Source organism: Cydia strobilella, chromosome Z (assembly GCF_947568885.1).
Source record: "Cydia strobilella chromosome Z, ilCydStro3.1, whole genome shotgun sequence".
NCBI classification, from domain to species: Eukaryota; Metazoa; Arthropoda; class Insecta; order Lepidoptera; family Tortricidae; genus Cydia; species Cydia strobilella.
This window is the reverse complement of record NC_086068.1, coordinates 27,254,775-27,364,209: the sequence shown is the minus strand read 5'-3', so window position 1 is coordinate 27,364,209 and position 109,435 is coordinate 27,254,775. Positions and strand designations below refer to the sequence as shown.

The 109,435-nt window shown below is 38.8% G+C and overlaps 4 protein-coding genes across 4 annotated transcripts in view; all 4 read left to right on the top strand.

Annotated features, from left to right (window-relative positions):
* Nucleotides 1–2,809: 2,809 nt before the first annotated feature.
* Nucleotides 2,810–7,447, top strand: LOC134754749 (uncharacterized). Its single transcript, XM_063691091.1, has one exon. The coding sequence runs from the start codon at nt 2,897–2,899 to the stop codon at nt 7,445–7,447; it is 4,551 nt and encodes a 1,516-aa protein (XP_063547161.1). The 5' UTR covers nt 2,810–2,896.
* A 23,121-nt stretch (nt 7,448–30,568) lies between these two features.
* Nucleotides 30,569–74,505, top strand: LOC134754348 (uncharacterized). The gene is made up of 10 exons (XM_063690630.1): nt 30,569–30,648; nt 31,608–31,791; nt 35,781–36,013; nt 36,749–36,875; nt 45,144–45,333; nt 48,902–49,031; nt 49,795–49,876; nt 60,382–60,512; nt 72,147–72,228; nt 74,369–74,505. Exons 1-10 carry the CDS (start codon nt 30,604–30,606, stop codon nt 74,443–74,445), a joined length of 1,281 nt encoding a protein of 426 aa, XP_063546700.1. The 5' UTR covers nt 30,569–30,603; the 3' UTR covers nt 74,446–74,505.
* A 13,765-nt stretch (nt 74,506–88,270) lies between these two features.
* Nucleotides 88,271–93,830, top strand: LOC134753838 (transcription termination factor 2-like). Its single transcript, XM_063689779.1, has 2 exons — nt 88,271–88,427; nt 93,649–93,830. Exons 1-2 carry the CDS (start codon nt 88,273–88,275, stop codon nt 93,803–93,805), a joined length of 312 nt encoding a protein of 103 aa, XP_063545849.1. The 5' UTR covers nt 88,271–88,272; the 3' UTR covers nt 93,806–93,830.
* Nucleotides 93,831–107,010: 13,180 nt separating this feature from the next.
* LOC134754294 (uncharacterized) overlaps nt 107,011–109,435 on the top strand; it is a 2,499-nt gene continuing 74 nt past the window's right edge. Inside the window, exons 1-2 of the mRNA XM_063690525.1 lie at nt 107,011–108,724; nt 109,387–109,435. The exon at nt 109,387–109,435 is cut by the window's right edge and continues 74 nt beyond it. Of these exons, the coding sequence (XP_063546595.1) occupies nt 107,077–108,666 (1,590 nt within the window). The 5' untranslated portion in view covers nt 107,011–107,076 and the 3' untranslated portion in view covers nt 108,667–108,724; nt 109,387–109,435. The remainder of the gene's footprint in view (nt 108,725–109,386) is intronic.

Sequence of the window (109,435 nt, the reverse complement as noted above, 5' to 3'; positions counted from 1 at the left end):
ACTTAGAATCGATAACAGAACACGTTCCAACAGTTTTTAGAATTTTTGTCTGTTTGTCTGTTTATTTGACCGCGCATCAAATGAAAACGGCTGAACGAATTTTGATGCAAACTTTACTAATCTGTCAAAAAAATCCACGGCCAGGCTACAAAAATTTGGTAAATTTCACCCCTAAGGGGGTTAAAAAGGGGATGAAAGTTTGTATGGGGTTCAAGACTTATTTTAAGGTAGCAATTTGAAACTTTGAAAAAATATCAAAATTACGATTTTTAAAAACACGATGGAATAAAATCACGAATGTGCTATTTCCGAAAACTCAAAATCCGATTGTCACTTGACCGAAAGCTTAAAGTTCCGATTTTACACTTTTCCGAAAATATTTTTTCCGAATTCCTAAATTCCGAAAAGTCATTGTCTGATCGGAAATTTAATAATTCGGTATTCAGAAATTGAGAAAATTCGGTCAAAAATTCAGAAAATTCGGTATTCATAGGCCGACCCAGCCTCGCACCCGATCCGCCGCAAGCGCGCAGGGGCTCGGAGGAGGGCGTATGCCCATCTCCTCCCCCCACCTAGCGAGGTCTGGGAGCGACGCCCTCGCGCCGCTGCCCATTACAAAGGCCTCACAGAGAAGGCGCGCGTGGTGTGCCCACGCGCCTTCTGTGGAGACAGGGGTAGAAGTTCCTCTCTAGCCCCCCCCCCCCCCCCCCTAGAGAAGGGCCCGCTGCATGTGGTAGTGGCGGGCGGCGCCGGCGTGGTCACGGTTGCGTACTTAAGAGAACCCGTGGCTACGCCCCATTGGCGGCGCGCAGGCATACCGTTGGTTTTTTAGTGGGTAGTGGCGCCTTTTGCCGAGTCCCACATAATCCGCACTTTCTCCCCCGAGGGTTAAAGCATTTTTCCAACGAAAAAAAAAAAGAAAGAAAAGGTTACAACTGCGACCCCCAAGAAAACGAACTGTTGCCAGAAGTGGGTTAGGTTAGGTTAGAACTGCGGCCCCCAAGAAAACGAACTGTTGCCAGAAGTGGGTTAGGTTAGGTTAGAACTGCGGCCCCCAAGAAAACGAACTGTTGCCAGAAAAGTAGGTTAGGTTAGGTTAGAACTGCGACCCCCAAGAAAACGAACTGTTGCCAGAAAAGTGGATTAGGTTAGGTTAGAACTGCGACCCTCAAGAAAACGGACTAACAATATATTCGGAATATCGTTATTCGGAAATTGAAAACTTGGGATATTTAAAATAGGAATCACGTCAATTCGGAATAAGGGCAATTCAGAATTCGTGATTTTGAAAATCGTAAATGTTAAATACGGCGTTTGTCACTGTCGGAATTGGTATAATCGGAATTATGTGGTTCAGAATTTAAAATTTCGGAATAATGGCAATTCGGAATTCGTGATTTCAAAAATCGTAATTGTTAAATTCGGTGTTTGCCACCATCGGAATTGTTATTGTTAGCGACGTGCTCATATTTTATTATTTTGTATTGTTAAGGGTAGTTTTAACGGTGGCCGCGAGCCGCCATTCTGGTTTTGTATGTCTATGTGCGCTGTATGACCAGTCGGTCCATGCTATCCGCGCGAGCGCACGTACACACAGTTGTATTTTTTCGGGTCTCTATTTTGTGTACGTATTGTGTGTGTTTTTCGAAATATAACCAGTTAAACGTTCTAACGTGTTCACCATTTCGCCGCGGCGAGACCCTATCCCCAACAAGTGGTCTTCGAGCCGAATCTACGCATGTTCCACACGCCGCCGCGTACCGTTATGGTGAAAACTCGTCGTACCGTACGAAAAGAACGCGAGCAGCTACAGATGGAGGATAGCGCATCTAAGACAGAAGAACAGCCTGAACAACAGCCAGAACCTAGCCAGTTTCAAACGCCTAAAATGAGTGGTGTGAAATCGGAACCTAAGTTATTTGCCGCGCCGGTCAAAGTGCAACCGCCATTGTGCAGCGCGTCGAAACCGTTATCCGCGCCGCCGCCATTACCCGTTTCATGCAAATCTGCATCAAAACGGTCAGTGTCGTCGTCTGTGCTGGCACAAAGGAAGAGGTTACAATTGGAGGCTGAAAGAAAAAAGGCTGAAATTAGGATGCAACTTATAGATAAAGAGCTAGAGGCCGACCTAGCCGATTTAGAAGATGGTAATACATACAGTTCACAAGCTAGCGAGGATGGTACATGTCCTAATGTGGAAAAGTGGATGGAACACAGCGAAAAAGAGCTGGAGAAGTCGCAGCCCGCCCCCCTCGATGGTCTAGATACGGGCGACCTGCACCAGTCGGCGGCACCCGTCGCCGGCTCCTCTGATGGGACAATCCAGCTACTGGCCGCTGCCGTGAAGAACCTGACTGTTGCCTCCGTCCACAATAAACCAAACGCCAACTTACTGAGTCGTATTTGTACGCCGCGGGATTTACCTGAGTATTCTGGAGATCCACTTGAGTGGCTGCATTTTAAGAAGGCGTACGAAGAGTCAACAGACGTGTGCAACTTTAGTCCAAAAGAAAACCTCTGGAGGCTGCGAAAGTGTCTGCGCGGAGCTGCCAAGGAAACCGCATCAGCTCTGCTCATGAGTGCTGCTTCCCCTGAACGCATAATGGCTACATTGGAGCTACGTCACGGTGACCCGGAATGCATAATTAGCAAACTCGTGCAGGATATTAGAAAGCTGCCGCCTATGTCTTCAGAGTACCAAAAAGATATTATAAACTTTTCCGTAAAGATACAAAACTTCGTCGAAGCCGTGAAAGTGGTGGGACGCGAAGAGTACGTCCAGGGATTAAGTATTGTCCCACTACTCATATCTAAACTTCCCACAGTGCTCGTGTCTAAGTGGTCAGATTTTAGTTACCCGTTAATCAAAGCCGGAACTAAATCACGCTTAAGCATTATGTCCGATTTTCTAAATACGGAAGCGGTGAAGATAGCTACTACTGCTAATATACACCTACAAGGTCATCGATTCGAGCAACAAAAGTCAAAACAACACGATAACGTTCGACCGCAAGCTATTTTATTACAAACCGAACGACAAAGTGGCAAGAAAATCGATCAGACTGATAAGTGTCATTTTTGCCGCGCTCAGCCAAATCATAATCTGTCCGAATGTAAACCATTCAAGCGGGCATTACGTAAAGTGCGGTGGCAGTATGTTAAACGCAATGGAATATGCTTTAAATGCCTAGATTCACGCCATGAGAGAGAAACATGCCCGGCACCGGTGTGCGATAAGGACAACTGCGGCGGGACGCATCACAGACTTCTACACTTCGATAACAAAAACCGTCAGGAGGTGAGCGCCGGCGAGGTCCCTGAACCCACGCCGCGATCAGCTGATGTACCTACACCGGAAGTAGTGAACTGTGTCACCGCAAGTAGCAACAGAGTGCTACTTAAAACTGTTCCCGTACGTATTCGCGCAAAAAACGGCAATGTTATCGAAAGTAGTGCTATGCTCGACGATTGTTCTTCAGTGACGGTAATAAGTGCTAAATTAGCACAGCGCGCAGGACTAACCGGGCGGCGCGAATCTATGCAGGTGTGCGGTCCGTGGGAACAAAGTGACGTAACATGTGATAGCACGGTGGTGAAGTTGGAACTTTATGATAAAGACAATAAGGTTCATTCTATTAGGGCGCGGAGTGTTAATGAGTTATGTTTACCTGAGCAAGACTTATCTCTTGTTGATTGTAGTAAATATCAATATTTAAATGCAATGCAGAGCGAATTTAAAAAAGTTTTTACTAAGCCAGAAATTTTAATTGGCCAGGATTATTACCATTTAATTGTGCCATTGAAAATATTGTCAGGTAAATTATATGAGCCGTACGCAACACTTTCTCCTTTAGGGTGGTGTATTCATGGTAAAATACGTGTGTCGGAAGCGACGCGCGGCGCGGGCGTTAGGCCGGTTCACTCCACGCTGCTGGTGGGCACGCTGACGGCGGGCAACCTGGGCGAACAGCGCGCGCTGCAGGACTTGCACGAAGAGGTACGACGCGCGTTCGAGCTGGACTCCGCAGGAGTGGCAGGTAAGCCTCGCCAGAATAAGGACGACGTTAGGGCCGTCAAACACCTTGAGCGCACCGCTCAACTCATTAATGGCAGGTGGCGCGTGGGCTTACCATGGAAGGATCCAGACTGCTTGATGCCTGACACTCTGCCGCATGCTCTTAAAAGGCTAAAAGGAGTCGAGCGCAAGATGGCCAGGGACTCTGAATATGCTAACAGGTATGCCGAGCGAGTACAACATTTATTTGCTAATAATTTTGCTAGGGAACTACTGGACACTCAGCGCACGCCAAAGACATTTCATTTGGCTCACTTTGGCGTTGACAACCCTAATAAAAAAAAGTTAAGGCTGGTCTTTGATGCAGCAGATAGTTCGGCGGGTTCGTGTTTAAACGACTATCTGCTCAAGGGTCCGGATCTACTGACGTCACTATGGGGAATCATGCTGCGCTTTAGGGAAAATCGTATCGCAGTATCCGGAGACATAAAAGATATGTTTTTACGCATCCAGATCCACCCACAAGATCAAGACGCCCTGAGATTTCTTTGGCGGGACAACCCTACGGAACCCGTCAAAACGTACGTAATGACATCCCTAATATTCGGTGCAAAATGCTCGCCGTTTGTCGCGCAGTTTATTAAAAATAAAAATGCTCTGCGCCACGAGCACACCGAGCCGGCCGCTGTCGACGCGATCTGCAACTCTCACTATGCAGACGATTACATTCAGAGTTTGCCAGACGAGGAGACAGCAATAAAAATGGTACGTACAGTATCAAAGATACACGCGGAAGGCGGGTTCGAGATTCGCAATTGGACGAGCAACAGTACATCTGTACTCGACAGCGTGCCAAATGAAACTCTCGGTACTGCTGCTGTAAAGTTTAAAATGGATCAGCAGTTCGAGGGCGAGCGGACGCTCGGTCTCATCTGGTTCCCGGCCACGGACGAGTTGGGGTTCGACGTATCTCTAAAACGTATTCCTGAGCAGATTGTTTTAGGCCACCAAAGGCCTACTAAAAGGATTATGTTAAAAGTAGTCATGTCTATTTTTGATGTATTTGGATTTTTGGCGCCTTTTACCATACAGGGTAAAATCATGCTCCAGGATACGTGGCGATCGGCCACCGGCTGGGATGAAGAAATTCCCGACGATATTTACACTAGGTGGGTAAAGTGGCTCGATTTATTACAATTAATAGGTCGCATTCGCATACCTAGATGGTATCAGAAAGCATCCATAGGTGCGAGCGAGACGGAGCGAGGCTCACTCGCTGCGAACAATACCAGTGCTACGACGAGCGCTACGGCTGCTACGCCTCCCGCTACGCCGCACTCGAGCGGCCGGCGGGAATCGACTACGAGCGCGATCGCTGCAAGCGTAGGTATTATAAATAATTATAATAACTTACAACTGCATTTGTTTTCGGATTCGTCTTCAAAGGCTATGTGTGCTGTAGCATATTGGAGATGGGAAACAAATGGGCAGATATACGTAGCTTTTGTTGCCAGTAAATGCAAGGTCACACCTGTTAAACCGTTGACTATAAACAGATGTGAACTTCAAGGCGCTTTACTGGCTGCGAGATTGGCCGACAGCGTGCTGCGCGAACATAAGGTAACTACAGCGCAACGGTACTTCTGGTGCGACTCGGCGTGTGTTTTGCATTGGCTCCGGAATGATACTCGCAGCTACAATATATTCATCGCAAACCGGCTGGGCGAAATAGACGAGTTGTCGCGCGTTAATGAATGGCGTTACATACCTACGAAGTTAAACATCGCTGATGTAGCTACAAGAGAGGTTTACGATGACTCCATATTTAAGAACGAGTGGCTTTATGGTCCGGAGTTTCTTCACGCCGACGAATCGCACTGGCCGAGTGATACAGGGAGCCCTGAAATAAATGAACTTACTTTAGAGTATATTAATATAGTTCATAGAGAAAGTGATTACTTACCTGTGCCGGACGCTACGCGATTCTCTTCATGGCTGCGCTTGCAGAGGGCGACGGCAGCTGTTTTAAAATTTATTGAGAGATGCAAACATCGTTCTGCGGACATAGACTGCGCGCTGATGGTGCGAGCTGAGCAACTGCTGATAAAACAAGCGCAGCACGAGTCATTCGGTGACGACGTAGCCGCCATAAAGAATGACAACGTTTTGGGCCGCAGCAGTAAACTCCGTCATTTATCGCCGTTTTTAGATGAAAATGGACTTCTCCGATGCAGTGGCCGTATAGATGCCGCAACAGATGTTGCGCTGGAAACAAAGAGGCCTATTATATTGGACGGCAAGCATGCGGTGTCTAGACTGCTGGTCAGAAGTTATCACGAGAAGTACGCGCATGGCAACCACGAGGGAGTCGTGAATGATCTGAAACAAAAGTACTGGCTATTTAAATTACGCCCGACAGTGAAATCTGTAGTAGCCGGTTGTATGTTTTGTCGCATTAAGAAGGCAAAACCTGAGGTACCTAGAATGGGTAACTTACCGGAGGCACGCCTTGCGCATCACCAGCGTCCCTTCACGTACTGTGGCCTTGACCTGTTCGGGCCGATGGAGGTGACAGTCGGGAGACGCCACGAACTGAGATATGGCGTACTGTTCACTTGTCTCACGCTGCGGGCGATACACCTGGAACTGGTTCATTCACTTACCTCGGACTCGCTGATCATGGCTCTTCGGCGTATGGCGGCGAGACGTGGCTGGCCTAAGTACCTATTCTCTGACAATGGGACAAACTTACGCGGCGCTGACACGGAGTTAAAAAGATCACTGCAGGAACTGGATGTAGAGGACCTGAAAAACAAAGGTGTTAATTGCGGAGTACAATGGACTTTTATTCCCCCCGCCAGCCCCCATTGGGGTGGGGCGTGGGAACGTCTGATTAGGAGTGTGAAGACGTCGTTGAAGGTAATCCTGAAGGAGCGCGCCCCTAGAGACGAGGTACTTTCTACCTTGATGACGGAGGTGGAGAACATGGTGAACGGGCGTCCGCTAACCCATGTGTCCGTTGAGCCTGGCAGCGAGGAGACGCTTACACCTAATCATTTTCTGATTATGGGGCAAGCGCCAAACTTACCTGTCGTGGGGAACTTCGATGACTCCGATCTCTTCTCTCGAAAGCAGTGGCGTAAATCTCAGAGACTTGCCGACATGTACTGGACACGGTGGGTCAAGGAGATTTTGCCAGACCTCATACCGAGAACCAAATGGACCCAAGAGCAAAAGCCACTACAGGTAGGTGATTTTGTTCTCATTGTAGATCCCGCTGCGCAGAGGAACGTGTGGATGAAAGGCGTTATCCAGCAAGCCTACCCTGGCAGAGACGGTCGCATAAGGGTGGTCGAGGTAAAAACTAAGTCTGGAACCCTGAAACGTTCTGCTTCGCGCGTCGCTCGTATTCCAGTAGGTATCGAGTGCTGAGTCAGCACTCAGGGTGGGGAAATGTTAGCGACGTGCTCATATTTTATTATTTTGTATTGTTAAGGGTAGTTTTAACGGTGGCCGCGAGCCGCCATTCTGGTTTTGTATGTCTATGTGCGCTGTATGACCAGTCGGTCCATGCTATCCGCGCGAGCGCACGTACACACAGTTGTATTTTTTCGGGTCTCTATTTTGTGTACGTATTGTGTGTGTTTTTCGAAATATAACCAGTTAAACGTTCTAACGTGTTTACCATTTCGCCGCGGCGCGAGACCCTATCCCCAACAGTTATAATCGGAATTATGTAGTTCGGAATTTTCAATATTTTTTTGGAAATATAAATCTTCGTGATTTTCATCATTCGTAATTACAACAGTCGGAATTTTGATGGATCGAGCATTTAAAATCGGAATTATAAAATTCGACATTCTAAAATTCGAAATAAAAATTATCGGAATTATGTAGTGTACCCGTTACCATGCCTTCCCGGATAAAAATATAATCTTTCGCGAAAGTCTCGCAACGCATTGAGGCTACAAGGGGCACGGTCTTAGGAGTCTGAGAAAGACCACGGTGAGACTCAGTGGCGCTCTAGCCAGGCAGGTCGCTTCGCTTTGGATGATATTTGCCATGGACATATTATGATTTGGATAGGTACAGTCAAGGACGTAAAAATACAAAAATGATACTGTAGCGTTCGATATACACCTACTACTCTGTCGTTTAAATCACGTCAAAAATTTGAATAAGGGCAAAAAAATTGATTTTGGAGTGTAGTTTTATTTAGTGGTACCTAATTGTAAAATATTTTATCTGGACTACAGTCCTCTAGCGTATACATCTCTCAACTTTACTTAAAGTTCCGCCTCCAGGGGAGAGGGAGATAAATTAGGGGTGAATTAGCCGCTTACTGACACAGACCGAATTCCACGCAGGCGAAGCCGCGGGCACAGCTAGTCCTTAATAAAGGCTTTGGCCTCGGCACACCAAGGCCCAGCCGTCTCGACGGTAACCGGGACAAAATCGTACACCTGTTCAAGGTGTACGATTTTGTAATTTAATTTGCAATTTAAGCCCCTTTGCCACCTTCCCACCTTCCAGCCTTCAGCCACCTTCTTTCAAATATTTTTTTTTTGAAATCGGTTCACATGATAAAGAATTATCCCAGACAAACCAACATACATACAGGTCGCGCAAATTAGTTAACCAATTTGCCGATAGATGGGGCTATACACAATTACGCTTATTACTTATGATTCTGGTCAAAAGTCTTTCGTGATTATAGTTACATGAGAAAATTTAGTTTCTACGGAACCCTCGGTGCGCGAGTTATTTTTTATCTGGTTTTAACTCTGAAACTAGGCGAAATCCAAAAAAGTATATAAGATATTTTTTAGTTTTTAAATATGATCACGGGCACGTTGTATACACTACCGCTCGTAACTATTTAGGCACTCGTAATTTTTTCCATACAAAATCGACTTTCAGAATTATACCACTAAGTCGCAGTCGGGTAACAGTTTTATGTGCAGTTTACTTTTTTAATTTAACAGACATATCGAGCTTCAAAATGATGTGCAGAATATTCGTATACATTGCCTATTTACCAAATGCCAAGCGTAAAAAAATCCATAAATCGTTTTATTTTGCATGAACTAGTACATAAGGGTTTTTTTTAGGGTGGGTCACCGGGAATGTCTGCGATTGTACATGCTCAAGAAGCATTGTTTTTTTAATTCTGCAGAAGTACATTTTTCTGTTATATCATCGAATCTAAAGTAGGTATATTTCATTCTACTTTAGCCAGGTACTTCCAGCTTTCACCCTAATCTTAGTTAGGTATTCCAGCCAGCTGCTATTATAGTTCACCTATTTTTAGGTACCTTTATATATAGTTTCATAATTGTGACGTTTTCAACCAAAAGGTAGGAAAGGAAGAATATATAGGATAGAGGGGTACTGTCATAGTAAATGTTGTAGTCACAGTAAATTTACTGCCATTTATCGACACACGATTATGACTAAAAAAATTATCAAAACATATATATATACAGGGTGGAAAAACAAGACGATCCTTCGCGCAAAGGGGGGTTAGTTTAAGTGATGGAGAATCGATTCGTAATGTTTAGATTTTTGTTTCGAGCAATCTTAGTGACAACCCTACTATTACTACGTACTATCTACGTACATGTAAGTGTAATGTGACACTTAAGTTTACAATAGTACATTATGATACAAGTGTGCTAAGTTGGTCATTACACACGAGGCGATATTGTGCGGGCGAGCTGTAAGCGAGCGCGCAATAAGAAAGCCGATGTGTGTAATGACCAATGCACACGCGTTTCATACGACGTTTTTCAACACACGCGAGAAAAAAAAGAAACTTTCATATTAATCAAATTTTAATAGTTAAAACAGTTAGTAGTGCGTTTCATCTGTCATACTCGTACTGCCGGCTTTGCTAATATTCGCTCTCGAACGTTTCTACGGCGCAGGCTGGCGAAAGCAATGGTTAACCTTTGCCACATTTCTTCGGCGTTGTCACACTCCGTTTTGTACACTATATCCTTGATAGTCCCCCAAAGGCGACAGATCCTGAGATCTTGGCGGCCAACGATGCGGTCCAAACCGGCCGATTCATCTATCTCCGAATTCGTCGTTCAGCGCTAGCCGCACTTCGTTAACAGAATATAAACTTCCCGTATAACATAAGCAAATTTAGGTAATCGCGGGCTCCCAAGGGCATTTTGAAAAAAGGTTTCTTCGCGTAATTTGCAATTTATTTGCGTCACGGTTTTATCGCGGGTAAAGGTGACAGTCCATTTCCAACCGCAGCTGCATTACTGCTCCGACACTACTGCAGCGGCCTGAACGCGTCGGTGTTATTGTCAATTTCCATAGTAAAATGAATGACGATATCGACTGCACGTAATATGGAAATCAACGTTTTCCCGACCGCAGCTGCACTACTGCTCCGACACGTCGGTGTTATTGTCAATTTCCATAGTAAAATTAATGACAAGCCCGACTGCACGTAGCATGGCCATTTTTGCGTATTTAGTGTATTATTCTTCTTCTTCTTCTTTTAAAATTATGGCTTCAGCCCAGTGGGACTATTTCGCCAGTATCAAGGTATTGAGAGGTTTACAAACGACAAAAATTGTACGGTTGTACAAGACAGTGTACGGTGATTTGTTAGCTCTTGTAAATCGATAGCTAGTCTTTACAAGAAGCACGTGGACTACCGGCCGTTGACTCCAAGATGGTGGTTAAACGCGCTTCAAAATTAATTCTCCATTCACTGCACACTACCACATTAGTTTACTGTATAATAAGCTATCGATATTACACTTTAAACAATATTAATAAGCAAAAAACAAAGTAATTAATCACGATGCTAACTATCAAGATGGCGCTCGAACCGGAAGACCTTAGTGTATTATTGCAACTGCGGCTGCAGACCGCACGTCAAATCTGTCACCTGCACTGAAATGTCTGGGTCACAGATATTAGTAGTTCTAAGCAAAGAGGATATAACCATATATGTTACTGAACCTAATGAGGGTTGTCACTAGCAGTATTTTGCATTAAAAGTTAACTGTATGGAGACTATATAAAGGAGCCAAATCTCTATGTATGAAAAGTGTCCATCAAAAAACAGTAATTAGGCGGCGCCACCATACACCGAAATACTACCAAAAACAACCTACTTAATTTGGTCGGGTTATTTGTTGCCTTATATGGTTCATTTTATACTCATGTCCCAGAGCAGAGTTAACTGCCTATAACTTCAAAACGGTTACGAATATGAGCCGTTTCTTTAGAAGAAATACAGTACTAAATCCAAACAATCCCCCTTTTGCGGAAAGGGTCGTCGTGCCTTTTCACCCTGTATATATATGTCGTGGACATGGGGGCGTGGTGGTGGCCTATAGCGGTGGCGGTAGTGGGCGCAGTAAGGTGAGTTCGGCTAAGTTTCGGACGATTTTAGGTGGGTTGAGATGATGTTGTTTTTTTTTTTTTTCTCAGCTTTTGGATAGGGTACGGACATGATTTAAGTACAGAATTGATAATAATGAAATGCTCTATATAATTGAATTTTATTATCTTTCTAAACGTCATAGTGAGCGTGTAATGAGTGTTTAAATATAGGAAACAAAATAAATTGACAGCATTCTTTTTTTACCTGGTGGTGTAAGAACGGACGGGCCTATAAGTTCGGCCCTATTGCCGGTACCATAAAGTTTACCATTGCAAAACAACCGGTTTTACTCACCGATTCATATATAGAAGAATTGGCCTAGCAGTAATTCGGGCTATCATATCTGACCCATTTCTTTTTTTTTGCATTTTTTCCGTCCGATCTTACACCATGCGCTCAATTTTCAAGAAGTTGTGGTTGTCAAACTTTTAGGTGTGGGGTCAATGAACCCATGTGGGTCAATGAACCACGTAGGTTCATTGACACCTTAAGCGCGGTAGGTTGAAAGAGGGTGATAAAATAGGACATAAGGGTAAAATAATATGAAAGTGGAGGAATTAATACGACCAAAACTTAATCAATTGCAGTAATATCAGTCTATAGGTACTTAATAAACTTTCCAACGCCATCTCACATAACTACGAGTATGATTTCGTGTGAGAAAACATATCTCGATCTTACAAACAGGCCAATTCGCTTTGATAAGCACACATTTTAAACCAAGTAAGAATTGATTAATCAACACAACAATAATATTTCAAGAAACCATTATATTTCTTTAACATTATTAAAATAATAATAATAATCAACAAAAAAATAAACCTACCTCTTCATAATTACAGCAGATAGGTAAATAAAAATATTTATAATTATTTATTCATAAAGAGATCAGTTACCTTAAGTGTGCAATATTAGACGCTTAGATTGTAATTTGCGGTTATATAAAAAAAAACACCACTATATACGTCTGTTAGAGAAATTTAATCAAGCATCGTGGTGACACGTATAAAGTTTGAGCATTCCTGAGAATTTAAGATCGGATGATTTGCATCCGATCTTTTACCACTTCGGGTAAGACCGGATCTTGGCCTACAGGCATCGTATCAGAATTCCAAATATACAGATTTGTCACAAATTTAATAAAAATAACATGCAATCTGTAAAAGAAACAAATAACGCTTAAACTTACCAGTTATTCCAAAAAAACTGGCGGAGGGTATATCCGGATGGAAAATAAAAACACATTTTTTGAACTTTTCTACTTAACGGCACAAAACACGCGTCTAGTCTGTCAGAGCAACAAGTGCGGACTGAAGAGGGGTGCGGAACAAAATTGCGCATCGCATCACCTTGCCAGCATTAAAAAAATACCCCACAATAGGCGGAAATTTGAATCATACGATCTTACCCGATGTCCGTAACTTTGCCGAACTCACCTTACATCGATGTATGCCTACACAGCTAAATAGTATACTACCACTGCTACCAGTGTATGAAATAATACTACGGACTCATCAACCTAGTGCCTACTATACTTTCGTACTGAATCATAAAAATAACTAGTCACGCTTGCAATGAAAGACAATTTAATTTGAAATAACAAAATCACTTGTAACGTTCAAATCTTTATTCAAGTAGGTAGGCATATTACAATGCGATTATATGAACGTCAAACAAAGCTATTCCGGTTCCAACCGTACACCTCTTGACCCGAGAAGATTTAACCCTATATGGGACCGGCAACAAACTCGGCGGGACATATCTTTTCAAAACAACACTTATTTTCTAATTTTTACAATAGTAAATCTCTAATGACTCATAAGAAATCAAATTAACACTCGGGATAAAACACTTAGCTAAATGATTAAATAATGTTGGAATCTATAAGCTTTCACAATAATCCCTCAGGTATAAGCCTTCAGGAACGCAGTGAGTTTAGGCACGAGGTTGGTTAACGTCCGATATCTAGCACGGTCCGATCGAGAATCCTCGAATAAATGCCGCGGAGCGGCGGAGCCTAATCGCTCCCACCAAAATGAATGTAGGCCAACTTGCTTGACCAGTTACCAACAAAACTGCCAACTCGTACCTAACTTCACGCAAGCTAAACCGCTTGACGTTCCGAAGCCTGTACCTAATCTTATTTCAACAAGAATGCCAATAGATGGCGTTACTCTCTACATAACTCGATAAATTACATTATCAACTAAGTAATACATAGCAAGCAACACTTTGCTAATCGATTGTATACAGGCGTCTAAAACTGAAATGTAACGCTGCAATGTGTCCTTCTGGAGTCTCGCTCCGACATATATATATATATATATATATATGTATGGATAAATGATTTTTTTATTTTTATTTATTATTTTTATATGATTTTGTCCCATGTTCTTTAACTGATATGTGTTAAAATTGTTCAATAAAACACGAAACCGTCAACGCCATTTAAACGATAATAGGCCAAAGGTATTGGTGGTAGCGCCATCTGTGCTAGAATCAAATTTTCTTGATTTCCGAGGCACTTTTTTGCTTACACTTTATTCATCTTATACGGAGTTATATAGTCTTTGGTGCCACATTGTCGATGATCGGTAAAGTTGATTTCAAACTCAAGCTATATGGAAATAGCGCCTTATTGACAACCGACAATAAGTACCCTTTTAGTTGAAAATGGCACATATATTTACTATTATACTAAAAAATGTTCACCTATTTACCCTATCGTTATGACGCCTATGAAGTAAAAGAAAGCGTTGATTTATAAAAGGAAATGAAAAAATACATGTTTTAAGGGATTGTGGGGATAAACAGAGAGATAAAGGATTGTAAGCAAGAGTTTTAAAAACGATCAATAGCTTCTAGACTAGTATCTATAATAGCTAAATAAAATCGCCATAATTATTATGATTATAATGTTACGTTTACGGGACCCCCCTTATTAGTACAATCGGATTAAGTCTCACCTCGAAATCCTTCCAGTTATAAAATTTGGTATGTATGTTAATTAAAGGTCTCTTTTCCATGTCCACACTATTTGACATTTGGGGACCTCGAGGAATCGCAGCCATCTTGGAAAATGTGTACCATCCTGGAGAAATTTGCGTTTTACTCTAAATATACGTTCTCTATGAAAATATGGTGTAAGGCAACATTAAAGCTTATTAAATTCTACACAAATAAGTCCTAGATAACTTTGCGGAAAAAATACATCTTGTTATAGAAAATAATAGCTGAATCCAGATTTAGCGCTTATACCCTTTCAGGGGATATTCTCTTAATATGAAACTTGGAGGAATATGGATTCCACTTTTGTCTATACATTTGTACACGTTCTACTCCAATATCAACATTTTACTCGACTGCGACTTAAACAGAAAGTAGGGTTATGGGTTTAAATACTGAAAATCAGTACATCCTGTAGCTCAGGATACAGGACGGATTTTTTTAAACGACATATTGGTAGATTCCTCTTGCCCTTCACAACCTGTTTACACCATATTTTCATAGAGAACGTATATTTAGAGTAAACCGCAAATTTCTCCAGGATGGTACACATTTTCCAAGATGGCTGCGATTCCTCGAGGTCCCCAAATGTCAAATAGTGTGGACATGAAAAAGAAACCTTTAATTAACATACATACCAAATTTCATATCTTTGGAAGGATTTCGAGGTGAGACTTAATCCGGTTGTAAAAGCCATCACTCTGGATAACGCAAATAGGCGTTATCCAGAGTGATGGCTTTTTTGACATTGTACTTACATATAAAATGATGTAGTCGTAGTCGTAGCTACCTTCTTGTATTCAATTGTATTACTTTAATGATATCTAAGTAGGTACCTATAAACTGTGTGAAATCATAGAATTTTGTGCTTTTTTACCTCATTATTGTTGTGACTGAAAAATAAATCTCTTAATCAAGTATTCTATGAAATCCTGTACCTGTTAGTGTAGACATAAGACGACTTTCTCACTAATCTGGTCATGTATATCACTAGTTTTTTTATTAATTTATAATGAAAATAACTGTATGTTGGTAGCTTTTATACAAATTAATATACATTGGTTTTGCTGAGTTGAAGTTACATTTACTCAAAGTCCTGCATAAATTTAACCCTGAAATCGTCCAAGCATTCCAATCGCGGCGGTCTACCGCCCCGCCGCTAGAGGCGGTTTCATGGCCATGTTGGGCATCGTCATTTCACGGGCCACGAGTCGCGACCAGCCGTTGAGCCGCCGCTGGGATTGAATAGTACATTATTACAGAGGCCGAGAAGGAAGGGGTTGCCGGCCGAATAGAATATACGGCCGAACGTAGTGAGGCCGGATAGTTATGAGGCCGACAACCCGTTTTCACGCCGATGTATGTATAGTGCTTTTCTCAAACGATTAATATAGGGTCCTGGATTTTCCCCAGGCTACCATCCCCCTACACAGTCCTACCGCTCTAATGGCCCTAGTGCCATAGAGCCCAAGTCAGATTAAAAAAAAATGTTTTTTTTTAGTCGTATTGGCAGAATGTCATAAACGTGTTATGTTAAAGTGTTGACATTTGAAAATAGACCGTAGGGTCGGTCAGTTATGACGTATTATAGCTTGCACGGTCGTGTGCCGAAACTGATCGCCTATTTCGGAGATGTGATTAACTGTATCCGTAGCTCAATGGGCGACGCTCTGCCTACAGAGATGAAGGTCTGAGATCGAATCCCAGAGCGGGTTAACTTTTTCCAAGTTGTTTCTATTTTATAATTTAGATTTTAAAATCTGGTTGTAAAATATATTGACACTTGAGCTGGTAACGGCCGACAAAGTGGTCATGTCCGCCACTGTACCTGGTGATTAAGAATTTAAAATGTAACGAATTTCCGAAATCTATAATTGTTATTGAGTAAATTCTGGACATTCCGTCAGTGGCAGTGACGAAGTTTTGTTTTGTTATTTAAAGTGCCGAAATATCTACGAGAGGGGTAAGTGTTATACATAAGGATCTCAATTTAGACAGTTTGTTAATGTCATTAATGGGCAGCCAAGTTTAATGTTATTTCATTTCATTTTAGCCTTCCGAAACGCCCTTGAGATACGGCTACAACAATTTTGTTAACGAACACACTTTAACTGAGCTAGAAAGACTGGCAGGGTTTGGACGAATACCCGTCGAACATCCGACTAAGGGCCTGGCCACATGTACGCGGTGCGACGTCGCCGACGCAACGCGGCGCGTTTTGCGGTGCCGCCGCCGCAACGCAGAAATCTGCGACGCCGCTCGCCGCAACGCAAAATCTGGCGGTGCGTCGTGCGACGCCGCGCGCGGTACCGCAAAACGGTGCGCGGCGCCCCCCGCCGCAACGCAAAATCTTGCGGTGCGTCGTGCGTCGCCGCGCGCGGTGTCGCAAAGCGTTGCGCGTCGCCGCGCGCGGTGCCGCCCGCCGCAACGCAAAAATTTGGCGGTGCGACTTGCGGTGCCGCGTCCGTCGTCGCGGCACCGCATGCGGCGCCGCGCTGCATAAGTAGTAAAGACTTCGACTACCAGTGTTTGGCTGTTATTAAGAAGGCGCAGAAATAAGAAGCAATTGAAAAGAAAATTTTGGGTAAACCCATGTCTTCATGTCATGAATGAAGATGGATATCATTTCAAAAGAAAATACGAGGCATTGAAGAAGACTGAAAATAAATTTTATAACTATTTTCGAATGTCTGTGCCATGTTTTGAAGAACTTTTAAGCAAAATATCGCCTCTAATAAAGAAGAAACACATATTTAGAAGACCCGTTGGGCTTCTGGAGATGTTGGGAATAACAATAAAGTAAGAAATCATAACTATTTTTGTATGTAAATTGTTTTTAATCTTTAGACCATAATTATTCGGTAATTATAAATAGGTAAATATAAAAAAACATGTAGGTCTTTTTGCAAAATCAACATGATATAAGATTGCCTTTGTTAGGTATATAAAATAGGTTTATACTTGTGGCTAATTAAATCGACAACTTTTATTTTTAAATCATCATTTTTTATATACCTGCTAACATGACTATAATTAACTTTTATTTTTTTATTTTTTTTGTATAATTGTTTTACGAAAATCAAAAACTTCCATGAAATTACAGTGGAACCTCGATAAGGCGAATTCCTCGTTAACGCGAAATAAAATGCCAATGCCATTCCCTTTGCTTCATAGTCGAAAACCTCCATAACTCGAAATATTTAACCTCACAAGACGAAGTCACCAACTATTCCCTTCACGACTATAACTCGAAAAAGATATAAAGATTTTACTTTCTCCGTTTCTACAATTACGCCTCTTTAACACTAATAATTTTTCGTGCGTTTTACCTCTGTAACTCGAAACCTCTTTAAAACGAACAAAAACCTACAAGAACCTCTCTAAGTCGGTGTCCTCTACAAGAGAAATCCTCTTCGTTAGCACGTATTTTTTGGCATTTCCCATGAGATTCGTGCTATCGAGGTTCCACTATATATAACTGTAATCGTTAGGTACAGACAATCACAACTATGTAGTTTATAATTCTAAAAATAATACCACCACCATTTTACAAAAGCTTAAGTATAATTAAATAATTATACAAATTTGTAATCACAATTAAGTCAACGTTCCATAAATAATAATATACTATAGATAGGTATATATTTTTTAAATCAACAATATGGTTCTAATGATTACTCACTAATTCACCAACTGTCATACAGGCTTAATATATCTTAGAAAAAATCAACAACAATCACAAACAGCTTTACTTACAAGTCAACATTCCAAAAATAATTTACACGTCTTTAGAGATAATGACAATCAGGTCGTGTTCTAAAATTCTAAAATTAATACCGCCACCATTTTACAAAATAATATTTTTTTCTTTTTTTTAATACTTAATACGAAAGTGGAGGACCCGCGCGAAATCGCCGTTTCATACAAACGTGTAGTCCTGATTTTCCTCTCTGGTTATTAACATTGTTGAAAATATTTTGACACAATTTGTTGTATAGCTAATATATATACATTATAAATATTTTCCATAATGTTAATATCTAGAGAGGAAAATGGGGAGTACGTTTGTATGGATTAGCGGCCGACCCCTTTGCTTTTGAGTATATTTTAATAATTTTGCAAATCTGTAATTACAATTTGAATATATGTATATTATATAAATCAACTATCGCTTATCTTTCATACAGGCTTAATATAGGTATCTTAGAAAAAAATCAACAGTTTTCAATGTTTTCATATAGGTACAGTCGAGTTCACAAACATTTTTACAAGTAAACATTCGAAAATTAATAATATTATATAGGTATATATCTTATAAAAATCAACAATCGTTTATATAAATATGGCTATAATAATTACTTACTAATTCACCAACTTTCATATTAGAAAAAAAATACAGTTTTCATATAGGTACAGTCGAGTCCACAAACATCTTTACAAGTCAACATCCAAAAATAATTTACACGCCTCTAAGACAATGACAATCAGGTTGTGGGGGTGGTAATTTTGTGTAGTATAATACGTAGATTATATTATTTTACTACTACAAAAAAATCACCATTTTTATGTAAACAACTAAGTTTTAATAAAATCAAATTTTAGTCAAAGTACGTACCTACTTTATTAGTTTTATATATGTGCTTCCTTTTTTGTAATATGAAAAGTCAAATTCAGATTCATTTGACTTGTTTGATTGTTTGTCGCTTTCGTTGGTCACTGGTTCGACAGGTGTTTGTAAATAATAAGGACCTGATGATGATGGGACTGTTGGTGGATAATTATTAAATGTTTGTTGGGTTCTTTGGTAACCAGAATCGTATGCTGACGAGTGGGGTCTTGGGTAACCATCTTGGTAAGATGAGTGGACTTGGTAAGATCTTTGGTAACTATTTTGAGTTGAACTATGGTAACTATTTGGTGATGGTTGGTGGAGATCAGTAAGGGCCTGTAGCCTGTAAGACGCGACTTTGATATATTAAAGCTTGATGATCGTCTAATTTGTTTAGCGACGGTAAAATAGATTTGAAAAACGACAGATGCCTATTTTCTGTCTCTTTTAAGGCGGTTCCCTGAGCCAGAAGGCGAAAAATCTCCTTATATGATCCTGTTTTTCTAAGAGGCGTTGATATTCGTAGATGTGGAAAAAATATATGTAGTTCTTGACTATATTATCTTTAATATCATAGCTTCCGATACACGAATTATGACACTTCGCTCGATACAATTAATTCCCAAAGTAACCTCTAACTCGGACTTTTAATCCAACTTTACTCGGTTATTTATTATGTGATACTATAAATAAAAAAAGAAGAAAAAACAATCTTAACTTAAGTAATAATTTCATAGCTTTCGAATTTCGATATTGTAGGGTAACGTTTTTAAAATAAATAAAAATCGACAAAATTCGATCAAAATTGACACTTGGCGCGCATGATCTTTCCCGTTCTTTCTTGCGAAATGTGACAGAGACAGCGGCAAACCGACGGAACGGCCTTAAGGCCTGAAGTATGTCGGACTCAAATTGGTCGGTCGTTTTCCTTTTCCGAGAACAAGGCTGGTACCGAGATCTGCTTGTAGTTTCATTTGTCTGGCCATCTTCGTCACTTTCTTGGTCCTCGACTATGCTCGAGTCAGCATTTGCAGCATTTTTTTTTAAACATTAGTTGCTTGTAGAAATGGTATTCTTTTACTCTCGTCGCACCAGCGCCCGATTTATTTAAGCTTTCAAGCCTTTTTGAGTATCTTGTAAAATTATCTTTGAAAACCTATAACCACACACACACACACATACAACGCACACGCACATATATAATACTAATAAAGTAGGTACGTACTTTGACTAAAATTTTATTTTATTAAAACTTAGTTGTTTATATAAAAATGGTGATTTTTTTGTAGTAGTAAAATAATATAACCTACACAAAATTACCACCCCCACAACCTGATTGTCATTGTCTTAGAGGCGTGTAAATTATTTTTGGATGTTGACTTGTAAAGATGTTTGTGGACTCGACTGTACCTATATGAAAACTGTATTTTTTTTCTAATATGAAAGTTGGTGAATTAGTAAGTAATTATTATAGCCATATTTATATAAACGATTGTTGATTTTTATAAGATATATACTTATATAATATTATTATTTTTCGAATGTTTACTTGTAAAAATGTTTGTGAACTCGACTGTACCTATATGAAAACATTGAAAACTGTTGATTTTTTTCTAAGATACCTATATTAAGCCTGTATGAAAGTTGGTGAATTAGCAAGTATTCATTATAGCCATATTTATATAAGCGATAGTTGATTTATATAATATACATATATTCAAATTGTAATTACAGATTTGCAAAATTATTAAAATATACTCAAGAGCAAAGGGGTCGGCCGCTAATCCATACAAACGTACTCCCCATTTTCCTCTCTAGATATTAACATTATGGAAAATATTTATAATGTATATATATTAGCTATACAACAAATTGTGTCAAAATATTTTCAACAATGTTAATAACCAGAGAGGAAAATCAGGACTACACGTTTGTATGAAACGGCGATTTCGCGCGGGTCCTCCACTTTCGTATTAAGTATTAAAAAAAAGAAAAAAATATTATTTTGTAAAATGGTGGCGGTATTAATTTTAGAATTTTAGAACACGACCTGATTGTCATTATCTCTAAAGGCGTGTAAATTATTTTTGGAATGTTGACTTGTAAGTAAAGCTGTTTGTGATTGTTGTTGATTTTTTCTAAGATATATTAAGCCTGTATGACAGTTGGTGAATTAGTAAGTAATCATTAGAACCATATTGTTGATTTAAAAAATATATACCTATCTATAGTATATTATTATTTATGGAACGTTGACTTAATTGTGATTACAAATTTGTATAATTATTTAATTATACTTAAGCTTTTGTAAAATGGTGGTGGTTTTATTTTTAGAATTATAAACTACATAGTTGTGATTTTCTGTACCTAACGATTACAGTTATAATTATATAGTGGAACCTCGATAGCACGAATCTCATGGGAAATGCCAAAAAATACGTGCTAACGAAGAGGATTCCTCTTGTAGAGGACACCGACTTAGAGAGGTTCTTGTGGGTTTTTGTTCGTTTTAAAGAGGTTTTGAGTTACAGAGGTAAAACGCACGAAAAATTATTAGTGTTAAAGAGGCGTAATTGTAGAAACGGAGAAAGTAAAATCTTTATATCTTTTTCGAGTTATAGTCGTGAAGGGAATAGTTGGTGACTTCGTCTTGTGAGGTTAAATATTTCGAGTTATGGAGGTTTTCGACTATGAAGGAAAGGGAATGGCATTGGCATTTTATTTCGCGTTAACGAGGAATTCGCCTTATCGAGGTTCCACTGTAATTTCATGGAAGTTTTTGATTTTCGTAAAACAATTATACAAAAAAATTAAAAAAAAAAAATAATTATAGTCATGTTAGCAGGTATATAAAAAATGATGATTTAAAAATAAAAGTTGTCGATTTAGTTAGCTACAAGTATAAACATATTTTATATACCTAACAAAGGCAATCTTATATCATGTTGATTTTGCAAAAAGACATATACCTACATGTTTTTTTATATTTACCTATTTATAATTACCTAATAATTATGGTCTAGAGAATAAAAATAATTTACATACAAAAATAGTTATGATTTCTTACCTTATTGTTATTCCCAACATCTCCAGAGGCCCAACGGGTCTTCTAAATATGTGTTTCTTCTTTATTAGAGGCGATATTTTGCTTAAAAGTTCTTCAAAACATGGCACAGACATTCGAAAATAGTTATAAAATTTATTTTCAGTCATCTTCAATGCCTCGTATTTTCTTTTGAAATGATATCCATCTTCATTCATGACATGAAGACATGGGTTTACCCAAAATTTTCTTTTCAATTGCTTCTTATTTCTGCGCCTTCTTAATAACAGCCAAACACTGGTAGTCGAATTCTTTACTACTTATGCAGCGCGGCGCCGCATGCGGTGCCGCGACGACGGACGCGGCACCGCAAGTCGCACCGCCAAATTTTTGCGTTGCGGCGGGCGGCACCGCGCGCGGCGACGCGCAACGCTTTGCGACACCGCGCGCGGCGACGCACGACGCACCGCAAGATTTTGCGTTGCGGCGGGGGGCGCCGCGCACCGTTTTGCGGTACCGCGCGCGGCGTCGCACGACGCACCGCCAGATTTTGCGTTGCGGCGAGCGGCGTCGCAGATTTCTGCGTTGCGGCGGCGGCACCGCAAAACGCGCCGCGTTGCGTCGGCGACGTCGCACCGCGTACATGTGGCCAGGCCCTTAATTTCACCTGGCGCCCACTTATTTATAATTTAAGTTAATTCGTTAGGTTTATTTAGGATAAATAGTGTATTTATAGTGAATAAAATAATCTTTGTGTTAAAACGTTAGTGACCGTTGTTTCAATTACCTTATCGACACGTAACAAACGAACCAAAAAGCAAATATTGCTTATAGTTTTTTTTAATGGCTGAATGCCATGATGCTGTGCCACAATTATATGTGAAGTAGAAATTAAAAAAAAGCCTCTTCCCGGCCTAGGCCTGCAACTTTGTATGAAATTTCATTACAGACCTCTCGTCTAGCCGCGCCTGAAACGTGATACTTCCCAGCCTAATATAAAGAACGTAATATTAATATTACATAGCATGTTTGAGAAATAGTACGTTACTACAGAGGCCGGGAAGGAAGGGGTTGCCGGCCGAATAGAATATACGGCCGAACGTAGTGAGGCCGGATAGTTATGAGGCCGACAACCCGTTTTCACGCCGATGTATGTATAGTGCTTTTCTTAAACGATTAATATAGGGTCCTGGATTTTCCCCAGGCTACCATCTCCCCACACAGTCCTACCGATCTAATGGCCCTAGTGCCATAGAGCCCAAGTCAGGTTTAAAAAAAATGTTTTTTTTTTTTATAGGTGTATTGGCAGAATGTCATAAACGAACCAAAAAGCAAATATTGCTAATAATTTTTTTAATGGCTGAATGCCATGATGCTGTGCCACAATTATATGTGAAATAAAAATTAAAAAAAAGCTACTTCCCGGCCTAGGCCTGCAACTTTGTATGAAATTTTATTACAGACCTCTCGTCTAGCCGCGCCTGAAACGTGATACTTCCCAGCCTAATATAATAATAACGTAATATCAATATTACATAGCATGTTTGAGAAAAGTATTATAACACGTTTATTTTTTAATGTTGAAAAACCGTTCTTAATAAGTTGTCTGAATGGAACGGAACGCCTGTCAAAGAAGAGGCGTATTTTCTTAATGCAAGAATGTTTTAAGTTTCCAAAGGCAACATTCGATATTGTTTTTATAAATATACGATACACAAATAATCGTAAATAACGATATTTAGGTAATAATAGTACAATGTTTTAATATTTACAATTGTTTCTGTCTTATAGAACATGCATTAGAAAAAAAAACTTTCATTGAAGTGGGTTCAATAATAATAACAAAATCTATTCTAGTCGAATAAAAGCTAGAAAAACACCTCTTCATAATGTCCATGTCAATGATGTCATAGAATTAATAATGTAAAAAGTTTCGAATTCCATTCCTTAATACTTGTTGCTTTTCTTATTTTTTCGCAACTGTATTAAAAAACGTCGTTCGATACACGTGCGGATATGTCATTACTTCACGAGTACCGAGATATCTTGCCACGAGCCGTAGGCGGATGGAACGGAACGCCTGTCAAAGAAGAGGCGTTTTTTCTTACTGCAAGAATGTTTTAAGTTTCCAAAGGCAACATTCGATATTGTTTTTATAAATATACGATACACAAATAATCGTAAATAACGATATTTAGATAATAATAGTACAATGTTTTATACTTTCAATTGTTTCTGTCTTATAGAACATGCATTTGAAAAAAAAAAACATTGAAGTGGGTTCAATAATAATAACAAAATCCATTCTAGTCGAATAAAAGCTAAATAAATTTAAAGAAAAAAAACCGACTTCAATGGGGGATGCCGCTGAAAGCATTCTTAGATTCCAGACAATGAAATGAAGCAATTGTTGGCCAACCAATCACAAAGCAGATACGACGCAGCAGCGTGTTTAAGTAGACTAATTTGCATTGAATCGAGTCTCCTTAAACAAGAAATATTTTACTGAAATGTATGGTCTATTTTCAAAATTTTTATAATTGACTAAACCGTATCGATAAAATTCTTATGCTTGAGTTGGAAGTGCCATAGACTATCCAACGTTGAAAAGAGTAAGGTTGTAGTGTTGCATGTGAAGTCGTAATACACAGATTATACTCGAAGAGTAGAAAAATGTTTTAACAAGTTCTACAAATTCAACATAGCTTTTGTTAATCAAAAAATATTTTCTTAAGAAATCGAACGCTTTTCCACATTTCATGAGTATGCAGCCTGAAAATGGCATGGCCGGCAGTCGTGTGCCAGCTTTGAGACGAGGAGGCTGTGTCGCTCGTCGCTCCGTGCCTTCCTTGCACTATGTTCGCTTATGCACAAGCAAAGTGCTATAATATCGGAGTTATTGTGGCCAAAGAATAAATAACTGCAGAGCGCTGATTTGGTTGCGACGCGCCTTAGCCAGCGCAATACGGTATTTTGCGGTCTATTACAATGAATGTAATGATAATATCCATATATAATATACGTATGTTTGAGAAAACTTAATTCGAAATAAATAATTAAAAATTCTAACAAATATTATAATGTCATTCAAGTTTTACGTTTTGAATAATGCTCCATTCCATCTCGAAACAATAATTGATTTAACACACGCTACCTATTACCTATAACGTTGTTTGTATGTACAGTACCTGGTAAAACATTTTGTTTTTGTAGTTTTTTAATTTTAATCGATTAAGAAATAGCAAAACGGCCTATCGTATTTTTATTTACGGGTAAACTTACTATTAAGCCCGTCACAGAGGAGCGATAATCCAAAGAGGCACGGCCGTAGCATACTTTTCTCAAAGCCACTCGGGCCATTTTTAACGTCCTGTAATTTTACTTAAACATAATAAGTGTATCAGACTATTAATTATATGACTATATTTTAGTACTTCAGTGTCTAAGTTCGCTACAAAAAAATCATGAACATAACGTATTGTTTCACGGAAAGTTGAGTAATTCAAAAGTTTCTCATCGGAAATTGAATTACTTATACTCAGCATTTTTATAGGAAAGCTATCAGGTTATTTAGTATCATTTTAAAGCTTATTAAGTCTTCCTAAAATTGAGTACAAAAAAAACATATGTTATCGCTTTAGATTTTTTATAAAAAATAGTTTTTTACTAAAAATCAGTAATTATTTCATTGGGTCAACTTGGTGTATTATGTCTTCTAAATGGGTAAACAAAAAATTATTCAAAAAATATATATGAATCTTCATTTATTGTTCAACAATTATAATATTTAACTTTTTTCCTGATATTTATAGTTTTACCGTAATAAATTAATAAAACGGGCCATTTTGCGGCTAACTTTGGTTATTTTTACTAAACGGCTAAATCAATTAAAATTATTTTTAAACTGACAATAATGTTTTAATAGCTGACGGTCTTTCCACCGCGATACAACCGGCCGACGATTTGTTTTATTAACAAGATCATCTCAACTACCATCTGACAAAGTATGAAATGGGATGCGATGACTGAAATAGTTATTTACGATACAAGTGCGGAAAAGAGGAAATTCGAAACGAGTGGCGATAAATTAAAACACGACCGCAGGGAGTGTTTTAAATCGACACGAGTTGCGAATTACCTATTTGCACGTGTATCGGACATAGTGATGGGTCGTTACCAGTAACTTACTCAAAAGTGGGAATATTCCCGGTAATGCTACCAGTAACATTACCCAGATCGGTAACATTGAGTAACTTTGAAAAAAATATTAGAATTGTATATGCTTTTTTCGTGTTAAATACTTAATAAAATAATAATGCTATTATTTACAGTCATAAAACAGTTAAGGAATCTCTGAGAGAGTAAATTCCCAATGTTACCGGTAACATTCCCAATATTACCAGGTATTTTTCCAAAGTTACTGGGAACATTACTATCTGGAAATAATGATTAAAAGTGAAGACTGGAAATAAAGTAAAAGAAAATATGTGTATAAATCAGTTTAATTATTAGAATAAACCAATCAACATCTAAATATATAAAAGAAGAAACTGACTGACTGACTGACTGCCTGACTGACATATCAACACACAACCCAAACCGCTGGTTCTAGAGATTCCAAATTTGGCACGTAGGTTTCTTATAAGGTCTAGGGGTGCCCTAAGAAATGATTTTTTCAAAATTCACCCCCCAAGGGGGTTAAATGGGGGTTCAAAGATTGTATGGGGAAACAAGATTAGTTAGACTATTATATTCGAAACTTCACAGGAGTATTCCTAACGATAAATGAATAAACACGTGTTACAGGTTTTTTTGCAAATTCCCCCCTATTAGGGGGAAATGTGGTGACAAAGTCTGAAAATCAACATGGGTATTGTTTTTATGGTTTATCGGGTTGCTAATTAGGAAAACAAGAACGATTTTAAAATCCAACGTGACGGACGTGAAAAACCATCTCCCCTGTTGGGGTGCAATGGGGTTGAAATGTCTAAATATCAATATGGGTGTCGTTTTTATGGTTTTTTGGGACGTTAATTACGAAAATGGCATCGATTTTGAAATTGAATAATGTGCTCATGAAAATGCTTGAAAGTACTCGTATTTGTGCCAAATTGCAATTCAAACGGTCCAGTAGTTTCGGAGCAAATCGGTTGTAACAGACGGACCGACAGACAGCCACACGTGATCCTATAAGGGTTCTAATTTTGGTTTTGAGGTATAAAGACCCGCGTTATCCTAATAGATTTTTAAATTTGATTTGGTGCCATCTCGATCATCGTCAATCGGTACCTAGGCGAGTGCGGGCGGCGCGGCGGAACGGACGGGGTGGAAGGAGTACGTCATCGGGAAACTTCCTGCATCCGTAATGAGTACATTCAAGGTGCTACAAGAAGGTGGTTGTCGGTTTGCTTCTTATAAGTTTAGGTTTCCATTCTAAGTAAAATGCAAAACATCGTAAGTACATATATATGTATTCTACTTACGAACCATATTCCATATAAACCATCTTTTGTAAGTAGTTATAAAACCATATTTTCTCCTTCCCCTGCCTCCCCCGCAACCTGTACATTAGACAAAACGACATAGATTCTTAAATCACGCAGGCGAAGCCGCGGGACAAAGCAAGTTTTGTATAACGTTCCAAGTGACAAACGTCATTTTTGAGTTGTTGGAATTTCGATTTTATATTAATTAATCAAATTTGAAATTAGAGTAGTAGTAGTAGTTTATATATAAAATACTAGCTTTTGCCCGCGACTTCGTCTGCGTGGAATTAGTAATTTGGGTAGCTTATTTTTAAACAATCAGCTAGATTTATTGTTTCCCCATACAAACTTCCACCCCTTTTTACTACCTAAATTTTACCCGCTGAACATTCAGCTTGTGGTAGCCCCCTGGTGGGAGATCAGCAGCGTCTCCAGCAGAAACTTGGTCACCAAAGTCTTGCAGGCACCGAGTGACCCATAGGAAGTCACCTCCAGGTGTTCTACGTCTTGGAAAATTCAACCTGATTACAGCAAACAGTATCTACTGCACGTTAAGCGTGTGGTAGCTCTGGTCAGACGCCTGCTTCATCTGGCAGACCTCCAGGTGTTCCAGGTCTTGGAGAACTTAACCTGCCTACAGCATACTCTACCAACATCAGATTAAAGGAGTTTTACCCTCATCAGGTACATCCAGCAGCACTCCAGGTGTTCCAGGTCTTGAGCTATCTCCATCATACACTACCAACGACACGTTGAGCGAGTGTTACCCCTGACCTTTTGTACCCAGCAGCACTCCAGGTGTTCCAGATCTTGAGCTTTTCCCATAATACACTACCAGCGGTACGTTGAGCGAGTGTTACCCCTGATCCGTTGCACCCAGCAGCACTCCAGGTGTTCCAGGTCTTGAGCTTTCCTCATCATATACAACCAGCGTCACGTTGAGCGAGTGTTACCCCTGACCCTTTGCTCCCAGTAGCACTCCACATTGTCTTGAGCTTTATCCATCATATACTACAAGCAGCACGTTGAGCGATTGTTACCCCTGACCCGTTGCACCCAGGAGCACTCCAGGTGTTCCAGGTCTTGAGCTGCCTCCATCATACATTACCAGCGGCACTTTGAGTGAGTGTTAAAAGAGTGGAGAAGAGAACAGGATGACTTCGGGAATAAAAACTACTCTACACCCTCCCAAACAATTAAGACTATCTCCATATCAAATTTCATCTAAATCGGTTTTATTGGGTTCCATACAAATCTCCACTCCCCTTTTCACCCCCTTTAGGGTTGATTTCTAGGGTAAAACCTATCCTATGTCCCTCACGCAAAATAGGCGCAATAGTAAGACGTCGAGTTGCGGAAACCAAGCCCGCGAATATCTATCCTATGTCCTTCCCCAGGACCCAAATTATCTCCATACCAAACTAAATCAACCACAGCTACCAAATCGGTTCAGCGGTTATTGATTCCCCATACAAGTGTCAACTCCCCTTTCCATCCCCTTAAGGGGTGAGTGGGATAAAAAAGTATTCTATGTCCTTCCCCGGTGCTCACTATCTGTATACCAAATTTATAAAATTGATCCCATAGCTCTTATGCCAGCGAATTAAGAACTATGGGACATATTTTTGAGTAAGCAGTACTAAAAAAATAAGTTTTGAACCTTATTTTATCTCATATAAGTCATCACTATCATCAGTTTCGTATGTTACCGGCTTTTGGGAATGTTACTGGTAACATTGGTAACTTACTAGTAACATTCCCAAATGGAAACTTACTGGTAGCGGGAATGTTACCGCTGCCCATCACTTTCGGACAACGTTTTACAGTACATATGGCCCTTTAAACTTTCGACATATGCACGAAAAGTGCTATTTGCCGCACTAGTGCGAGAAAGTAGCACCATATGTACTGTAAAGATTTTTTTGCATGTTCATGTGACCAGCTGACGGTCCACCAGGATACAACCGGCTGATGATTTTTTTTATTCACAATAATATCTAAACTATCATCTGACACAGTATCAAGCGGGAGGCGATGACAATTTTTTTTGCGTGTTTCGGTGGCTGCCATTCCTCAACCCATCAACGGGGCGGCAGCTGACGTCCATAGGGGTTCATCATACATAGCCGTTAACCACTAAAAAAATAAATGAGTGCAAAGCGCTGATTTGGTTGTGGCGCGCTTGTAATATAATGATGATATTCCCACGTAATGTTTGAGAAAACTTTGAAGTTCGAAAAATAACACAAGTGTAGTAGTATATGTAGGTAGTAGGTACTTTAATTTTATAAGTTAACCATTAATGGCATTATTTATATTTATTTATTACGGATAAAAAAAACTGTATAAAATAAACGCACTGTACGCCTCAATTTAGTAAATACCAAGCTTTAGCTATAAATCTTAATCTGTCGATGTGACTTAGATATTTGTTTGTAAGAAACAGATAAAACACAAATTAACTAATTGAGGCTTGTAAAGTATAATGCATAAGGGAATATATTTTTATTATAATTTACGACCTCCACTAAACGCATGATCTACTCATACTCAAACAACAGAATATCTGCAAAAGATACACAAATACGAGGTATAGCGCCAAATGCCGCGCGCCTCTGGGGCCCAGTGGGCTGTAGCTTATTCTTTGAACATCGTTCCGCCGCACCGACATGAAATTCACGTACGATCGCAGTGAGCGGGGTGCGAGTACAGAGACGCTGAGACGCTCAAGCCCAAATCAGCGAGAATCGTCTTAAATAAATGTAAGTTTACTACTTAGTGTATAAAAAGTAATATGAAATGTTTGAATTAGTAACGATCGAACCAATTGTTCCTTTGAATGTATAAGATCCAGCAATAACAACTATGTTTCTATTTAACAATCAACTAATTAATTGCGTTACTTTTAACAAGCTGCTCGTTAACGGCCCCATCGAAGCAATTATTTTTTTATTGGGCTAATCAGCCCTGTAGGGAACTGTAGTTCCATCTGGGCGCCGACAAGCAGTACAGTAAGGTGGCGTTGAAGGAATGTGGCTTATTCTTTATGTAGTGTTTTCCATCGGGATAAATCAGGTAAAACTGTCTATGTACAACACAAACTATTCAGTAGCGATTAGGAGGTACCAGACAGTTGAATTTAATTTAATTACCTATATCTATAAATATTACACTACGAGTCTCCGGCAAGCTCGGCCTAATAGTTTCACCTTCCCATACAAACTGAGTTCCGTTCTCATTTTAAAACTACGTGTTGGATTGTAATAAAACTTTGCACATACAATGATATGAGGTATATCTAGGTCTGAAATTAAGTAAGTAATTTATATAACTCTAGTATATAAAACAATCGTAATAAAGCAAAAACAAGTTTTGTATGAAAAACTTAAATTCGCTGTATTTTTTTGCTATGGTATCTGAAGCTACATAAACTAATTTCAGACCTAGATATACCTTATCCTATTGTAAGTACTAAGTTTCAGAGCAATCTAGCTAGTCGTTTTACAATGAGAGCGTAATAACTTCGTTTGTTTGGAGAAACGAGCTTGCCGGGGAGTATTATTTATTAGAATGAATTCACATTCATAGTGTTCATACCCGGGTATGATATTAATCATATTAAATATGAATATTTTTTTAGGATTGCGTAGGGTAGGTATGAGTAGGTACGTCACAAATAGTTGTGTGTCGTGACGGGATCATTGGGATGTCATACTTATAATAACTAAGCTAAATATTTGAAGGGTTTGTCCCGGCTTCATGACTTTACCTAACAATACCTTACTCAAAATATTTATCAGTACGGTTTTTACTCACTATTATTTTTAGTCGCCGTACCGATAAATATTTTGAAATATGTCTCACGATAGTTTAAGTGCGAATACCTTACTCAATCATTATATATTTGCTACATGTTTTACTAGACCTTCCTTTCCCACATGTGATGAAATTAAACCTTAAGTCAATTTTAGAAAGACTTGACTTTACTTTTAAAGTTTTAGGTACCCTAGCTGTATTATGTTTTGGAATTACAGGGCCATGGACAAAAAGCAAAAAACAGCAGTCGAGTGCAGTCTCACGCGTTCACGGTGTCGCCAGACGAGATCGTACCGATGTTGCCCGACGAGGGCATGCAGATCAGCACCGTCATCGCCGGCCTCATGCCCGACTCCTTCGGGGAAATGTTCAACTTCCTCGACGGAGACAGCTTCGGAATAGGTTGTTCAACTGTCTTTATTGGACACTTGTTACCATGATCCAAGGAACTGCAGGCGTAGCGTAGGGGTATTAAGTACTATTAATATCACACTGCTTTAGCAAATAGCTCTTAACATCCTAAAATGGTATTTAAGAACGGATATATAATTTATTATCAGATAAGCAAATTAATACCGGTAGTGATCCCTAGATCCATGATCGCGATTATGTCCGATATGATAAAAATCGGTACCTACGAATGCTTTTTGTTATGTCGGACATAAATAATTTTTAAGAAAAAAAAACCGACTTCAATGGGGGATGCCGCTGAAAGTTCACTTATTGTTGATGGTGCACTCTTAGATTCCAGACAATGAAATGAAAAAGACAGCATCTTTTGCCTAATTATGTAGAAAAGGAGGTAAAACGACCCACTTTTCTAGTAGCATTTCATTTTTGTAAGGGTCGCAGTTCTAACCTAACCTAACCTAACCTACTTTTCTGATAGCATTTCGTTTCTGTAAGGGTCACAGCTCTAACCTAACCTAACCTACTTTTCTGATAGCAGTTCTGTTCTGTGAGAATCGCTGTTCAAAACCCACCCACCCACCTACCCCACTTTTCTAGTAGCATTTCCGGGTCCCGGTCTGGGTCCGGATCCGAGTCCGGGTCCGTGTCCGGCTGTCCGGGTCCAAGTTTGGGTCAGAGTTCGGTCCGGGTCCGGGTCCGAGTTAAGGTCCATGTTCAGACCCGGGTCCGGGTCCGAGTCCGGGTCCAAGTTTAGTTCTGGGTCCATAAGGAAGAAAACAAATCGCCAAACATGAATTATGTGTCATTGAAGAGTTCCATTCTGATCATCATCAGCAGTTCCACTTCATCAAATGTCACTTTTTTAAATGTAAATGCTGGATTTGTTGATGAAAATACAAAAAATCACTATATGTATGCCTTTTACATTTGAGGAGTTCCCTCGGTTCCTCGTGGGTCTCATCATCAGAACTCCAGCTTGACAAAAATATGTCTTAAAAACTTAAGTTGCTTACCAAACATAAAGAAGAGGACAAATCGCCAAACGAAAACTATGCGTCATTAAAGAGTTCCATTCTGATCATCATCAGCAGTTCCACTTCATCAAATGTCACTTTTTTAAATGGAAATGCTGGATTTGTTGATAAAAATACAAATATCATTATATGTATGCCTTTCACATTTGAGGAGTTCCCTCGATTCCTCATGGATCCCATCATCAGAACTGCTTTTTGACAAAAACGGGACCAATCTGTATGTATATACTTATAATCAAAAAAAGAATTTTTAAAATCGGTCCAGAAATGACGGAGTTATGGAGTAACAAACATTAAAAAAAAAAACCGAATTGAGAACCTCCTCCTTTGAAATCTTGAAGTCGGTTAAAAATGAGATGAATCTAGCTTGTGACAGTGTGTTACCCTACGGCTGAAAACGCCACAGTTGAATTCCCATTTTTAACCGCCTTCAAAAAAAGGTGGTTCTCAGTTTGACCCGTATGTATGTATGTATGTATGTTTGTTCGCGATTATCTCGCGTTAGGCTGAACCGATTTTGATGCGGTTTTCAGAAAAGTGTTTGTTACATTCTGGAGAAGGTTTTAGTATAAATAGAGCTGAGCTGATGCTGAACCCTGGCTGCTCCTAGTGGAACGCAGGTTTGGTGCAACATAGGCACACGCTGTTTTGGTCATCAAACGCGTCCTGATGAGCAATTGGGAGAGCAGTACCCACGATGGAGCTGATGCTGAACCCTGGCTGTACCTAGTGGAACTCAGGTTTGGTGCAACATAGGCACACGCTGTTTTGGTCTTCCGACACGTCTTGATGAGCAATTAGGAGAGCAGTACCCAAGATGTAGCTGATGCTGAACCCTAGCTGTACCTAGTGGAACGCAGGTTTGGTGCAACATAGGCACACGCTGTTTTGGTCTTCCGACATGTACTGATGAGCAATTGGGAGAGCAGTACCCAAGATGGAGCTGATGATGAACCCTGGCTGTACCTAGTGGAACGCAGGTTTGGTGCAACATAGGCACACGCTGTTTTGGTCTTCCGATACGTCTTGATGAGCAATTAGGAGAGCAGCACCCAAGATAGAGCTGATGCTGAACCCTGGCTGTACCTAGTGGAACTCAGGTTTTATTGCAACATAGGACACGTCTTGATGAGCACTTGGGAGAGCTGACCCTGACTGTACCTGTGTGGAACTCAGGTTTGGGGAAACATAGGCATCTACTGTTTTGGTTAACCGACTCGTCGTCGTGTGCCTATGTTGCAGATGGATCGATCAACTTTTTTTAACGGCCTTAAAAAAAGGAGGTTCTCAGTTTGACCCGTATGTTTGTGTATATGTGGGAGTGGGAGTGTCTAGGTAAACGAAATCTTAGTTACAATAGGAAGAAACATTATACCTATACCTAACTACGAGTACATTTCCAAATCGTTTAGCACCGAAACGTGAAATCGCCTACACTAGATCACCTACTAGCCCAAAACTATACGGGGAACCTAACTTTAAACAAACTAATATTTTAGCCCAAAATCTAAAATAAATCGCTAAAAAGTAAAATAAAATGAATAAATAATAAAAGATGATAAAAAATTGAAACAAAAAACTTCTAAGTATCACTAAAAAGTAAAAAATAAAATTTAATAAATAAAAAAATAAAAATAATTTAAAAAAATAAAAAAAAAAAAATATTAAAAGGTCCCTTAGAATCCTGAGTATATTATTTTCCATCTTGTTCGAGCCTTCTACACCAGGATATCTTAAATGTAAATTCACTATTGTCGCCCCCCGTCCAGGCTGTGAACTGCGTTCCTCCCGCTCACTCAAACTCTCCATCCCTTCTCACCGTACTGGTTTTATGTCCAAATCTTTCGCCGTTGAGGCAATCCGTCTCTGGAATTCCCTCCCTCTCTCGATTCGACAAGCCCCAAGCAAGCCTGTTTTTAAACGTCTACTCCGCAAGCATCTTCTGTCAGAAGAATTTAAATAATGTTCTCCATCTTGTATGTACTAATATGTATTAGTTTATCTTTTGTATATCATATAAGTATTAGTATTTAATCATAATTTTGTTAGTTTACGTTATTATGTTTATATATATATACATAATATTTGACTTTTTTTTGGTTCTATTTCTCGTTATAATTTATGAATCTATCCTGCACCAACATTTATGTCTCTGTTTGACCTAATAGTTGACTGGTAGAGAATGCCTTTTGGCATTAAGTCCGCCATTTGTACATTTTTCTTTGCTTGTGCAATAAAGTTTAAATAAATAAATAAAAACAAATAAAAGAAAAAAGAAAATAAAAACCAAACAATAAGTAAAAGCTGTAATAATTTAATTTAAATTCTTTTTTAAAAAAAGGGAACCGCCTTCAAAAATCCAACCCACTGAAAAGCACAAAATAATTTTTATATAACCCTACCCGCTATCCTTGTCCAGTCCCTATCTCGTCGTAAAGAAAATTTCTGCCAAAAAGTAATTAATACCTAATAATAAGCAAATTAATAACCATACGGGTAATGACTTAGTTTTTGAAGGCGGTGCCAAACCAACAAAAACTTTCTTTGCTGCCAAATAGAAAAAGAAATACGAGAAGTAGTTCGTGGTGCAAGAACTAAACATGTCTTTTTTGTTGGTTTGGCACCGCCTTCGAAAACTAAGTCATTACCCGGATGGTTATTAATTTGCTTATTACTAGGTATTAATTACTTTTTGGCAGAAATTTGCTTTACGACGGGATAGGGACTGGACAAGGATAGCGGGTGGGGTTATATAAAAATTATTTTGTGCTTTTCAGTGGGTTGGTTTTTTGAAGGCGGTTCCCTTTTTTAAAAAAAGAATTTAAATTAAATTATTACAGCTTTTACTTATTTTTTGGTTTTTATTTTGTTTTTTCTTTTATTATTTTTTTCTTTTTAATTTTTTTAATTATTTTTTTGTTTTTAATGTCTACATTGTGTGTTTAGGTCCCATGCACGAATTCGTATATGGCTGGCAAGCGATCGTGAATACCATGAGTATGAAGAACAACGTAGAAGTGCGCAAGCGCGCGGGGATGCAACGGTTCGCGCTGGCCGGCATCAACGGCATCACACTGACCTCGCACATTGGGGTGACGGAGATCATGATTAACGGCACCAGGACCTACTGCTTTGGCGGCGTGTCGCGGCCCCCGGGCCGGCGAAGCGTCATATGCAAGGTTACTTCAGTTCTACATCTACCTGTTAAAGTCATGCGTAGGTAGGTAGGTAGCTAAGCATCGGGGCGTCGATAAGTATATATATTTTACTACCGTCAAACCTTTTAACTGCCCCGGACAATGGTTTCTATGGTGAATAACACGTTTATTTTTTAATGTTGAAAAACCGTTCTTAATAAGTTGTCTGAATGGAACGGAACGCCTGTCAAAGAAGAGGTGTATTTTCTTACTGCAAGAATGTTTTAAGTTTTCAAAGGCAACATTCGATATTGTTTTTATAAATATACGATACACAAATAATCGTAAATAACGATATTTAGGTAATAATAGTACAATGTTTTAATATTTACAATTGTTCTGTCTTATAGAACATGCATTTGAAAAAAAAAAATTCATTGAACTGGGTTCAATAATAATAATAACAAAATCTATTCTAGTCGAATAAAAGCTAGAAAAACACCTCTTCATAATGTCAATGTCACTGATGTCAGTGTCACAGAATTAATAATATAAAAGTTTCGAATTCCATTCCTTACCTGTTGCTTTTCTTATTTTTTCGCAACTGTATTAAAAAACGTCATTCGATACACGTGCGGATATGTCATTCTTCACTCGTCCCGAGTCCCGAGTCTTGCCACTCGCCTACGGCTCGTGGCAAGATATCTCGGTATTCGTGAAGTAATGACATACTTTCCGCACTAGCATCGAAATGGACTATTAAAATTGTGTTTCCAGGGTGCGATGTACCAAGAAGGAAGATTTTCGTGTAAAGTTCCGTATCTTCGCTTCCCAACAGTTACGGGCTACAAATACTGTATTGATAAATATGCAGCGGTGAAGTCCATGGACGGCACCTACAAAAGTAAGTTGTCTGCAATGCTTCTGACAATAACACTATAATTATAGTCACTACTACAATAGGGTCAGTAGGCGGATATTGGGATATATACGAATAGATATGTACAAATAACATAAGTAGTCTTATTTTTAGGGTTCCGTACCCAAAGGGTAAAAACGGGACCCTATTACTAAGACTCCGCTGTCCATCTGTCCGTCCGTCTGCCTGTCTGTCACCAGGCTGTCTCTCATGAACCGTGATAGCTAGACGGTTGAAATTTTCACAGATGATGTATTTCTGTTGCCGCTATAACAGCAAATACTAAAAACAGAATAACATAAATATTTAAATGGGGCTCCCATACAACAAACGTGATTTTTTTGCTGTTTTTTTCCGTAATGGTACGGAACCCTTCGTGCGCGAGTCCGACTCGCACTTGGCCGGTTTTTTCGCCCTGTCCGTCTGTCTGTTTGTCCGAGGCTTATTTGCTCCGTGATCGTTAGTGCTAGAAAACTGCAATTTGGCATGGATATATAAACTTATATTGACCGGGATATAGACCGTGATTACCTTTTGTATTATTTGTGAGCTCCCGATATTTCGACGCAGTTTCATGCATCATGTTCACGGGTGACTGAAGATAGCGGGTGGGTGTCAAAGTTGTGTAGACAGCGCTCTGTCTACCCTCATTCTTGCGCGTCGGCTGCGTTCACTTTCAACGTTACCAACGGTCGCATTCACACTTGTTGGTCCGGTCGCGTTCACACTCGTTGGTCTGTCCAAAAGTGAACGCAGCCGACGCGCAAGAATGAGGGTAGACAGAGCGCTGTCTACACAACTTTGACACCCACCCGCTATCTTCAGTCACCCGTGAACATGATGCATGTAACTGCGTCGAAATATCGGGAGCTCACAAATAATACAAAAGGTAATCACGGTCTATATCCCGGTCAATATAAGTCTAGTGAAACTAACCGTGAATCATTCAAAACTCTAATGGATATATAAATCAATAAATCCGACAGTCGTAGAGTAAAACCTAAAAAAATATGTTGTTTGAGGGTACCTTCCCTACATGTTCCAGTGGGGGTGTAATTTTTTTTCGCTTCAACCCTACAGTCATTGGATAGGTCTTTAAAAACGAATAGGGGTCTTCAACAAACACTTTTTGATAAAGTGAATATTTTCGGAAATAATCGCTCCAAAAGAAAAAAAATTGGGTCCCCCTAACTTTTGAAACATGGATCCAAAAATATGAAAAAAATGGTAGAAATAGAGCTTAATAAATACAACAAATGAAAACTATAGCGGACATGATCAGTTTAGCCGTTTTTGAGTTATCGCAAAAAGTCTCTCCTTCGTAGTAAAGAGACGTACAGCCACAGTTAAACGTTATTAAGGCGCTAGTCGCTATTGTTGGTCGTAAACTCTTACTTTCTAGAGTATATATCTGCTTAACGGTTCAACAAAAAATTGTGAAAAAAATATGTATTAATCTACATTTTATGTACAACATTCCTAACTTTTGACTTATTCCCTGTGACTTATAGTTTCTCCATAAAAGGAACATTACGACAGGCCGTTTTGCGACTAACTTTGCTTATATCTCCTAAACGGTTTATTCAATTAAAGTTATTTTTAAACTAAAATAAATGTTTTAACAGGCACTACAAATGCAACGTTTCATAATGTTAAAAAATAATATTTTTTTTAAGAAATCGAATGTTATTCAACACGAAATGTGTATGTGTGCGTATGTAGCTTGAAAAAAGCGTGGCCGGCACGCCGGCAGTCGCTGTGTCGCTCGTCGCTCCGTGCCTTCCTTGCAATATGTTCTTCTACGTTCTATCTGTATGCTTGTGCTGAGCCCAAGTGCAAAAAAATTGGAGTTATTGTGGCCAAAGACTAAATAACTGCAGAAAGTTGATTTGGTTCTGACGCGCTTTAGCGCGCTTAACACCGTGTTTCGCAGCCTATTATTACGAAAATAATGACAATATTTCCACTTATGTTTGAGAAAACTTCATTTGAAATATAAAAATAAAAGTTTTGTAACATGCGCGGACATATTGCCATTTTTACGTTTTTAATAAAGTTCGATTCCTAACAAAACAATAATTAATTGATTAATATAGGCTATCAATTTACGTTGTATATAGTTATTATTTATTTTCAAGTTTATTTATTTTTAATTATGTTGGGAGATTAGGTATATAGGTTATAGGTTTTCGCGGGCTTGGTTTCCGCAACTCGACGTCATATAATGCGCCTATTTTGCGTGATGGGTTGACGGCACTACTCTTGCCAACCCAACTCTTCCAGGAAGCCTAGCAGACCCTTGATGTTGCCGACGACTTCTGGGAGAGACCCCGGCGAGCCGAGGTATTGTGCCCGGTATTCTGCCACCCCTGGACATTCGAGGATGACGTGGGCGGCTGTCTCTTCTGCCTCCATGCATGCCCTGCAAAGGGGGCTATCTGTAACACGCATGGTTAGTAAGTGCTTGTTTAGTGGGGCGTGGCCAGTTATAGCTCCAGTTAATAGCCGGAGCTGTGGCCTCTTCAGCAGTCGCAGCCCCCGTGACAGACCTGGGTTGATCGTCGGGAGGGCTTCTTTCGCCTGTCTGCAAGTACCTAGATTAGCCCAGTAGTGTTGGTGTTTTACCTTGGTGTTGTGTCGCAGCATGTTCCGGAGCCAGGCATATGGCAGAGGTAGGATTGGCTCAGGTCCTGCCACCTTCAGTTCCGAGCTTCCTCTTGCTAATATGTCGGCTGCATCGTTACCTCGCGAGTTGCTGTGTCCTTTAATCCACTGCAGAGTTACGCTATTGGTGGTACATACCTCTGACAGAGCTTTGTGGCATTCGTAGATTAGCCCTAAGGTCAAAGTATAACTTTGCAGGGCTTGTAGTACCGACCGACTATCGAAGAGTATGCGGATGGGGTAGTCCAGTACTTTCCTTGAGACGATTGCGTGTGCTGCCACTATGATGCCCATACATTCTGCCTGGAAGACTGTGTTATGTGTACCAAGTGGTGTCGAGATGTGTATGTTTAGGTCCTCTGAGAATGCCCCAGCGCCAGTGCCTGACCTTGTCTTTGATCCATCCGTGAAGATTCTCAGCTCCCTTGGGTTGAGTCCTTCACGGGGTTCCTCGTATAATTGTATTTTGTACTTTTTGTCGAAGACGAATTGCCTGGGTATCCTGTCAGTCACCGCCTCAATTAGCGGTTCCTTACCTATGGCCTCGTAGAGGATCTCGGTGTGTGCACCCTAGGCGGTCTCCAGAGATTAGATTTTTTGAGACGTACCGCCGCAGCTAACGCTTCCTGTTGTATGAGGAGGTGCAGCGGCGGCAGGCCCAGTAGGGTTTCCAGGGCCGCAGTTGGTGTTGTCCTCATGCAGCCCGTGGCCGCCATACAGGCCAGCCTCTAGAGTCGTTGTAGTCTAGCTTCCACTGTGGATAGTTTGGTGCGTGGCCACCATACTATCGCGCCGTAGCTTATTATTGGTCGTATGATTGCCTGTGTCAGTCCCCAGGTTTTACCCACCATTCTATGACATTGCCAGAATGCGATTGTAGCTTTGTCAATTTTGCCGTTTAAGTGATTACTCCAATTTAATTTGCTGTCGAGTATTACCCCTAAATACTTTACCTCTGCAGATAGTTGGAGTTCTGTATTGAACAGTTTGGCAAGGCGGTAGTTTCCCAAATTGCGTTTGTTGGTGAACATAACCAGCTCCGTCTTGCGTGGATTGACTGTGAGTTCGTTGTTATTGCACCAGCGCTCCACGATGGCTAGTGCAGAGCGGGTAACCTCGCATACCGTACCTGAATGGTTGCCGCTCGTTAGTATCACTATGTCGTCGGCATAGCCGATTGTGTAGTAGTGATTGTTGTTTAGTGTAGTGATCAGGTCGTTCACCACACCACGTAGGTTCCATAGAAGTGGTGATAGGACTCCGCCTTGGAGGCATCCCTTTGCCACTAGTGCCTGTTGTGTCTCACCTGTCCCGAGTTTGATGATTCTCTGGCTCAACATGTTGTTTATCCATTTGGTCATAACTGCATTCGCTCCGTGCCTTACCAGTGCTGCTGTTATGCTGCTGAACCTGGTCCTGTCGAAAGCTCCCTCTATATCAATGAAGGTTCCTAAGCACATGGACCCGCTTTTAATCGCCACCTCGATTTTACTTACCACTGCATGAAGTGCCGACTCTGTCGATTTGCCAGGGCTGTAAGCATGTTGGTTGGGATGTAGGGGCACATTACTCAGCACCCTTTCCCTCAGATACCTGTCGCACAACCTCTCCAAGGTTTTCAGCATGAAGGAGGTCAGGCTGATGGGCCCTTTAGGATTTAGGATCTGAGTAGTCGCTTTTACCTGGCTTTGGTATGAAGATAATTTTGACCTCTCTCCATCGTTTCGGCACGTATCTGTGAGCCAGGCAGGCGCGCAGAACGGTGGTCAGCCTCAGGGTGAGATGTTCCCCGCCCCATTTAAGTAGCGCAGGGAAGATCCCGTCCATTCCTGAAGACTTGAAGGAGTCAAAGCTGTTTATGGCCTACTGCGTGCGCTGCAGGCTGATTACCTCGTGTGTCTGTAGCCACTCGTCCTCTGTCGGAGTAGTCTCCTCTTCCTCCATACTCACTGGGTGCGATATAACGCAGTCCGGGAAGTGTGTTTGCACCAGGACCCGCTCCGCTTCCTCCGGTGAGTTGGTGAGAGAGTTGTCTGGCTTACGCAGGGATCCTAAGGTAATAGTGGTGGTTGATGATGAAAACGAACAGTGACAAGTAAGAGTAAATTGATATTCTTTTATAAGCTAATAATAAATGAAAGTAGGCATAATCCAAATAGAAACTATTTATAAATAATGACTTATTTACAATTGATTAAGCCGTTTAGTAAAAAGACCAAAACGGCCTGTCGTATTTTTTTTGCGAAACTATTAATTAAGGCGAAAGGAAAAATCAAACGTACTACTTACCACCACAACGATAATATGAGTACCTCTGTTATAACGCAATAGTTAGTTCGAATTTTACAAATGTTTTCTTGTTCAGATACGAATAGACCTTGCATTTTGTGGAGGTGGTAAATTATTATAATAGTAAATAATACCTCTTTAATTCAGAAACTATATACTTACTTACTGTTACGGTCTAGAGCGTATTTCTTGTAAATGGGTAAACAAAAAAACCGGCCAAGTGCGAGTCGGACTCGCGTTCCAAGGGTTCCGTACATGACATAATTTAAACAATGTATTTTTTATGTGAAACGTGAGTGAAATGTCTTTAAAAAACCCGTAGGGGCCGGATCACAAACGAAGTAATTAAATCCGACTCACGCTTCACAACACATTTCTAGTAGGTTTTCCTGTAATCTATAGGTAAAGGTCTATCTTGTGTATTTTTTTCAAAATTTTAGACCCAGTAGTTTCGGAGATAAAGGGTAGGGAATGGTCATTTTTTGCCTATTTTTTGAATAACTTCTAAACTGTTTGTCATAAAATTATAAAAAATATATATTTGAGATTCCCATAATGAGCTCTTTCATTTGATATGTAACACGATATAGTTTGAAAAACTTTATTTTTTAATTTTCTCATTTACCCCCTAAAAGTGGCCCCCGTGTTTAAAATTCATTTGTTTACGTAACATGTCCGTCTTTGGGTCACAAACTTACATATGTATACCAAATTTCAACTTAATAGGTCAAGTAGTTTCGGAGAGAATAGGCTGTGACAGACGGACAGACAGACAGACAGACGCACGAGTGATCCTATAAGGGTTCCGTTTTTTCCTTTTGAGGTACGGAACCCTAAAAATTATGAAAAAATATATATATGGATCTTTATATATTGTTCAACAATTATAACATTTAATTTATTTCTTGAAATTTATAGCTTCACCGTAATAAAAAAATTACAACGGGCCATTTTGCGGCTAACTTTGGTTATTTCTACTTAACGGCTAAATCAATTAATATTATTTTTAAAGTAACAATAATATTTTAACAGCTGACGGTCTTTCCACCGCGATACAACCGGGCAACGATTTGTTTTATTAACAATATCATCTAAATTCTAAACTACCATCTGACAAAGTATAATGAAATGGGATGCGATGACTGAAAAGATTTTTTTTACATGTTCATGTGACCAGCTGACGGTCCACAATTTAGTACATACCAAGCTCTAGCTATAAATCTGTCGAATTGACTTAGGTATTTATTTGTAAGAAACAGATAAAACACAAATTAACTAATGGAGGCTTGTAAAGTATAGGTATAATGCATAAGGGAATATATTTTTATTATAATTTACGATCTCCACTAAACGCATGATCTACTCATACTCAAACGACAAAATATCTGCAAAAGATACACAAATACGAGTATAGCGCCAACCGCGCGCCTCTGGGCTGTAGCTTATTCTTTGAACCTCGTTGTGGTAAATTCACGTACGATCGCAGTGAGCGGGGTGCGCGTACAGAGACGCTGAGACGCTCAAGGACACATCAGCGACTATCGTCTTATAAGACGATTAAATTGGTTTTTAAAGTTATTTGGCATTACACATGTAAATAAAGTAAAATATATGATAAAGATCGCTTATTTTACTCATCTCAATTGTTATTACTATTTAATTTATGTAAAACAGTTTCATTGGCTGAATGAGCAATGCTATTGGCTGTTTTAGAACGAAAAAGTAAGAGGCGATCCCGCTGATTTTCATTAACAAATAATTTTAAAATTACTGCAATTTCCTAAAATATGTTTTTTCATAAATATTGCAATTCAATATTTTTCGAAAGTAAGTAAGTTCTAAGGAAAAAATCATGGCCATACGTCTATTACTTTAATTAAGTACTGATTATGCAAATTTGTCTTAATCTTGTTGGTTTCCTCTTATTCGATATGAAAAGTAGATTGTTTAACTCGGGTGAAAGGCACCAAGCATAATTTCATCCCTTTGTTAACAATCTTCTGTTGTTATACTGCTGTTTTTAAATAGTTATTTGTTATACAAGGGTGCAAAGTTGTATTTTACCCGCGAGTGTGGAATTGAAACATGAGCAAGCGAAAGGATTCTATAGTTTAACCACGAGCGAAGCGAGTGGTTCTTAAATAGAATCCTGAGCGTAGCGAGTGTTTCAACACACGAGAAGTAAAATACATTTGCACCCGTGTCTAACACAAAACTATAGCGAGGAAAGTGCAACATCCACAGGCGTTAGATCATCTTCATCACTGGAATCACTAATTTTTTTACGATATTATAACAGAAAACACTAGAAATTCTGATTTTTACGTGAGTCGGTGAGAAGAACAGTAAAAGTTTTGTTGACAATGTTGACATTTCTGTTCTGACGTATGAAATGTCAACGATGCGTTTTGAAATTGCATCGACTCAACTTGTGCGTTCAGGATTATATTTAACATCATTATAAAAAATCTAACGTATCTTATGGAATTTTAAGGTTTATGACTTAAAATTATTAAATAAAGCTAAATTTGGTATTTTTTATTAGATTCTCAAACCATTTATTTCATGATAATTAATATCGAACGAACCATTATTATGAGCGTTTTACGTTTTGTTATCTGTCAAGCTACTTAAACACGCTCCATCCAAGGTCAAATTACTTTCCTCACTAGTGGATAAAATGCGTTTTTCCCTGCTTGTTTTAAAGGATAATAGACGGCTTTCCGAGCTAGTGAGGGGAAAACCATATTTGTATATTTACAGTTTTTACGTACTATTTAAGTGTACTATTTTAGTTATAATTTTGGATATTTTTAAATGAAATAAATATTATCTTATCTTATACTAATGGCTCCAGTTTAGCCTAATTGTGACGGAAGGGTAACTACGGAACCTGAGCATGGCCCGACGTTCTCTTGGCCGGTCTTTATTTGCATAAACAATTAAGCATAAAAACAAACGAACAGGGGGAGAAAGGACGGAAACAAAAGAGAGAAGAATTAAGCATAAATCAAAGAAGACTACGTTCGGCACGATCGCCTTTTAGGTATACATATATAAAATGGATGTAAATTAAGTACAGGTATACATATATAATATGAATGTAGTTTTATGAGTTGTACCTAAGTACCTACGTAAACCCTGCGAATCCAAATTCGCAAACAAAAATATTTATATAATTATCAAACATTCATTGTTAATTTTGCTTAAGCTGAAACGGAGACGCTTCACGGTTGGTCGGTCTATAGGTAAATAATAATGATAATTTAAAATCAATAAGTAATTAAATTTTATTTCCAGAAAGTTACTGTGCTCGAGGTGACGTGGTTCCCAAGTTCCATTACGACTATATTTGTGAGCGCCGGGAGATCAGAATAAAGAAAATGAACATGTCGGATCCTAACGAGCGATTCAATATAAGGAACCCCGTCGTGAGGAGAGCGGAGTATTACAGGGCGCCATACGATATACTTAAGGCTTGCCCCGACTGGTAACATACTTTTTAATACTGTTTCTCAAAAAGTGCTACTTTTCGTGGCTGTTTAGCGTGCGGAAAGTTGGTTTTCGCGAACTAGTGCTTTTTACTTTCCAATTTTTTTAAATTTTTACTTGTTCCAATTCATGACTACTTATTGATGAGTGTTAATATTAGTTTACTTTAAACGTCGTAATCAACATAAAAACCTACTGTTAATGTAAGAATACGAAAAATATGCATTTTTAATATTTTATTACTTACCTTTTCATCATTATAAGTATTATAACACGTTTATTTTTTAATGTTGAAAAACCGTTCTTAATAAGTTGTCTGAATGGAACGGAACGCCTGTCAAAGAAGAGGCGTATTTTCTTACTTCAAGAATGTTTTATAGTTTCCAAAGGCAACATTCGATATTGTTTTTATAAATATACGATACACAAATAATCATAAATAACGATATTTAGGTAATAATAGTACAATGTTTTAATATTTACAATTGTTTCTGTCTTATAGAACATGCATTTGAAAAAAAAAAACTTTCATTGAAGTGGGTTCAATAATAATAACAAAATCTATTCTAGTCGAATAAAAGCTAGAAAAACACCTCTTCATAATGTCAATGTCACTGATGTCAGTGTCACAGAATTAATAATATAAAAGTTTCGAATTCCATTGCTTACTTGTTGCTTTTCTTATTTTTTCGCAACTGTATTAAAAAACGTCATTCGATACACGTGCGGATATGTCATTCTTCACTCGTCCCGAGTCCCGAGTATACTCTTATATCTCGGTACTCGTGAAGTAATGACATACTTTCCGCACTAGCATCGAAATGTACTATTATTTTCTTATTAAGGTTTTGGACACTTAGGTAGGTATCCAAAATTCAGCGAAGTGCGTAGCGTACCACCTATATATTTTCGCGCGCTTTATGTTTCTAATATTATAACTAAAACTTTTATTGTTATTTAGTCTATTCGATGCTGTCAATTGGGTAGTTTCCACAAGTTGAATTTTATAACTAAATCTAGTTAAACAGTTAGAAAATGAACAATTTATCACAATAAAAAAAAAGAATTACTTCCAAATAAGAAAAAAATAATGGTACCATTCGATTCCTTACATTTTATTAAAAAATATATTGTTGAGCAACACACAATATTCATAAACGCAATATTCTAACGACTAAATCGCAATTTCCTTGTTTTCCACGGCTTCTAAGCAATAGCGACGTTACATGGTGACGTCACAATGTAATAAAATAAAATAAATAATTTTTAAGAAAAAAAAACCGACTTCAATGGGGGATGCCGCTGAAAGTTAACTTATTGTGGATGATGCACTCTTAGATGCCAGACAATGAAATAAAAAAGACAGCATCTTTTGCCTAATTATGTAGAAAAGGAGGTAAAACCACTCATTTTGATTCTCAATTCGGTTGTTTTTTTTTTTTTTTAATGTTACTCGATAATTCCGCCATTTCTGGACCGATTTTGAAAATTATTTTTTTGATTGTAAGTATATATATACAGATTGGTATATATATACTTACACAACCGAATTGAGAACCTCCTCCTTTGAAATCTTGAAGTCGGTTAAAAAATAAAAATAAAAATATCGTTTATTTCAGGCTTTTAGCCCATAATACAAATACATGACGACACAAAATAATAATAAAAGCAAAATTAAAAAGAATGTCAACAAAGATTACTTATAAAATATTACTTAACTAAGTATATACCCTACGTCATTTAGCCCAGTTATGGGACACTGGTGCATGCAATGACAACCAGTGTCCCATAAATGGACCGTCAAGACTGTCGGCGACGACTGCCAGCAGGGCGCTGCCGCTGGCGCGCACATGTAGCGCTGCTGAGGTAGGGAGGTGTCACTTCGCAGTTTAGGTACATTTGGCCGGCGCGCCTCCCGGGCAGGAGTATGGCAATGGGCTGCCGCTCGACTCGCGCAAAATTGAAAATGCATAATGCCTTCGAAACCTAAATCTATAGATATTGTTCTGTTTACGGATGTGTGAATAAACGGAAGAACAAGGAAGCAGAAATAACATTTTTTTTTTATTCCGGACTATATTGACCGATATATTTTCAAAGAAATAAGTACTTCTGTGGCATAACTACTTCCGTGAGAATCAGACATACCATCCCCGGATAAAAAAACTGTTTACAGAATCAACGTTTGTAATTCCTACATATTTGTCTTAAAAATAATAAATAAGTAGGTATAGGTACAAAAACGCGAGTATAGGTATAATTTTATACCTAAATCTGACTTTTGTAAAGGAGTGAATTTTCTGTACGGTAGTACTATTAGTTATTCTGTGACCATGCGCAAGAGAGCAACCTCAGCCACAGAATAACTAATAGTACTAGCATGGTGGCGTAAAAACAATCCACACGCGCCTCCGCAAACATTCCTGAGGCGCTGCAAAACCTCGGCAAAATTGTATTGAACACGGAGAGCGTTGTATGCCTTCTGCGTGTATTTAACCCACAGGCTGCTCGTGTAAAAAGTGGTACAATATGCACGGAAAAGTGTAATTTTAACGTTTAAAGAACAACGAGCAAACCTGCGGGCTATCATATTGGCTCGGACTGACAACGCTCTCCGCTCCCGTAACCCGTTCAATATCTTCGTCGTCCCTAAGGTCGTCAGTTAGCACATGGCCCAGGTATTTGAATCGGTGAACACGCTTTAACACGGGGTCCCCCGCTGAGATGTACAGGAGGTATCTCAGATGGACATTTAGTCCCCGCTCTGAAAATCATTAGCTCGCTTTTCTTAGCGTTATATTTAAGGCCGTGACTCCTGGCAAACTGCTCGCAGAGACTAATGAGTTCACGGAGACCTCCAACAGATGCGTAGTCTGCGTAGCTAATATTGTTGAAGCAAACCCCGTCAATGTGACAACCGACATGACGGCTGCTGAGCACCTCAATCAGATCGTTAACGTACAGGTTGAACAGTGTGGGCGAGCTCAGCCCCCCTGTAATGCCAATTTGTATGAAGCGTTTCGTCAGTAAGTGCAGGTGCCAGACTTTGACCATCATTTGTGACTTTTGTATTGCTTTAACACAATGGGTCCCATACAGACATTTGATCCTCGAAACAAACCTGACCGACTGATACCATTAATAATAATTTGTGGAATACCCTATTAATGTCGTAGTTTATTGTCGGGATTTATCCAAAAAGTCGCGTTACTTCTTCTTCCTTTATATATTATGACAAAGGAAAGTGACGCAAACCCACTTCGCAAACCGAAACCGCGAAAGGAATAGCCGCTACCTATAATAGAAATAGAGAACCTTATATTTACCTGCATATTTCCTAGTTGATTGGAAATATTGGGCCGATTCATCCTTCTTCTTACATTCATTGAACTGTTTGCCTTGCTGGTTTTATACCTCTAAATAACATTGGGGCCTTTGGTACTTTATCGTGTTCGTCCACGATAATGACACGATTTTAAAGTCAGGACAAGACCGTGGACCACTACGATAAAATATGACAGCGCCCATTGAAACACTGGCCGATAATTGTAATGCTACACGAACAGGTATGGGTGCAATTTACGCATATCTCCAGAATTGGCCCACGCTGAGCTGCCGCCGGCGCTCCTACGAGCCAACGATACCGAGTTCATCGCCCACGGTGGCAAATACTGGCTGGCCCTCTATTACACACAGGTGACATAATAGGGTAGACTGGGGACAATTGAAACATGTTAGGATTGAAACAAGTCAAATTTCTCGAAAACTACAATAACTACGCATGAGACGCAATACTCAGGCCATGCGGTCAGCCATTTTTGAATCTTGGGCCAATAATGCTCAAGCGCGCAGGCGACGCGGCAGTGTTGAGAAGCCGTTAAATTTTTTTGCAGTATAAAGTGAAGTACCTGTGCTTGCATACTTTTTTGTTTACGTGTGTATTTTGAGTACTTGTTTTTTTTTGGGTTTTAAATGGAAATCATGGAATATGTTATCTGCCATTAAACAGCGATGGAGTGTTGTTTCTAAATAATATTTGACCTTTAAGTTAAACTTGCGATGTGGGGACGGTAGAAATAACCGACTATAAGAATGGTAGTATTTGTATACTATAGTATTTGTAATGTTTATGATTGAAACATTATAACAGCTTAATACTGGACAATACGGCATTATAATTTAATAAACAATATTGTAACATACGCGTCACATGAACGTCATTCAAGTATGTAGTTAGTTAACAAAACTACTGATCATAGTCTGTGCATAAAGTGAGTCGACCACGACTACACGGAAACGCCCACTTGCCATCTCCATCCTAGTCCGTGATTCGTCCCGTATCACGTGCTTAGTATTCCGAATTATAAATATAAGAGTAAAAAGGCAGAGGGGTATAAAGCCTGTTAATAAAAGTTTGTTACTCAATTATGTTGTCTTTAATATTTATTGCAAATTTCAGCTTTCGACGTACGCAATTTACTTCCAAGCGCATGCTGAGTACCCTTGGCAGTCCAATAGAGCAGTAGTGCCGGCCGATAAAGGTAATTATTCTTAAATTCTAGCACACATAACCGCTGCACCAGTAGCCATTCTAAAGTGGGGATTACAACTATTATTATGCGATGGTGGGGCCCTTACGTAAATAGCTGTTTCGGCTGTTTATAGTGTTCATTCGGTAGGTATTTAGTTGGACCAAATTAACAGCACAGACTGTTCATTGACAGTACGCCAGCACAGGCACGACGCACACGCCAGCCTAATCTGCTGGTCGCTTTCACTGCGGCCCCGAAACCAGGCCTCGCTCAAAGGGGCTAACCAGGCTAGGGGTCGTGGGGTCGGATAATGGCCGGTAGCGATAAAGCTGGCCTACGCCAACACCAGACGCACACCCGTCCCCAAAACGACGACGAATGACCGCCCCACAAGGTGGGGCTCGACCCGAAACAGTCTCCACAGCAGGGATGCGGAAGAAACCCCTCACACCCTCCCAAAAAGGTGTCGAATGAAACCCACGACGACGACGTTCACTGACAGTTTGGAAGTGTCACTATGAAAACATGACGTTTATTGCGGTACTTCCATAGTTTGTCAGGACAAAGTCAGTAGGTACAGAGGTAGCTTAGACGGATAATATTTATTTCTTCTTAAATTTAAGAGTTATCCTCTTTCCGGTGGAGTATTTTTCATTTCTTCCTCTCGTATGCCATCTGATACGACACTGACCTCTTGATACGACACGACACCAGCTTTTTCTTTCATTTGGTCTACGTCGCTTAGCGTACGTATGTACGCCTACGTACGTCTTGGTCTGCTCCTGCCGCTCTTTTCAATTTCAATTTTCAATTTATTTATTTCGCTTGAACATACACAGTTGTTATGGTTACATGTCATTGGGATGTTATAGGTACATAGTGTAGCTATTAAGTGTTACATGCATGTATGGTCTACCACAATATGGCATGCAAAATCTTAGACTAACTTAAAATAATAATCTAAATAATCGAATTACAATGTTTTAGGTTAGTTTAATTTTTATACTCTGTTTAGGTAGTTATTTATTTAATTTTAAATTGTATTTCAATAAAAATTCCTTAAATATTACAATTAAAATGTCAGGTTATCAAAATATTCATTCAGATTATAAAATGGTCTTATTAGTAGAAATGATTTTAATTTCTTGGAAAAGTCAATAATGTTATCACATTGCCTAATGTCCTCATTTAAAAAATTAAATTTTAATTCCTATGTATTCCAGACTACTTTTGAAATGTGAATAATTTTTAGATTCTGGTAATTATATGTCAAATTGATGTCTTAATCTAGGGTGTCTATTTTTGTTTTTACATGCAAGTCGGGTCTTATTTTTATAAACAAAAATATAGACTAAGTATATGTAAAGCGATATCACTGTCAATATTTTATGCTTCACAAATAGAGGACGGCAATGTTCAAGTGGCTTCGCCTTATCAACATATCTCACAGCCTTTTTTTGTAAAATCAAAACAGGTCACATGTCACATGGACACTGTTACCCCAGACCTCAAGGCCATATCGCATTAGGCTTTCAAAATATGCAAAATAAACTGTTTTAAGTGCAGATGAGCTAAAAATTTTAGAGAGGCTTTTCAGGGTGTAACAGGCGGAGGCTAATTTTTTTCTTAGAAGTTCTATATGAGTGGACCAGCGCAATTGTGTGTCTAAATGTATACCTAAGAACTTAACATTAGCGGCTTTTGCTACTAGTAGAGGCAGATCATACGGTATGCTATTTGTGTGTCTAAGAAAAGGAAAATATACTGTTTTGTCTAAATTTATTTTAAGACCATTGCAATCAAACCAGTAGGATAATTCCTCCCAAGTTTCGCCTATTTGAGTTTCAAGTAAATTCATATTTTCATTACCTATTATTATACTTGTGTCATCTGCGTAAAGATAAGGTGTACCATGAGTTATATTGTATTGCAAGTCATTGATAAAAATAATAAATAGTAAAGGCCCTAAGACAGATCCTTGGGGGACTCCACAGTCAATTGCTGTCTTAGTAGAATTAACATAATAACTAACACAACCGGAATTATCTACATTAACTATTTGAACAAACTGGGTTCTATCCGTTAAGTAAGATGTCAGTAATTTTAGAGATTTTCTTTTATCTTGCCTTCTAATATGATGGGTTTAACCTTTTGAACGCCAAAAACCCCTAAAGTTGTCGTTACTAGTCGTGCCCACAACGCCAAGGACCACTATAATTGTTATGGTGGACGCTGTCAAAGTAACATTAACACTTTCAAGTAAAGTTTACATTTGCTCGCTTGCGCCTGTTACCCTGGCGTGACAGTGACGTTTTTAAAAAGGTTAAAGAAGTTGTCATGCCGTATGAAATGTCCAATCATTTTCGTTCGGCGATCAGTCGAAACAAATTTGTTAACCCTGGCTGATACCATTTCAGATCATTTAGATAAGGGCATACAATTAGACATGCTGTATTTTGACTTTAAAAAGGCCTTCGACCGAGTAGATAACGACGTGTTACTGAGAAAGCTGTGCAAAATCGTATTCTCCCCCCAGCTGCTTCGTTTCTCTTCTACCTATTTGCGTGACAGGCGTGCAGTACAGTACGTGCAGCACGGATGCTTTGTATCCAGCACGACCTTTCAGACTGTCCGGTGTCAACCAGGGTTCCATTCTGGGGTCATTGCTTTTTGGAATCATGATCGATGACTTACCATTTGTTCTTGGATCTGCCAGATGCTTGCTGTATGCCGATGACCTCAAAATTATTTACGGTGTCCAAGACATATCAGACTGTTTATCTCTCCAGGAAGACTTAGATAGAGTTCACCTGTGAAGTATCAAAAATAAACTGACTTTTAATACCTACAACAAAGTGTGCGGTCATGACGCACACAACTACAACAAGTACTAAAAGCTACTAAAAGTAGAGCTCACAATCCACTTTTCTACGAGTATACTCTGGATTCAGAGACTATATCCCGTGTCAATTCCATTCGGGCTCTAGGCGCACACACACACACACACACATCCCCTCGATTATTAAAACTTTATTAAAATTGTAGTACCATTGTACCTTACATATAAAGAAAAAGGCTTAGATACTCTATTAAGAACAGATTTTTGTTAAAATTAGCTTTATATATGATTTCTTTCTATTTTTAGTTATTTTGAGGAAACATTAGTTTTAAGCCACAGCTATTGCTTTTATATAAATTCTGTTACCACCTACGGGAGAGCGGTGTCACTTGACACAAGTGTCATTGTACGCTTAAAAAGAGGCACCTGCCCAGTTATAATTACGTTTGTTTGTGCGAACTCAATAAACATTTTTATTTTTATTATTTATTATATCAAGACAATTTTTTTTTCCTTTCTGTATCGCCCGGAAGTAATTTTTGAACCAATCGTCCTTCAACATAACTCTTAAAACCGTGTTTTTTTAATACACGGTGTATTTTACTTTTCGAAACTTCAATTTCATGTTCTCCTTTTCTCACCGATGCTTTCGGAAAGCCAAAAAGTAAATTAAAATACCAATCAATTTCGTCGTTGATCGTATGGTTTTCTTGCTGTGGTTCTCTTGGGCGTTTATCGAAACGTCCCAGAGTTTTCAAATTGTTCACAAGCCTTTTTAAAACTTTACGAGACGGTATTTGTCTATCAGGATACTTTACGCTATACCACCACAAACTTCTAGAGATATCTTTATCGTTCAAAAAATATGCTTCCATTAGATCAAAACTTACTTGATATGCCATGTTCGCAATAAATTAACACAATAACACTTGTGTAAGTGAATTAAGACTAAACAGATCAATATCCGAAAAACAAACGCTCGCACAGACTGTTCCGTTTTCAAATTTAAGAACAACATTTAAAACAACATTTAAAAATATTACTTCTTTTTAAAATATCTTAAAAAGTATGCATTCAAACAAACGCTGTCATAAACTTATGGATGGTATAGAAAGGCTACCAAACTCTTATGGCAGAATCGTTGCAAAAGTGACCGCTTTCAGCTTTAAATAATAGTTCCTAATCACTCCGGTGGCGCTAGTTAGACTCTGGGACATGAGTATAACATGAACCAACAAATAACCCGACCAAATTACGTAGGTTGTTTTTGGTAGTATTTCGGTGTATGGTGGCGCCGCCTAATTACTGTTTTTTGATGGACACTTTTCATACATAAGAGATTTGGCTCCTTTATATAGTCTCCATGCATAAACTGTTCCATTTTCAAATTTAACAAAAACATTATTTTTGTTTTAAATTTGCCTTCTGTCTAGATTACAGAGGACGTATTGAAATACTAAGTTTTATCATTTTGTCTACACGTGCACTTATAATAAGGAAAACTATGCTAGTATTTTATGAAGTGGGTACTTATTAAGAATAATCAATACTATCTTTGAAATGATAATATCGCTACTTTTCGAACGTCGCCATCGGCAATAAATAACTTTCTTGAAATTTGACTCAATCATTTTACGTTGTTCCTTTCTTTGAAAATACTATGTTACTTAAGCAGAGTTATTATTTTTTAGCTATTCTTTCGATTGGCATCATAAAAGTAGGGTGTTTTTTTTTGACATTTAAGTCGGTTCGATTCCCAGACGAAGCAAGTAATTTTTAGAAAATCTATGAATGCAAAATTACTAACTTTTAAAAATAACATAAAGTCTTCTTTGAGCAAAATTCACTATCTACGATATTTAAGCTACTTCCCCTTCATGTCCCATAAGTTTGGGACGCCCGTATTGTTTTATTTCTATATTATTTTTTCGGTCTAAGTTAGCAGTGGTTTGGTATTTTCACTGTTATGCTGTTTAAATATGACCCACGTTAGACCGGGCCGTGTCCGGGCCGGAGCTTCCGGCGCTTACTTTTCTATGACATGACAGGTGATCACGTGATGCTTTCCATGCGTCATCCTTAACTTGTTTTATCATGAGCTTGATCATGCGAACGGCTAAGGAGTGGAATTTACTTCATGCAAATCTATTCTCAGTCCATTATAACTTGGATCTTTTTAAATCGAAAGTGAATAGACATCTTTTAGGTAAGCATGATCCATCCTAGACTGCATCAGCACTTACCATCAGGTGAGATTGCGGTAAAATGCTTGCCTTTTTGTAATAAAAAAAATAAATAAAAAACCGACCAAGTCGGACTCGCGCACCGAGGGTTCCGTACTTTTTAGTATTTGTGGTTATAGCGGCCAAAGAAATACATCATCTGTGAAAATTTCAACTGGTTAGCCATCACGGTTCATGAGATACAGCCTGGTGACAGACATACGGACAGCGGAGTCTTAGTAATAGGGTCCCGTTTTTACGCTTTGGGTACGGAACCCTAAAAAGTAAGACTTTAAAAACACGAAATTTAATTTCGGTGCATTGGCAATTAAATGATTCTAAGTAAGGAGGCCACAGTACGCTGGATTGCCTGAGCCCGTGAATCAGTCGTGAACGGACTAATAACGGCAAGTTCACTTACAAGTAATTATAGCGAGCGAAGTTCGAGTTGGCGGGACTTGGCTGGGAGCACTCCGTGCACACTTTTTGGGAAACTAAATAAAAATTTAATTGAACCTTTTAGTCATACTTGTTATGGCCATTTTTTGCCCGGATGCTGCACTTCATGATAAAAGCAAGCCGCTTTGCACAGTGCTAGTAGGGACCAAACTGAGTGATTTGACCCGCAGCAGCGCAAGTTTCACCCCTTAGGAACAGAGATGGCGCCACTTCTTTAAAAAATATTTCAAAAAATGCTACAAGCTAAACCACTGAACCGATTTAAATGTTTAATATCTCAAATGAAAGCTCATTATATAAATTACTTTTAAAAAAATACTCAAAAAATATATACTAATTACTTTCGACAAAAAACGGCATCTTAAGTTTTTTTTTTTTACTCGATTGATAGTTTTTACTTGGTTTCTCAAAAAAAATGTATGGAACATGAATAGCTTAATGCATGTATCTATTACTGAATAAATAACAAGTATTATAAAAAACACCCGACACCGATACCTCTCATACTTCACGAAATATAAAAGTTTGAATGTGAGTGTAAATTTCTTCAAAATATATTTCAAAAAATTCTACAAGCTTAACTATTTGACCGATTTCAATGTTTAATATCTCAAATAAAAGCTCATTACATACATTACTTATAAAAAAATACTCATAAAACATATACTGAACCCTTTTGGCAAAAAACGGCATCTTAAGTTTTTTTTCTTACTCGATTGATAGTTTTTACTTGATTTCTTAAAAAAAACATTATGGAACATGAATAGTTTAATAAACATATATATAGAACTGAGTATATAAAAGTATTACAAAAAAACCCGACACCCATACCTTTCATTCTTCACGAAATATTTAAGTTCAATTATGCACGTTCTTACAAATAAATCCTTTAAAAGAAATCTTCAACCGCAGTAAGTGCACTGATTTTAATATGAAATGTGTCATATGAAAATAAATCACCCAATTTATTTTAATAAATAAAAAAATTATAAATAAAAACTGAATAAAGTTTTTTCCTGGTGGTGAATTACAAAAAAATATAACAAATCTAAAATTAGGAATTATTTTTATTTAAAGTAACTACATTTGTAAACAAAAAACTTAAATGTCCTCTTCGGGTTCATATTTCATATTTATTTATTGCAACCATGGTTTTTTAGGTATTACAAATTCTTGGTAGTTCCACATGGACCCCGTGGGGGCATAGCAATATTACATGCATACTTAGGATCTAATCTTAAATCTATGTGTATAATATGACATGACAGAAGAACTCTTGGACAAGTTAGAGCGCTTACAGAATGTCTGTATAAGATTCATTTTCGGCCTACGGAAGTACGATCATGTATCTTACTACCGTCATAATCTCAATTGGCTTCCAATCCGCCGCCGCAGAGATCTTCACACTCTTTCTCTTCTCTTCAATGTTCTTTTTACACCTTCTTCTCCTGTATACCTCTCTCAAAAATTTCAATTTCTGGCTGAAGGCAGTGGCCACCGTCTCCGTTCTAGCGCGAATTTATCACTTGCCATCCCCTCTCACAAATCTCGTGGATACAACAAGTCCTTCGCAGTGCTTTCAGTGAAGCTGTGGAATGAGCTGCCAGTTTCGCTCAGACAGGCGCAATCGCTTGCGTCGTTCAAGGAGAGGTTAAAGAAGCTGTGGTTATCTGATTGACTTATGTGCCTATATTTGTATTGTATGTTGCTTTATATTTTTCTACTTCTTTCCAATTTTTAGTGTATTTTCCCCATTCCTTTTTGTGTAATATATTATATGTTTATCCTATTAATTTTGTATGTATTTATATCCTTTATCTTTCTGGTACCTTGTTGTACATTTTGCTACATTTGTCACCCTCTTTTCACTTTCTCCTCTCATCTACTCAAAGGTTAACTGGAAGAGATCCCTCAAAGGGATAAGTTCGCCTTTGTACATCTTATTATTTGTACCATGTAATTTTTAATGTGTATATTTGTACAATAAAGAGTTTACTACTTCTACTACTACTAATATAAAAGTAGGTCAATTTAGTAGTTTTTATACATATAAGCCGAATTGAATCAGATAATTGTCAGTGTGTTAAATACAAAAATAAACGGGCAAATAATTATTATTAGGTGATGTTAAATTATATGGTTCACCGGTAGATGTAAAACTGAAAAAGAAAAGTCGTTTTGTTAAGTACTCGTACCATTCCAATACTACAAAATCACTGATCATACATGAACTGGTTGCTGTAAATTACTGTTGAATTATTTTTGTGCCTAGTTGATAACCATTAAACCTATAATTTTGTGCCAGACCTATAATTAGTGGTCAGCATGCAAAATAACCCTGGATTGAAAATTACATTAACTTACTTTTGATTTGTACAGCCACACTTGCATGATTTACACTGGGCTGTGCATGGCCAGCTGACGCGACGACACCCACAATGCATAGTTTCGCAGCCAGATTTGCAGCCACAATGGTCCAAGAGGCTTAATTGAGACCAAATCGCTGTAAATGCCGACCATTCCGGAGTCCAACTCTCTTTTTCCTCAGTCCATCCCCAAAAAGATGTACATGGTATGGAAACTTCTGGATTCAGAGCGTTTCCCCATATATGGCCCTCTTGGTAAGCTGCTCGAAGTGCATGTTTATAGAGAGCAGCTGATGTAGGTGGCAGGGTTGGCAGGTTCTAATTTCTCGGCCAAATCAGATTTGTTCCCTGAACGACGCCCTCCATTGACTGACAACGAAGGTGGACAAATTTGGTTTTCGTACTGAAGGAATTCGTTCAGATCAAGCTGCCTTTCTCTGGCCACTATAAAAAGACGGGAAAATAGGAGTATGTCAACTCAAGTTTTTGATTTTGTCGGTTGTCAGGTGTGTAACTACATATTTTAATTTTAGTATAAAGTAACCCTAGATTTGTGTTATTGTTTGGCCAAATGGAACACATAAACGTAAATGAAGTTCACAAATATTTGTTTGCTTCAAAAAACAAGCTTGTGTCAAGCCTGCCACCTACATCAGCTGCTCTCTATAAACATGAACTTCGAGCCGCTTACCAAGCGGGCCATATATGGGGAAACGCTATGAAACCAGAAGTTTCCATACCATGTCCATCTTCTTGGGGATGGACTGAGGAAAAAGAGAGTTGGACTCCGGAATGGTCGGCAGTTACAGCGATTTGGTCGCAATTAAACCTCTTGGACCATTGTGGCTGCAAATCTGGCTGCGAAACTATGCGTTGTGAGTGTCGTCGCGTCAGCTTACCATGCACAGCCCAGTGTAAATCATGCAAAGGTGGCTGTACAAATCAAAAGTAAGTTAATGTAATTTTCAATCCAGTTATTTTGCATGCTGACCACTGATTATAGGTCTGGCACAAAATTATAGGTTTAATGGTAATCAACTAGGCACAAAAATAATTCAACAGTTAATCTACAGGCACATAAATTTTCCAACAGTAATCTACAGCAACCAGTTCATGTATGATCGGTGATTTTGTAGTATTGAAATGGTACGAGTACTTCTCAAAACGACTTTTTTTCAGTTCTACATCTACCGGTGAACCCGAAGAGGACATTTAAGTTTTTTGTTTACAAATGTAGTCACTTTAAATAAAAATAATTCCTAATTTTAGATTTGTTATATTTTTTTGTAATTCAGCACCAGGAAAAAACTTTATTCAGTTTTTATTTATTTATTTTTTATTTATTAAAATAAATTGGGTGATTTCTTTTCATATGACACATTTCATATTAAAATCAGTGCACTTACTGCAGTTGAAGATTTCTTTTAAAGAATTTATTTGTAAGAACGTGCATAATTGAACTTAAATATTTCGTGAAGAATGAAAGGTATGGGTGTCGGGTTTTTTTGTAATACTTTTATATACTCAGTACTATATATATATTTATTAAACTATTCATATTCCATAATTTTTTTTTATGAAATCAATTAAAAACTATCAATCGAGTAAGAAAAAAAACTTAAGATGCCATTTTTTGCCAAAAGTATTCAGTATATGTTATTTAAATATTTTTTTATAAGTAGTATATATAATGAGCTTTTATTTGAGATATTAAACATTAAAATCGGTCGAATAGTTTAGCTTGTAGAATTATTTGGAATATATCTTGAAGAAATTTACACTCACATTCAAACTTTCATATTTCGAGAAGTATGAGAGATATCGGTGTCGGGTTTTTTTTTAAATACTTGTTATTTATTCAGTAATATATACATGCATTAAACTATTCATATTCCATACAATTTTTTTGAGAAATCAAGTAAAAACTATCAATCGAGTAAAAAAACAAACTTAAAATTCCCGTTTTTATCAAAAGTATTGAGTATATATTTTTTGAGTATTTTTTAAAAAGTAATGTATATAATGCGCTTTCATTTGAGATATTAAACATTTAAATCGGTTCATTGGTTTAGCTTGTAGAATTTTTTGAAATATTTTTTAAAGAAGTGGCGCCATCTCTGTTCCTAAGGGGTGAAACTGCCGCTGCTGCGGGTCAAATCGCTCAGTTTGGTCCCTACTATCACTGTGCAAAGCGGCTTGCTTTTATCATGAAGTGCAGCATTTTGTTCATAACAAGTATGACTATTTGGAAGTTGCACGGTTGCGGTGAATTGTTAAATAACGCAAATACCAATAAAAAAACTCGCCAAGTGCTAGTCGGACTCGCGCACTGAGGTTTCCGTTCTTTTTAGTATTTGTTGTTATAGCGGCAACAGAAATACATCATCTGTGAAAATTTCAACTGTCTAGCTATCACGGTTCATGAGATAAGATGAGAATGGTGACAGACAGACGGACAACGGAGTCTTAGTAATAGGGTCCCGTTTTTACCCTATGGGTACGGAACCCTAAAAACAAAAAAGCCGCCGTCTATTTATTTAAATAACATAATCTTGTGTATATTTGTTTTGGAACTTAGGTTACTTCAAAGCTTTGCAATCTACCATTAAATTTGTTTTTTCTTTACAGGTGGAATTTGGGAGCAACTTCTCAAAGCTAACATTGGCCCGGATATGAATCTTCATTACAACTTGAACGGAATCTTTAACAGATTCCCGAATTACCCAGCAGCGTTGGATTTGTTGAAGAACGATGGACAGGTAACATGTTCGTGTAGGATGACTGAAGTCGGAGAAATCGGAATAAAATCCCCGCGTGTGCACAATCGGATTAAGACTAACCTCGAAATCTCTTCCAAAGTTATGAAATTTGGATTGTATGTTAATTAAAGGTCTCTTTTTCATGTCCACACTATTTGACATTTGGGGACCTCGAGGAATCGCAGCCATCTTGGAAAATGTGTACCATCCTGGAGAAATTTGCGTTTTACTCTAAATCTACGTTCTCTGTGAAAATACGGTGTAAGGCAACATTAAAGCCTATTAAATTCTACACAAAAAAGTCCTAGATATTTTTGCGGAAAAAATACATCTTGTTATCTATCTATCTATATATATATATATTACGCGAGGCCGGTTTTTGTACATCCCATCAGATCTACAGTTATGGTCCGAGTTTAATAAATCCTGGATTTTTATTTTTTTTCTGAAAAAGTACTGAAAAATTAATTTGAAAAAGTTAAGTTAATTTGTGAGTTTGACCACGTGACATGTGATCCCTATTTTGACTCAAGATGACCAAATAATAATAAACATGAATTGCACTCAAACCTGTAGTAGTTGTTCAGCATGATGAAATATTATTTTTGAGGGCAACATAATATCCGCAACACTTAAAACATGTACGAAAATACAAAAATGATTTTACAGTTTGTTGACAATGAATGACATTAAACATATTGTGTCAACTTTTAAGGGGACTATTATGTCAATACCATGGAGACTATATAAAGGAGCCAAATCTCTATGTATGATAAGTGTCCATCAAAAACCAGTAATTAGGCGGCGCCACCATACACCGAAATACTACCAAAAACAACCTACGTAATTTGGTCGGGTTATTTTTTGCCTTATATGGTTCATGTTATACTCATGTCCCAGAGCCTAACTAGCGCCACCGGAGAGATTAGGAACTATTATTTAAAGCTGAAAGCGGTCACTTTTGCAACAATTCTGCCATAAGAGTGGCATCCTTTCTATACCACCAGTGGCACCAGTCAATACTCTAAATTGCCAGGTTGTTTTCATTTTAAAAATGTTGATATATGCAAACTTTTTTCGCATACCTATTACCTATACCTACCTATACCTATTTAAAATGTGGAGATCGGTCAAGTGCGAGTTGGACTCGTGATCGAAAGGTTCCGTGTCACTACATATGCATATTGACTAAATGTAAAAAACCGGCCAAGTGCGAGTCGGACTCGCGCACGTAGGGTGCCGTACCATTATTATCTTTAAAAACGGCAAAAAAATCTAAACGACCGACCATTGACTGCTGTTATAGCTATCATATCTATAGTTACTGTGCGATTTTAATAAATTATATGTCATTGGATTTGTCTCATGCTACAGATTTGCAATAAGCTCTTAGTTTTTTGATTTTTTCCCGATAAAGTACTAAAAAGTTAATTTGAAAAAAATGTACCACGTGACCTTTGTTCTGACTTAAAATTGAATTAACCTCGAACCTGTATCCAATGTATCTAAGGTATCCAGTATCCAATAGAAATAGATAGAAATAGAAATACTTTATTTGGTGTAAAATATAAAACTTAACCTATTACATCTTATTCTAATATATTGCATAACACATAACATTAAAATGGATGCCACTCAGCATATGCCGATGACTAAGATATTTAGCCATGGCGCTGATTTTCACGGCAACCAGGGAAAACACAATTAAATTAAATAAAACAAAACTAAGCTAACATGTGGGAGAAAGCGGGTTTGTGCTTTGAACAATTAGAGAGTAGTGAACTACTGGTACTTGTTTGTAAACTTAAAACTTGAAACAAACTTAATAACAAAAATATATATATATATATATAATAATAACATCTAGCACCGTACGTCAGCTCATGTGTTGGAAGTTTGAAGATCAATTAAATACTTTTTACTCTTATTTTTAAAAGTTGCTCTCGAAGTACAATTTCTTATAGGTGGTGGCAGATTATTCCAACACTTCGTGGCGGCGTATCGAAAGCTGCCACGAAAAGCAGACGTACTGTGCTTCGGGCCAACAAGCCGTTGAGCGCTCCGCACTTCACGCTTAGAGCATTGTATCTTATTAAATAAATATGAAGGTTTTTTTGTATGCATGACTCCAAAAATTAACAAAGAGCGGTGTTCGCCTGGCCGACATATTCAATAATTTATTCTTGTTTAAAAATGGAGTGATGTGGGATCGGCGTGGTACATAAAAATAATATCGAGCGCAAGCATTTTGTATTCGTTATACCAATGTAGAAGTACGCGCCAGCAAGCAGCCACCGTAGACAACATCGGCATAACCCAACTTAGATAGAATAAGTGAACCACAGAGATTTATTCGCAAGTCAACACTAATAAAGTCACGAAATCGATATAGCACTGTGAGCCTGTAAAAACAATTTCGCACTAGTTCTGTGACGTGCTTTTCAAAACGCAACTTATCATCCATAATAACCTTCTATCTCTTAAGATCCATTCCTTAGATCCACGATCTATCTAATGATTTTTTTTTTCTAACTAGATCCATTACTCTGAAGTATGGATCTAATGAGATGTTATTTCTCACCTGATACATCTTTGTACCCAGTTGCAAGAAAAAGATCTACGGAGAATATTTATCTCTGTAGATACATTGCCCACCTCTTGAATAGATCCAGGGAAAGTACTTTCTCAATAGATCCATTTATTCATTTGTCCATGTATCTAATGGGATTACTTTTCTCGCTAGATACATTTTATAAGATCCATTATGGACCTAGTGAGACTTTTTTCTCGTTAGATCTATTGATGCTCTCAACAGTAGATCTACTGAGAACATTATCTCGTTAGATCCATTTGCTCTGATCCATTATGGACCTAGTGAGACTTTTTTCTCGTTAGATGCTATCAACAGTAGATCTACTGAGAACATTATCTCGTTAGATCCATTTGCTCTGATCCATTATGGACCTAGTGAGACTTTTTTCTCGTTAGATCCATTAATGCTCTCAACAGTAGATCTACTGAGAACATTATCTCGTTAGATCCATTAGCTCTGATCCATTATGGATCTGGTGAGACTGTTTCCCCACTAGATCCGTTACTTCGCTAGATAGTGGATCTGTTGAGAATATTTTCCCACAAGATCTACCTATCTCATAGACTACGTAGTCAATCCTCTTTAGGTATAATGTTGAATTGGCCACTTAACTTCTAAAATAATCATGACAATAATAACCGGTACTTGTCACTACTGTTTGTCATATTACGGAATATACTACATATAATCTGACCCATTTATGTAAGACTCGAAACTAAATAATGAGTGAGTTAAAATTTATTAAGAGTGGACGTGCGACAGTTCTTTTGTTTGAGGGGCATAGGTTCCATTCCCATAAAAATATAAGAAGGGGACTAGTCGATGGCGGTGTGAAAATTATAAAAAAACGAAATTAAAGTGCAAAGGATCTGTGACGTTATCTGCGGTAAGGATTATTATTATATATAAAATGTGCATTTCTGACACATCTTACGATTTTCCAAGAACAATTTGTTATTCGATGTTATTTTTAAGTTAACTGTACTTTTGTATGTGTATCATCATCATCATCATGTCAGCCGATAGACGTCCACTGCTGGACATAGGCCTCCCCCAAGGCTCGCCACCTCGACCGATCCTGCGCTGCTCGCATCCACCGAACTCCCGCGACCCTCACCAGGTCGTCGCTCCATCTTGTTGGAGGCCTACCAACAGCTCGTCTTCCGGTACGCGGACGCCACTCTAGAACCTTCCGGCCCCATCAGCCATCAGTTCTCCGAGCAATGTGCCACGCCCACTGCCACTTAAGGTTCGCAATTCTGCGGGCTATGACGGTGACCCTAGTTCTGCAGCGGATAGCTTCATTTCTGATTCTATCACGCAGAGAAACCCTGAGCATAGCTCGCTCCATTGCCCTTTGCGTGACCTTGAGCCTTCTTATGAGGCCCATCGTTAGCGCCCACGTCTCTGATGTGTATATTGCTATTGTTTTAGGACAAATCGGATATATTAATAAGGAAACCCCATTCCGGAGACTGCATTTCAGATGAAACGCAAAATTTGATAAAAGCCACCATTAGCGACCATTGTGCCGAAGCTTCTTCAGGCAGAGAACCGGCTCCTCGTGTTTTTAAAAGAGGTTTGGCTACTATTATGGAAAAAGGCTGGCACCTGGCGACAAATAAACCTATCCCAACGTTCAATGAAAAAAAATCTTCCATTTATCGCCAACGGAATAAAATTGCCGGTGTGGATAAAATTCGCCATACCGATCCCAAAGAAGTAGAGGTACCCATTCAATACGAGAGTTTTCTGTTGGCGGATTACAGTTACAATGGCATGAGAATTATGATATTTTGTTCTAACGACGCTCGAGAGTGTTTAACCCAGTCGCAACACATGTTCATGGACGGAACGTTCAAATCATGCCCTTCACCATTCCGGCAGATTTATACAATCCATACTGATATCGGCAGTGACTCAGGAAACACCAATGTAATACCTTTAGTTTTTGCGTTCATGACGCATCAGACGAAGAAGGCATACACGACATTGTTCAACTTAATTGAGGCACAGGTGCCAGTGCCAGGCAGGCAACCTAAGAAGGTAACTATCGACTTTGAGAGAGCCGCATTAGATGCTTTGTCTGAAAAGAAAGTAAAAATAATGGGTTGTCACTACCACTTCTCAAATGCCTTATTTAGAAAAGCTAAATCAATCGGCTTGAAACGCACAAAACACAATAACAGGGTTATATCATTATGTAGCAAACTCGCATTTCTGCCCCACTATTTGATACCCGACGGCTGGGGCTATATTCGAGATGAAATGGGCTCTGATGAAACAATGACCAAGTTCTGTGACTATTTTGAATCGTACTGGATGAAAAATGATTTTTATAAAACATGGTGTATGTATGGCGAGAGACATTGAACGAATAATAGCAGCGAGGGCTGGCATCATAGCCTTAATGTCAGTATCAACAAAAACGAAGGTCAGCTATTGCAGGTTCTGCATCTGTTATTTCAAGAAGCGAAGATAAGTTCTTTTCGCCATCATCGTTTGCAGAAGTTTATAAAAAGTAAAGGGCCTAAACGTCGCAACAATGTCAGAAACTACGACGACCGCATTTTAACTGCCCAGATGCAGTTAATAAATGGCGGCATAAGTGTTGGACACTTCCTGGAAAAGCTACGATAATTTTTAACGAACTTGTCAGTGCAAAGCCCGAAGCCATTTTATACACGATGAATTGGTAATGATCAGGAACCAATTTTTCCAATACAGTAAATGATGGCGATCACGATGATGACTCAATTACATAGAAGCAAGCATTTTTTTGTTATATTTTTTAATTTGTAAGTAACTTTTGATTAATATTTTTCATCTCCTGATCACGGATTAAAAATCATCGTGTATAGTCGACATGCTGAAATGGCTTTGGAACAGAATATTTTATTAGTTTGCATGTATTTTGTTGTATTGTTTTCATATGTTTTGCAATAAATAAAAGTTTTAAAGGTTTGGTTATTGAATAGGGTTGAAACACGCAGTTTTTTGCTTGAAAATGGTAACAGATATTAACAAAGTTTATTTAGAGAAAATAATGTACTTAAGCTAAACAACGCCACATTCACGGGAAAGTCCCTCGTTACGTTCCACCCGGTATAGTTTAATAATTATTAGCATCTTCTCACTAGATCCATAACAACAAGTTATATCTAATGAGAAAAATATTCTCATCAGATCCGTTTGTAGCGACTAGAAGTAATGGTGTATCAAATGATAAATAACATCTCATTAGATCCATACTTCAGTCAGAGTAATGCATCTAGTTAGAAAAAAAAAATCATTAGATACATCGTGGATCTCAGGAATGGATCTTAAGAGATAGAAGGCATAATAAGGCCTAAGTTACGAGCGACGTAAACACGTTCAAGCATATCACCCATTATAACTACCTGTGGCACGTAAGTCTCAAGGTCACTTAGTCGCTTACTTGAACCAAACATCATCAATTTAGATTTATTTGCGTTTAAATCGAGATTATTTGACTTACACCACTTTGTAATGCGCTCTAAATCTGAATTTAATTTGTCAACTGCAGAGTCCGTTTCATTAGGCATAAATTAAATATACAATTGCATAACGTCGGCGTATAGGCCTTTTTACGAAATTTCTATGTTCAAGATCGTTTGATTTGCTTACTAATTGACCTATAAGAATAATTAAAGTTTTTACTGTTCAAAAATTTCATATAGTTTAAGTTTTGTTAGGAATGAAACATTTTTAAACGTTGCTTTTGGAAATATTTTATTAAATATAATGAAAGTGCGTTTTTGCCAGTAAGCAGCCCCCTGTGTACCAATAGACAGCCTTTAAGTACCCAGTGCCCAGCCATCCCATTTTAACAGCTGATTAGTCGGTTCTGAGCTCCGCGATGTCAATGTCCACTGGTCAGCCACAGGCTGACTACTGGGTAGTTACTTATTTCAATCAAATAAAGTCATAATAATGTAAATATTTAAAGGTGCTTGGCTAAACGACTTAGATTTCATTTGCAAATTTAAAAAAGTTGTGATTCCTATGGTCAGCCTCCCCGGCTGACTTCTGGGTTTACGACCTTTTCAAAATTACTGCCATAAACCCAGTAGGCCAGTAGTCAGCCAAGGGAGACTGACTATTGGATTTCGTACAAAAAAGTAGTTCCCAATAGTCAGCCGCCATAAAAATGTTACTTTTATATGGATTTATATTAATTTTTTACTTTTTTTCAGATAGAATAAGTATTAATCATGTGATACAGTCCACATTCTTTTAACAAAATATCATAATTCGGCTGTTAACGACTTATCAAAATACCATGTGACACTCCAAAAAAAAATGGCGCATATCACATGATCCTTCATGTCAGAAGACAGCACTTCTTTGAAGTAGTGTTGTGGTTCATGCTAGACATTTTTTTTTTAAATTAAACTATTTTTCAATTAATAGTTTATCAATCTATAATATCACCTACTTTTGACATGAAAAGTAGAAAAGGTTTGATAATTACAGCCAAAAATAAGCAAGAAAGGCTGACCACTGGTGCATGGCTGAGCACTGGTGCCTTTACCCTAAGTGATAGTTACAATAATTTACAATATTTATAACATCTGCACTGTATAAAATAAACAAAAGTGGTCCCAAAATAGAGCCTTGCGGAACGCCCCGTGAAACAATTAAAGGATTAGAGACAGATATCACACCATTTACATCACGTACCTTAACACATTGAGTGCGTCCTGTGAGGTCGCTCTCAAACCATCTAATCTATTCAAATATTTGTTTTGAGACTGTAACATGCATACACCACACTAAAAATTATATTAAAACAACATAAAATTTTATTATTGTGTTTGACAAACATATCTGACATGTGTCATCCACATCGTACTCATCAAGATGACACATGTTTATTTTATTGTTGCTTTGGCACATAGAAGGTAGGATCCTATAGAAGTTTAGTGGCCTACCGAGTGCGCCTGTGAGGGACTGAATTTGTAACCTACCAGGCCACCATAAACCATACAAAACGGTGGGGAAAAGCATCTATATTTATTTCAAAAAGCACATACGGTGAGAATTGTTCTTATGCGGATGTTAAATGATGTCGGATCTTTAAGGTAAAAGGTCAGCCAATTTTCCGCATCGGTCCGTGACCTTGGTGCGGTGCGGCATATGTGCGATCGTGTGTAAAAGCCGTAACAGACTACCGCACTGCACCGCGATCTTGGTGCGCCATACCCATAAGTGAGAGCGAGAAAGAGAATATGTCGAAAAGCCGTATTGGTGCGGTCAAAATATCTCTTTCTCGCTCTAACTTGTAGCTGCGTCCTTAACGTACGTACGGTGACCACCTTGCACACTATCGATACGTGCGCCGCACCGCACCAAGGCCGCGGTGAGGTGGTAGTCTCTAACGGCTTTTACGATAGTCTGTTAAATACGGCTATAACATTTCTTTCTCGCTCTAACTTAAAGCTGCTTCCTTAACGTACGTACGGTGACCACCTTGCGCACTATCTCTTTCTCGCTCTTACTTATAGGTGCATCGCACAACGACCTTGGTGCGGTGCGGTAATGTGTTAGGCGCTTAAGGTGGGCCGCCGTATGCTGAGAGCGAGAAAGAAATATTTTGACGGTACCAAGGTCGCGGTCCAGTCGTTGTACAGACTTTCAAAAAAGTAAATTAAAAAAAAAACTAAATTAGGTCCAATGGCCTGACACTCTTTGATAGAGAAAGATAGTCTTATTGCGATTCATATAAGAGGAAAGAGAAAATAGTGCCATGCTTTGTCTTTATCACCGACCGGGCATTTTGTCATGGTCGGGTTATGGCATCATATCAAGGAGGCGATGGCGAAGTACCGAAATTTATAAGAGTGAAAGAGAAAAAGGATTATGCTGCCATACACGAAACTGTCAATACATGAATATGTCTTTCTCTTACCCCTGGTCGCTCGGTTTCATGTCTATAACTACGTGTATGTACTATGTCTATTATTAGGTCAGAGGGTCTACCGCGAAAACCGAAATTCGCAAATTGCGGGGATCTTTCTCTTTTACTCCAATGAAGGCGTAATTAGAGTGAAAGAGAAAGATGCCCGCAATTTGAACTTCGATTTTCGTTGTTATAGCCCAGACACGGAATGTCACGGAATGTTTGTAAAATGTTTGTAAACTTCAGTCTCATGAACTCGCGCACCGAGGGTTCCGTACTTTTTAGTATTTGTTGTTATAGCGGCAACAGAAATACATCATCTGCGAAGATTTCAACTGTCTAGCTACCACGGTTCATGAGATACAGCCCGGTGACAGACAGACGGACAGACGAATAGACGGACAGCGGAGTCTTAGTAATAGGGTCCCGTTTTTACCCTTTGGGTACGGAACCCTAAAAAGCACAAGTGTTATAATATCAAGGATTATGAGTCAAAAATCGGTGGAATATAAACGTCGTTTTGAGCAAGTGTGTTGAAAATATAAAATTATACATTAGCCCTATGAAATTTTAGGCATTAGAGCCAAATGGCAAGACAAGAAAACAACGGGCAGAAACCCAGCGAAGGCCGAAGGCCGAGTTGCGGGAATGAAGTGCTCGCATGCGGATCTTTTCTTTCTACCAAAAGTGCAATTTCATTACTTTTTCCCGGTTTTTGGAAAACAAAACTACTGCACCAACAACTACTACACATCAACAACAGCACATGAATGCCTGAATGAATGACCATTTTATGAATCTTTTTACATGTAATGTTTTGATAGGATACTTTATGTACCCATTTTTATAGCTCTTGAGTTTTATTTTATTTTATTAAGCGTTCAGTCTTAGCCTGCCTGTCCACAGGAGCGGAGCGAGGTGGCGGAGCGATGAGCGAGGAAAAAATCCACCAATTGAATAGCATAAAATCTCCGCTCTGTAATTTTAATGAAATTCTATTGCTGGATTTTTTCCCCGCTTACCGCTCCGCTCCAGTGGACAGGCAACCTAACTTTTAGAACCATACTCTAGAGGCGTTTAGACGCCGCAACGGGTCTCTATTAGAAAAAAATTGCTGAATCCAGATTTAGCGCTTATACCCTTTTAGGGGATATTCTCTTAATAGGAAACTTGTAGGAATATGAATTCCACTTTTGTCTATACATTTGTACACGTTATACCCCAATATCAACATTTTACTCGACTGCGACTTAAACAGAAAGTGCGAGAAAGTAGGGTTATAATACATACCAAATTTCATAACTGGAAGAGATTTCGAGGTTAGTGTTAATCCGATTGTGCTTAAATACCTTTGGCGTGTAGGTTGCTGGATTTGAACGCAGAGTTAAGTAATTAAATATAAACGTCACGAGTCACGATATTGCGATAGTGCGGCGGTTTTTGGTCTAGAAGTCTTCTGGAAATCGATTTTCACTCATGTCGTCGCAGACATGGACATATTTGGTATCAGTGCATTCAGTGTGATGTCCTGAACACAAATATATAAGATGACAAGCGCGAAAGTGGTGGGGGTAGTTGCTGTGACGTCAAAAAGTCGGCAGTACAAAGTTTTTTACTTTTTTTCTTTTATCATACCATGTGGGGTATCAAATGAAAGGGCTTTTTCAGTAGATCACAAATATATAACATACTCGTACTGTAACATTGTTACTACTTCGTCTAACAAATTATTAGAAAACGTTCAAAAATTTCACAATCCACAGTTGACTTTGAACTGCTCTAAATTGAAAATGACTTAATGGATCATTCCAAAATATATACCAAGTGACTGAATATCCTCTATATAACGTTAAAAAATAATTAACCAGATATAACCAAAAATGAGAAAAGTACATCAAGTTGAAAAAGAGTATAATTTTCAGTTACATTAAACTGCAACTATTATTAAAACAACGATTTAGTCCTATTTGCTACCGATTCCAAGTCTTTACAGGACATGCTCATCCAGCTTACCGATGAAAGTGAAAAAGTTGGCTTAGTGATGAACATCTCTAAAATAAAGATCTAATAATAATAATAAAGAAACAATAAAAATAAAAAATCAAGAAATAGAATATGTAAAAGACTATATATACTTAGGCCAACTAATATCTCCACACAAACAACAAACACAAGAAATCCAAAGAAGAATTACAAACAGCTGGGCTAGATACTGGTTTCTTAAAGAAATTATGAAGTCAAATTCAATGCCAATCTCTGGGAAAAGAAAAAATTACAACTCATGTATACTCCCAGTACTTACATATGGTTGTGAAACCTGGGCCTTAACCAAAGAAAATGAGCACAAAGTCAAAGTCACTCAACAAAGTACGGAGAGGAGTATGCTGGGAATAAAACTAAGAGACCGATGCAGACTCACAGATATTAGGAAAACAACCAAAATAGAAGATGTTTCCCAGAGAATCCGAACGCTCAAATGGAAATGGACAGGGCACATGATGCGCTCACAAAAAGACAAATGGACAAAAGATGTCCCGGAATGGTACCCAAGAGGAAAGAAAAGACCCCAATGTAAACCATACAAAAGATGGGAAGACGACTTTCCTGAAGACTGGAGAAGACTCTCAAAAAACCGCGATGAGTGGCGCCGCCTGGAGGAGGCCTATGTCAAAGACAGCCTGACAAAAAACCAGACTGTTTACATATATTTTTGAAATGGTCTTTTCACTAGCTTTCATTTGGTACCTACCCATATTGCTATAGTAAGAAAAAAAACGATCCCCCCTTTTTTCATTAGCGGGCGCCATTTTCAAAATTTGTATAGCCCATATGAGATGTGGTTAAATTCGTCAGAATTGTGTTAGTGACGTAGACGTCACAGCAACTACTCCCACCACTTTTGCGCTTTTCATCTCATATATTTGTGTTCAGGACATCACACTGAATGCACTGATACCAAATATGTCCATGTCTGCGACGACATGAGCCAAAAGTAACCTAAAGCCTGTTCCGCTAAGCCACTATATAGGCTATTAGTTATTAAATATTATGGGAAGAAGGTGCTTCCAATTTGACAACTAATGGCTTAGCCACATAAGTAACTACGTCTTCTCTCCAGGTACAACCTGCATACTTCAGGTCGCCGGTATCCTCAGCCGGCGAAGAAATTATATCCAACCCGCATTTAGCTGAAGGACCAGGTAAAGTTTACTATACCGTGTTGTCTTTCCTCCTGAGCATACTCTTGTTTGCCGATACCACATATTATTTATGTTCGTAGTGTAGCATTAGCAGCACAAGACAAATGTGCACCCAGCGCACCTATGTATGTGTGGCGACCTCACGCTGTTATTGCGGTAAACGCTTCATATTTCGGTGGCTTTAGTTTGTAGTGGCTCCTGACCTGAAGTAGGTATGAAATAAAAACTTTTATAAAAAAAACCGGCCAAATGCGAGTCCGACTCGCGTTCCAAGGGTTCCGTATATTACACAATTTAAACAATGTATTTTTTATGTGAAACGTGAGTGAAATGTCTTTAAAAAACCCGTAGGGGTCGGATCAAAAACTAAGTAATTAAGTCCGACTCACGCTTAACTGCAATTTCTAATAGGTTTTCCTGTAATCTATCGGTAAAGATCTATTTCGTTAATTTTTTCAAAATTTTAGACCCAGTAGTTTTGGAGATAAAGGGGGGGTGTGTTACATGTCCGTCTTTGGACTTTGGGTCACAAACTTACCAAATATCAACTTAATTGGTCCAGTAGTTTCGGAGAAAATAGACTGTGACAGACGGACAGACAGACAGACGCACGTTTATTTGTTGTCGTATTTTTTAAAGAGCATTATTTACTAATTCTTGAAAAGTCCATAGCACGCAAGTGTGGGATTGGGACTGAGTTATTTTCTGTTGCTTATCCAGAGGACTACATTTAAAAATATAAAACAATTCAAGGAACCTTCATGCAAAATTTCAAAGCGGTTCAGTTGTTTAGCCATGAAAAGGTAACAAAGAGGCAGACAGAATTACTTTTACGTTTATAATATTTGTACAGTTGTAATGGGATTTATAGACATAAAGCTGATTATTTTTGACTGGTATTGTTACCACAGAATAACTAATAGTACTACCGTTGTTACTACTTGGTTTGCCCCTGATCACTGAACCCCTCGACCCTAAACCACCAACCCTTCAACCGCCATTCCCCGACCCCTAACCCCAGACCCATCAACTCCTAGCCCTAACCCCCAATCCCTTACCTCCCAACCCCTCAGTCCCCGACTCATCAACTCACCTCCCGTCAACCCCCAACCTCAAACCCCCCAAACACTAATACCCTCTACCTTCACATGTCACACCTACCCCTCACCTCTCAGTCTCTTTGGTTGTTTCCAACACTACCTACATCAAAAATCATAATACACATACGAGGGAAGTTCCACATTTCGTCCGTGGTCTTCATCATCAGTAACCTTACCACGAATTTGACATTGATTTTATTCGCTATCGTGTGCGTAACTTACTGTTTATGCATCTCGCTCGTACTGGCATATTAGTGTACAAAGTAAGTTACGAAGACGCTAGCGAATATTTAGTGTCAAACTCGTGGTTAGGCTACAGCTGCACTACATCAAATTGGTGGTTTTTGGGTGGAAATGTCAAGTTACTTTAGAAAACACTGAAATCACCATACACGTGCCTTTAAAAATTGAGGAGTTCCCTCAATTCCTCACGGATTCCATCATCAGAGCAAAACCAAAAATGTTACGAAAACACCTTGGAGGTAACTTCTTTCAAACAGAAAAAGAATTACTCAAATCGGATCATGGGTGCCGGAGTAATCGCTGAAATCATTATCATCAAAACAATCATCATCATCAGCCCCACTTCATCAAATTGGTCGTTTTCGAGAGAAAATGCTCAAGTTGCTTAAGAAAACACCCAACTCGCCATAAAAATTGAAAATTGAGGAGTTCCCTCAATTCCTCAGGGTTCCCATCATCAGATCAGAACCAGATTAATATGGGACCAACTTGGAAGTAGCTCCTTTCGAACAAAAAAAGAATTACTCAAATCGGACTACGGGTCTCGGAGTAATCGGTGAACATACATTTAAAAAAAATAGCCACAACCGAATACACAACCTCCTCCTTCTATGAAATTGAAGTCGGTTAAAAATAAATATGCCTAATTTCCAAATTGCAATGGGTACACACTATTATTGGCGGCATTCCACAATACTAGTTTATAATATGCTATGTATTCCATATTACCTATACTCTCGTTTTCTCTTACTCTGTGCCTAGTCGCCATTTTATGAAAACAAGATACTTCTTCCTAGGTGGAGATATGAGTGCTACGGGGAACAATTACTTTCGACGTGATTCACAAGGTCAGCCACAGTTCGACCAAGGATAAGAACAATATCGGAGACATTTCCAATGACCGACACTTGATAAAATATACAAATTTGTTGATTCTCATCGTTTTATTTCTTCTCTAATTGTAACACGATTTTTTTTATTTCTCATGCTTTGAAAGTAGCTCATTTTTAGGGTTCCGTGGTCAACTAGGAACCCTTAAGGATGACACGTTAGACCGGGGCGTGACCGGGCCGGAGCTTCCGGCGCGTTGTTTTCTATGGAAAGCATTACGTCATGACCGGGGCTCGGGAGTGCGACGGTGCGGGCACGGTACGGGCCCGGGCCGGTCATGCTATGTGCAAAGGCCTACCATCCCGGGGCCTCCTGACAAGCCATTGCTCTTGGGGTGGTATTACACTTGTTGAAGATCTGTGTCCAATGTGCATTGCGTCTCACTCTCTCATTAAGCAAAATGTGAAACGCAAATACACGTTGGACCAAGATTGGACAGATGGAATACCACCCTTCGCAATATGCATGCCCGGGTGTGTCGGAATATATTTGCCAAAATAAAAAGGTTGCAAAACGTCATAAATTTGTTTCTTAAATATGATGGTTTAGCTAATTCGTTACTTGGTCGGTTTATGTTCATGACATCCCGGGGCCTCCTGACAAGCCAGACTCAATTCTTCTCTTGGGGTGGTATTCCACTGTTCAAGATCAGTGTCCAATGTGCATTGCGTCTCACTCTCTCATTAAGCAAAATCTGAAACGCAAATACACGTTGGACCAAGATTGGACAGATGGAATACCACCCTTCACAATATGGGTGTGTCGGAATATATTTGCCAAAATAAGAAGGTTGCAAAACGTCATAAATTTGTTTCTTAAATATGATGGTTTAGCTAATTCGTTACTTGGTCGGTTTATGTTACTTGGCGCAAAGAGAAGTTAATCAACAATGACTGTCAATCTCTTTAAAAAAGCACATTACCATAAATGAAGCTATTACACAATGCTATATATTGCCGGTTTTATGGAAAGCAATTAAAGATTCAAGGAAGCAAACAAAGACATCTATTTTAGTAACACTGGCTCTACTTTTTACTTCAGATAGTTGATAGCGCCAGACAACCAGTTGCCTAAGAATTTTTTTGCCAATTTTAATAGTTCCGTTCATTTTTTGACTTAATTGCATTGAAATAAAATATGTTCCCAAGAAGCAGTTTTAAGAAGTAGACTGCCGTTTCAAACATATACCTAGTTGGAATATCATATTACAGACAATGAAATAAATTATATAATACTATACATGTCGTTACGTAAGATTTATTACAAGCGATTTAGCTAAGTATTAATTTGACTCTTACGTAATAAATATTTAAAATAAGGGAAAATTCCTATTTAAAATACCTTACATTAACAACGAAAACTAATTCATAAATAATATATTACCTATAAATATTTTCCAAACAACGCTGTCATCCGTTAAGATTCATGCAGTCTTAATTATTTACTTTTCCATGTTAGGTGTTGCTACATGAAAGCTAAGTCGCAACACGGGCGACTCGGATGTATACGTCAAAATTATATAGGTCTGCCTCTCTGTCGATCGAATATGCAAGAATGATACAGGCAGACCGAAATTTCGATTGTCGTGTTACTCCGGTTACGCGGTAGGCCCTGTGATTGTGCTAGTGACGCCCTCTACCTATGCAGAGTTTTGCCTATTTTCTGTCTAAAATTACCCAAAGGCACTAACTACTGAAATAATACAATAGTACTCTTCGTATATTGTATTGTTCTTATTTAATATTAATGACTAAGACGTGGAACGCGTAATTTCCTTAGGGGAGCCGCCAGACATCCAAAATAAAAATTTCATCTATGTGCCTCTCCTCCGCACAAATATATATAAGATCGATAGAGAGGCAAACAGATGAACAAATGAAGTGGTTCGCGGTTATAGCCCTGACTGAACCATATATAATTGTTATTGTTAAAGGTTTTCTTGTTGTTCAAACCGCGAGTTCTCAGTCCGGTCCGGGGCGAACTACTAGTTATATATCAAACAATAAAGAATAAACATTTATTGAATATATCCTGCTTAGACGTGGCTGCTACGGTCTTCAGGATTTGATTTACCATGTGATCATCGCTTTCCGGTTGCAACTTGATGCCATCGAGGAATGTCCATGGTACATATATGAAAAAAAAAATGTTTATTATACCATTCATTGTACCTATCACAATACCTAGTACTACTAGAAGGCACCTGTAACATTATTTTGGCTATCTGGTTGTCTATATCAGCCATTCTCAGTGTGCTCCGCGGACCCCTAGGGCTCCGCAAAGCCTCTGTTGGGGCTCCGTGAGAATACTTGTAATAATAAGAAAAAAAAAACAGTTTTTCTATAGGTATATCTGGTCCATAGTGACGAACGAAAATTTTAATTTGGGGCTCAAATATATCCTGCTTAATCGGTTCAGTAGTTTCGGAGAAAATAGGCTGTGACAGACGGATAGACAGACAGACAGACAGACGCACGAGTGATCTTATAAGGGTTCCGTTTTTTTCCTTTTGAGGGAACGGAACCCTAAAAAATAACTTCTGCTTAACATAGCGCTGTTTCTTTGTACATAATAATATTTAATGTATCTACCAATCCTATGATACGACATAACATATACTAATCTATGGATACGACCTCTGTTCATGCAGAGGCGTATTTAAAAATTTGGCGCCTCGGGCCATTGGGTCCCTGCCGCCCCCCATGACCCATAAAGCACCCATGAAGTAAACCCAAAAGCATATTTTTCTTAGTGCCTTTCTGCAGAGCTTGGAATCGACTTATAGCCAATTGTGAGCGAGGCCGACGGCCGAGCTCTGCATAAGGATGGAGGCCTGGAGCGTCCGATTGCGGTGTGCTGCCCTGTGAGGCTGAAGGCCTAACTGCAGAAAAAAGAGCTTAAAGCACTGGTCATGTCTAAGGGAGGCTGAAGGCTACGAATATGATTAATCTTTTCTGCGTGCCCAAGAGACTTAAAGGGCGAGCTTCAGTGGAACTGAGCTGGGACAAAAACCTGTGTCCAAGTAGACGAGGTCTGCATAGTGGTAAAGTTCCGGATCGTCCAATTGCGGCATTCTTCCGTTCAAAGCCAAAGGTCGATCTGGGAAAAAATCAATGTTGGGATTTTAACAATGACCAAGTTAAAGTGACACGTGACACCAAAGGCCGAGCTATGCAAGGCCGAAGACCGAGCTGGAGGAGGGGAGAGTTTGGAATTAGCTTGGAGCAAAGATAGATGTATACTCCGTAATAGATGGATACAGTCTAAGGAAAAAACGTGCCTCGAAAATCACGAAAATTTAATTCTCGATCAGATGGCGCCACTGGCTTTGGCCTGCTCTCGTATAGAGGGCGTTGATGGTTTCGTATGTTATTTATAATTTTAACGCATATCCGTTAAAGAACATGAGTCAAATCATATAAAAATAATTAATGCAAATAAAAAAAATCATTTATCCCTATTTAAATACATTTTATCGTAATATTGTCTTCGGTTACCGCGATAGTTACTCATGAAATAAAACTATGAAAACGGATTATATCGCGTATATTGAATTTATAATACATCCCGACGTTTCGAACTCTTTACAGCGTTCGTGGTCAACGGGTGACTGAGGAAAAATTACAAAGTGCAAAAATACCCACATACTAAAATAATGAACAATCATAGACTACAAACTTTAAGGCTGGTTGTACATGCAAAATCGGTTCATAAGGCTAGTTATACACTATAATTATTTTTCAAGTAAAGATATATATATATACGCGATAAAAACTATGCCGGCTCCAACCCTACACCACGGACCCGAGAAGATTTAATTCCCTCCTAAATTGTAGGAGGGTATCCCAATATGGGACCGGCAACAAACTCGGCGGGACACATCTTTTCAAAACATCAGAATGTCCAGCATCATCCAACACTAAGGTCTCACAGTCTATGTCTCGCTTGCTCCTTTATCAGATGGACTACAGGATTCCAAGCTGGTGGTAGAGAAAAGCCATCTTCCCTATTAAAGTTTGGATATTTCTTAATCTCAATGGCCTCGCGCAGCATTCTGGGTATGTAACGCTTCTCCTTGGCAAGAACCAGAGGCTTATCAAACTTGATTGAGTGATTGGCTTTATCCATGACATGCTCACAGACAGCAGACCTAGGTCGACGGTGCTTGACATCAGCTATGTGTTCCTTCACCCGAGTGGAAATGCTCCGTTTCGTCTGCCCGACATATGATAGGCCACACTCACAGTCCAGCCTGTACACTCCTGCAGTCTGTAGAGGGGTATTGCATTTTACAGGCCTCAGGAATTGTGACATCTTCTTCATTGGCTTGAAATATGTTTTTATAGAAGCACGCTTCAAGATGTGGCTGATCCTGTCCGTGACCCCCCTGACAAAAGGCAGAATGGCAGGCCTGCGCTCGACTGTGGGGATCTTAATGTGGGACCTCTGGTTGACCCGCGGTATCCTGAGCTCGTTTGCCTGGAGCGCGCGCCTGGCATGCTGGAGCTCCGCGGCCAGATGCTGTCTGTGAGCATGTCATGGATAAAGCCAATCACTCAATCAAGTTTGATAAGCCTCTGGTTCTTGCCAAGGAGAAGCGTTACATACCCAGAATGCTGCGCGAGGCCATTGAGATTAAGAAATATCCAAACTTTAATAGGGAAGATGGCTTTTCTCTACCACCAGCTTGGGATCCTGTAGTCCATCTGATAAAGGAGCAAGCGAGACATAGACTGTGAGACCTTAGTGTTGGATGATGCTGGACATTCTGATGTTTTGAAAAGATGTGTCCCGCCGAGTTTGTTGCCGGTCCCATATTGGGATACCCTCCTACAATTTAGGAGGGAATTAAATCTTCTCGGGTCCGTGGTGTAGGGTTGGAGCCGGCATAGTTTTTATCGCGTATATATATATATCTTTACTTGAAAAATAATTATAGTGTATAACTAGCCTTATGAACCGATTTTGCATGTACAACCAGCCTTAAAGTTTGTAGTCTATGATTGTTCATTATTTTAGTATGTGGGTATTTTTGCACTTTGTAATTTTTCCTCAGTCACCCGTTGACCACGAACGCTGTAAAGAGTTCGAAACGTCGGGATGTATTATAAATTCAATATACGCGATATAATCCGTTTTCATAGTTTTATTACATTTTATCGTATTTTTATAAATCTTCATTTTTAGTTTTAAAGTATGTCGATAGATGGCAGTAAATTTTCAGTGCTTACAAAATTTACTATGACAGTACCGCTCTATTTTATTATATCCTCTTTGGCTTGGAGCTTGGAACTAATATGTGATCTCGGCTCTCCTGCTACTCGACTTTTGGCGTTCGCTCAAATTAAAGCGAAGGCGCAACTTGCTGGAAATGCTGGAATGCTTCGGGTCTTCTGGAAGGCGCGACTTTTAAGCTTTTCAGCTCGCAACTCGCAACCTGACCTTTTAGTCCGCCATTCTTATTATGACCGAAGCGTCAGCAAAGGTTTCCGTTTTAACTCGGGCATTTTGCTCTCGTATGTCCAAGTGTTTTCCTCTATATATATACAGGTCGTAAATCTTAACCGATTCTCGTGAAATATTGTGACCAGATTCTATGATAAAATAGATTTTTTGTCGATCCAGTTTTAGGAAAATTTTCAAAATGCGTGAATAGGCATAAAGGACTTAGGGTCTGCCCAGATATATCGACGCGCATTGAGCAAAAGCCGATAGGAAGAAGCTTTAAGTCCGCGCAATAGGAGCGAAAAAGCAACCGCCGGCCGATGCGGGCCGAGCTGAATGACGACTTTTTCGCTCTTATTGCGCAGGCATAACTATCGGATTTTGCCGATTCCGCATCGACATAAGTGGGGATAACCCTTAAGCGCCAAAAGCTTCTATATGGCGCTTAAGACCATTGTGAGTTTACTGTGATAACGACTCAACGAACTAAGTATTTTTCAATTTTACATTTTCTAAGCTTATTAATATATATAGTGTTCGGCTTCCGGTTGACGTCGGAAACAGCGTCTGGACGCTGTGCGCCACAGAGGTACGGACGTCGTACACGATATAGCGGCTGCTGACGCAATGGCCGGTGCCTATATGTCGCTCACGGCGTTTATGCCGTCAAGCATGCAGCGCTAAAAAGCATTAACTGGAGCCCGCGACCTTAAGGCGATGTGAAGAGCGACGTCATAGGGCGACATCATGAGAACTCGACGACAATCCGACGTGGGTAAAGAAGGTAGAAGGCAAAGGGGCGCAAACGCACTGTAAAAATTGTAATGTCTACTGGAAGTTGACAACGAATATTTATGTCTAGTACCAGTAACACCACAAAAAAAAATTGGGGCGCCACTGAGGCACCCAAAACTGAAAGCAACTGAAAGGCAGCGGCGGCCTGCGCCGCCCCCCGGAGCCTGCCGCCCCGGGCCATGGCCCCCTTGGCCCTAGGGTAAATACGCCCCTGTGTTCATGGGCTCTGCTCGTTTGCCTCCTATATTAAAAAAACCGGCCAGGTGCGAGTCGGACTCGCGCACGAAGGGTTCTGTAACAAAAAACGGCAAAAAAATCAGGTTTGTTGTATGGGAGCCCCACTTAAATATTTATTTTATTCTGTTTTTAGTATATGTTGTTATAGCGGCAACAGAAATACATCATCTGTAAAAATTTCAACTGCCTAGCTATCACGGTTCATGAGATACAGCCTGGTGACAGACAAACGGACAGTGGAGTCTTAGTAATAGGGTCCCGTGTTTACCCCTTGGGTACAGAACCCTAATAACTTTTACTTAACATAGCGCTGTTTCTTTGTACATACTGTATAGTGATATTTAATGTATCTATCAATCCTATGATACGACCTCTGTTCATGGGCTCTGCTCGTTTGCCTCCTATATTTAAAAAAAACCGGCTAAGTGCGAGTCGGACTCGCGCACCGAGGGTTCCGTACTTTTTAGTATTTGTTGTTATAGCGGCAACAGAAATACATCATCTGTGAAAATTTCAACTGTCTAGCTATCACGGTTAATGAGATACAGCCTGGTGACAGACAGACAGACGGACTGACGGACAGCGGAGTCTTAGTAATAGGGTCCCGTTTTTACCCTTTGGGTACGGAACCCTAAAAATAACTTCTACTTAACATAGCGCTGTTTCTTTATATATACTGTATAGTATTAATATTTAATTTATCTACCAATCTTATGTCGATACGATGAATGAATGTTCAGTGTTCTTGCATATTTATTCATACATTTGGTATCTTTCTAAACATAAGATCACTATTTTCTCTCTAGACATGTTTATTTTACTATTCGAAAAACATGACAGCATCAAATATGTAAATGTCGTAAAAAACATATAAGTAAAAAGGCTTAAGAAAAGAGCCCGCAATATATTATTATTATTTTTAGACCCTTTAGTCTTACTTCAGACCAACTACACTAGAGCAATAGAAAGGTACAAAAATGAAAAGTATTTTGTTTTGTTTTTGTATGTGTTTTTGTATTTTACTTTTATATACATATTGGAGTTTTGAATGATTCTAGTTTCACTAGACTACAAATTTACAAAAAAAATAATTGTATTATTACAAAAGGTAATCACGGTCTATATCCCGGTCAATATAAGTTTATATACATATGACGCTTCAGCTGTGGAATGAGCTCCCTGTCGAGGTTTTCCCGAGGGGCTACAGTAAGGGGTTATTCAAAAAAGGAGTCACAAACCTACATATGTGTACTAAATTTCATCTTAATTGGCCCAGTCGTTTCGGAGAAAATAGGCTGTGACAGACAGACAGACAGCTAGACAGTCAGACACACGCACGAGTGATCCTATAAGGGTTCCGTTTTTTCCTTTTGAGGTACGGAACCCTAAAAACGGCAAAAAAATCACGTTTGTTGTATGGGAGCCCCACTTAAATATATATTTATAATATTCTGTTTTTAGTATTAATTTGTTGTTATAGCGACAACAGAAATACATCATCTGTAAAAAATTTCAACTGTCTAGCTATCACGTTTCATTTTATATGTAACACGGTATAGGTAGAAAAACTTTATTTTTTGATTTTCTCATTTTCTCATCGTCGAGCGGCCCCACACTATCGGTTCGTGTTAGTCGTGAGGCCAAAAACTGACAGAGAACTGTTAGTGTGTGGCCTTTTGCGGTTAACTGACAGGCTGATATCGTCCGGCGGCCTGGTAGTCAGTGGGCCCCTTAAGAAGTAAGAAGCTCAATTTACTGAATCTGTCAGACGGTGATGAATTGAATTCAAAGATACTTTAAATATATACATGTCGGAGCGTGACTCCAGAAGGACACATTGCAGCATTACATTTCAGTTTTAGACGCCTGTATACAATCGATTAGCAAAGTGTTGCTATGTATTACTTAGTTGATAATGTAATTTATCGAGTTATGTAGAGAGTAACGCCATCTATTGGCATTCTTGTTGAAATAAGATGGTACAGGCTTCGGAACGTCAAGTGGTTTAGCTTGCGTGAAGTTAGGTACGAGTTGGCAGTTTTGTTGGTAACTGGTCAAGCAAGTTGGCCTACATTCATTTTGGTGGGAGCGATTAGGCTCCGCCGCGCTGCAGCAATCATCCTCCTATTGCATTTTCGAAATCTCTTAAAATGACAACTGACAGATCAAACCACAGATACTCCCACCGCTGCGTTTCGTTGCGCGTACAATGTAGATGCAGCTTTCAAAACTCGGCTCCGTAAAATAAAATATTAATAATAAATTCCAAAAAGGAAGAAGAACAGTAATAAAACGTTTAATTAGGTTTTGATTTTTGTAAATTAATAAAAGAAAACCTTTTGTTTAAGAAAAAGCAGATAGCGAGGTATCTCACGCCCTCTGTCGATCCCTTCAGCAACTAACGAGCCTATGACAACGAATCGATTCAACATCCCTGCCTAAGACTAGATTTCCTGGATATAAAAAAAAGAAATAAGTTACTTACATTCTTATTTAAGCAAAATACCTAGAGGGTTTAAAAAAATATTGTTACAAACTACTTCTCGTATTTCTTTTTCTATTTGGCAGTGCAGCAAAGAAAGTTTTTGTTGGTTTGGCACCGCCTTCAAAAACTAAGTCATTACCCGGATGGTTATTAATTTGCTTATTATTAGGTATTAATTGCTTTTTGACAGAAATTTGCTTTACGACGGGATAGGGACTGGACAAGGATAGGGGGTGGGGTATATAATAGTATTTTATACAATCGTGATATAATAGAGAGCTTTTCAGTCGAGTATCGTGTTTAAGCAACGAAGCTTGCTGAGTTGCTAAAGTTAAGGTACGAGATTGAAAAATCATATACTTAGGTAAATAAACCAAAAGTATACAGCTAATTAAGATACGCGAGCTGCCGCGGCCCGCGATACCTTCATACTAGGGATTGCAGAACCGGTACTATTTCAAAGAACCGGGATTTTCGGTACCAGGCAAGGATGGAACCGGGATTTCCCGGGATTTCCCGATACTTTCGGGAGTGCTTTAAAAAATCAGTTTTTCCCTCAATTTTCAGTATAAAAATCGTAAAACGACCGTAAATCTTTATCTAAATATTGGTACACTATAAAAAATACCATAGTGAAGGTACAGTCAGCTGCAGAGAAAAGGTACCCCCCCTGCATAGAAGTTTGTATGCCAAGGTGCTAAGCGAATAGTATTGCTGACTTTTTTACGAAAATATTATTATGAGTCTTAAAGCCACGCAACCATTGCCTACATTGACGAAGAAGTTTGACACCCGAAAATATGGGAAAGATGTTGGTAGTGTACTTCGAGAATCATGTAAGAAAACCTGTGTGATGGTTATATTGGTGATGGCAATTTGAAAACCAATCTTGGTGTATGTGTCATGGAGTTTTTTTTAAATTATGTAATAATGTAATGTGTGTGAGACCATTTCGTGGCACTTTAATCTTATGTTTTCTTTTATATTATGTAATTGTCTTTTGTTTGTTTGTGCTTACGAATACTATGTAGGTTAAGTATTAATAATATTCTTGTTCATTTATTTCTAAACATGCCACATTTGTTTATATTTATAACATTATTATGGCAGTTATAAGGTATCGATAAAATACGATATCGATGAACTAAATCTCGGAAGGAAGTCACTAGCGTTGCCTCGTTCGTGCTAGTAAGAATCTCTATGTCTACATATGTGTCACTGTAATAAATTACTTAACTCATTTTAAAAAGGAACGATAATCATTTTTAATCGTTTAATTTTCTTTTCTAATCTGTTTATATTTTTATTACACGGGTCAAAAATACAAAAATGCAAAATACAAAATTTTAAAAATGATATTATCATTATGAGCTACTTATACCGTGTTCGAATTAAAGGGAGTATTTTATTAATTCCAAATGTCTTTCTTTTTTTTGCTTCTATTTAGTACTTATACAAATAACTAATTGGTCGTATAAAATCATTTATCGTAGAAAGAAACACAAGGCCGTAGGCCCGACGTGAGCTTGTCAAGACATTTTTACTATTGGGTCGTGTTTAAGCTCCAACTTCCCCCTCTCGGATGACGCTTCGGGCCTTCGGCCCTACGCGGAGCTCGGCCTTCGGCCTTTATGCACATAAAGTTTCAAATTGCGCTATTTTATATTGTCAGCATTTTCAAACCCATAGACTATTTTTGTTTTGATTTTAATATGTGATCAGCCGTAAAAGTGATAAAATATATTTCTTTAAAGAACATGCTATTTCATGCTAAGTAACAGAAAACAGTCAAATATTGTACCGGAAATAATATATATCGTCGTTTGCACTTACTAAAACAGATTTGAGAGTGCGAGATTTTAATCAAACCTTATCATTAGGGTTTGATTCCCGGTACTTTCGGTCCGGTATTACCCGGGATTACAAAATTAAAATCCGGGTTCTTTGCTTGGCTCTAAATCCCGGGAATTCCCGGTACTTTCGGTACCGGTATTTCCCGGGAGCAAACCCTTCTTCATACTCGTAAGCGCCCCGCCCCGGCCGCGGCCGCCGCGGGCCCGGCGCCCCCGGCGGGTTGGTCAACGACACCTCCTCGTAACTCATGAGGCCCTGGTACCTGTTCCGCGCTAACTTCAATTTTAAGACAGTTTTTTTCTCGATTTTGGCCACCGTACCCTATGGAGACTAACAAGCAACGCTAAGCGGTTTTCGTAGGATATGGATGCTATATGAAGGGTGTCACATGCGCGTTTATGAAATATGAAGCAATTGTTGGCCACCCAATCACAAAGCAGATGCGACGCAGTAGCGTGTTTAAGTAGGCTAATTTGCATTGAATAGAGTCTCCTTAAACAAGAAATATTTTACTGAAATGTATGAAGTTCTAATTTCAAAATTTTTATAATTGACTAAACCGTATCGATAAAATTCTTATGCTTGAGTCGGAAGTGCCATAGACTATCCAACGTTGAAAAGAGTAAGGTTGTAGTGTTGCATATGAAGTCGTAATACACAGATTATACTCGACGAGTAGAAAAAAAATATTTTGTACTTTTCAGTGGGTTGGTTTTTTGAAGGCGGTTCCCTTTAATAAAAAGAATTGAAATTAAATTATTACAGTTTTTACCTACTTATTTTTTGGTTTTTATTTTGTTATTTGTTTTATTTATTTATTTTTATTTTTTTGTTTATTAAATTTTATTTTTTACTTTTAGTTGTTTTTTTGTTTAAATTTTTTGTCATCTTTTATTATTTATTTATTTTATTTTATTTTACTTTTTAGCGATTTATTTTAGATTTTGGGTTAAAAAATTAGTTTGTTTACAGTTAGGTTCCCCATTTAGTTTTGGGCTAGTAGGTACTCTAGTGTAGGCGGATGGCCAACCTCGATAATTATTCGCGACGAAACTTTGACGTTTCGGTGCTAAACGATTTGTAAATGTACTTAGGTATAGGTATTATGTTTCGTCCTATTGTAACTAAGATTTAGTTTACCTAGACACCTCCTCTCCCAGTCCCAGTCCCACTCCCATTCCCAGTTCCAGGCTCCAGGACTCTTGACTGACTCCGACTCCCACGTCCACTCGCACTCCCACTCCCACTACCACTATTTCATCTTATCACAAAATTTCATCTAAATCGGTTTCAGCAAATCAATGACGATAGGTATATCGATAGCAGCGCCACCTACCGGGTCCAATTGGTTTTTCGAACCATCCATTTATACTTAAACCTTCTCCAGAATGTAACAAACACTTCTCAAAACCGCATCAAAATCGGTTCAGCCAAACGCGAGATAATCGCGAACAAACATACATACATACACACAAACATACGTGCACAATACAGGCACACGCTGTTTTGATCTTCCGACACGTATTGATGTGCACTTGGGAGAGCAGTACCCAAGATAGAGCTGATGCTGAACCCTGGCTGTACCTAGTGGAACTCAGGTTTGGTGCAACATAGGCACACGCTGTTTTGGTCATCCAACACGTCTTGTTGAGCACTTGGGAGAGCAGTACCCAAGAGAGAACTGATGCTGAACCCTTGCAGTACCTAGTGGAAATCAGGTTTGGGGAAACATATTAGGCATCTACTGTTTTGGTTAACCGACTCGTCGTCGTGTGCCTATGTTGCAGGTGGATCGATCAACTTTTTTTACCCGTTCGCAGTTTGACCCGTATGTTTGTGTGTATGTATGTATGTATGTATGTATGTATGTATGTTTGCTCGCGATTATCTCGCGTTTGGCTGAACCGATTTTGATGCGGTTTTCAGAAAAGTGTTTGTTTCATTCTGGAGAAGGTTTAAGTATACATGGATAGTCGGTAGGTGGCGTTGCTATCAGTATACCTATCGTCTTTGATTTGCTAAAACCGATTTAGATGACATTTTGTGTTTAGATGAAATAGTGCGAGTGAGAGTGGGAGTCGGAGTCTGTCGGAGTCGGACTGAGCTGGAGCCTGGGACTGGGAATGGGAGTGTCTAGGTAAACTAAATCTTAGTTACAATAGGACGAAACATAATACCTATACCTAAGTACATTTACAAATCGTTTGGCACCGAAACGTCAGTTTCGTCGCGAATAATAATCGAGGTTGGCCATCGCCTACATTAGAGTACCTACTAGCCCAAAACTAAAGGAAGAACCTAACTGTAAACAAACTAATATTTTAGCTCAAAATCTAAAAATCTAAAATAATTCGCTAAAAAGTAAAAAAAAGGATAAAAATTGAAAAAAAAAAAACTATCACTAAAAAGTAAAAAATAAAATTTAATAAACAAAAAAAAACAACACTAAAAAAATAAACAAAAGAAAAACAAAATAAAATCCAAAAATAAGTAAAAACTGTAATAACTTAATTTCAATTTTTTTTTTAAAAGGGAACCGCCTTCAAAAAACCAACCCACTGAAAAGCACAAAATAATTTTTATATACCCCACCCCTATCCTTGTCCAGTCCCTATCCCGTCGTAAAGCAAATTTCTGCCAAAAAGTAATTAATACCTAATAATAAGCAAATTAATAACCATCCGGGTAATGACTTAGTTTTTAACCATAGATTCATAGTGATTTTGGTGCGATTCGATAAGGATGCGGCTAGGTATATAAGTATGTATGTACGTTGGGTTGCCTTACACGACGACAATTGACGAACTTTCACAATTCTTCTATTATATTTTTAATATGCTTACATGAAGTAGACCGACTGAAAGTTTTTTGTTATCTAACAAATCTAAAGGAAGATATTGTACATACACCAAATATAATGCTCAATGAAAGAGAGGTAATTTTGCAACGGGACGTTATACCTCACCCTAACCCCTATAATTTCCATTCCAGATAATGCTCCTCTCATTATGCGCCGGTGGCGTCGGTCTCAATTTGTGCGGAGCGTCCCACCTCCTCCTCCTGGACCCGCACTGGAACCCGCAGCTGGAGGAGCAGGCGCAGGACAGGATATATCGCGTCGGACAGACCCGCCCCGTACATGTATATAGGTAAAGTAAATGGATCATTTACTTTATACTAATAATATTTGTTTTACAAGGGGGCAAACTTGTTGATTATATAACCTCTTGTGCTAATATATATATCAATGATACCCGGGTAAGCGAAACATTCCAAAATTAAACTAAGAGCTTTCGAAAAATGGAATGTTGAGCGTTATGAGGGTTTCAAGGCACGAGGGCTAAACAAATTTTGCCACCGAGTGAAACACACAATTTTTCACCACACCAAGTTGGTGTCACCAACACAAGGAAAATACCTACTAATAGTTTCTATTGGGAAATAGTATGACATTTGGTACGAATGTTATTCACGTCCACCTAAGCACAAAACGCCTGCTAGCCAGTTTGAACTCCGCGTCAGGTGGGGGTGGGGGGGGGGGGGGGCAGGGTCAAAATACAGCGCTCAGTTTTTTTTCTGGCGGATTAGTTTGGACCTTTGGGTCAAGTTTGGTGATGTTGAGTTTTTTAGGGTTCCGTAGCTAAATATGACGCAACACTTAAAATAATAAACTTTTAGTAGTAACGAAATGCAAACAAACCCTCATATTTTCATAATTTTTGTATTAAACTTGGTTTATAAAAAATACTGTCCGAAAGCCCATTTAATTCAGATTCTAAAAACATTAACAATAAGTATAAATTTGCTTATTTTCATAAAATAAAATATTGAAAGTTGTGCGACGTTCGTCAGCGCAGCGTAGGGGACGGCAACAAGACCATAGAAGATCCATAGCTGACATAATATCTATAAATTAAAGTGCTTACAATAATATCATAATCAGAGGGCGGAATTGCTCATGGCAAAAATCAAACGTTAATAGAGTTGGAACGTTGAATTTTATCGACTTTTTCAGCTATCGATAAGTCCAGTCACCTTTTACATTTCTGACTTTAACATTAACCTCTTTGATTAGCTAGTTGACCATCTGACCTCTTTGATTAGATGCATGGCAGTTAACTGTCATTTCTGCCACTAGTCTTTTTGCAACTAATTCACGTTTGTAAAAAATGGTTAATCCAAAAAGAAAAACAATTAACAAATTGATAAAGAAGTATCCTTGTCTTACTTACAACGAAAACAACAAAATACTGCTCTAAATGTAAGGTTCACTTAAAGCAACTAACAAATATTGCGTTGAAACTCACATAACGAGCAAAACAGATTTGATAATATTTCTCGTTTGTTGCAACATTCCATGAAAAAAATTAATAATCCACATTTCCGGAATTTTTTAAGGTGACTGAACTTATCGATAGCTGAAAAAGTCGATAAAATTCAACGTTCCAACTCTATTAACGTTTGATTTTTGCCATGAGCAATTCCACCCTCTGATCATAATTAAATTTTCTTTCATTATATTTTATTTATTTACTTATGAATTTTTTATTATTCTCTTTATTTATTCTTCTTCTTAAGATAGGCATTTTATAATATGAATATAAAAGTAAAATATAAAACCGGCCAAGTGCGAGTCGGACTCGCGCACCGAGGGTTCCGTACTTTTTAGTATTTGTTGTTATAGCGGCAACAGAAATACATCATCTGTGAAAATTTCAACTGTCTAGCTATCACTGTTCATGAGATACAGCCTGGTGACAGACAGACAGACGGACAGCGGAGTCTTAGTAATAGGGTTCCGTTTTTACCCTTTGGGTACGGAACCCTAATAAAAACACTAACAAAACAATAAAGAATACATGAAGGGTACACGGAAAGAACATGTCTAGTCACTTTGACAACTTTTTGCGTTATCGCGGTTTGAAAGGAAAGATGTGGGTAATTAACCATATTATTTATACGGACGTGGACCGACTGGGACACCATGGATTATCTTGTCAAAAAAGTGCCGGCCGTTTTTCAAGACATGCGTCGCTTAATGACATAATCCGTCGGTCTCTTGCCACCATCAATGTACCCGCTCTTCTAGAGCCGACTGGCATTATCAGAGATGATGGCAAGAGGCCCGATGGGATGTCCTTGGTTCCTTGGAGCTTGGGACGGATGTTGGTGTGGGATGCTACCTGCGTAGACACACTGGCACCGTCCCACCTCCAACGGACTAATGTAAAAGCGGGCGGAGCGGCGGAAAGCGCCGAAATTTTAAAACGTAATAAATATAAGAGCCTCGGTAGAGAATATCATTTCGTTCCATTTGGAGTTGAAACTCTAGGTCCATGGGGTCCCAGCGCGCATAAGTTGTTTGCAGAAATCGCGAAGCGTCTGGTTGACGTAACTGGTGACCGAAGAGCTGGCGGCTTTCTCGCACAACGTATCAGCATTGCGATACAGCGGGGAAATGCCGCCAGCATCCTTGGTACAATGCCTCAAGGGCCTATTTTAGATTTAAGCTAGTTATTAATTTCGTTTACGTAGTACCACTGTATACATATATCTTGTATGTAAATAAATGTTTATTGTTATGTAATTAAAGTGCATGTTCACCATATTATTTTCGTGTATAGGTGTTTTTAAAGTGAGACAAAAACGAGTTATATTTATAATTGCAGCGGTAACAGAAGTTGTAACTAATAGTTCATTAAGGGCTCTACATTTTGAGATTAAAATTTCATTTTCCCCTCACTAGCTCGGAAAGCCGTCTTTTATCCTTTAAAACAAGCGGGGAAAAACGCATTTTATCCACTAGTGGGGAAAGTAATTTGACCTTGGATGGAGCGTGTTTAAGTAGCTTGACAGAAACAAAACGTAAAACGCTCATAATAATGGTTCGTTCGATATTAATTATCATTAAATAAATGGTTCGAGAATCTAATAAAAAATACCAGATTTAGCTTTATTTAATGATTTTAAGTCATAAACCTTAAAATTCCATAATAAACGTTTGTTTTTTAATAATTATGTTAAATATAATTCGCAACGCACAAGTTAATTCGATGCAATTTCAAAACGCATCATTGACATTTCATACGTCAGAAATGTCAACATTGTCAACAAAAATCTTACTTAAAAACTTCTCACGTAAAAGTACAGAGTTTCCAGAGTTTTTTGTTATAGTATCGTAAAAAAATGAGTGATTCCAGTTGATGAAGATGATCTAACGCCTGTGGATGTTGCACTTTCCTCGCTATAGTGAGGGGAAAAGTTTTGTGTTACACACGGGTGCAAATGTATTTTACTTCTCGTGTGTTAAAACACTCGCTACGCTCAGGATTCTATTTTAGAACCACTCGCTTCGCACGTGGTTCAACTATAGAGTCCTTTCGCTTGCTTGTGTTTCAATTCCACACTCGCGGGTAAAATACAACTTTGCACCCTTGTATAACAAATAACTATTTTAAAAAAAAGTGACTAGACATGTTCTTTCCGTGTACCCTTCAGATATAAACACATTATAAAAAACCTAACCTAGGGCGCCGCCAGCAGCGCGGCAGGGCCCAAGCTGCCGGTGGTTATTGATTTATTTATCTTATGGCTTCGTTACATGTCACTGGATACAAAACTTTAGCCGGTGGTTAGGACCGCAGAGTGAAGAACCGACGTACTATACGCGCCGTGTCCAAAATTACCGCCTTCTGCATCTGACCCTTGATCCAACCACCCAGCGAGAGTCTCTCTAAGTGTTGGTCGAGACTCTTCGCTATGAGACCTTTCGCTGACACGACTATCGGAACAATGATCGTCTAGTCAACATCCCACGTGGCAATAATCTCGTGAGCCAAGTCTATAGGTACTTGCTGGATTTGTCCTTCTCAGCTTTCACGAGATTCTCATCATGGGGGATGGTGACGTCGGCGAGCACGGTCCGGCACTGCGATCGGTCTATTAGCACGATGTCAGGCTTATTGGCTACAATAATCCTGTCAGTGATGATAGACCGATCCCAATAGTTAGAGAACTGGCGCAGGTGAGTACTTGTAGTAACTACGGCACTTCGCGGTCCACTAGGCCGTATAGGAGAGCAAGCTGCTGGTGAATAGGTAATTCTGATTACCTACTAGATTATGTCTGTGCAAGTACTCGCCGTTAGCAAGATGAGAACAACAGGAGATAATATGAATTGGGCGAAGGACATATGTATAAAGCCGTGGCGACAGAATTTTCATCGCCAAAGCAATAACAGCGAGAAGTAAATCGACGCAGAGTATTAGCATCTACTACCAGAACGTACACGGATTGAGGTCTAAAACTGATGTGTTCCTTACTAACATGCTCGCTCGGTGATGTGGCCTTAGGGAGGTGTGTTGCTCGCTGTGCACAAAAGCTTATCTGTGCGTCTTCTGTCTAATATCGATGGTTTAAGTGATGACATGTAACTAATAGTTTCTGCTTTAGTCGTGGGTAAAGCAGTAAAATTTATATGTTGCGTAGTTTACCTCCCACCTAGTTATAGAGATGACCAATATTTGAAAGTTTTGATTTGTTTGGAAAATCTAATTTGTAATTTCCCTGACCATAAAATTATTATTTTAGGCGATTTTAATTTGAAGTACCTGGGAGACCGAGCTTTGCTCGGAAAACATATAAAAACTCAAAATTGCGCGTTTTCCCAGAGGCAAGACCTAGCTAGATCGATTTTTCGCCCCCGAAAACCGCCATATAACAAATTTCATCGAAATCGTTAGAGCCGTTTCCGAGATCCCCGAAATATATAAATATATATACAAGAATTGCTCGTTTAAAGGTATAAGATTCGTGTAATTTAAATGTCCACAATAATTATAAATGTTCTATGGAATTTTGTCAACTGTACCAGCATAATAATGTGTGTAATGGGCATGATGGTATTCTAGACCTGGTTTTGAGCGGCCTTACCCCAGCCCCAGAGACTGCATGAGAGAGTGAGCGTTTGCGGCGAAGTCGATGCGTTTGTACCTTGTACCGGCTGATACGTAGGTACCACCCGCCCCTTGAAGTATTGCTAAAGTTCGCTACTAATCGTGCTTGGCTAGATCAAATTGCCAGAAATTGCCAGAAACTTTTTAAAATCTGAAATAAACAATCTTTATTAATTAGGCTCTAGCGTAAATACAATACTTTAGTTAAATAAATATTAAGCACATTCTAACACAGATTGACTAAGTCCCACAGTAAGCTCAAGAAGGCTCAGGAACAAATATCTGTGCTCATCACACAAATAAATGCCCTTATCGGGATTCGAACCCAGGACCATCGGCTTCACAGGAAGTGTACACTACCCACTAGGCCAGAGTCGTCATTAGTTGTTTTTTCACATGTATTTTTTTTTACCAGATTCATGTGCCTGGACACAGTGGAGCAGAGCATCCGCAAACTCCAGGATGGCAAACTGCAAAAGGCGGCCGCTGTCCTCTCAGGCGCCCGGCACACTAGCGCATCCAAGCTTAGTATAGAGGACCTTAAGATCCTGTTTAATATGGGGCCGCAGTAAGTTCAATAATATTGAGCAAGGTAAACAATCCCAAGCAATTTTGGCCCTGAACGTCACAAAAAATGAGGAAAACAGACCTTTTAACGTATAACGCGTAACGCTTAAGGACGGCTAGCGCACATCGAAGACTCGAAGGTACACTCTTCAACAGTATTAACGCAAGGAGGCGTTGATATATCAACACTTCTACATAGAACAGCAACAACTGGAGGTGCCATCGTGCTCTCCGGTCCGGCGCGAAACACCAACTCCCACCACTCCCAGGCTTAGGCATCAAACACCTCAAGACAACGTCAACGTCAACATTATTATATTAAAAGGGCATCAGCTCAACGAGGATGCCATGTGCTTCTGGCCCTAACATATATATATTAAAAATGTCACAAATAGTTATTCTAAGGATCTCATGCGATTTTGGCCCCAGTGCTTACTGAACAATAAACTAGTTACACATAGTCCATTTATGTCACAAAATGCCGGCATTATGTCACAAAAACCTGGAATGGCGGCTAAATTACACATATATTTTGGGTCAGAAGATATAATATCGTATTGTTAAGGGCAGGTTTAAGTTCCTCGCTCGTATATAAATCTCGAAAATTCAATATTTGATAGTAGGAATTTATGGTAAGTAGGTAATTAATTTTGCTTTGAATACTCTTTGTTTTATACTTACATAATGCATTGAATTCTATAGAGAAATGTAGAAATGTACAGCCAGTGCCATAAGTAATGAAAATAAAGTAGATAATTTTGAAGTATTTTCAGAGAACTTGTTTTTGTTACTTTTGACCCTGGCTAATATATCCTGATAATAAATGGTTTACTTATTAATAATTTTATAATTTTCTCTGGGTACTTGACATCTTAGGTAATCTAGATTAAACTTTAGATTTATAAATGATTTTAATTTTTATAAGATACCGTCTAGTTCTTACAATAAATAAATAACACAAATAAATTGTTTTTTTTTTTTTTCACAAGACATCAATATTTTATTGAACAGGGTATAAGCAATTTTATTGCAAATAAATTTCCAAATATTACCTACTTTTTACACGACTGCCCAAAAAAAAGGAGTGTATTGTTTCCATTATCTTATCATCATGTTGAATAAAGATACCTACATATAATAGTATAAGCGAACTTTTGAAAGGGACTTTTTTTGTATGAAGTTAGTGAGTAATTCTTTGTATGGAAGTCATATAAATATGAAGAACCTGTGGCGGCTGTGGCATTGTGATAACAACATATGATTTATATTTAACCATGTTATGTTGTTATTATATTACACTGTCATAGGATGGTATAGTATCTCTGAAGAGCAGTAATGTAATGCTGATAATAATGCCATCTCTGGGTTATGCTGGACATCTATTCCTCAGCCACCATCCCTGCTGAGCTAAAAAGCGGTATCTCAATTGAAGATTGAATGCAAATAAATACCTTAAATTTTAATCATAACGTTCCATTTCCAGTTCTTTCGTTTTCGAGATACCGCCTTTTAGCATAAGGAGGGCTGAGTGTGGCTAGATATAATTCTTGTATGTAAGTAGATGGTAGAAAACAAAATATACCAAACAAATATTTAAGCAGGTAACTTAATCGTATTTAATTAAATCTAGAAGAATATTATTTTAATAAAAAATGTTTAGTGTGAGGGAATATGAGAGGGCAGCTGGAGTTAAGAATAAAACGACGGAGCACAGGCACAAATGTTTACGAAATCTTTTCTACGAGTGACAACACAAATGTATTTGAAGTTACATGTCAAATCATCCGAACATACAAAGAGTCGATCGGCGGCGAGAGTCCCGTGGCCAGTACTCACACTCCTCTTCACGGCACTGTCGTAGTTATCAGTGGAGCCCCAGGCTGTTCCTCAATTTCATTAGCCGTGGGCCAGGCAAAGCTTTGGTGAGAAGGTCTGCTTCCATATCCTCGGTTTGCAGGTACTTCACCTCTATTTGTCCTTCTTGGATGCAGTCCCTGATGAAGTGCATCTTCATGTCAATGTGCTTCGACTTAGAAGTTACCATTGATTTTGGCATAGCTTTAGGGCGGCTTGATTGTCATTTAGGATGACTATGCGCTCGTAGTTAGCCCCTAGATCCTTGTAAAGGTTCTTCAAATGGATGGCTTCCTTCGCGGCTTCAGTCAATGCAATGACTTTATGTACTCGCTCTCTGCTGTTGACAAGGCGATGCTCTTTTGTTTCTTCGACATCCAGCTTACGCATGTACCAGCATACTTGTAACAGTAGTCTGAAAATGACTTTCGGTCGAGCTTACATGAGCCCCAGTCTGCATCGGCCATTCCGTGCAAATCGTTGCCGGTCTTCTTAAATGTCGGGCCCACACTCTTTGTTCCTTTTAAATAACGAAGTACTCTTTTAGCGCATTTAAAATGCTTTTCGTTATAGCAATCATTAAACTGTGATAAGTAGCTTATGGCGAACATAATATCGGGTCGTGTCGCCACTGCGTTGTAGTCGCCATCAGATATATCTTAGCGCCCAAGGTGGTCAAATATTTCTGAGCAGGACAAAATTTCACTAAATTCTGCACACTGCAAATACCAATTATATCATAACTGCTGTAATGTCATAAATATCTTAGCACGATGTTATTCAATAATTTCTTTGCACACATCTAGCCAAAAATATCTGATCGCATAAAATGTCAAACGTATCTAAACAATAAAGGCGATCACAAATATCTGCACATTTGAGGAAAATATACCTTATGTCATTGTCATATGTCATATAATTTGTTAGCTAATAGTTAAAGTAACGATTTGACAGATGACATTTTCAATCAAAAGGTACCACATTGTCGCTTACCATAAGGACGAAAATTGCTTGTATCTTTATACGAAAAACCTGTCAGAGCGTCCTTATGGCTAGCGACAATGTGGTGCCTTTTGCTTGAAAACGAAACAGATATTTCAACTATGACTAAAGACCATAGACAATCAAACCCAACAACTGAGTACAGATGTAGTGCATAAATACTTCCATCGTATTTTCACTAAAATATGATCTCTAGGCGGTGCACGGGGTTCTGCCTGCGAATAATTGTAGATTGTTCAGAGTAGTTTATTAATAAATAAATAATAAACTGTCATCAGGCTGTATCTCATGTGGTGGAATGTTATCGATCCCAATGCGCCCTCACGAACGGCCAAGAGCACCCTCTTCCCCCCACACGCCGGAGTGGGTTTAGTGGGTAGGGCCAATTCTCATTCAAAAAAAAAAAAATGATGAAATTTTAGTATGTGGGTATTTTTGCACTTTGTAATTTTTCTTCAGTCACCCGTTGACCACGAACGCTGTAAAGGGTTCGAAACGTCGGGATGTATTATAAATTCAATATACGCGATATAATCCAAAAGTATAAAAGTTATGCAATCCTTGTATTCAACGAGCCGCCTGCTACAGATTTCTTGAAATTGCCGCGTTTTTTCAGGTTCAACTTTCATTAGCCAGACTATTATCAATTTGCCAATTTCGTGATTATTTTTTTACACTGCACATAAACTTATGCATAATTTATCGATATAAAAAGTCGCTAGTTACATCCCTAGCAAATTATCAAACTTGTGACACCCTACACAATTGAGGAATAACAAGCATATATGCATCTCTTTTCGACACATTATCTAATTCGTAAGGAAGTAAAGGACGGTATACATATTTGCGAAGCATTTTTGCCCGGCTTCTATTAACAGGTTTTTGACAAGTTTTCAGATAATTAAATATGACATTGATACATCAAGGCGGTTTGTTTATAGAGGACTGAGAGGACTCGAATATGCAAGTGACAGAAATGTTAGATAACGAAATTTGGATTTTCTTGTTTCGCGATAGACCCTCAGATTGTGGTAGTGGCTCCCCTACGCAGTTTCGCGTAATATTCCCTATTGCGGCCTCTGGGCTATAGTTTGCTCAGGGACCTTATTTCCTCAGAATAATGACTAAAGCAAAGAAGCCGGGCAAAAATAAAAGCTTGGTAAAAGATATCGTATTCACAACACGTTATTACTTTTTGTCTATGAGTGAGTGAGACAACAATCCGCAAGTTCTTTCGTTTTTTTCAGTATTGTCATAAGATGAACTGAGGGAAATGTCAAATGGTCCTATGTGGTTCTATAATATAATCCAGCCAAATAAAATATATGTTCGTTATTTCACAGGTAGGTGTCAACTGTAACAACTTGACATAGTCGTATTATTTTAGTTGAAATATTTCGGGATGTTTCAGCGGTCATCTTGGTTTATTTTAATTATATTGTTGCTATTCCTGAAAGATAGTTGGAAAACGTGCTGAGTTTTTATTTGTAATGGTTTGAAGTTCCCTTTGTGATAATGTCTTGTGTGATCGAGGGCTGTAAATCGCATACAGGAAGAAAAGAAAATACGCACGAACCGATAACCTTTAATCGGTGAGTTTTGTTCAATTTTGAAGAAATTAATTTATAGGACCGGACCCTAAACATAGAAATCGATATGTTGTTTATGTAATTATTACTTGCATTCAAGTCTATATAGATTTTTGCATATATTTTCGAACTTTTCTGCTAAGTATGAAAGGTTATATTTTTGGCATAGTGATGTATCGACCTCAGATCAATAACCTATCGACATTTACAGCTTTCTTATAGTTTGGCCCAGGACTGTCTCATTTTAATTGATGAGTACAGTCAAGGGCATAAATATATATACATTCCCAGTCTCAAAAATATGTGTACGCTCAGACAATAAAATCGTGTTCACATATTTTTAAGCCATTTGTCTGGATCGATATTTTTGCCTTCGACTGTACCTATAGTTTTCTTTGTTTTTACTTACTGACAGATTGTGTTTGCCAGACTATAGTTTAATACTAAAAACCGGTCAAGTGCGGGTCGGACGCGCGCACCAAGGGGACCGTACTTTTTAGTATTTGTTGTTATAGCGGCAACAGAATTACATCATCTGTGAAAGTTTCAACTGTCTAGCTATCACGGTTCATGAGATACAGCCTGGTGACAGACAGACGGACAGCGAAGTATTAGTAATAGGGTCCCGTTTTTACCCTTTGGGTACGGAACCCTAACAAAAAAGACATTAATGATCATTGTTGAATGTTCCTTTTATTAATATTGTTGGTCACAAAACTCAACTTTTTATTTCAGATTTCCAAAGGACGAGGAATAGGGGATATTACTGCAATGTTCTGCCACCAGAGTGCAGCACTAGCTTTTTTAGTGCACCGTAGAGTAACATATTCATACTGTACCTTTAACAGGTTTTTGACAAGTTTTCAGGGGACCTACCGGAAAACTCGAATCCGAAATTTCGTTATCTAGCTGCCTCTTTATCGCTCGAATATGCAAGAGTGACAGAGATGTTAGATAACGAAAGTTCGATTTTGTTGTTTCGCGATAGACCCTCAGATTGTGATAGTGGCGCCACCTACGCCGAGTTTCGCGTAATATTCCCTATTATTAAAAAAAAAATATATATTACACGAACGTTTTTTTTTTTCATTTCCTATTTGGTACATACATTGTCGCGACAGACGCGAATTTATAACGCCCAAGACGAATTTCCTTGCGGCAACACCTAACAGCGCCCTCTAGGTGGAATTGTGGTAAGTTAATCCGATGTGAAGGTTAAAGCAGTAAAAGACAATATGGCGCGTGTGAATGAGCAAGGCGCGCGAGTTCTCGAAAGTGATATAAAGTGAGGAAGTCTACAGCTGTCCAGAATCATCTAAAGCTAAGTATTTTATCTGCTTAGTGGCTCGCAGTGGTGGTATGGTTTCTCTATACGATTATCTCCTTATTTGTTTCGGCTTGCCACGGTCTCCGCCGTGGAAGCAATAAGTTTGTGTGAGTACAACTTGCTACGGTCTCCGCCGTGGAAGTTGTGTGGAGCCCATCTTAGGTAAGGCGGACTAGGTAATTTATAGATTATGTAGGAGAGGGGTGGCTTCGGCTGCTGACGTCTCCTTTATCAATATGTAAGAGTGACCACAACGGTGGCCGACTCTAGGAGTTCTGTGGCCTTGGCTGCTAGGTTCTCCTTTATCCTGTGCAGGAGTGCAGAGATGACTACGGTCGCTTGGTATTCCATTATCAGCACGTATTATGCATGTACTGAGCACACACTTTGCGAAGGGCGACTACATTGGTAGCTGATATATCCTACATCCGGCCGGGTAAGATGTGGCTCGCTAGTAAAGATGTTATATTTATGTGTGGGGTTAATTGTTAGGAGAATACCATGTTCATAGGGCAATTTCACCCACAGATCTCGGTGCGATAATACAGCCGCCATAAATTAAGCGAAGCAGAGACTGAGGCTCCTCTGGCCCTGGAGTAGAGCAGAGGTCCAGAGAGAGCGAGGATGAAGAATCCTTCATAGTATATGAAGGTATGTATGCTAAGCATTCTATAACTTTTACACCCATAGTAACATTATATTTGTTGCCGCCTTTCCCCTTTTTACGGTCTCATTTATATACCGTAGGCGGCTAGGGGAGAGGCGGCCACAATGGTGGAGGTGCTGGGATGCAGCAGATAAAGAACCAAGGCTTATATTATACATATAAAGAATGCAAAGCATACATCTTCACTATAGGCATACATTTACAATCGAAAATTATAGATGGCGCTACGAGTAGCGAAAGTTTTATATTTGATGTATACGTTTTAAGGTATTTTCTTACGATGTCTGGTTCGGCATTAATTTGGGCTCGATTAAATAAAGAGGCTGGCATTAATACTTACTAATTGAAGATAATTTGAGTAAAAAAGGTCATGTTTTTATTCGCGTAACCGGCAGAAAATAGACATTGTACGGACTGCCAACATGAAGAAATTGCATCATGGTGAACGGAAATGGCAGAAAGACGTTTCTATTAAAGATGTATTTATTTTCCAATTAGAAAGGAGAAGCTAACTAGCAAGAAGAATATACAGAGATAAAAATAAAATTTACTGAAGCATTTGTCTGTATTTATCAATTATGATACTTATTATTTTTATATTAAGTGATACTATTGAGTAATAGTACCTTAGAGTTACCAACATAATCGCAAGAATAGACTAGGCTAGACACCTAGGAAAGGCCCGAAGTCAGCGACAGGTGTTGCCACTTCAGGAAGACTACCCAAGAAGTCGGCGGAAATACATGGATCATCGGGACTATCAAGATAACTAAAGAAAAGGAAAAAATTTAGTTACTAAGTGGATTCGACTTTGAAAAGTTATGCGATAATTAATTACCAATTAGACGGTTAGGTAGTTACGTTGTAGCAAACTATACCTAGTGATAAAGAGGTAATATATTTAAGTTTATGAATTTAAGATAAATTGATTGTTTAATATTTTTAAAAGATTAGCACATTCAAAAGGAGTATGATAAGAAGGTAAAAAAGAATCATAATGACTAATTGGTATCTTATAAGAAATATACGCGTAGTAAATGAGAGTTTGTATACTCTTTATTTGCTTCGTGTATCATATTATACCTTTTATCTGGTTCCAAGAAATAGAGTCTATCATCATTTACAAGGAATTAGCTTAGAAAACGTGAGAATTTTCAACAAGAGTTCGAGATTCGTTCCGTATTTGATAAAAATTTAGGGAGAAGTTGAGTCGACTTTGGCAACATTGACTGCTGAACCTTACACTTTACTCGCTTCGCCATTTTAAATTGTTGGTGGCCGGTCCTGATACAGTCGCAAGCTTCCCCAAGAAGGCTCAAAATTTAAAGGTAATTATTGAGAATATTGTAATAAAAGGGGCTTCGACAACGGGGCAAGCGTGTATATATGTAGGATCTTCAAAAATGTGTACATTTACGTTCATAGGTACAGGGAATTCGCCGCCGCCAACCATACCGGACAAGACAACCTCGGATTTGACAAAAACCCCTGATTATACAAAGTTACTCGGACTAGACTATCTCGGTAAGTTTTTAAACATTTTCTTTGTAGTGATAGTACCTTATTCTAAAATATAGGTACAGGATCATCATTTACACCGGCGTGGTCGAGGACAACCATGCGGTGGCCATGATTATTTTAAGGTTAAAACAAAGAAAAGTATTAAATTTAATGAAGTTTCTTTCGTTATTGTGTGAATTACGGGTCTATTTCATCCTTTTATTGAATTGTTTTAACTTTCTAGAAATTTACGAGATGAAATAAGCTTATACGGTATGGTAATAAAGTTCAGTCGTAGAAACTTCTAGAACATGGCGGATCTTAATATTTTCACAAGTTACAGGACCTTTTAGAACATTCTCACGGGTTCTAAGATAGATAGTTCGGTATTTTTCCATTTCATTATACTCTTATTGGAAATTCAAAATACAGTTAACTTCCCTTCTAATTGATCTTATGAGTTCATAAGTAAAGTTTTATTTGAGGTTATTTTGAATAATCACAGATATGGAAAGATTTAGTACCTGTCATTTGAACTAAAATTACTTGAGGGAATTTATACCCAATTTATTTTACATAAATTAGCTACGAAAGGCCAGGTTATGTTATATTATATCATTCATAACAATTGTGCTGTGTATAGATATAAGCTGACACTTTCTTTGCAGGTATTATAATTATAATTATGTGTTCCTGGATTTATTGAATAAGTGTTTCTTTCAAGTGTTCAAATACCAATAAATAATCAAACAAGTGAAGCAAATAAAATAATAATAATTATTTCAAGAGTTCAAGTGGTAGCTAACGTTAACGGTAGATTTTGTATTGTGGTAACAGTGTACAAACGTCATCGTCACTTACTGATTTTAACAAGGCCTCAGGCTTGGCCTGGTGGAACCTATAAATGATATAAAAGAAAGGTAGGTCGCCGAGCACATTCATATGTCAGTATGTATGTTATGTTGTTAATCACTTTTATTTTGTCTTCTTTCATGGTAATTTTGAAGGAAACTTTTATTCGATTAAGTCAATGATTTTAATTAGATAAAGTAAATTGGATTCAACTTTATCTCTTTAAGTTTCAAATTTGAAAGGCTTGTAAGGGTCTTTAGTTGAACCTTGATTTCAATATTTGATTTTATTAAAATAAATAATGAATGAAATTACTAAAAAATTAATAAAACTAAATTATTATAAAATAAAATTATTGAGTTAATATCATTAAAATTTTAGATTAAAGGAATTTAGGTTATATAGGTTTGTCTCTGTACTTTACAGGCTTAGACAAGACTAAAGCTTAAACAAAACATCAAAATGGACGACATTCTTTTAAGAAGGCTTAGGCTCATTAACGACAAACTCACTACGGACTTAGAAATAATTCCTGATATAGTAAATTCAGAAAACTTAATGCAGGCTCAAATTGCATACAGTAAATTGGAAGCGTCTCTGAAAAGGCTTGGCAGCGACCTGATAGAATATTTCAGACTAGCTTCGACTCCCGCGTCCGATGAAATCTGCTTAATAAGTGAAGTACAACTTCAAGCCGAGGAGACTTTAGCGGAGCTTAAGGTGAAGATCGACCAAGTGACTTCGACGAACAAACCTTCCGAGAAACTAACAGAACCGAACTCCTCGTGCCGACTTCCTAAACTTCAACTGCCGGTGTACAGCGGGGACGTACTAGCCTGGTGTGAATTCTGGGACGTCTTCAGAAGCAACATCGATTCAAGGAACCTGCCTGAAGTGGACAAGCTATCATATCTTAAGACTTCAGTGGCAGGAGATGCCAAGAAAGCCATTGACGGACTGTCAACTACTAATGCCAACTATGATATCGCAGTTTCGATATTGAAAGAGCGGTTTGGCAAGACGTCTCATTTAATAGATGCACACTATGCTGCACTATATAAGGTTAAGATGGCAAAAGGCTCCGCTGAAGATTGCAGGAAGACATTCAACGAAATTGAGAAGCATCTTAAAATTTTAGAGTCGTTAGGTGAAGATATTAACCACAATCATCTACGATTCATGCTATTGGAGAAATTTCCTTCGGAACTAGTATACGAAATAAAACTAAAAGTTAATGATGAATCTATACAGGAACTCAGAGGCCAGTTAGATAGAATTATCACCGCTAAGGAGGATTCAGAAAGGATCTCGGGCAGGAAACGCCCTCATGAAACGGAAGATAGTACCGTTGGAACTCTTCATATAAACGCAAAACGTGCGAAATACGCAAACCAACCCCAACCACAACACAGTAACCAGAAGAAACAAAACCAACAAGGAGGCTTTGATAGAAGATCGGTGCAGATCAAGAAGTTTATTGGTTTTAAGAAACAGAATAAAGGGAACAGACCGAACCAAACTCAAACTTCAAATAAAGGTCAATCCGAACCTCAGCCAGGCCCCTCTGGAGAGAAGAAAGAATGGGTATGCGTCTTTTGCAAAGGGAATCACTTTAATGACAAATGCACTGAAGCTACTACCTTGGTAGAAAGAAAGAAACGACTAGGAAAACGATGCTTCCTATGTTTTAAGTTAAATCACTTTATGAAAGATTGCAAGATCGGTCGTAAGTGTACCGTTTGCCACGGTGAAGTACTGCATAACCGAGCTTTATGTCCTTTAAATTTTCAGAAGGAAGGCCCGGTGAAGAAACAGTTGTGACTGTCCTAGAAGAGGGTATTACAACGCTCCAAACAGCAATAGTTTATGCAAACCCCTTAGATGATAAAAATAAACAATATAAATATAGACTTCTTTTAGATCCCGGTTCTCAACGCTCCTATGTCACGTTTCAAACGGCCAAAGAATTGAAGCTTCCCGTCGAAGAAGAAAGTCATTTAGTAGTGTTCACCTTTGGTGATGATCCTCCTAAAGAAATACACAGCCCTATAGTTACTCTACAGTTGCTGTCAAGAACAAATAAGAAGATAGTTATACGGGTTAACTGCGTAGAACGTATTTCAAGAGGGTACATACCTAATGTCAAGATGAAGGACTTACCGGAGACATATGTACTAGCGGATGACGGTTCGTTAAGCGGACCAGTACAGATTCTGGTCGGAAACGAGTACTATTGTAACATAACATATGAGAAGAAAGTACAATTGGACAGTAACCTGTTTCTGATCGACTCTGCCCTTGGTTGGATAATAAGTGGTAGAACAGAATCACAACTTAGTGACGAACCGTACGTAGTGACTTACACTCAGACTTGCATTGAAACGAAGCTTCATCAACCAGACCCACCTCTTTGTGATGCTGACATAAAGAGCCTTTGGGAACTAGAATGTATAGGTATCAGTGATTCCCCAAGAGCAACTAGAGAAGAAGAAGCGATCAAGTATTTCAACGATACTACAGTTAACCTAAATAATCGTTACACGGTAAGCTGGCCTTGGATAACTTATCCACCTGACTTACCTAACAATTTTGGAATGGCCTTTGGTCGCTTATCAAGCTTATTGAAGCGTATGGATCAAGACACGTTACTAGCGTATAGCGATACTTTTAAACAACAATTAGATAAAGGTATAATAGAAATAGTACCTACTTCAAGAATGTCAATGGGTAACCTCGTGCATTACTTACCTTTCCACGGAGTACATCATCGAGGGAAACCTATGAGGATAGTTTATGATGCTAGCTCTAAGAGTAGCAAGGATACGAAAAGTCTGAACGAATGTTTGTACAGAGGACCACTCATGTTAGAAGACCTCACTGGCTTACTTATAAAATTTAGAACCCATCAAATAGGTTTAACCTCAGATATTGAGAAAGCTTTTTTACAGATGGCGTTGCATGAAAAGGATCGTGATGTTACCAGATTCTTGTGGCTCAAAGATACCTCTAAACCGGTATCTCAGGACAACCTACTATACCTTAGATTTTGTAGAGTACCATTCGGCGTCATTTCTTCACCGTTTTTACTTAATGCAACTATCAAACACCACCTGTCCAAAGCGGAAGACCAACAAGTCAAACAGAAAGCGAATGACATATATGTAGATAACTTTGTATCGGGTTCCAACACTACGGATGAAGCGATGGAGCTCTACAGAAACCTAAAAGGGTCTTTTCAAGATATTTCAATGTCACTCAGGGATTGGAGTTCGAATTCTAAGGAATTCATGAAGAAGGTTTCTGATACATATAAAAAAGATAAAGTAAAGGTACTTGGGTTAGAATGGGACATCAAAAGGGATACTCTTCAGTTGAAGCCTAACTTGCAAGAGGAAGCGGTAACAAAAAGAGGAGTACTGAAGACTATCGCATCAATCTACGATCCATGTGGTTATGCTGCACCCTATACCCTAGCGTCTAAACTTTTTCTACAAAGACTTTGGAAGGCTGGAGTATCATGGGACTCACCGTTATCAAGCGAACTAACGGAAGAATGGAACATAATCCGACAGAATTTGAAAGCCATTGGAGAAGTGTCGGTGGACAGATGCTACATAAAGACACCAATGGAAAGGAACTACCAACTACACTGTTTCACAGATGCCTCTCTACAGGCTTATGCAGCATCAGTTTTTTTAGTTTGCGGTTCAAAGAGAAGTTTCATTATGGGAAAATCCCGTCTGATACCGGTAAAAGACCAGGAGAGTCTCAAGATACCCCGTCTGGAACTTTTAGGAGTACTGATTGGCAGTAGGCTAATAAAGTTCGTTCTTAAGTTTCTTCAGCAGAAGATAGTAAGGCAAGTCTTGTGGACCGACAGCCAGATTGTTGTAGAATGGTGCAAATCTGATAAACTGTTGCCACCCTTCGTTGCCAGGCGGGTAGAAGAGATCAGAAAGAATAAAGATCTGGAGATCAGATACCTTTCAACAGACCTGAATCCAGCAGACGTAGGCACCAGACCCACCTGTTCGAGAGAGGACAGAGAGAAATGGCTGACTGGTCCACAATTTATAGTAGAAGATCCTAAGACGTGGCCAACTACAACTAGCAGTGGACCAACCAGTTCTCTCTTGATTGGGGAGGGTCTTGGAATCCAAGAAGAAGAACCGATGGAAACAGTTGATCCAGACATACCCGATGTTAGTCCGATGGAAACGAGACATAGTGCAACCGCAAAAGAAGTAACCGCACAAGAAAATGATCAGACGCCAGATGATAAGTTTCTAAGGTTGAAAGAAATTCAAGCTGAATACTTTCCTCTAGAGGTAGAAGGAAAAGTAACTAGTTTAAGTTTGAATTTAGGCGTATTTAAAGACATAGATGACTTACGTATGAAACATGCAGACTGTTGCAGACTGGTCATTTGATAAACGCTACCCTATACTTATACCGAAAAATTCAGACTTCACCAACGAAACTATAATGAAGATTCATCGAGAAAATATGCATGTTGGCGTGAGTCACACGTTAAGCAAGATAAGGGAAACTTACTGGATACCACAAGGAAGAAGCAAAGTTCAAAATATTTTGAGGAAATGTCCTGAATGTAAGAAACATGACGGAGGGCCATATAAACTACCGGAAACTCCTGCTTTACCGAAAGAGAGGGTTAATTATAGTTCTCCATTTACATACGTTGGCACAGACTACCTGGGACCACTTCTAGTTAACAATGGGAATGGCAGTTGCAAAAGGTGGATTAGCCTCTACACATGTTTAGCTGTAAGAGCCATTCATCTAGAAGTTGTAAAGGACCTAACGGCGGAAGAAGGTTTAATGGCCTTACGTAGAATGATCTCAACAAGAGGAGTACCTTCCTTGATAACGTCTGATAACGCGGCTCACTATAAGTTACTCTCAGAGATTCTTCAGATCCCATACTGCTTAGATAAGGAGATAAGATGGAAATTTATACCACAGTTAGCACCATGGCATGGAGGTTTCTACGAAAGATTGGTCGGTTTAGTTAAGAACTGTATGAAGAAAACTTTACAGAAACATCTATTGAACGACAGCCAGCTCGTTACAGCGGTAAAAGAAATTGAAGCAGTTCTGAACACAAGACCATTAACATACGTGGATTCAGAGCCTGATCATGTACTAAAACCATCAGACTTCCTTACCATGGGAAAGTGTATTACTATGGAAACGTCGAATAAGGATCCTACGTCACAAGGGACGGTGACTAAAGATAACCTAATTAAAGGTTGGAAGAAAGCACAGATAATTCTACGAGAGTTTAAAGAGATGTTTGAGAACAGGTACCTCCTAAATTTGAGAGAAAGATATTCCCACCACCCTAAAGAACCTAGGGTGACTTCAAAGTTAGAACCGAAGATAGGTCAAATCGTGCAGATTAAAGGTGACACGAGGAATAGGATCAACTGGAAAGTTGGGAAAATAGTATCTTTAAGGGAAAGCGCCGATGGATTATGTAGGGTTGCCACGGTACGAGTAGGAGATACCGAATACACAAGATCTATCACGCATCTCTACCCTTTAGAGATCGAAGAGGGAGAAGAACACTGTAAACAAACATCACCTTATAACGAAAGCGCAGAAGAACCTCTGCAGCTTCCTGACCTTCCACCTCCATCTTGCGGGAACGTTGACGTCCAAGACGTTGCTGAGTCTCCTTCTGAACAAAGATTCACTCCAGTAACAGCTAGAGATGATCCAGAAGAAGAAGTTCTACCCTATGCCTCGCCAGTAGAGGAAAGGAGTTCCTTCAAACAAGTAGTAGAGTCTACATCTAGTAAGTTAAACGAGCCTAAGCCTAAGTCTATGTCCGAACCAGAACCACTCGCGGTCGTCGACCCCGAGTATTACGACCACACTGATCCCGAGCTACACCACTTGGAGGAAATTGCGCCAGAAGGACAAGAAGACGAATCAAGACCTAAAAGAGCCGCAGCTCTTCGGGCCCTTGAAAAGATTAAAGAATGGACCAGCAATCTAGTCGCTGTGCTTCTGCCTGAGGCGGGGAGTGTCGCGACAGACGCGAATTTATAACGCCCAAGACGAATTTCCTTGCGGCAACACCTAACAGCGCCCTCTAGGTGGAATTGTGGTAAGTTAATCCGATGTGAAGGTTAAAGCAGTAAAAGACAATATGGCGCGTGTGAATGAGCAAGGCGCGCGAGTTCTCGAAAGTGATATAAAGTGAGGAAGTCTACAGCTGTCCAGAATCATCTAAAGCTAAGTATTTTATCTGCTTAGTGGCTCGCAGTGGTGGTATGGTTTCTCTATACGATTATCTCCTTATTTGTTTCGGCTTGCCACGGTCTCCGCCGTGGAAGCAATAAGTTTGTGTGAGTACAACTTGCTACGGTCTCCGCCGTGGAAGTTGTGTGGAGCCCATCTTAGGTAAGGCGGACTAGGTAATTTATAGATTATGTAGGAGAGGGGTGGCTTCGGCTGCTGACGTCTCCTTTATCAATATGTAAGAGTGACCACAACGGTGGCCGACTCTAGGAGTTCTGTGGCCTTGGCTGCTAGGTTCTCCTTTATCCTGTGCAGGAGTGCAGAGATGACTACGGTCGCTTGGTATTCCATTATCAGCACGTATTATGCATGTACTGAGCACACACTTTGCGAAGGGCGACTACATTGGTAGCTGATATATCCTACATCCGGCCGGGTAAGATGTGGCTCGCTAGTAAAGATGTTATATTTATGTGTGGGGTTAATTGTTAGGAGAATACCATGTTCATAGGGCAATTTCACCCACAGATCTCGGTGCGATAATACAGCCGCCATAAATTAAGCGAAGCAGAGACTG

Excerpts from the sequence above, each read along its gene's own strand:
- LOC134753838 (XM_063689779.1), top strand. The coding sequence starts at position 88,273 with ATGCTCCTCTCATTATGCGCCGGTGGCGTCGGTCTCAATTTGTGCGGA. Across the intron at positions 88,428-93,648 it reads CGCCCCGTACATGTATATAG|ATTCATGTGCCTGGACACAG; the intron begins GTAAAGTAAATG and ends TTTTTTTACCAG.
- LOC134754348 (XM_063690630.1), top strand. The coding sequence starts at position 30,604 with ATGTGGCTTATTCTTTATGTAGTGTTTTCCATCGGGATAAATCAG. Across the intron at positions 49,877-60,381 it reads AGTAGTGCCGGCCGATAAAG|GTGGAATTTGGGAGCAACTT; the intron begins GTAATTATTCTT and ends TTTTCTTTACAG. Across the intron at positions 72,229-74,368 it reads GCATTTAGCTGAAGGACCAG|GTGGAGATATGAGTGCTACG; the intron begins GTAAAGTTTACT and ends ACTTCTTCCTAG.
- LOC134754749 (XM_063691091.1), top strand. The coding sequence starts at position 2,897 with ATGTCCGATTTTCTAAATACGGAAGCGGTGAAGATAGCTACTACTGCT.